The sequence below is a fragment of the Sander vitreus genome, chromosome 5 (assembly GCF_031162955.1).
Source record: "Sander vitreus isolate 19-12246 chromosome 5, sanVit1, whole genome shotgun sequence".
NCBI classification, from domain to species: Eukaryota; Metazoa; Chordata; class Actinopteri; order Perciformes; family Percidae; genus Sander; species Sander vitreus.
The window spans coordinates 20,777,478-20,889,894 of NC_135859.1; the positions used below are offsets into that span (position 1 = coordinate 20,777,478).

General features: G+C 43.0%; 5 protein-coding genes across 7 annotated transcripts; 2 read left to right on the plus strand and 3 right to left on the minus strand.

Annotated features, from left to right (window-relative positions):
- Positions 1-606: 606 nt before the first annotated feature.
- elovl7a (ELOVL fatty acid elongase 7a) lies at positions 607-5,879 on the minus strand. Its single transcript, XM_078250933.1, has 8 exons — positions 5,755-5,879; positions 3,818-3,907; positions 3,454-3,644; positions 2,833-2,913; positions 2,697-2,753; positions 2,469-2,574; positions 2,212-2,348; positions 607-2,114 (listed from the first exon to the last, which is right to left on the minus strand). The coding sequence occupies exons 2-8, from the start codon at positions 3,879-3,881 to the stop codon at positions 1,866-1,868; spliced, it is 885 nt and encodes a 294-aa protein (XP_078107059.1). The 5' UTR covers positions 3,882-3,907; positions 5,755-5,879; the 3' UTR covers positions 607-1,865.
- A 275-nt stretch (positions 5,880-6,154) lies between these two features.
- Positions 6,155-24,699, minus strand: ercc8 (excision repair cross-complementation group 8). 2 transcript variants are annotated; one of them, XM_078250931.1, is made up of 13 exons: positions 24,302-24,699; positions 22,038-22,133; positions 21,581-21,682; positions 20,957-21,080; positions 19,867-19,948; positions 18,098-18,166; positions 17,944-18,010; positions 17,352-17,431; positions 16,859-16,957; positions 15,966-16,090; positions 13,610-13,807; positions 11,764-11,859; positions 6,155-7,264 (listed from the first exon to the last, which is right to left on the minus strand). In XM_078250931.1, the coding sequence occupies exons 1-13, from the start codon at positions 24,376-24,378 to the stop codon at positions 7,190-7,192; spliced, it is 1,290 nt and encodes a 429-aa protein (XP_078107057.1). In that variant the 5' UTR covers positions 24,379-24,699; the 3' UTR covers positions 6,155-7,189. The 2 variants fall into 2 exon arrangements, with proteins under 2 accessions (XP_078107057.1, XP_078107058.1); XM_078250932.1 differs by lacking the exon at positions 17,352-17,431 and having other exon boundaries at positions 16,859-16,962.
- A 50-nt stretch (positions 24,700-24,749) lies between these two features.
- On the plus strand, positions 24,750-38,772 carry ndufaf2 (NADH:ubiquinone oxidoreductase complex assembly factor 2). Of its 2 annotated transcripts, XM_078250934.1 has the most exons (4): positions 24,750-24,973; positions 34,301-34,390; positions 35,372-35,412; positions 37,591-38,772. In XM_078250934.1, exons 1-4 carry the CDS (start codon positions 24,859-24,861, stop codon positions 37,831-37,833), a joined length of 489 nt encoding a protein of 162 aa, XP_078107060.1. In that variant the 5' UTR covers positions 24,750-24,858; the 3' UTR covers positions 37,834-38,772. The 2 variants fall into 2 exon arrangements, with proteins under 2 accessions (XP_078107060.1, XP_078107061.1); XM_078250935.1 differs by lacking the exon at positions 34,301-34,390.
- Positions 38,773-39,008: 236 nt separating this feature from the next.
- Positions 39,009-48,829, minus strand: smim15 (small integral membrane protein 15). Its single transcript, XM_078250936.1, has 2 exons — positions 48,721-48,829; positions 39,009-39,685 (listed from the first exon to the last, which is right to left on the minus strand). The coding sequence occupies exon 2, from the start codon at positions 39,652-39,654 to the stop codon at positions 39,430-39,432; it is 225 nt and encodes a 74-aa protein (XP_078107062.1). The 5' UTR covers positions 39,655-39,685; positions 48,721-48,829; the 3' UTR covers positions 39,009-39,429.
- Positions 48,830-50,940: 2,111 nt separating this feature from the next.
- Positions 50,941-99,532, plus strand: LOC144518331 (zinc finger SWIM domain-containing protein 6-like). The gene is made up of 14 exons (XM_078250930.1): positions 50,941-51,444; positions 77,768-78,124; positions 79,376-79,524; positions 81,612-81,762; positions 83,492-83,671; positions 84,230-84,400; positions 84,506-84,652; positions 85,164-85,310; positions 87,193-87,453; positions 88,404-88,539; positions 93,476-93,633; positions 93,819-93,982; positions 95,612-95,693; positions 95,806-99,532. The coding sequence occupies exons 1-14, from the start codon at positions 51,012-51,014 to the stop codon at positions 96,669-96,671; spliced, it is 3,402 nt and encodes a 1,133-aa protein (XP_078107056.1). The 5' UTR covers positions 50,941-51,011; the 3' UTR covers positions 96,672-99,532.
- The last annotated feature ends 12,885 nt before the right edge of the window (positions 99,533-112,417 follow it).

Sequence of the window (112,417 nt, forward strand, 5' to 3'; positions counted from 1 at the left end):
AAGCTTCGAGGCAAATAATTTTATTTTTTTTATTTTTTTATACATTATATATAGCTCTCTCGATGTAAAAGCTAGAAAAAGCTGTGTTACAAAACTGTACTTTGCTTTAGGCTACTATTGAAATATCGAATATATTTACTCCAATAATATCAAACGTACCTGAAGGTATGTCCTTTGGCTCAGACAGTGCAGTGCAGAAGTATGCACGTGACAGGCGAATGCACTGTGCATGCAGAGGGTTGTAATTTAAAGAGTTCCTGTTAAATGGGATGCTGGCACATTATCTGTACAGTGCCATGCTGAATGCAGTGCATAGTTACAAACTGTAGGTTACATTTCAATGAGCAGACTTAACTAACAATACTTGTATGTGCATGCATCCATCCCCTCTAAATAAGAACAATTTTCAGTTGAAATTGTGCAAAAATACCTGAGCTTAACTTTCTGTGGACATTTTCCAAATCTAGTAATTAGGTTGAATTGGGTTTAAATCTGGTTTCTTCAATATTCTGCCAGCTTTCTTGATTTTTGTCCACGTGAGGCGTTTTAACTTTCAAATTTTCATTATTGAAATTAACAGAAAAGCAAATAAGACAATTTATAAAGTACATTTGACCATTTATTGTCATATAAATACATATAAAATAGACATTTGATACAATTTCTTACAGTATTAACTATTGGTATAATAAGGGATCTCAAAAAAAAGTTCACCCCCATTTGTACATCTGTAAATCTTTAGTGTCAACATGGGCTTGCACCTGAATAAAAGGTGGAACCCTTTCCACATCGAGCTCAATCCTGTGTCCTCAGTCACCAAAGGAGCATAGTGTTACATTCACTTTTCTCACTTAAGATCATAATAAACTACTCCACAGACCTCAGTCTAAAGGCACAACCTGACTCCAGCTGCCTGAAGACCTCTTTAGCCACAGAACTTCAAAACACATGAAGCAAAAATACTTTAACGTTTTCCGACTGACTGGCTAAATAGGAAATCCGTGTAAATATGCATACTGCGGTTCTATAATACAGTGTAATTTTGCAATAAGGAAGTAGTAAAACTCCAGCTCTGGATCCTACAAGAACCACAGTGGCCCATCAGCCTTCCTCTCTCGCATCCGCCACTTCATCGCTTCATAGGAGAACTACTAAATCAGGAGAACAAGAGTATTCTACTGTATAAAGATAGCCCTTTTCACTGAATGTCCATACCATCAGCAACAGTTGTGACTAGAGAAGTGGGTGTGAATATGTGATCAAAAAAAAAAAGACACCCTGTTGTGCATGCATGCAACCATTTAACAGAGACACGTAGCCTGAACACCATTTTAAAAAGTATTGACTCGGAACGGTCAAAGTAATTTTTTTTGGCCAGGTGAACAACAACTTTTCAGTGCATAACTTTTAAAAAAAACTGAATTTCTTGAAAAGTCTTAAGTAAGATCAAGTCACAAAAGGTAAAACGATATCATTAGAAGCTTTTTGAGGAAGCCACGTTTGACTGTATAGCCGAGGGTCCCACAGCCTTACCATAGGTGAAGCCCTATAGTCGGTGTGAATAGTGGAGTCGATTTCCGACACTTGAAATTTTTTTTAAACCATACTGTAACAGAAAGGAGGGATATTTGGAAACTTCATAGCAGAACTTGGGCTTTACCTTCATTGTAAACAAACAAAATATATACAAGATAAAACCCTTCAGCTTGAGTCAATAAACCTCTTAAATAGAGCTTTGGTTATTAAAGATTGTCTTTGCAAGTAGAAAACAGAAAATACAGTCCAAACTAATGGGGTTGAGTCCCACTGCAGTAGTTTGCTTACATAAATTAGGTCAACCCCCCTCCCCACCCCCACAGCCTGCATCACTCATCTTTTTCATGACTGGCGTTTCCATTCATAACTCCATTGCTGTGGTGTGCCCATGTCTGATTCTGCAGTACTTTAGGCAGCCTCTTGCCTTTGGTGTAGGCGTGGTACCAGAAGTTGAGGAAGAGGAACAGGAAAATCAGGCCGTACGAGCCGATGATGTAGACAAAGATGGGGAACTGGTAGGCGCAGTGCTTTGTGAAGAAATACTGGGAGATGTGGCTTGTCACCATAACAAACTGGATCTGGGGAGCAACAAGAAAGAAACGTTGATTCTACTGTCAAGATTCCCCACAGGTCTTATTCAAAAGTACAAGATATATGTCTGACTGCCCAACATACCAGCTGAATGGTTGTCAGGTATTTTTTCCACCAAAGGTACTTCTGGTAGTTTGGGCCCAAAGCAGTCAGGCCGTAGTAAGAGTACATGATAACATGGACGATACAGTTAAGCAGGGCGTGAAATGTCCCCATCCCACCTGAAGAAAGAGGAAAAAAAAAAAGGTATGTATCAGGGATAATGCCACAAAACATTAAAATAAAGAAATGTTTAGTCATGAAAACTATAGCTTGTATATTAAGACTGGAGGAAATCCTACCTGCAGAAAACCGAACTCCAAACCACCAGGTGAAGGGCATGATTGAGTGATGAAAGAGATGAAGAAATGTCACCTGGCTATTCTTCTTTCTCAGCACAAAGAAGATCTGGAAATAAAGATTACTCAAATGATTGACAAATTACAGACTTACTGTGTGATGAACTATCAGAGTCTAGTGCAACACACTACATAAAGGAAATTATGTCTGACAGTGAACTTGCCACTTACCGTGTCCAACATCTCAATGAACTTTGAGAAGTAGTAAAGCCAGCATGTTGACGCCATCTAGAGGAGACCGTTAAAGTTTGTCATTTGTTCAATTAGATGCTGATATTACATCCCACGCTGTAAAGGAGTGGCTTACCCTCAAAGCCTGTGGCGAATCAGAGTAGTCGACCGGGTCACAGTGAAAAGAGTATCCGGTTCCCCATCCAGACATCACAAACTGAAGATAACAACCGTGCAAAGTGTGGTTAATCACAAGTAACTGGCTGTTAAAAAAGAAACTCAAATTCTTTAGTTATAATCTTGAATTGTTGCTGTTAGAGCTTAATGTTTGACTGCAATACACTAAATCTACAGTGTGTCAGGGTAGTATTTCACAATAAAATCCCTCTAAATCAATAAGTACGGTTGGGATACCGATTACATTGGAAATGCAGTACAACGAAAAAATTAAGTACGCCTTGACAAGAAAGATACAGGCAAAAGTTTGTCATGTTGAAGTCACGCAGCTCTTTGGCAACATTTGCAGAACACAGTGCTGGAAAGAAAACACCTGCAGATCTGGTTTAACCTCACATCAATAGTCAAGTTTAAAAAAAAATAAAAAAAATAACTTGAGTCAATCAACAAGAGTATTGCACAAGACTGCCGATAGCATGTGTCATGGCTCTGTTAACAATGGGCTCAGCAACGCATGTACCAACTCCACTAGGAGTACTCCACTACGTACAATCTTATATTGAAGCAAAACATGACTCACCTCATAGCACATGTAGAGCGAGAGAGCCACCACGCCGAAGTTGTAGACGATTAGAACTCCTTTGAGGTCGAAGGCTTTGCGGTTCTGCATCATCCGAGGCCCCAGCGATGTGACAAAGTAAATGTACGCTGCGATGACGATTGTTTGGGGGAGAGGAGAGGACATAAGGAACCAGGTGTCTGTCCGCCGGTCTGCAACCGAAGATTGGTGACAGGTTTGTGAGATCAACGAGGTTCAGATACAGAGAAAAGGGTGCAATGTCAAAGCGGATTCATTTACAGAAACAAATCCAAAAGTGATACTGGAGGATTTTAAAAATTACTAAAACATGCCACGAGGTCACCTGGAATGCTGAAAGACTCACCTGCATTTTGGATGAACTCATCGTACATGAGTGCGGCTGAGGACTTTATTTGATCAAATTCCATTTTCAGACAAGATTCTTGCAATTTACCTAGAAGAGCAAAGGTTAGGAAGTCAGTTTGAAGGTTCTCTGGCATTTTGAATAAGAAGCCCAGCACAGAATCAGTCAGTGTGTCCCAAGACAGCAAAAAATGTTGGGACATTTTCAAAAGCTGAGAAAACACTGCATTTAAGTAATTTTGATTAGAAGAACAAAGTAAGTTTCACATTGAGGAACTATCAAGGTAACTAATGGCTAATAGAAACTCCCAACAGGTAGTAAGCCTCTCAAGCAACTGCTGCAAAAGTTAAATGAAACAACCGTACCGCACCATTTAAATTGCTCCACATGTAACTAGTTTCATTTCAGTATGTCATTTTAACATCTGAGCTGGGCTTTAACTCAGATTGCCATTTGTACTTTTGCTTAAACAGCCATGGCTGAAACAGTGGACTGTATAGATTGAAGGAAAAAAGCCACTCAGCCATTCTGTGCTGCCCCTCCAAGCATCTGAGGCAGACAAAGCCAAGAGTGTACGGGAGTACAATGAGTAGCAGTCAGCATTGCTGTTTCCAGAGAAACAATGACTAGAAAAGTGTTGCCCAGTTACAAGATAGTTTTTTTAAAAAAGGACTCATGAAACCATGCTGCCTTGACCCATGCTGGGCATCTTATGATGATACAGTGAAAAACTCATTTCCCCAGTGATGCTGGCACCAGGACCAGCAGCCCTTAGTCATGACTCAATAGTAAATGTTAATAAAGTTAAATTCAAGAATGTGTCTATAACGCATCCCATAAGTTTCTGGCAATGGGGTGGTGTCTGGCAAAGTTACACTGAGATAAAAAGGTTCACAATGACTGGCTTGACTGGTTTAAGAAACGTGGGTAGTTGGGAAATAGGCCAAGGGCAAGTTCCCTTCTCAGGGAATTTACTTTGATAAACCAGAGCCAAACGAAATCTTATCAACTCCATATATTATATTACCATACCAGTAAGATTACTTGTTTCTGGAGAAGCAGTGTGCCATTGTTGAGGGAGTGTGAGTAAATGTAGGCTAACTGAAACAAACGCATCACCCCTAGTCTACCAAGTTCACACAGGACATAACCCTACATGACAGGTTTTTAAGGTGTGTTATACCTGAATGCAACGTGAACGAGAAGGCACGGGTAAGTCATTGTGTTAAGGTGAAGGGGGGGAAAAAGGGGATGGCTGTCTGGAGTTTCTACACTAAAGACATGGCAAGCATTGATACGCAAACATTACAGTCAGGGAGGCTGATGTAAAGGCTGCTATTCCTATGGCACACACTGGTTTAGTACCCTAAATGTCTGCATGTCAACTCACGTTTTACAAAAGATTAAATCCACGTTTGAGTAAAATATAGTCCTACAGCATCCCAATCCGGTCACACTCGGAGCCATTCAATAACTGAGGCAGACTTATTGATGCGATATAAACAGGTTAAAACACTGGAGACCAGCATTAACCAGCCATACCTCCTCACAAAATAAAACAAACATTCAATTATATTGTGTGTAGAAGCCAGTCATGTTTAGGGTCCTGTAAAGAGACTAATATTCAATTAGGTGCACCATTTAAATAGGTATCAAAATAAGGAATGCATAGGCTAGTTTTTTTTTTTATGTCACAGATCTCAACACAAACATCCCTGCAATCCTCAACAAGTGGTCTAGTTGAGGACCAGGTGAAAACAGATCCGACAGCTATCATCCAACTCACAAAGACAGGAAGTGTTTTAGTAACGTTTATCACGGGCACGCTTTCGCGTCGACGCACCGGTGTTAAGATTTTAATTGGAAAATCTTCAGTAGTCTTATGGGTTGTTTCATCACTTGACTCCGATTCAGTTAAGAAAAGTCAAAATACTCACGTTTCGCTACCGCTGCCACTCGCCAAAAATCCTTTTGGTCTGTCAAATTGCCAGTATCCAAACTCCCGGCTCACCTTCAGCTGCCCAACAGGTGTGCTTCGTTCTCTGTTCACGCGCCGATACAACGCGAGCTCCTCCCTTCTTATTGGAGCCCCCCGGAGGGCGTGGTCTGCTCTCAAGCCACGTTTCTTTGTTGCTGATTGGCCAACTCGTGGCCCAACAATTCCAGTTCATTCTTGAGCGATGCCTCATCGAAAGCTGTCAAGATTTAGTACAGGATATACTCCTACAACGTTATTAATCATTGGTTTCAGTACAAAGAAAAGGAGTAGCAGCTTTACAGTTAGTGCTGTACATACCCCCCAATCCACAGAAAGATTACAGAAGTACGTGAAAGAAATGAGGTAGCAATCATATTGCTTTTATTATAAGACATACAAGTTTAAAACTGTACAATTCAAGACACTTCAGGTAATTTTGGGGAACAATAGGCTGGAAAATTATATGATGATAGAGACAGAAACCGTATCCTGGATATAAATAGTAGGGGGGGGAGGGGGGGTTCCAGGTTTCCACATGGTAACCAAAACAATATGTAAAACTATGAGAGGGGTGGGACAGAGAGAATTGTTTCTCTATCACTCGTCGCTTCTAGTTTCAACAAGGGCAGACAGCAGACCTTACAAACAAATGCTAATTTTGCCAGGAAAGACAACGAGGGCTGTCACAATTGGTAATTTTGAATGCCTGGTTACTCCCATTGGTGGATTATGGGTAGTCTCTTCTTAACTCAGCTGCAGAAACTGAAAGACAGACAACACACCTGTTTAAAAAGCTTACAAATGTCTCTCTCTGCGCTCTATAATGTCCCTTTAACCAAAATTGTAATACATATACATACATATTACAAAATGTCTCATCCTAATATGGTATAAGTGTCATAACAGGTGTGCTGTGAAATCCCAGTAAAGATGGGTTCTGCTCATTTTAAAACCTCCAAATCTTTAAAACAAACATTATATAATTTGCAGAAACAATGGTAGATATCGCCCATGACTACAATGAATTATTGAAAACACAAAATTGGTTTGGAATAGGGTAAGAGGACTTCAGCAACATAAAGCTTGCTATGCATACCAAGGACTATGTTGGCTTTATTAAAAAAAGCAATGCTATATCAAATGTACAAAAACAAACAGTATTTATAACATTGTGCAAATTCACAAAGTTGTACAATTATTTACACATTTCATTTAAATTTTGAGGCCTTCATCTGTCTGCAATGATAAAAAGGGAGAAATTTCCCTAAACCTATAATCATCTTCCCAGGTGTCCCTGGACCTGTCATTTATTTGACAAGTTAATAACGGTTTGCTCATTTGTATGGTCAAACACTATGCATGTCCACTTTATCCACACATATAAAACACCAGCATTAATCTTCATCGCTGCTCCATGCATCCTGAAAGGCAGAGTTCACTGAAGACTGGTCAGCAGCAGCAGCAACAGCCTGTAAGGAATCAAGACATTCAGCTCAATATCATGTCCGAATTCAAATACTTGTCTTTAAATTAGGGCTGTCAAAATAACGCGTTAATTTCGATTAATTAATCTGAGAAAAAATAACTCGTTAAAAAAAATAATGTAGATTAATCTATTCCATATTAACGTTTGACCTGGAGCCGTTCTAGCACCATTGGACTGTAAAATGAAGGAGGGAGACAAGAATGTTCTGCCTGGATCATTGATTGGAACATTTACTTGTAAAAATGTTCTTCCTGCCAACCCTGGCTACCGAAATCTGGTGCCACTGATATGTCTGCACTTCTCTCTGATGCTCTGAAACACAAACACCGCTGCACATGACGCTAGTTAACACTATACTCGACAGCAGCTAACGTTAGCCTACCGCTAGCTAGTAGCTGGATTAAACACAGCTAACGTTAAACGGTGTAAAGTTTGACTGTGTTTTACTGTAGAGGATTCAACACCGGGATGTAACAATCTGGAGCTGCCGTCGGAGAAACAACACAGACGGTGCGTTCATTGAAACTGGTAAACTACAGCCTCGTGGTGCATTTAAAGTTATTGTAAATGTCCTTTACCATCTGGTGGTTGTTTTTGTCGTTCAACAGCAATTTACTAGTGAAATAAGTTATTGTTATACATTATTATTAAACATTTAATTTTGACCATATGGCCCGAGCAATAAACAAGCCGTTCTTTAATGTCACCAACTGTTGTTTAGTACCCTTTTTTTTTTCTTTTCTTTTTTTACTTTCTTAAAAAGTATCGGTTCAGGCACCGTTAATTATGTATGCGATTAATTTCGATTAATTAATCACAGAGTATGTAATTAATTAGATTACATTTTTTAATCGATTGACAGCCCTACTTTAAATAGATCCACTACAAAAACATAATACATACACACAAATCACAACGATATATAATGGGTATAGCTCTTCACTCTCGCAAGGATCCTGGAGGGAGCCTGGGAGTATGTCCATCCGGTCTACATGTGCTTTGTGGATCTGGAGAAGGTATATGACCGGGTCCCCCGGGAGATACTGTGGGAGGTGCTGCGGGAGTATGGGGTCCCTTCTCAGGGCCATCCAATCTCCATACGACCAAAGCAAGAGCTGTGTCCGGGCAGTAAGTCGGACTCGTTTCAGGTGAGGGTTGGCCTCCGCCAGGGCTGCGCTTTGTCACCAATCCTGTTTGTGATATTCATGGACAGGATATCGAGGCGTAGTCGGGGTGGGGAGGGGTTGCAGTTCGGTGGGCTGGGGATCTCATCGCTGCTTTTTGCAGATGATGTGGTCCTGATGGCATCATCGGCCTGTGACCTTCAGCACTCACTGGATCGATCGGTTCGCAGCCGAGTGTGAAGCGGCTGGGATGAGGATCAGCACCTCTAAATCGGAGGTCATGGTTCTCAGCAGGAAACCGACGGAGTGCCTTCTCCAGGTAGGGAATGAGTCCTTACCCCAAGTGAAGGAGTTCAAGTACCTTGGGGTCTTGTTCGCGAGTGAGGGGACAATGGAGCGGGAGATTGGTCGGAGAATCGGTGCAGCGCATCGCACCGTTGTGACGAAAAGAGAGCTGAGCCAGAAGGCAAAGCTCTCCATCTACCGGTCAATTTTCGTTCCTACCCTCACCTATGGTCATGAAGGCTGGGTCATGACTGAAAGAAGGAGATCCAGGGTACAAGCGTCCAAAATGGGTTTCCTCAGGAGGGTGGCTGGCGTCTCCCTTACTCCGGATTTCCACTGAATGCAGAACGTCTGCGGACCAGCTCGGCTGCGTGTCGGCTGCGTGCTCCGCCGTCAGTCAATACCCACCAGGTCCGGATTTGTTGCGGCACGGCTGTGGCCATGACTGACAGCTGTAGTCACGAGGACCACAAGATCTTGCGAATTCACGTAGAATATAACCACAAAACCAACAACAGTTTGTTTCCATCCAGAGGAGTAGAGGGGAAACAACTCTGTGCTGTGATTTCAAGGTGTAGTGCAGGGAAATATGATCCGCCGTGAGCACGGTGTATTTTACTTTGAAAATTAACCGGATGTTCGTTGTTGATGTTTTGTTTCTGTGCACGACTTCGTTGTTGATGTTTTGTTTCTGTGCTCGACTTCCTGTCCCGCACTATCTGCCGTGTGCTGAATTGCTGCGGAGCTCTCCGGCATCCGGCAAAAATAGAAGCTCTGCGTTATCTGCTCCGGAGGGCTGCGGATCGCCGGAGCTGGGACGGAGTCGGAACGCAGCCGTTCTGCAGTCAGTGGAAATACACACATTGACTTTAATGGAAACCTAATGACTCCGCCGACGTTCCGGAGCGGATACGCAGCCGTTACGCAGCTGGTGGAAATTGGGGGTTAGAGATAGCAGATGGCCGCGAGGAGCTCGGAGTAGAGCCGCTGTTCCTTTGCGTCAAAAGGAGCCAGTTGAGTTGGTTTGGGCATCTGGTAAGGATGCCCCCTGGGCGCCTCCCTAGAGAGGTGTTCCAGGCACGTCCAGCTTAGCACGACTAATGACAACTATTGTTTATCTGGTAAATGTAACAACTAGCTAAAAAGGAAAAAGACAGGTTTTAATTTGATAAGCACTACTAAAATGTAAAAAAATAGCATGACAGAGTAGTGGTGACTGTGTGTGTATCAGCACAGTCAGGTCCATAAATATTGGGACATCGACACAATTCTAATCTTTTTGGCTCTATACACCACCACAATGGAGTTGAAATGAAACAAACAAGATGTGCTTTAACTGCAGACTTTCAGCTTTAATTTGAGGGTATTTACATCCAAATCAGGTGAACGGTGTAGGAATTACAACAGTTTGTATATGTGCCTCCACTTTTTAAGGGACCAAAAGTAATGGGACAATTGGCTGCTCAGCTGTTCCATGGCCAGGTGTGTGTTATTCCCTCATTATCCCATTTACAAGGAGCAGATAAAAAGGTCCAGAGTTCATTTCAAGTGTGCTATTTGCATTTGGAATCTGTTGCTGTCAACTCTCAATATGAGATCCAAAGAGCTGTCACTATCAGTAAAGCAAGCCATCATTAGGCTGAAAAATCTAAACAAACCCATCAGAGAGATAGCAAAAACATTAGATGTGGCCAAATCAACTGTTTGGAACATTCTTAAAAAGAAAGAACGCACCGGTGAGCTCAGCAACACCAAAAGACCCTGGAAGACCACGGGGGAAACAACTGTGGTGGATGACCGAAGAATACTTTCCTGGTGAAGAAAAACACCCTTCACAACAGTTGGCCAGATCAAGAACACTTCCAGGAGGTAGGTGTATGTGTGTCAAAGTCAACAATCAAGAGAAGACTTCACCAGAGTGAATACAGAGGGTTCACTACAAGATGTAAACCATTGGTGAGCCTCAAAAACAGGAAGGCCGGATTAGAGTTTGCCAAACAACATCTAAAAAAAGCCTTCACATTTCTGGAACAACATCCTATGGACAGATGAGACAAAGATCAACTTGTACCAGAGTGATGGGAAGAGAAGAGTATGGAGAAGGAAAGGAACTGCTCATGATCCAAAGCATACCACCTCATCAGTGAAGTATGGTGGTGGTAGTGTCATGGCGTGGGCATGTATGGCTGCCAATGGAACTGGTTCTCTTGTATTTATTGATGATGTGACTGCTGACAAAAGCAGCAGGATGAATTCTGAAGTGTTTCGGGCAATATTATCTGCTCATATTCAGCCAAATGCTTCAGAACTCATTGGACGGCGCTTTCACAGTGCAGATGGACAATGACCCGAAGCATACTGCGAAAGCAACCAAAGAGTTTTTTAAGGGAAAGAAGTGGAATGTTATGCAATGGCCAAGTCAATCACCTGACCTGAATCTGATTGAGCATGCATTTCACTTGCTGAAGACAAAACTGAAGGGAAAATGCCCCCAAGAACAAGCAGGAACTGAAGACAGTTGCAGTAGAGGCCTGGCAGAGCATCACCAGGGATGAAACCCAGCGTCTGGTGATGTCTATGCCTTCCAGACTTCAGGCTGTAATTGAATGCAAAGGATTTGCAACCAAGTATTAAAAAAGTGAAAGTTTGATTTATGATTGTTAATCTGTCCCATTACTTTTGGTCCCTTAAAAAGTGGGAGGCACATATACAAACTGTTGTAATTCCTACACCGCTCACCTGATTTGGATGTAAATACCCTCAAATTAAAGCTGAAAGTCTGCAGTTAAAGCACATCTTGTTCGTTTCATTTCAACTCCATTGTGGTGGTGTATAGAGCCAAAAAGATTAGAATTGTGTCGATGTCCCAATATTTATGGACCTGACTGTATGTGCTGGGTAACATTTTAAAATAGCATTCTTACATTGAGATTGTCACTAACAACATAATGACATAAAACACTTGAAATAGAGTTCATTTTATATTACGTTACGTTTTAGAGTGTTAACTGATTCTACAATTTTTCCTAATAAGGCTTTTCCATATCTTGTTTCCTGTTATTGGGACTTGTACCTGATTTGCACTTTTTGTCTCTTCTTCCACATCTGAGGCACGAATGACAGGAACCCACGCCAAGATATTACAGTCTTTACCTCCACTATACAGCTCCTACACATAATGAAGAACAAAGACACCTCAGTTCTGACACATTGGTTCACACACCTACAGGAAGTAAAAGACGAGCTGCTGTTGCAGCACAATCTTTAAGTTAAAGCACTTCCAAACAATGACATCAGCAACAAGGGAACACCAGAATTTAACAAGCATGAGTAGATGAAGATAAATAATGAAAAAGCTCAAAGCTATCCACGCAACGCAAGTCAATACATGGGACACATTCTCTGTGACATGGGACAACATGTCACTACATCTGACGAGAGGCATCCAAAAGTAGTGAAACATTTTTTACTACTAGATGATTGATCCTCGTTCTGGAACTCTCCAGAGTGACAAGCTGCCAAACTGCATTCCTATTTTACACATACAAAACCAGTGAGGGACACCGGATGTTGACATTGGTTAATAAGGAGGGCGGTTGGATATCCCTCTACATTTGTGATGATTATGTAGAACTTAATGTACCTGTACCTAAAGATTACTACAGACACCTACGCAGAAATAGAAACATTAAGCAGTTATTAGGTTATTATTAAAGGACACTCAAACTGAACAAGCATATTGATAAACTTGTAAGAATCTTAACAGCTTTATGTTGTCAGTTTGGCATATACTGAAGAAGAATTATATGATAAAGATGCAGGCACAGATGATATACAGATGTATTTGGAGACTCCTCATTTCAGCCAACAGCTTGAATGAAAACAAATATTGGTTTTAGTCAGATATTACTGTTATGTCAATATGTGGTACATTGTGTAATTAGCATTTGTGTGTCCATTGTACAATCAGCAACAGAATAAAACTAATATCTTCTTCTTTTTTTTTCTTCTTTTTTTAAAAACGTCTTAAAACTTGTGTGGTGGCAGTTTAAAGATGAATTCACAAAGAACGAGCTTGTCCTTTTAGAGAAATAGAGTTTTCTTGCAAAATTCAGTCATGCATTTGCAAATGGACCTCCGAGCTGGTCAGCCAGGAGATAGAGAACAGACGTTCAGACACCAGTATTAATACAGGCAGGTGTACTTCACAAATGCACAACCTCGCAGTGCTGAACCTCTCGTTGCCTGTATCTGTTGCTGAACAAATATCGCTGTTTTGCAATAAAAAACATTGGAATATTTAAACAAAAACCCTTACTAATAGCCTCGATCAGGTAATCCTGATCAGGAAAACGCATTTACTTTATATTACATGCATTTATGAAATAGTTAACTTTTTGCAACTTCACAACCCTGTTCCACTGGCTCATCCTTAAACTCATCCTTCATTCCTGAAATGGCAACAAGCACAGGCAGAGTATTGTATGTTACTGATAATGTTGAAAGTAAAGTAACACCTGTATTGTTTAATGTGACTTCTGACAATAACACTGTTGACATTTAGGCTGAGGGTCACACAAATGAGATGCAAGTATTTGCATTTATACTAGCTCAGTATAGCTCACAATGTCGACTTAATGTTATCTATCCGAGGGAAGTGGCTTAGTTGATACTGCAATGGTGATTGCAAATTTATTATAGCTGTTACTGCAGTGACAACACTACACCAGTTGAAGCAATCAAATAAAAAGGGCGGAGAGAACTGAACTGAATGATCTAAGTGCACAAGACATCAGCTAGACCTGACTGGCGGAACAAACAGAAATAGACGAAAATACAAACAAAGGCAAAGGGACGGGTATATTGGCCGGGAATAGTCACAGGGAATAGTCACCACCTGGGGCTTTGGCGTGTCTCACCTGGTAGTCTGGGTGGAACTCACAGCAGTCGACGTTGTTGTAGTGACCCCTGAGCATAGTGACCAACTCTCCCGTGTGGAGGCCATACACAGCTACTGAGCTGCCGCATGGCACAAAAACAAACTCTGGGCTGCATCCACGTGACACTGTGAACTGTAGTCTTTTACGACTCTCGTTGCAGACCTTCCCGTAATTTACCTGAGGGCAAACAGTGAAGGCACACAAGGTTTAGATTGTGTGTATATGCCTAAATAATATAAACTACTTTTTATACTAAACAATGTGAGAAGGTTTTCTCAATGAATATGAAGCTTTTTCCTTTTTGAAACAGACAATATTTTTGTTACAACAATATGTTGAGCCACTTAGTGCACAACACCGAAATAACAACCGCTTATTGCCAAAGGTTTCACAAAAACCCAAGGTGCCAACAAATTTCCTCCAACTTTATTTATAACTTTTAAGACTTTTATAGACTTTTTATAACTGAAAATTAGTCCGATTTTAAATGTAGAAAAAAAAATCTGAATGAAAGCAACTGTAGAACCACAAGAATATTTTAATTAAGCTTTAAAAAAGGTGCCCTGTGAAGATCTCCTGTAAACAAACAAAAGTTATGTTGGCATTCAGTGTTACCCACCAAAAACACGTGTATCCTTGAGGTCTAACAAATGTGTTGAGTGCATTTCCTTCCTTAAAAAACATCACAAAGTCGATTCTTTTGTGTATTTTAAATCCGGTATTGTTTACATCCATGTTTCTAGCTTGCAGTCTTCTCCGCATTGCTGCATTTAATGCCATGTTACTGCCATCTGTAAATCAGTGGAACAGTGTGAAACCATTGGCAGGACATGCGTGCACAGATGCATGTGCGTCCTCTGGGCGCATTCATGAGATAAACAAAACAGGGACCCACTCATAGAAAAACAGCTTCACTAATAGAGGTCAAAAACTCCACAGGAAACCTTTAATTTCCACCAGACGAACAGCATAGCAAGAAACCATCATTTTAAGGCTTCTGAAACTGACACTTTTCAGGGTATTCAAAACCATTTAAGGCCTTTATTTTAGATCTTCGAAACTTGTCCAGGACTTGCAGACTCCCTAAAAAACAAAGACAAATAGAAACAAACTAAGCAAACTACTTCACCTTGCTGTTGTAGAATTACTAGGTTTCATTTATGCCTGTGAAACCAGTTTGAATTGTGTAATGCATTCCTTTTACACCCCTTAATGTGCGCCAGACATAACCTCTGCCTCATGTGTATCCAACTCTGATCTTTGCCCGGAAGAGAAAGTCATCTACCCTTTAAGTCACTCTTTGTCTTGTGAAACTTGCCTGAAAATGGAAAAATGTCCAGCATGGCAACTGCAGCGTTAAGCAACAGAGCAGAAAAACAGGAGAAAAGGAGTGTTTCTGTGTTGGGGGGCAAGATATACCAATTATCCATTATTTTATGAAGACCCAAGGCTATAAAGCAACGTTTCTTAATGACATCCTGTTGGCTCACTCTAAATAAAATACTGAATCGTGATGTAAACAAGGCTGTCCAATTTGGTTAACAGTGTTAGATTGTTAGTTAGCAGTTTGTGATTGTTAACCAAATGTTTCACTATACTAATACCACCAATATTAAATATCAAACCGTTTACAGAAATACTACCATTAATAATAATTCTCATGTGTCCTTGAAAATGTCAAAGAATTTAAGAAAGTGAACATGCTTCCTCTGAACTTCAATAATTGAAAAGTAACTCAATTTGAAGCTAGTTTTGAAAATGTTTAAGAGTGATGGATGACAAGAAACAGTATAAATCATGTCTAGCAGTCACTGGAGGGCTGTGTAACAGATGTATGGGTTATGGTAACAAGCTTCTGGGATTCAACTGTGATGTTTACACCTCATTTGTTTCTGGCTTTTTAGAGATAGTCACAACTGCCACTACAATAAATCATTCTTCCCTCTAATAAGGTTGTAAGAAATGTAAAGTTTCAACACATTAAACTAATATTTATCAATATTTTGGTATTAAAATGTAATAAAATGACACTAATGTGAAAGGGTTGCTCATAGTGCCAAAAGCACTGACAATCAACAACACCAAACTCTTCAGCTCTATGGAACTTTTTGCCTCATATTTTAAATTTTTAGGTCTGAGCTAAAACATTCATCTTTGTAAACTCACTATCTATCCATCAAATGTTGTAAGCCAGTGATATGGTGATAGCCATCTGCTCCCTAGAATTCATAAATCAAGTATAGCAGCTTTAAGTTAATAATCCGAGAAGATCCACGTCAGCACAAGAAACACAAATGTGGAGTTACATGTCCTCTGCATAAATATGGTAATTTACCAGTGTGTTTTCCCCAGTGGCACTATTCCATAGTCGCATACGGTCATCAGTTCCAGTGGTGAGGAGGTAGAGGCCGTCGCCAGTAAAGCACAGGCCATTCACTCTGCCATCATGAGCTGTGTTCACTGTTTCAACACCGGCGAGACAAAGAAACATGCATTTGTCATCTCTTTCCTCCTCCATCTTGATCAAGAACCAACAGTGCATATTTATTCCACATAATCACATAATCACTTTCAATCAATGGTATGCTTTTAGTGCAATTGTTGTTGAAAGAAAACCCTTGTCTCGTATCGTTACACAGAGTAGCTTAGATAAACTGATTTAATTGCAAACTGGTTTCCTCTTGACAGTGACCTCTATGACACGGACATGAAAATGGCCTCAGGCAGGAAAACCTGTCCTCCAGAGAGACATACGGGTTATTCGTGTTAACTGGAATGACCTGAAAGTTATCAGAAATCACAGTTAAGAGGAAACAGTTGCTGTAAAACTGACTCAATTTGCTACTACTACCAGCTTTTAAATGTATCATTAGAAGCATCAGATAGCAGGAAGGGTAATTCTGTGACATTAGATCAGTGTGTGCCCCCACCGTTCAGCTTGTACTTTTTCGGGGTTACATGCACTTTAGCTCCTATTGTGTCTATAGGTCTGTGTAGCACCACACAGATTAGACATTAATTGACAGATATGGTTGGGGGAGGGGGGGGATGTATGCATCAGCATATAACCAAAACCCAAAATGTTTACACTGAAAATTACACCCCAGGAGGCTGTCTGACAATATTCTTTGTCCTGATGCCCTTCAAAGACTGAAACATTTGCCAAGAGCCCTGCCTACTCCATGAATGAGGAAAAAGACTTTGGAAAAAAGGGAAAGGTAACAGTACCTGCCTCAGAGGAAGCTTTTGACTTGTCTCCATTGTGCTGATCCAGAGTAAAGAGACTACCAGAAGCCCGACGCACATCCCATACTTTCACTTTGCTGTCTGCACTGAAAAGAAATGAGGGAATTATTTTTGTTTTACACTTTCCTGGTTAAATTATTGAAACTATAGTTTCTGTCAGGAATTAACATGCTTCTCTGTAATAGAATATCATACACTTGTCTGTGTGCCAGTTGTTTTCAAAATAACTCATAGTCCACAGGGACAAGCGGCACACTAATCCCAATAGGTTAATTTGCAAGTCTTATGTAGCATTAAACAGGTGGGGACTGTATCTACCATATGCTATACTAACAGGGCTACTAGAGTTCCACAGTGCCTATCTGCTAGCGATGTGGTGGCATTATACTTGACTAAGGGTTGCAGTGGGCCAGATGGGCAGGAACTGAGATGAGAAGAACTGCTAGGACACAGCATGGTGGGGATTGTCCTGTACCTGATATTAGTCGTGGATGTTGCTCTAAAGCAGAGATCTTCAACAGGGGGCCCGGGACCCCTGGGGGGTCCTCAGAGTTACTGCATGGGGGGCCACCAAATTATTGTTAACTTTTTTCAAAAACTAATATGTCTTAACATGAATCCAACATATTATTAGCAAATTAAATCAGCCTATTTGTGGGGGGGAAAAACACATTAATGATAGGCTTAGTGGCCTATAGGCAAGGTAGTCACTAAGGCAGGGCATTTACATATACAGTTAATCCTAAGGATTCACTGTGCCACATGTATGTTTAACATTAAATTAAAGACTTATAAAATCATGCCAACAATTATTTTAACAGCTTAGTATTCCATGCACTAAAAATGTATGTATTTAGGCTTTAGGCCACACACGTTATTGTAGGTCCAGTTTAATATGCAACTTAATTTTATACCATATATGCAGTAGAGGGTCCCTGATCCGTCTCTCTCTCAGTTAATGGGTCCTTGGCTTAAAAAACGTTGAAGACCCGTGCTCTAAAGGCAAAGTAGTTGAAGGTTTCAGAGGCTAAATCTCTACAGAAAGACTGGCAGTTAACAGTGTCTACCTGGCAGTGGCTAAGATGTGCTCGTATCTGGGCGACCACCGCACAGACAGGACCTCTGCTCTGTGACCTGGAGGGGAAAAAAATGATTGATTCTGTGTGTGAGGAAAAACAGCAGGAAACATTAGTATGTGTATTTGTGGTGTAGCTCACTAACCCTGAAGAACATGAATCCGTGAACCAGACTTCAGGTCACACAGCTGGATTTTAGGTTCTTTGGTGCCAACTGAAAACGCAGAGACAAAAATCAATCAATCATCAAGAGTTGATGGAGGCGATAGTTTCAATATTACATTCCTACTTATCAATATTGTCAAGGTTTACAGATTGTGATAACTGTGTGAGTATAATCTAATATGTGTGTGTATAAGGAAGAGGTGCTTCAGAAGGCTAAAACTGGGAGTCCCATGTTCTCACAGTTAAGGTTAGATGTGAAAACTCACTGATACAAACTTCTGATAAACATGAGCTAACACACCCAACTACTGTATACGTGGGAGGAGGGCAAGGTAGTTGGTAACATTTAACAGAAGATGATTGGGATGTCATTAAAATCTAAATAGCCAAAAGTAGGCAGAATTAATGAAGTAGCTATTGGTGCTTTTAGTACCCGATTTCCTTTAAAATGTCTTCTTAGATGAAATAGAAGACTTTACAGATGTTTGCAACTTGTTTGACAAGCATCTGTCAACACCACTGAAAGGGAAGGACACATTCAGCAAAAAAAAAAAAAAGTCTGTTTAGAAAGAGGCGTGTCAAAGAAACTGCTTTATGTGCATCCACGTTTATGAGCACATCCTCAAAAGGCATGAGAAACCTGCTGGGCGACGTGGTGAGGTGGGACCTAAATTCTTATGATTTTTCTGTCCAGAAATCTGTCTCTGAACCTTAAGCCATCTGTCACCAACCAGCTTCTGATCCACTTCTGTCCCCTTCAGGTACATGTCGCTTTATAACCTGGTAAACAAGGTAGGGGCAGTGTGTCTGGTGTGCTGTACAGGGAAGCACATAGTCCACTGCTTGGAGAAACTGATGGCTAAAACTGATTTTGTTTTCTTTTTTATATCCAAATGAGCTTTATTCTATTGTAGTTTTTTTGGTTGTGAAACAGAAAATGTACCCATATACTTAGAACATGCCCCTGGGTGCTCACAGTCTCATCTACATTATAACATCTTCACCAATTCCTTGTCTATGGAGCAGTTTCAAATGTTATACTTGATGACATCACACATTTCAGTTTTTGCACTCTAGCTCCCAAGACGGCGGCCGCCTGTATACGAGAACGCGACTGCCTTTATAATCTATCTTTTTTAATAAACTGTCTGTACACTTACAAAGTTCTCAATGCTTCGGTTAACATTTAGGGACCCTCATTATGCTACCGTTGAAGTGTGGTAATATTTTGAGCCTTTCTAGTGGTATAATAAGGGATTTGTTTTTACTTTCCCTGTGCCCCGAATACTAGCGTTGTAAGCTAATCAGCGGTCCGCGCTAGCTTGTTTCAAGCTACAAACACATACGATTAGCATGGAATTAGTGGGTACACATCTGTTATTAACCCCTAGGTTCATTTTGTGCCGGAATTGTCCTTTAAGCGTGATTTTTGTTTCAGCGTTAAATCTACGTTGTGGCTACGTACGTAGGTACATGGAGACACGGACCCTACGCCGTAGCCTGACGTGCACCTCTTGAAAAATGTAACTACACGTCGCAGTTCGCACGTCGCTCGGCCACGGCTTGGTAGCGTTGCATTACCCCCTACTCATTTCCTGGTTCTCCTTCTCCATAAACAACATGGTGTAGTTACCCTTTAAGTTCAATGCTTTTTAACACGCAATGATAAGAATGCCAAAAAGGTTCTACAGCTGGTTTGTTCTTCGCCATTGAGAGTTGCAAAAATTGTGGCTGAACTGTCACACACACCTGCGATAAGACTGTGCTTCCTGGCGATGGGGGACAGGTGGTGGCTGTAGACATTGCCCTCAAACTGAAAGACTTCAGCAGGCTGAAGAATAACAAAGTCAGAGAAATAGAGGAAGATGGACAGACAGATAGGGTCAGTAAGCTGTTGTCAGCTCTCTGTGTGTTAAGTGCTATGTATACTTGTATATGTATGCTGAATGAAAATCTTCTACGATATCTATGATAAAAAATATACAGCCATGACCTTAAATAAAGCTTTGGCCTTAAAGTTTAACTGTAGCATAAATTCACCACAGTTCAGTTCAATTAGGTAAAAATAAAAGAGTACAGAAGGACAGCTCAGAAGGCAGCTCACCCGAGCAGCAGTGGCAGCTACAATGCAAATTCTTCAGCAAATATAAAAAGCCTCTCTGTGCCCTATCTGTCAGTGTGTGCCAGCACCGACCAATGGGCACACACACATACACAAACAGAGGAGGCTCTGTTTGCATAGAAATACCACACATACACATGGACTATGCACACACTAATCTGCAAATGCACAACCACAATACATCATTTAAAAAGGCATGTTAGTTTGTGTATGATACAGAGACAGAAACACACAGAGCAAAGCAAATGAAAGGTTGGTGGTTCTTTTCTGTCCTGTCCCTGACCTTTTGAGGTAACCGTGGTGCCAGTGTAACTCTAGCACAGCTCAAGGCCTGCCATATGGGACTATGTGGCATAGAAAGGTAGCAAGCATGAAGCAGAAAATAAGAAAAGAGAGGGGAAGAGATAGTGAAAAGAGCAAAAAGAGAGAAAGTGTGGTGGAGCTTTAACAAAACAAATGCCAGCTAGTTACTTAATAAACCAATCTCCAACATGCAGAGTTACCCGTTTGTTGAGGACATCCATATAAGTTTATATGGTGTTTCAGCTATTGTAACTACTTATATACAGCATATGTTGAAAGGTATTTCTAATTTTACCCATCCTAATTTACATACTGCACACGGGGTTCTACTTGTACAAGTGTATCTAATTAACTAGTAACTCAATGTATATCACATTTAACATGGAGTGACCTAGTCTGTGTGACATTCCTTACCTTCAGTGTCTCAGTGTCCCACACTTTCATGGTCTTGTCAAAGGAACTGGAGACAAACATGCCCGTGTCATAGGGATACCACTGGACTGTCTCTACGCTGAATTTGTGGACATACTTACTCGACCTAAATTAAAAAACAAAATAATAAAATGTGACCAGATCAATACAAAACTTAAAAATGAAAGAGTGTAGCAGCACATTAGATAGGGTTAATTAATCTCCCCTGTGCAGACAATAAAGCTATATTCACATTGCACATCCTAATGCTACATCCTCCTGTAGCCCTGTTCAGCCATGTAGGTGCATGCTTTCATGACAGATGTTTCATGGAGCAACAGTAAATAAATTCTGATATCGTTCAGACTGAGGTCACATTACCACAAAAGATATCTGAATAGGAATCAGAGCCATGTATTGAAGTGTACAAAATAAGATTTTGTAGGATTTTCTGTTCACATTATCATTAAAAACAGACATGATTAATAAATAAGGGAAGAAACATTCTGATTTAAGCCATTTCACTTCATGGTGTGTGGCCTAAAGGACATGGCTGAGAACAAGACATGGTACGGTGAAAAATGCACTGCTACCCTCTAGTGGCCGAGTGGATGGAGTAAGACTCACCTGCCTACTGTGCAAACTGCCTTGCAGGTGTACTGTAGTTTCCCACTGTAGTTCTCCAGGTCATAGACGACGATCACTCCATCTGCTCCGCCAGACAACATGCTAAACAACAGAGAGGGCTGACTTCAGAGATAACATTACTTCCTCCAACACAGCTTCCAAATGTATTTCTACCAAAGTATGACTGCCAGTAGTTCTCTATGAAAACACATCAGAAAGGTCTGTGGATTACCCTCTTGAGTTTTTCAAAAGCTATTTCCCCATGCTTTTTGTAGCCAAAAACTAAATGCCTTAGTGGAATGCCTACTGGGCTCTTATCACATTTTTTTTTGTCCAGGATAAACTTACAGCTGCTGTTTCACAAATGTTGCTGTTAAAAGTATTAAAGTTTCAGGGGAGGATTGTAATGTAATAAGTCATACATCAGTAATAATAAATTAGGATTAAGTGGACTTACTATCTGCCCTCTATTGCTTCAATGTCAATGGTGTTGATGCCATTTCCATGGATTCTATCCACGTCTCTGTCAGGATTTAACTTCAGACTCAGGACCCTTTGCAGATACAGAAAGGAGAAGAGTTAAGCATCACTGGACACTCCATTAGTTCATATCAGACTTCAAAAGCCCAAGTAGATTATCAAAATAAGATAATAGGAAATAGACAACAAACACAGACATTATGTTGCAAATGAGATAAAATAGAATAAATCCATTATTACACTAACTACTCAGCCAATCGATAGAATTAACTGTTGACACATATTGATATTTGGTTAATCACAAATGTAGTTATTGTACTTTGGACACATCCACAGTCAGCCCCCAGCCAGCTAGCAGCCAGCCACATTCCTTACAGCAATCCAACCCCAGGCAGCACTTACCTCCGGTGCTAAGAACGCTAACGGCAGTTGACTCAGTGTTTCCCACACAGACTATATTGTGGCGGTGTGCCTCACAATCAACACCTGCCGCCGCACATTGCGTTTTTTTTAACGCTATTTAAAACACGCAGCATTCGTTCAGCTGTATTTCCTTTCCGCAAGTTTGTGTTAAAACGCAGTTGCGTTGTCGAGGTCAAAACACTATATGTAGCAGCTGTGAATCAAATAAACTTATTATAAATAATGTTATGTCTTTTTTTTTTTTTTTTACTCTTACACTGAATGCTTGCTGCTTCAATCCAGATGAGAATTGAAAAGTATATTCCGCGACTGAAAAAGGCACGTGTTGATGATGAGGACCAGCCTGAACCGGAGTATCAGTCTGAAACAGAGCTGAACAGTCCGACCAGTGTAATTAGTTATGTTATTAATTTGTTACAATATTTTCAGGCTTCAACCAGTGAAAGACAGGGTCAGGGAGAGAGAGAGATAGATTTGTTAGGCATTGAAGTAGGAGAGGAGGAGAGCATCCAACAGCGTGTCCTCCTCAGTTTTTGATACTTGATTGTTACGAAAATAAGTAAGCCGTCTTTACAGTTCGCTAAACTTACCCGACAAAAGGGGGATAAGGCACCAAAACGACTAATAGTAAATTAAAGATGTGGTAGAATTGGATCTGGACCAGAAGGATAACTCTGGGAGTTGGAAGGGGTGTGTCGCGATTCTGCCTTTTCACTTCGCGACACAGGTTCGTGGATCTGAGTGTCGCGATTTCGGTTTCATATTGCATATCGTTACATCCTTACTGGATACGGTTACCGTTACCAGTGTTTTGGCCCGTACATGTATTTGCTAGTGTTTTAATAATCTCTTTATTGCTCAAAATTGCTGACACTAGATTTCTTGCTGATTCGCTCTTAGCGTCACACTTTGGTTAAGATTAATCACAACGAAAACACAAGATGGTGGCAGACAATGACGTCAGATTCAATTTCTTTCATTCAATATATTCAGACTTTAATTCAATATATTGATATATTGATTTTCAGATTACATTATGTGCTTACATAATTGCAAAAGGGGTTCTCGACTGTTGTAGAAAGAAGTGGCTGATCTTTAATGCAATATCTACATTGCCCATTATCAGCAATCATTCATCCAATGTTTCAAATGCAAATTGTGTTTACTAATCTGATATCATTTTAAAAGGCTAACTGAGAACCCTTTTGCAATTATGTAAGCACATAATGTAATCTGAAAACTGTTGCCCTGGTTAAAAAAAACAATGCAACTGATCTCAGCCTGTATTCTGTCTGGAATGGAAATTTCTAAGTGACCCCAAACGTTTGACCGGTTGTGTGTGTGTGTGTGTGTGTGTGTGTGTGTGTGTGTGTGTGCGCGCACGCGCACGCACACACACACACACACACACACACACACACACACACAGGATTGATTTGTTTTCCTGGCCGCTGTCGCACCAAATGCATGCTCTTGGGGGAATTGTTGGGTCTCTGTAAATTATAGTGTGGTAAAGTGTCCTGACATTAACTGTTATGAATTGACACTATAAATACAAATTGAATTGTGTGTTTACAAACATTAGCTAAAGCTTCTCAAATCTTAGCACATGCCAATTGTTCTATTTTTATTTTTTCACAAGACTTCAATGGAACAACTTTATATATTCTAAAATGAGACTCCGTATATTGACATTTTAGGTTACCGAGCTCTCTGAGTAGCTAGCTAGTTAATGAGTATGCATAGCCTAATGCTCCCTGGATTGCAGTATTTATTTTCCTTTCTGGTTGAGATAACGTTACTGGTATTCTCTCTCACCTTCTCGTTGACTCAGCACGTCTCAGTCGCAGAGGGTCATCCAGACCGGCCTGCCTTGCTGTCAGAAACCCCAACATTGCTTCAAGGATCTTAATTTGAGAGCTATTGTTCAATCTATACTACCGTTAGCTAACCTAGCTCAAAGGCTATCATGTTAACTAGCTAACGTTAACGTTACACTGAAGTACGTTTTCTTTTATCCAACCTGAAATGTCGCGCGTCCAACGAGGCATTTTATTGAACCCAAAGCTCCGGAATACTAAATACGATATCCAAATCTCATTAGCTGGCTTTGCTTTGACAATTGAACGTTTATTTTACATTAATTTCGACTAGCTTCGCAGTAGCTCAATACAATTGGCCGCCATGTTGGAACGTAATGTCTATTCTATGACAAATACGATGATTGGCTGGTCAAGTATAGCCGTCCAATCACTAAACAGTTTATTCATTCTTTTTCCAACCCATGAACTCTTGCATAAACAACAACCCAGTGAGAAGGCAGACAGCTAACTAGGGAAACGAAATACAGCCCAAATCCTGGTTGTCCTGTGAAGATGAGCAGAATTGCTGGAGTTCTACGGCGTACGTTTGGAATAGTACGCGACCACGTCGGGACAGATACTTTGGGGAATAAATATTACTTAATCCCAGAACAGAAGACATGGACAGGTAAATTAAGCCCTGTTGTGCTAACATTAGCCAGTCGTGAATTTATATACAACCTCGATCCCTGCAGACACACGAAGATAGCTTTATTAAATGCAGCGATTAAACTTAATTTTGCCTTTTTCTGTCCCTGACCCTGGTTGTTTTCCACTAAGATGTGTTGCTGTGGATATGACTTTACATTTACCCTTTTCACCTTTGTAGCATAAAAAGCTCGCCAGTAGATGGAGCAATCCACCCACTAAGAACGTTCGCTTTTCAGTGTTTTTAATAAGATTGTTTAGGATTGAATGCAGCTCAATGCAGGTATGATTTCACTCATTTTGGGGGGCAGAATTATGGCGGCTCCACTGTCACTGGACAGAGTCCTCTACTGTTACAGATGAAATGATTACTTGTATGTGATGAGGATTTAGAAGGAGGTCATATCCCTACAGAGACATGGTGGCTATAGTTTGTAATGCTCAAGCCAAGCAGTAGAACTGTGTCATCAGGCTAATCCATAGTGGGGTGCCAATGGTGTCCTTCAAACCGTCTCTGACTGTGAGAAGGCCAAGGACACGCTTGTTGGCCTAGCCGACTAAATGCCGGGCTTACTGTGAGTACTTCTTCAGTTGTCCTGTCTTTCTCACAGAGTGTCTTTTAAGACGTGTGTCTAGAATAGGATTAATGGAGAGTCGTAGGCCATTATAATGACTCGGCAAACGCAAAGGAGGTTTTGTGGCATCCTGGCACAATGGCCTTTTTTAATTTGAAAAACACAGCACACTTGTTTTTTGCAAGGTGTTTACAAGAAGGAGATACTGACGATTAACACACACATTTCCAGTGACTGCGTGTGTCATAGCCACTCCTGTACATGAACTTGTTTAGGGGGAAACATAGCGATGCACTAAATGTGCGTAAATTCTGTCTTTCGTAGTTTAACTCATAAGCAAAATCCAGGCTAATCTCACTTTCCCCTCTCTTTACCACCTTAAATTATTATTAGCAGGGGTCCTTCCCGGACTATTGACCACAGGTCAGGGGTCACAGGTCAAAGAGCACACCCTTTGCCTGCTCCAAACATGATACTGCTGGGGCAGGTTCCATCTCAAAACGGTGTGCACAGTGTTGCTACAGTTTCCGTGTTTTTTTCTGAACAGTGTGGAAGGGTGTGAAACGGTGTGCAACGCTTTGAGATATGTTTTCTCTCGTTTGGTGGGTGTTTCTCTCGTTTATTGGCTGTGTCCCAAGTGATACCCAATCAGCAGAGACTTGCATGTAAACTCGTGGTAATAAAAAGGCAGAGCGCTTGCACACACAAAAGGATGTTCAACGCACTCTCGTTTCAGTTTAAAAAAACGTGTTGCTACGTTTTGTTGGGGCTGAACATGGCCCTGGTTGACCAAGCATGGACCTTTTGGCATATTCATAACAAAGGATTATGCCTAATGATATTTGCCAAAATTTTTATGCCTGAGCAGAGTTCACTCCCATTCCAGACACTATATGACTTTGTGCTTCACCTTTTCTCAGCAGTTTGCGGGGGAAACTTGCACCCACCTCGTATTTATAATTCATTACAAGGCTGCTCCTCCACCCCTGGCTGTCAGACTATTCAAATGAGACATCACAGAAGCCCCTTTTCTAGCACGCTACAGGCTACTGTACTCACTGCCCAATCGTGCAAAAGTGACACTGTCGAGAGGCTTGTTGGCCTGTAGAAAAACTTGTTTAAGAACAAACACTCATAAACGCCAGACAGGCACATACACACTCTATATATGTTTATAATAAACAAATAGAAATATATGGCACACACATTTTCCTCTTTTTCTCTGCCACTCACCCCCGTCCAGCCTTGTGGAAATAAAGCAGATGCATTATTCAGTCCATATGTCTTGCTAAAGCGGGCTCTTTTTGATCTTAAACTGATAGGCCAAGCGTGGGCTCAGGGCCTTAAGGCATGGACCGCAGGGCTTTCCACTGCAGCACATGAGTAGTGGTTGAAGTAGGTGAGGAGTCTCTCTCTCTCTCTCTCTCTCTCTCTCTCTCTCTCTCTCTCTCTCAACTCTGCCTACTTAGCCTATTCATTTGTCCATCCCTAGTGTTCAGTTCCCTACCTTTATCCATGCTTTGCTACTCCATTTTCTACCTCTCTCAATCTGTTTACTTTAGACAACTGGGGCGTAAGCAATTCCGTGTGTGGTAGGCTATGTATGAGGACATTAATGGCTGCTAAGACAGAAAAATAAAAGGAAGCAACTGCTTGTTTTATGTGACTCTCACTCTGCCTTATCTGATCTCATCAACTGCCCAGATTTCTCCTTAGGTAGTTCGTCCTTCCTTCCCTTGCCCCTTCCCATTCATTGCTGCCTCTCAATTCTCCTTCTTTGAAGCTAGTCCAGTGAAGATTTCTATTCACAACATTAGAGTAGTTCAGCAGTGTGGAAGGCTAGACCCAGCAGAGAGCTTTCTATCCCCTCTCCTTAAACGCTGCTGCACATCAAAATGAAAAGGCCTGAGTCTGAAGTAGACGCCTAGAGAGGGAGAATGTCTGTCTCTGTCTTTAGAAAAGGTCCAGCTAAAGAGGCCTACTGTGTGCTGCTGCCCCATAGAGAAAACTATGCTATAGGCTGTGGAGCCCCAGTGATTGTTGTCTATGGCAGGGCTACAAGAGCAAGCCACTGGCAATCTGGCCACTGGTCTTTAGAAGGTCTTTGCCTTGGTGTTAGCTCCATAGAGCTGAATAGAGAATCTATATTCTTCTCTCTTTCTGTGTGCGTCTGTCCCCCAGGCCCAGCTCTGCCTTACACTGCATGGGGCGCCATGTCATGCTGCCCAGATGAAAGCAAAGCATTCTTTGGATGGGCTCATTCGTCTTCAGCAGTGGGCCTGCAGCTTTGACGCCTGCCTTCCCTCCCTTTATTTAGGAAGCGAGGCGCACTGACATTATCGGCCACTGCAGGCACATTTGAAAATAATTGCCTGTATGATTGCTATTTTTCTTACCTCTTTGAGGAGGTGTAGCCTTTGTCTTGGAATCAATGGCTGCTCAATACTGGACAGGGGAAAGGCAGTTTTCTTTCATGTCACTGTAAAAAGGATGTATTTTTAGCGCTATTCATTTTAGCAGTGTGTGCCATGCAGTTTTAATCTATTGGTCCTCGCCACTATGTGGAGAATGGAAGGGATTCAGAGGTGCGCCACGCTGTTGCAGAGAAAAGATGCATTGACTTGTCGTCCTATCACTATCCCTCTCTCTTTGTCTATTATTTATTTGATTCCCCAGCTCTGTTCTATGAAGTGAAAAACTGAAAAGGCCTCAGTTCTGCTATTTCAGGATGGGTGACTCTGGGGACTGAGGGAGGAGGTGCGTGTGTATGTGTGTTGTATTAGTGTGTGTGCATCTGTGATTGTGTACGTGTGTTTGTGTGGCATAACAACTACACACTGTGTGTGCATGCGCATTTGTATCTGCTTTTGTGTTTTTAAAAAAAGAAAAGAAATTCTGCGATAGTGTGTTTTCTCTCCACTTCATGCCCAAACACACTTAACACAACAACAGATGGCTTTGTGTCATCAGAGCGTTGATTCAAGCCGCATATTTCCATGGAAAGAGTCACAGTGGAGAGAGACGAGGGTCCAAATGGCTGTTTATTCTGCCACAAGTCATCCCCAGGGTGTGATGAAGGAAGGTCTATCCTACAGTAGGACACCAAGTCAGTGGAACGGCTATGTCCAGAGCCGCTACAGTAAATCATGGTAATTGATCAACAGCTTTGCAATGCATGGGGTTTAAATGAAGGTTGTTTAATCATTATAGGGAAACCAAGTGGGTTTAGCTCATCTTGCTTTATACTGTTTGCCAAGTGTGTATTTGTATGCGTTTGTGGTGGAACATCATTGAGTGGCTTAACTACTTCATTAAAAAGGCATTTGAAAAGATAGCTGCTGAAAATGAGAAACAGGCACATTTATTTCTCATGGTAGAGCATTACAAATGGGCCTAGCTCCAATATCAGTAGTTTTAGCATCTTGCAGGTCTATGAAACACTATGATCTGTATCCATTTTAGACTCCACCTGTCTCACAACCTACACATTTTATGTAAATGTGTTGTGGTGAGTGATCCTAGGCAGTTGATGATGCCAACAGAATGAGGACAACATATTAATCAGATTAATTTTTCCATTTGGCGTGGATGGGATTCGTTGTTCAGTGCATTCATGTCTCTCTCTGGTCAGATGGCCAGCGAGATGTTTTGACACCTCGGTGCTCCTCGTCTGTCAGAAACTCAGCCAGAAAGACAGACTGACTGACTGACTGACTGACTGACTGACAGACAGACCGACACAAAGCAGACATCTCCTGGAGCCTGCCGCTGCTTATTCAATTCAGAATATTTTAATAAAGCAGACAGGCAGAAAGAAATAAGGCTAGGAGTAAGGGAGGAAAGATAAGGCCGAGGGAGATTCACAGAGGGTGGAAAAGAAAGTGGGGTATCAAAAGTGAGTGACAAAGAACAAGGGGGATGCTGACATATGGGGTGAAATTATAGAGTGGGGGAAGAATGGAGAGAGTGAAAGTGCAAGGAGGGTTTCTTACAGAAAGACGGTGAAATGAGTGTGTGGAACAGGCAGACAGAGGGGGAGAGAGGGAAGGTGGAGGTAGGTTAATGGAGGAAGCGAGTGGACTAGGGGACTTAAGGTGCAATGGAAGGGAAAGGAAGGGGGTTGGATGAGAGTGATGGAGGTGAATAGAAAGGGGTGGACAGCTTGGTGTATGGGCCTCAGAGGAGCGGGGGAGGAAAGGGGGGGGTCCACACCGCTCCACAGCTTCACAAAGGACGCTGACTTCCTGGCTCGCCACTGTCCTTTTCTATAACCCATCGGGCAGGGAAGAGACTTCAAGAGGATGGGTGGTCTTAAGTGGAAGGGGGTAAAGTATCCCTTCCACCCTCAAGTACGCCTGCGTTTAGTTAAAAGTAACACACGGGGGAAATCAGAGTATTCTTTTCAGCATGTTATTACTTTTTATATGAATTATTCTCCTCTGTTCTGCCGTGAGTTGCTCAAACCTCAGCGGGATCGACAGCAACAGGGACAAACAGAATGAGGGCTGAATAAAAAATCGAAAACATCGGAAAACAGCAGCAGCAGCAGCAGGCCTACTTTACGCCTATAAGCTTCTCCTTTCACCAGAACTGATGCAAAACAACGGCTGGCCTTTTCCCTCTAAACCTCATCCCGCGTCACTAGGCTCAGGGCTAATGGGTAACCATGGTTACAGGCCTCACACATCCCCTCCATTTTTTTTTTCCAGGGAAAGAGATTGGAGGAAGAGAGAGAGCGAGACAGCAGAGGGTGTCGGTATTGGTACCTGGTTGCCCTTGTATCACTGATGCTTATCGGATCACTCCATCCTCATAAAGCTGTCCATTACCATGCAGGTATTGGTCCCCCATCACTCTCTCTGGCACACAGCTCAGCTGGAGAGGAATAAACTAGGCTCAAACCAGCCTCTTGGGCTCCCTGCTTCAAGACTGCTTTTTGTTCCACCACAGTATCAGGTCTGAAACTCACTGCTTTATCTCGCACAGTCATGAAGACTGAGAAAGCGGCTCTTTCTGCTGTTGCAAGTGGGAGCTTTTGTGTGCATAGACGTTGGTGTTGATGATGAGGAGCATGAGACGTAGGTCCATCAGTTGGAGCTCATTCTGTTTTGTTCTTATCTGAGATTTAGGGCTCTCCAATAGAAGTGTGTTCCCCTGACATCTGCTTCTGTAGTCAAAGACAGGAGTGCAGGAGAAAGGCACACAGCGAAAGAGACAGCTCAAGACGCCCCGGAATGACATTGTGGAGGTGAAAAACCTCTCAGGTCGCCCCCAGCAGCACTCACCTGGGAGCTGATGTGTGAAGTTGGTGTGTGTGTGTGTGTGTGTGTGTGTGTGTGTGTGTGTGTGTGTGTGTGTGTGTGTGTGTGTGTGTGTGTGTGTGTGTGTGTGTGTGTGTGTGTGTGTGTGTGTGTGTTGAAGCAGGGGATGGAGTTTAGCGGGATGTGTTCAGGGTTCAAAGAGCAACCCTCGGAGCGCATCACGTCTTATTCTAACGAATGGGAAGGATAGGCCTATCTGACGTTTGATTGGCTCCCGATCTGGCTGCCAAGGCAACCCCTCACCCATCCTGCCTCCCTGTCTCCTCCCTTCCTTCCTTTCCTCTCCCCTCCTCCCCCTGGTTCCACAGCTAGGCTCACAGATGAGTCGCGCTCAGACAGGTGAGATGGCTCATGAATATTTATGCTGTGGGATTTCATTCCTCCTGCCGCTGGCCCCTCCCCCTCTCCAACGCAGTGCTGCGTTTGTCCTTCACGGTAAGAGGCAGCGTCCTCGCTCCTGTCCCTCAGGTTAATCTGTGTGTGTGTGTGTGTGTGTGTGTGTGTGTGTGTGTGTGTGTGTGTGTGTGTGTGTGTGTGTGTGTGTGTGTGTGTGTGTGTGTGTGTGTGTGTGTGTGTGTGTGTGTGTGTGTGTGTGTGTGTGTGTGTGTGTGTGTGTGTGGTAAGTAGGTTTCCCCTAGAGAGTGATGAGAAAGCAGACCTGTCACAAGGGGGCCCGCTGAGATCGAGAGCTCCTAACACCTTTCATACCTCTCTCTCTCTGAGGTTGGAAACTGTGGAGCAGAAAGATAGCTTACTCCTAATTTGCTGACTGTCTGTGTCAGGGATCCTAAAGTACAGGCTATATGAAGCTAACATTAAGGACTACATCATTCAGTTAGTCGATCGTGAGAAAAATTACGTAGTGACTGATTGATAATCAACTGATCTTACTTGAATAAATCTTAATGGGGAGATTTATATTGCATTCCTCCATTCAAGCTGAATATTCATATTAATCATATTGAAGGCTTGTGGATCAAACTTTTAGACAGAATAAGAAGGCAACTTTGTTATTTCAAGCTTTATGAACATGACTTGAATTTTAAGACGACGCCTTGGACCCTGGCAGCTCGTGATGTGTGATGACGTGTGATTTGAACAGCTGTAACATTTACTAGAGCTACAGCTTTTAAATATGAATGGTTTATTTATGCTTTTCTTCAATTTGTCATTTTTAATACTGTTGGTCACTTACTTAAGACATCAGCCCAATTCCAAAATCTTTCACATTTGTTTTTACTAATTGTTGTCTCAGCTCCTGTGAGTTTATACGATTGGGAAGAAGTGGTGTATGTCTTTTGAACTTCGGTAGTACATTTGTAGAATAGTACAGTAAAGAGCCTTGGTCTGTGTGTTTTTCTGCAGTTGTCCCAGCTCAGAGATTACCAGAGAGAGCGAGATTCACCCCAATCAGACTGACAAGCCTCCTCCCAATGTGTATGTGGTGGGAGGATCAACCGTGTTTCATAAATATATGTACATACTGTATTTGTTATTCAAAGCCAATGATGAAAGCCGTGGTGGAAGGGGTTTAGTCATGCTGCAAAAGCAACATGACAAGAGTAGAGCCATGCTGGAGTGTGACAGAGAGGAGAGGGGGAGATGCAACCTAGCGGAGAGAGATAGAGACAGAGAAAAAGTGGGTGCCTCTCTTTATGCTTATTAGTTAGGCATTAGCTGTAGTTAAGCACATTGCTTATGGGGACTGTATCATAATTGTACCATTTCAGTCTGCTGCCACCCACACCAATGCAAATATGGATAGGATCTGTTTATAATTAGCATACCTGTTAAATGTATTTGTTAGTATTGCCTAGAGAACACAGCCTTTTGTTTGCTGGCAGTTGTTTTTGTTCTGCTATCACGGGGATTTTCTAGGAAACCGTTTCTCAGAAGACATTTTAAGGCATACATGTAAACAAATGTGAGGATCATAGGATGTGTTTTACACATTGCTGGGCCAGCTTTGCAGATATGGTGAGACTCTGAGAATGCAGTGTTTTTGTCAGAGCTGGATATCAGAAAACTAAAGCTGCAGAGCTGGAGCCTGTGAGGCCCTATAGTGACAATCTAGTGGGAACCAAAGCAATACTAGCCTAATTAGCTGACCTGATTACTATATAGGCTGGATAAAGTATGAAAAGGAATCATCCTCATAAGGCATAATTACAAAACAGCACATGCACGAAAAATGTTTTTGTCTTCGTTGGAAGAATACAGATAAACTTTCAATAAGAAGGCACAAGCAAACAGCCTCCCGTACACACACTTAGCCACTTTTGAATTCCATCATTCATCCATCCCTGTGCCGTAGCTATCTGTAATGGCTGAAGTAAACATTAAGGCCATCAGTCTGCGGTGTGCATGGAGGGTGTTGCCTCCATTTGTCCATGTCCAGTCAGCTGCGGAGAAACGGTGATGGAATCCTGACAGATTGTCTGTGTTTTGGAGCGTGTTGTTTTCCTTGCCCATCCATTTCTCTTCTCTTAGCCATGTTTGCCATGCATCATCATCATCATATCATCATATATCTCTCTCTCTCTCTCTCTCTCTCTCTCTCTCTCTCTCTCTCCCCCTCTCCCTCCTTTCCCTCCTTTTACCTCCTCCTTCCTTGCCTCATCATTTCTCAGAGGGATGGGGGCGATGGTTGGACATCCGGCTACCTGGGAAGAGAAACTATGGAAACACTTGTTATTAGTGAACACTGTCTAAAGCTCTGTAGAACCACACAAAGACACAACTAGCTCTTTTTTTTTAAATCTCTCCATCTCATCCTGTCTCTCTCTCTCCATTGCCCATAACCCCCCCATCTACCTCTGTCTCCATGTCATTGTGTGCCAGCCAAACTTGTCTAATCAGCAGATTCAACCAAAATAATTGGCGGTGGCCTTGCTGCTAGCGAGCGTCGTGCTGTATACAGATAGGGAAAGGAGCACTTAATATTCCGTGCAGCTCGTGCCTCTCCTGTTCTCTGTGATATCTGACCTCTTTTGTCTCCTGCTCGGCTTGATGTTGATTTTGGAGGGCATTGTTAGCCAGAGTGCTGTGATTGGAAGAGGTTGTGAGCAAGGGGGGCTGTGGTTGGTTGGGTTAAAGTGAGGCTGATTTGCATAAAGGCTTAGCCCAGATTTGGAGCCACTCAGCGAGATCTGAGGAGAAGGGCCCGAGGGCCACGAGGTAATCATCCATGGCCTGTCACAGTGCTGTCATCCCTCTGTGTATTTGTGTCTCTGTGCGTCTGTCCGTATCTGTGTGTCTGTGCGAGCAGGAGACTGAGAGCATTGTGTCTGCGTCCTCTTTGTGTTCGTATTCCTTTGCGTTTTGTATGCATCATTGTTGAGCATCTCTATCTCACTCTTGCTCCCTCTCGCTATCTTTTTCTCTACTCTTTTTTTCTTTGTGGTTTCCCAGGAAGGCTCGTCCGTGCCAAGCGGATGGTAGTGGCAGCCAATCCTAACGAATATGAATATATAGAAGGCAGCATACCGATAGAGTGGGACGGTAAGTCTGGACCACAGCATCACTGTTACATGCTTTAACTATCACTAACATGGATAAATGACGATGTTAACAAGAGAGCTACCTAGCAGAGTACACAAAGTGCTGCACAAATAAAATGGAATACCAAATTCATGGCTACATCTATTGGGGCCTAGGCTAATCCATTGATTTTCTTTTCTTTCTTTTTTTTTCAAACTGCGAGATGGGGGTTGGGAAAAGCGTATTCACGAGTTTATCAAAGACACCTTCTGCTGGTGTTATACAACTGTATCATAAAATAGTGTTTCAAATTTCTTACAACTGGATACAAACGGTTCCCTCTGTCTCAGGCTGGCTTTATCCACCTTAAACCCCTCATCCTGCTTCGCCCCATCCCTCATGCATTTTCATCAGGATGCAAATAAGAAAGGGATAAAAGAGGCCCAGAATCCCCGTGCTAGCTGGAGGAAGAGTTAGAAAATCTCTCTCTCTCTTTCTGGCTCCCTTTAACCTGCTCTTCTGTGCATCCTGCTCAGCCAAAATAGAGCTCCTTAAAAAGAAAAAGATGACAGACAGACACAGTTCTACTCAGGGGGAGAAAGAAGGACAGAGCTACTGATGGAGAATGACAGAGTGTATACTTTCAAATTCAAAGATCAGAGCAGATTCACACTGTCTCTTCTGAGACACAGCACTCAGTGGTCCTGCTCTGCCTAGACTAAAGCAGTATTAGTGTTTAGAGTTAACATGTGTATAACTACTACCATGCTGCATGTTTCCTTATAGTTCGCTGAGTTGAAATGAAACAAAACAAAGTGAAAACCCTGGATACATTTTCCCAACTAGCTTGGTTAGTTTTTGCACCAAGCTACTGTAGTGCCCTGAAACTTGGTGATGCTATAGCTGCAGCCTTTAAATATGACTGCAGGTTTTGTTTGTGCAGCGTATGTTTGTGTGGGTGTTCTCACTCTTCTTCTTTTTTCCTCCTCTCTCCTCCTCCAGCTTGGATTCGAGGCAGACGGAAGGAGCCCCCCTCCGTCAAGGTACGTCTACCCCCAGCCTCCCCGCTGTGCTGATGGTTGGACTCTAGGGGGCTGGTTACAAGGGAGGGAAAGAAGCAAAGATAGAGAGGAAAGGCTTTGATTTGTTTTATCTTACAGTTTCGAACTGAATCCAGGAACTTTGGGGGACAGGTGTTAAAATAAACAGCAGCTGAAGTGCATTGATGGCGAGGCGGAGAGCAAAGACAGCCTCTGAACAAGGGGGCTCACTGATACCATGTCCTAGTTTACTTTTCTTTTTTTTCCAGCAAAAGCCTGCATCTATGCTTTTTGTGTTTTTATTTCTGGCAATATCCAAGATGGGAATAGTGAAGTAGTGCAGTTTTTCCCCTCGTGTACCTCTCACTGGGTTTATTGCTCTTTAAATGTGAGAATGCTGGAAATTATTTGGCCGGAAAAATGTGTGTCTATAGGAAATCCCTTGGAAGGCCAATACCCAGGCACTCTTTCTATCTCTCAGTCCTCTCTCACCGGCCAGTGGCCAATGCCATCCCCTGCCTCTATTGCCAGAACATTCTCTTCCAATTTTCTGCCTTGCGTCTGCCCAATAGCTGCCATCGACAGCTGGACAGTGTTGATGTGGCCAAGGCTTCACTCCCAGCACATTACCCTACCCCTTGTCACGCTCCCTCTCTTCTCGGTCCAAGCCGACATAAATTGATTGGATAAATCCTGTCATTAACAGGCTGGAAAAGCAGCTCAGTATGTTTGTCTCCCTCCCCACGGCTCTCCCCTCTCTTTTCCAGTCCTTCAGTTCTGCCAACACACAACAGCATTATGCCCAGTCCTCCCTTCCTTTTTGGCTTCTCATGCTAGGGAGAGGCTAACATCACCGGACACTAGCTGTGGCTCAAGTGGGTAACTCTTCCACTGGTGGACTATGTTCAGATTATAATTGTTTCCATGAGCTGGAATGGTTGTTTATATTGTGAATGCCTCCTGTCATGTTGGTTTACCAAACCGTTCCAAGCACTACATTTTTAACCAGGGTTTATTGGCCCAATATAGGTTAACTGAACACGCTTGTTCTTTTTCTAGTAAATGCCCTACTTCATACTGAACAGACACACACATTTGTTCCTGGAAGCTGCCCAGTGCAACTTCATGTCTCTTCTACTTTTTAAATAGTGAGAAGTTCACTTGTTGTGCCTTTCTCTAAGACAAACAGAGGTCAGGACAGTTTGGAGGTTCCGTAAAGTAATCTTGTCGTCACACTCGATTGTCTCAAATCTTCAGGAAACTGCCACCTTAACATTTCCAACACCACAGACCTTGGTAGATCATGTCTGGTTGGGGTGGGCGATCTGGTGATACATTTGAGTGTGAACTGTCAAAGATTTTGCAATTCCATTTATACTATGGTATCTGTCCCTTTTTAATTGATCTTATTAGCCATAGTGGGCAATGTTGTAAAATAATTTGCATGTCCTCATTAGAGGATTTTCAGCATTTATATAAGGTGTCACAGACTACAACATTTAATATCAGGTTATCTGCGAGAATACAGATCTGTCAAAAGAAAGGGCCTAAAAATGTATTAAAAAGTCTAAAATTTGGTTTACAAGGGTCTTGAATATTATTTCTTTCCTGAAATAGACAGTAACATTATTTATAACTTTTTTTGCACGTGGTACCCATTTGGAGACTTTATAAATTACAAATGGGTTTGTTGTGACAGTGGATTGCATGCGTGCAGGAGGAGGAGTTTCAGTTAGGGCCATCAGACCTGCAGCAAACACTGCCAGCCACAGTAGGTAGGAAGCTCATTGATTCATCATGGGGAAGTGTTGATTTCAGCAAAAACTTAATTCATAAATGTTTCATCGATTAATCCATCCATCAATCTTCTGCCGCTTATCTGGATCCAGGTCGCGTTATTTGATTATGAGGAATTATTGTTATATATACAGTATATATAGCTGAAAAGTACTGACAAAATGTGCTATGTAAATTAATTAATATACTTAATAAATAATTCTAGGCCACATCATCCCTACTTAACATCATTCTTTGATGAGTGTGGTCATGAACAAATTATTAAATTGCATTATGTGATGTATTAAAAAAGGTCTTACATTTAATTTAGTGAACACTGCAGAAACCCTAAATATGTATGTATTGTATGTATGTATGTATGTATGTATGTATGTCCACTTGTAGGAGCTGCTGAAGAATGATTCTTACAGGGAGCACATTAAACTGAAGGCCAAGGAAGTGGAGGAGAAAGAACTGGCCCTACAGGCCAAGGAGTATGAGGAAGGTCTGGTGGCGACTCCTGCAAAGACTGTGGCCAAGGGCCATGCAGCCACGACCAGCTTCGGCAAGCAGGAGATCAGCGAAGACCCCACCAGCACTGCAAACACGTTCCAGCCTGGCTCCTGGATGCCCAATCCCAAGAAATAGACTCAGACATCCACATATACTGAGACCGCTGTACAAAGTAATACAATCCAATAGAAAAGCCCTGCAATGAATACTACCTTTGTGAAACTGATATTCACTTTACGTTGAGACTTCGAAATTTAATTTTAGAAGCATCTTTCAGTTATAATGCAATCCAAGTCAACACCACAAACTATGACTCCAGAAAATTACCTGTTTAATCAACTCCTCTCCATTTCACAGAGGAAGTATTTCTTTCAACGCTGTTTTATTGGACTATTACATTGTACGAGTTCCTATTTTTCTAGTCCCTTTGTGTAGTCGATATTGTATATAAACAAGACAATAAGCATCGATCATCTTGAAGCTGACTATAAGTGACCGCAATGATTTAATGTAGTTTAAAGGTCTGTGAATAAAGCAAAGCAAAAACTAAAATGGCTGTACTTCCAATAGTCCTTGAATTAACCAACAAATACACTGTATCACGTTTAAGAGATATTGTAAAAAAAAAAATCTAATACATTGTAATTTTAATTACACTGATATTGACTCCTTGCCAGTATGATGAAATCATAAATATTAAATGTATAAAATCCAAGCTGATCAGAAGAACAGATCAAGTATTGAGCTATGACCAAAAATATTGTGTAGTCATTATTTGTTGAGGAAGCACTTGGAAAAGCATGTTTAATCCTGTGGCAATATGTAGATAAGATCGATTATCTGCTGCTTGTAAACCCCAAGTCACAATCCTGGTTCAAAACAATCCTGGTTCACTCGGTTCTAAAAGGTACATTGGGCAGCCAGTCGGTCTTTTACAGCCGTTGCATATTTTTTCAGTTTGACCTTCCTGTGCTGCGAGGGATATTCAGTGCCTTGGAAATTCCTGACTTGTTTGGATGTTTCTTTGTCTTCATACTGTATTTTTCTTTAACTAAACAGGAGTGGGACCTTGCAGATGCAAGAGTATTTATTTGAAATTGACTTTTCACAGCTATGTTCATGCAACTTGTAAAGACAACTCGCTCCACATTTGTAGAGATTAGTCTTTTTTCTGTCAATCAGTACATGGAACTCTAATTATGCACCCTGGTTCAGTGTTCCGATACAGTAAAACATGAGGGGATGAATACTAAGCACATACTGTGATATTGTATGCAGTTCAATGTTAAATCCACAAAGAGGAAATAAGATTCTTATCAACCATGAAAACTTTATTGATTAGAAAGTAGTATTTGGGATATTTTGGAAAAAGTTCCAGTATGCTCATTACATCATCAATTAAGCAGAACATGGATGCTAACAATGGAATGCAAGGTGTTGCAACAGCTGCACAATATCAGCGGATTTCTGTATAAAAACATCATACAGATGACCACTGTGCTCTTGCTGACCAAAGTCCCACTGGGACGAGCCTCCTTCGGGCAGTACTGTCTGTCTCTGCACTGTTAGGCCTGTGGGGCCAGTCTCCTACCCCGGATATGAGGCGTAGTGGCCCTATGCTGACAGTAGGGCTGGAACAACGAAGGGCACTATGTCATTATTTGGAATAAGGAGGGTTGTGAGCGTGGTGGTTGCCCCTCCTTTTTTTATGCCCCCATTCTACCCACAGGCTCAGTCTTTCTTGGTCCTCTTGGCCTTGGCTATGTTTTCCTGACGTTTCTGCTTTTTCTTCTGTTCCCGGTCACGTGCCTCAATCATCTTGGCCAGTTTCCAGGACAGAAGTGCACTGGCAATGAAGAGAGGTGTGAGAGCCAGTATGACAGTGGTGAGGAAACCATAGGGGTCTTTGGCAGCCCACTCCACCACATACTCTGCCCATGCCCGAACGTCAATCATCCTGGTCAGCAACAATCAGGCTTAATGAAACCTGAGAAAGGGTACCAGGAGAGAAAGCAGTGAATAGTCAGGGCATATGTGATATGTAGAAACAATAACTATAACAATAACCAAAGGACCTTCAACCAATAATGACTGGTTGATATTAGGAGTGGGTGAGTTATGGATACAATCTATTTCACATACAGTGAGAAACTGTTTACAGAAAAAAAGAAAAAGATTTGTGATGAAACAGAACATTTATCGTGAACAATTTTGATAATCAACTCATTTATTGAGGGAATATACCAAATATTTGCTGGTTCAAGCTTCTCATGTAAGGCTTCCGGCTTCTTTTCTTTTGTATCATTGTACATTTATATAAGTAGGTTTTGGATAGCTGGTTTGAAAAAAAAAGTTGACAAAGTAACATTGGGTTCTCCAAAATTGTGCTCAGTCCACACGGCCTTTCTGGCTAATCAGCAAATTACATACTTGACGAGTTAAGGTACTTTCTAAAATTGCTATAAAAACTCCACTTGTAGGAGCTGCTGAAGAATGATTCTTACAGGGAGCACATTAAACTGAAGGCCAAGGAAGTGGAGGAGAAAGAACTGGCCCTACAGGCCAAGGAGTATGAGGAAGGTCTGGTGGCGACTCCTGCAAAGACTGTGGCCAAGGGCCATGCAGCCACGACCAGCTTCGGCAAGCAGGAGATCAGCGAAGACCCCACCAGCACTGCAAACACGTTCCAGCCTGGCTCCTGGATGCCCAATCCCAAGAAATAGACTCAGACATCCACATATACTGAGACCGCTGTACAAAGTAATACAATCCAATAGAAAAGCCCTGCAATGAATACTACCTTTGTGAAACTGATATTCACTTTACGTTGAGACTTCGAAATTTAATTTTAGAAGCATCTTTCAGTTATAATGCAATCAAAGTAAAAAAAAACTATAAAAATCCAATATTTTGGGGCTTCCTGGTGGCTTATGGTTAAGGCACACAGTGTTTCCCATAAATAGGGTCTACTTGGGCGCACCGCCCAGGTAGATTGAGACCCGCCCAGGTAGATAACATCTAAATTACATTTTTTCCCAATCAACCATGTATTTTTTTTACAGCGCACAAAGACCAGTAGCATCCAGCCCCTCCCCCTCGTGAAGTCGCGCTCCGCATGCATGACAGCGTCAAAGCTTCACTTTAGGCTCAAAGGCTATTGTTAGTAGTGACATGCTGCTGGTGGTCTTGTTGTGGGATTAACTGTATTAACAAACCGTTGAAATGCTGCGGCCACACCGCTGTGAAAGCTCTCTGAACGTCATTTATCAGAGTTCGGTTGTTACCCCTGTCCGCGGCAGTCTCCTCCACTCCATATCTTTAGAATGGAGCTAACCGCTAACGGAGCCTTCAGTTCTCGTTCTCCGCATAGGCGTCGATTTCGGTGGGGACGGTGGGTACGCGTACCTACCAGATTTCGGCATGAGTCATTTTGTACCCACCACTTTTTTTGAAAACTTCAAGCTCAATTTAGTTAACAAAAAAAGTCCATAAGACATAATTCTTGAGCAACAGATGCCAAAAAATCCACAACAATCTCTATCCCCACTGAGCAGACACAGCTGCTCTGCTGCTGCGCTGGCTGCACGCTTCTCTGTTCACAACACTGCCTGTCGGGACATTCTGCTTAACGTGAAAAAAAGCTTAACGTGGTTTAATGTACCTAAACAACGAGCAATCACCACCAAATTTCTCATGGCCATATCTTGTAATGAACACTTAAGCATGTCAAAAGAACTAACCCGAAATCCAACGATTATAGAAGTTATCTCACATTAGCGTTGTCTTCTTCATTGGTGCCTATGGCGAGGAAAAAGCTTGTACCTAAACAATGATCAATGATTACCAAATTTCCCTCTCATATTGCTCCTCATAACCACTGAAAACTGTCAAAAAAAAAATCAAACCAGAAATGTGGTGATGATTGGTCGTTGTTTAGGTACATTAAACCACGTTAAGCTTTTTCACGTTAGGACTTATAAACCCAATGAACCGTGGGGAGTCAACCCACAGCCGCTCCGCTGCCCTGCTGTAAATGTGAAGCAGAAACGCTTAATGTCAGATAACGTCCATACTAATAGGACTTTGGGTTTGATTTTTTGACAGTTTTCAGTGGTTATGAGGAGCAATATGAGAGAGAAATTTGGTGACGTCTGATCGTTGTTTAGATACCTTAAACCATGTTAAGCTTTTTCCCTTACGTAGGCTCTAATGAAGCAGAAACGCTTAATGTCAGATAACGTCCATAATAATTGGACTTTGGGTTCGATTTTTTTGTCAGTTTTCAGTGGTTATGAGGAGCAATATGAGAGAGAAATTTGGTAATCATTGATCATGGTTTACGTACATTAAACCACGTTTTTATTCATTAGTAAGCTACAGGACAGCGTCTTTCAAAACATGACCTGCGCAAAGAGAAAAAAAAAAATGAATGAATGCGTCATTGTACCCAGCACTTCTGGAAATGTACTTCCGAATGCGTCTCTGTCCCCAGCACATTTCAAACCAAACTGACACCCATGGTTCTCCGTGCCTGAATCCATTAACTGTATTTATGGACTTGAGCCCGAATAAAACTCGAGATTTTGTTGGCTGTAAAAGTTTTAAACTACAACCCAGAGTTGTTTAAATGACAGAAATCTTCAGATTAGATTTTAACGAATGCAACAAGGACATATAGTAGCCTACAAAACTTTAGGTTACTTAACGTAATCCCAGTTCTTTGATAACAGAGTGAGGTGTTTCACTATGGGAATCGCCTCGGCGTGACCAACCATGGAAGCTCCAATGACACCACGTCTGTCCGTGACAGACAGGTCAAACTCATATAATCACAGTCGGCCAGCTCCTTACAAATCATTCCAGATAAGTTTCTTTCCGGTGTTCCAGATAAGTTTCTTTCCGGTGTTCTTTTTCTAACTTTGTTCGGTGTTTCACTATGGGAGATATAGACCACTCCCGGATTGCATGAAGCCAAAATCACATTGAACCGAGAGTCACACTGACCCCGGCGCCGTAGCCTCCAGCACAGCCTGTGCCAAGGACGGCCCGGAAACATCCAGCCTGTAAAACCTCACAAAAGTGTGAGGCGTAGCCCAGCTTGCCGCTGCACAAATTTCCTTCACTGACACACCCCTGAAAAGGACCCATGAAGAGGCCATGACCCTTGTGGAATGAGCTCTCAGGCCCTGGGGGGCCTGCAAACCTTTGCACTCATAGGCCAATGATATGGCCTCCACAATACAGTGGGACATCCTCTGTTTTAAGGGAGACAAACTTCATCCCCACTGCCTCCACAGGCTTAAGCAGGTGATGAGAGAGGGCGTCCAACACAACCGACAAATCCCACAAAAGGAACCAGGGAAAGGCCTGGAAACTGGGAGCTTGCAGCGTGCCCCTTTCATAAAACGACAACTAAGGGATGTTGCCCCGCCGGCTTATCCCCGAAACCCCTGTGACAAGCTGAGACAGCTGCTAAGTACACCTTAATTGTCGAAAAAGCCTTAACTTTATTCATCAGGTACTGCAGGAAACGCAGCAGGTCCACCGCAGAACACTGAAATGGGATGGTATCCCTATGTTCGCACCACTCCTCAAAAACCCGCCACTTTCCACTGTAAAGAGAACGGGTGGATGCGGCCCTTGCACTCTGAATGGTGTCAATGACCTGCTCTGGGAGGCCTGATGCATTCAGGTTCCACCTCTCACGGGCCAAGCCCAGAGCGCTAGGCCCAGAGCTAAGTCTCTGAGCAGTGATTACCTTTCTAATGTCCGCTAGCATACGTACAGGCTAACTATAGCCAGTTAGCTTTGTGTGTAACGTAACAAAAACCCACCCATCTCGTAGGAGCGAAGCTTAATATTTCATTCAATAAAATGATGGTACAAAAGGTGCACTAACGCCACAGGTCTTATGTTGACAATGTGGACGCAGCTATAGGAAACTCCGAAGGCAGTCGTAATATTTACCTAGCAGGCTAGGCTAACGCTGTTGTTAGCAAACGTCAGCGTAGCGTTAGCTAGCTGTCTAAACTTCTGAAAAGCCGAACAACATCCCCGTCCAAGCTGCGTTTCACTTTCCCTCCAATATTATTATGAACATAATAAAGACACCTGGACTCGGTCAAGACCAAAAGCCATATGACTATGGCAAGATCACAAGCATTTAGGTACATGGAGTGCTAGCGAAAAAGCTAACGCTAGCATAAGGAATGGCTAACTTCAAACTTCATTCATTTCTAAAGCATTGTTAGAACTTTTTTGACACCATGGCACACATTAACGATGGTATTACTATATTTGTCCTATGTAATTTGTTATAAGTCAAAGAGAGAAATTGACATTTACCTCACACAATAATGAGTAGTCATTTGCCCTCCACTTTGCTCTTTTCACCTTCAGCTGCCATACTTTGCCTTTTTGGTTCACGGGGGGACTTGTAAAATCTTTTGCTGCTTCCCTGTCTTTCATTGCAGCCAAACGCAGTTTGCAAACAGTTGGGCATTTTTTCAGTGATTTATGTCATTTTTTTAATAATGTATTACATTTTTCCACTATTCCCTGCACTATGTCAATGGTAATCAGATGAATGTTGGTATCCAACATGGAGTCCACGAAACACGTGACCACCTCGGAACCAATCACATAACGCTCAGAACATTTGATTCCCTAGTTGGCCAAACTCTCTCTAATATACGGCTCTGGGTAGATCTCCCCGTCCGCTTGAGAGAGAAGGTCTCTGGTGAGAGGCCATGGCTCTCCTGCCAGGAGCTTTATTATCTCTGCTACCCAATGCTTGGATGACCACCGCGGCGCTATCAGGATTAGCGACAGGCCCTGTCCTCTCACACTCGCTAGGGTGGGGGAGATCAGACTGAGGGGGGGAAATGCATAGAGTAGCACGTTTGGCCATGGGTGGGCTAGAGCATCCACACCCAGCAGTGCATTTACGCCTGACAGAGAGAAGAACACTGGCCATGGCATGTTTTCCTGCGAGGCGAAGAGATCTACGGCTGCCTGACCGTATCTCTGTCAGATCTGTTCTACCACCTGTGGGTGGAGAGTCCACTCTCCGTATAGAGGATTCCCCCGTGACAGGAGATCTGCACCCCTGTTTAGAACACCTGGCACGTGTGTTGCTCAAAGAGACCGCAGTCTCCTGTTGCTCCACAAAATTACTGTGCATGTGAACTTCTGCAACTGCAGTGAGCAAGTGCCGCCCTGGCGGTTGATGTACGCAACCACAGTGGAATTGTCCGTTTTCACTAAAACATGACGACCTTGGAGAAAGTGCAGAAAATGTTTCAGAGCCAGAAACACCGCCATAAGCTCCACGACATTTATGAGCCCGGGCTAACCTCTGGTTCCATGTGCCAGTCACTGTTCACCCTAACAGCGTCGCTCTCCATCCTGACAGGGACGTGTCCATTGTCATGGTTACTCTGGATGACACCGCCCCTAGCGGGACGACCAATGCGTGAGCCGCCGTGTCTCTCCATGGGTGTAGGGCTGCTACGCACACCAGAGTTATTTTCACCCTTCGGTTGAGATGATGGCGTGGGCCCAGGCGTAATGCAGCCACCCAACGCTGAAAATCCCTCATTATTAAAAGCCCCAAATGTACCACGGACACTACTGACGCCATAAGGCCAAGCAGGCGCAGGCATAGTCTGAATGGCACAGCTTTGCTCAGCCGGAGAAGGGAGAGACATTGCACCAGGGATGCTAATCTCCCCTCCGATAGCGTGACGCGGTAGGAGATGAAGTTTATTTTGAGACCCAAATATTCCGTACATTGCGCGGGTTCTACTCTGCTCTTTGCCCAGTGTATGTTGAACCCCAAATCCCTGAGATGATTTATCACCGTAGTGGAATCTCTAACTGCCTGCTCCCATGAGTGGGAGCAGACCAGATAGTCGTCTATGTACGAAAATATTCTGATACTGCTGTTCCTTAACGGAGGCAGCGCTGCCTCCACACACTTGGTGAACACCCTCGGTGCTAACGACAGCCCGAATGGGATGGTTTGGTATTCGTAGCCTCTGCCCCGATACGCAAACCTGAGAAATCTTCTGTGTGCGGGATAAATGGCGATGTGGAAATATGCATCTGAAAGATCTATGGTCACAAAACAAGCCCCCGGGCGGATTGAACGACAGAGCACTTTGTTTAACATCCTGAACGTGTATTCGTAGGTGTCTGTTTAACACACAGAGATCTAAAATCAGGCGAAGTGACGAGCTCTCTTTCTTGGGAATGAGGAAATAGCGGGAGTAAAACCCTTGTGACAGAGCAGGAGAGTCAAGACGGCAGCAATTTTAGTGCCTAAACTAATGTTGACAGTGCTGACTACTTGTTAGCCACTTCTTTAAGTTAAGTTTAAAAGAGGCATACATTTTAAACATTTCTAATGTGACTTAGGATAGAGTTCCACCCACGAGTAGCCCTAACTGAAAAAGCATTTTGACTAAATGCACTTCTCCTTAACGGGACAATGCAGTCGCCTCTCGCTGCACTCCGTGTGGATCTGTAAGCAGTTGGTGCTGTGCTCACAAACTGGCTCAATCAAGGAGGAGCTAGACCATGTAAGATTGTATACATAAGACATAGATCTGTATGTAATCATGTTTTCCCAACTTAGTTTTTTTTTTTTAATAAAATTGACAACTGCGTCGGTCTTAAACTAGCAAAGACAGCCAGTCAGTCTTTTACAGCGGTTACTAGGGATGGGCATGATTAATCGACGATCGATAATTGATCATTAAGAATTTTGTCGATCACGTTAATTTGTTATCGATTAAACTAATGCTGGTTGCGTTGCGTAGTGCGAGTCTTGAAGCAATGAAATGAATTTCACTGTGTGGCAGCAATTAAACATTTTACCACCCGGGGGCGTCATAGGCTACTCAGTTAACTGCGAGTTTCCGTTTTGATTTCAAAAGTAATCATGAAGGGGCCACGGCGAAGTGTGGCGTGGGACCATTTTGATTTAAAAAATGACTTAGTTCACTGCAAACACTGCGACACCATGTATAAATATAACACGGCCATGACTCAAATGATGTACCACTTAAACAAAGTGCATCCGACCCTGGTTAATGTCGGTGGCGGTGCATCCTGCCCTTAGTCTCAACCTAGCATCATCTCGGCGTTAGCACGGAGGAGCTGCGATGCACAACGAGCAGAGAAAATTACCCAAGGGATCTGCAAATTCATTGAGATGGATATTGGAACCAGCATGTCACATTCTGTCACAACGTACCATCACCAGACTGGTAGAGACTCACTACGAAGAACGGAATAAGGTTCCCCGGCCCGGGCTGGCTAAGTTAGCGCGGAGGTACCTGTGCATCCCAGCGGGTGTTTTAGGTGGCTGGACTGACGATCACCAGGTAGCGGTCGCCTCTGACCCCAGATCATGTCAACATGCTCATTTTTCTCAACAAAAACCAGTAGACTGGTGCAGAAGTTGTATGCGAGTTATTACTGGTTATTTTTTTTATTAGGCTTTGTCCGTGCCTTGGATAGTCTTGAGTTACATTTTGACAAAACCTGTCAGATCTAAGTATTATGTTTTTGGTTAAGTTATTATTTAACATGATTCTTGTTATGTATTATTTTGGAACAAACGAGGGTCTCTGTTTAAGAACGTCGGCTCGTAGCAGCAGGTTCCACTGCTTCAGAGCATCGCAGCGCGCGCATATATATATATATATATATATATATCTTCAAGTTTAGCCTAACCTCCAGTTTAACTGCCATAACTGCCACAACTTGTTGTTCTTCTTGTAATTAAGATCTCATCGAGGAAAAACACGCTGTATTTTTGTATTTTCATTGAATTTTGAATTTATAAATCATTAATTTTAATATAAAAATATTAATGATTAATCGATAGTCAATCGTTAATTCTCCCGACGATCGACTAAGAAAATTTTATCGAATGGCCATCCCTAGCGGTTACATATTTTTTCTGTTTGACCTTCCTGTACTGCAGGGATATTCATTGCCTTTGAAATTATTCTGACTTGTTTGGATGTTCCTTTGTCTTCATACATACTGTATTTTTCTTTTTAACCGGCTAAACGGGAGGGGGACCTTGCAGATTCAGGAGTATTTATCCTAAATTAACTTCTCACCGGTATATTCATGCAATGTATGCAACTTCTAAAGACAACTGGCTGCTCCACATCTGTAGAGATGTTTTTCACTTTATGTCTTTTCTGTCGATCAGTACATGGGAGTATATTTATGCACTCTGGTTCAATGTTACAACACAATAAAACATCAGAGGATAAATACTTTTTTGTGTACTGAATTAAAAGCACTTGTGAATTTTTTTTTAAATTATTTTTTACATCAGAATCAGATCGAGATTTATTGCCAAAGTAAGTTTTCTCTTGCAGCGAATTTGCCTTGGTGTCTTTAGTGCATGCAATAAACATGACAATTGAATAAACAATAGAGCAAAGTACTGCAACAGTTAAGAACATAAATACAGAATAGAAATACAATAAAATACAAATATGTACAATATAACTATTTTTGCGCTGTAAGGTTATGTGCAGGGTGTGCAAAATATTAATCATTACAAGTCATCATTATGGATTAATTAAGCCCTTTAATGTAGGTTACTGCTACTTGTTGAGCGCTCCGACCAAAACAGTTCCTCATAAATCTGCTAATGACCACCGGTTGCTAACTAGCATCAACCAGAGAGACTGTTACAAACTATTTACTCTGGCTACAGTCTCATACAAACAGGCTAATGTGATAAATTAGCCTTGCCTGCCACTAGGATTAGCTAGATCTGAATATGTGGATGTGGACGAAACATTTACATTTCTACTAATCTTAGCAACGCTAGCTAACGACTAAGGGCCTAACGTTAGCTTTAAGGAGCAAGAGCACTGACTCTTGGCTAAACGGCGCAACAAAAATGCATGTGCACGCAAAAAAAACCGAATCTATATTTTCATATTGGTTAGTGGTGGTATAAACAAACTAAATACAAAATAAACTTACCAATGTGTAGAGATTGTATTTGTATCCACGATAATGAGTTCCAGTTCCTCCCTGTTCCGGGGTGCAAGTATTTTCTTCCAAGGATGGCGCAGGCATGTTCCGCCCTACTCTGCCTTACTCTGCCTCTGATTGGATTACCCTGACATTCTTACCCTAACCCTAACCAATCCCACTCCTCTTGTATATACCTAACCAACCAAACCAACGAAGACAATGACTACTAGCCAATCAGAGGAAGAGTAGGGCGGATCATGCCTGCCCATGCCTTCGCTATCCTAGGAAAACTTTTGGCCGGGGACGGGAAGTGTGGTCCCCTGCTTACTCGTGATTGGATATGACGCGTTCTTTAAAACATGGGAAATGTAGTCCTTTAGCCGTAGAAACTGAATTTATAAATTGTGAATATACAGGGCAAAAATTAAACCCGTAGTTAATGCAGACCTCTGGGTATAATATTGCCTAAATGGTGTAAGTTGTACAGTTGTAGGCTACAGAAGAGTAAAGGAACTTTGAAATGGTGAGCTTACGTTTTTTTAATTTTGGGTGCAGAATTTAAAATGTGATTGTCAGTGAAATTAAATCAAATGCGTCTTTGTAAGAGAATGAATATGTTTGATATATTATAGTTTTAATAATAATAGAGCAGACCTGTGATACTCTCTTGTCTGTCAGGGTTCCCTACAGAAAGAATGAATAGGCTGTGTGCCATGAGCTGTAAAACAATCCTCTGCTGGACAAATGATTACAATATTGCATATAGATTACAATACAAAACTCAATGTGGTCAACAAATTACTGGATTAAGATCCAGAAGACCTCTAGCTTTTGAAAATTCTGGTCATGTGGAACTGCTCTGTCTGAATAATAAAGCAAACAATAAGGCAATAGCTGCGTCAAAAAAAAGCTAAAAGCTCCACTGGCCCTCTGGGAAAGATGACTAACATAACAAAGATGGACCTGCTGGCTTTGTGAAGTTCCTGTGGGGAAGTATTGAAACCAAATCAGGTTAGGCCACATCTGCTACGTCCATACGGCATGGATCACTTTCAGAACAGTTCAAAGGCCAGCCTCTTAGACTATACTCACAGAGGAAGGAGAGGGGCAGCTGGGAACACATGCAGAGGACTAACACATTGCAAACACACTTTCTGGTTTGCCAGCATAGTTTTGGCCAAGTTTTAATTTAAAAACACATCCCCAATCTAGGTTGTGTTAGGCTTATAATGATTAGCTTCTGTTACATGTCTCATCAGGCAGGGAGAGCCCAGGGGGTGGGCAATGCAGCCGCACCCTAAACCCCTGATGACTATACTGCTACAGAAGTGGGCCCCCTTTTCATGACGTAGCTATGGAACTAGCATTATCAACAGACAGGAAGGAGGACCATATATGACTACACCACAATTTATAGTTAACCATCCCCACTAGTGGTGTGTGCCATAATGATTACGAGTAACCACTATCAAGCCACAACTTGAGGAATTTTAACATCCTATGATTTTAACTTTTTCTGCAAGTTAGATAGACCCAATACTGGAGTGAGTAGAGAGCATGACTTTTCTGTTTAAAAATGTAAATGTCCCTATCCAAGATCCTGATGACATCGCCAGGTTTATGTTCTATATTAATAGGCTACTGATCTTCAAGCATAGCTGCAGCACATTAAACCAATGTCAAACAGCTGACCAAAATGACTGATTAGTGGCTACAGAGTCGCCTACAAGCATGTGCGGCTCCATATCTTTATGTCCCTCCTCCCACGTCCTTACTGTCTCTGACAACTGAGAGTCCTTTGGACTTAAGCCTCGAAAACAACCATCACGTTGTTATTGAAGAAGCTAGTGCCTGGGGTGGTAGCACAGGCTCCAAAGGAAAAAAGTCAGTTTTCTTGCCCCCTTTTACCCCTGTGGGAAACTGCGAGACCGCCCCTGGATTAAGTCCCCGCCTTTAAACTCAAATAAGAAGGAAACTTCAAAGGCCGTCGGCCGCCGGGGCTCCGCCCTCGCGCTCCTGAACGGCTTCACAAAGGATTTGCCGACGTTCGGGAATTCCGCCTCCAGTTCCTTTTATAGCGCCACTCGTGCGCTGGCAGCGCTCCAGGATCCCGCCCATCCCGGTTACTTTGACAACACAAAGGACTTCACGGAACTCACAGGCGCCGCCTCCCTTTCCAAATAAGGGCAGTCTCTCCATGTACGGAAAACAATCGGTGCGAGATTGCCCTTTTCTCTTCCTTATCCCGTTTATATGATCGGAGAGGAACTGCGCTTCAGGTTGGAAGCGGTGCGATCATGGCCGAGCGAGTCCAGCAGCCCCCAGCCAAGCGGCTCTGCTGCAGGCCCGGCTACAACCCGGCATGCAGGCAGGGGCAGCGGGCTGGAGGAGTCCTGTGTGGCGGCGCAGGGTCCGCTCCGGGAGGGTCGGGGAATGGAAAAACGCACAACCCCGAGTCGTTGCTCGACATCGCGGCACGCAGAGTCGCGGAGAAGTGGCCGTTCCAGAGGGTGGAGGAGCGGTTCGAGAGGATCCCTGAACCCGTCCAGCGGAGGATCGTATACTGGTCATTCCCGAGAAGCGAGAAGGAGATCTGTATGTATTCCTCTTTCAACGCCGGAGGAGAGGAAAGTGGAACTAACGGGGACAATAATGACGAGACCCAGCTGCCTTTCCTACGGGGTGTCACTCTGCTAGAGGGTGGCTGGGTGGACAACGTATTGCAAGTCGGTGAGTGGACTATAGCCTAACGTTACAAAAATGCAGGAAAACAGCCTACAATAAACAAAACATCTAACTCGCACTGTTTGCCTTTTTCTATGGAACCATGCCAGACTTTTAAAGGGTTTGTGCCTTCCATAGCAATGTGTATTATAAACAATGTAGGGTATTTCCACACCAGTCTACCCTATAGCTGTGTGAGAATAGCCTATTTTCAGATAAGCCCGTAATAGCAGCCCACTTCTCCTTGTTTTTGCCCACTGAGCTGCGCGCATTGAATTGCCCAGAGCCATCCCAATTGGAAGCTTAGCACTTTGTTCCTATTTTTATGTCTTTCCAGCTCTCCGTGCCCCCACCAATGGGTACGCAGACAAAAGCCCCCTATATCTTTTCACCGCTGGCTAAATAGACGATATTTAGAAAGGGTGGGAGGGACGGTGATTTAAAGCCACAGTGCTTCTATTTTGTTTGCCAAACACCTTTTGTGAGACAGACTGAAGCTTTTCTGCTGTCTTTCCAGTATTCAGTTAAAGCCCAGGCTATATGCAGCTGGTAAAGGCAAAGATGCATTTTTTTGTCCGCTGTATTATTTAAAGCTCGGAGTAAACAGAGGTGCTATAGGCTCCCCCTGCCTGCCTGCTTTCCTGCCTGGCTGGCTGGCTGGCTGCCTTTGCCAAAGCCACAATATTTTACTGCAATCGTCAGTGCAATAGACTCAGCTGTCAATCCGACTCCCCACCCTTGGAAACGGTTCAGGATATTAATCCCATTACCCTCCCCAGTTCATCTGAATCTTAATACATTCAGCAAACAAGATTGTACGCATGATCTTCTTCCTCCTCCCTCCCTCCCTATCTCTCTCCCTTGCTCCCTCTCCCTTTCACTTCTTGGCTTACTATCCCTCCAAAGAATCTGTGTGGAGATGGCTTCAGCTCTTGTGGGCAGAGAATGTGCAGTGCACAATAGTAGCCATGGAGCAGGCAGACAGGCAGGCAGTTCTCCCTCCCTCTCTGGCCTGTTTACCAGATTCCCCAGCATTAGACTCATTTATGTGCTCACTCTTTTGGGGCTTTAGGAAGCTAAACACCCAGCACGGGGTAAAATAGTGGAAGGCGTCAGTGAGGAGATTTGTGTGTGTGTGTGTGTGTGTGTGTGTGTGTGTGTGTGTGTGTGTGTGTGCGTGCGCGCGTGTGTGTGTGTGCGCTTTGGAAAATAGTGACAAAGAGGGGAATGGGGTCATTTTCTTTGGCCATACATGTGTTTTTGTGTGTGTGTGAGAGAGAGAGAGAGAGAGAGGATTATGTGTGGGGGTTTGATAAACACAGAGGGGGATTGTGCATGTGTGTGTGTGTGTGTCTTCGTCTGCACGGGCTGTCAGTCTCATCCTGCATGCTCACAGAGAGTGGAGTATGACAGGCGAGTACACAGAAGGATGAGGGCATGTTATGCTGATTGCAATTTTCGCCCCAGAATTTTTTTTGGCTGGGGAAAATAAAGCCAAGGAAGAGAAAATGATAAATAAAAGATGCAATCTACTCCAGGGGACAGGCAGCCACTGGAGGATGAGGGCTTAAAAGCAGAGCAGCATGGGAGGGGGCTGTCAGCCACATCACACACCACATGTATTGGCCCATCAAACACAGTGGGCCTGGCCTGGAAAAAAATAGTTCAGGGTGGTTGTGAGGGTGCATGGCTTTGTGTGGCTTCTAGTGTGTGTGTGCTGTCAGTAGGATGGGATTCAGTGTTGATGATGAAAGACAGTAGAGCAATAGAATAGATGCGGAGGTTATTGTGTATGGGGGGGGGGAAAGCTAATATACTTGAATGGATCTGCTGTCGCTGTATTCCTTTCCTCCCCTTCTCATCTCCTCCACCTCCCTCTCTCCCAAGTGAGCAGCTATAAAACTCTCCATATTTACTCCCCTAAGGCCAACTACCAGCCCCCAGTCTCCTGTGATTATTTATCTTTTTCTCAAAGACATTAATCACACATTTTCCCTTTTTTCCTCCATCTCTTTCCATATACATATCAGTGCTGCAGAGGAAATGGTAGGGGGATGGCGTTTTCGGGGAAGCGCAATAGATCGGGTGATATCAAGAAAAAGAGGGGAAGCCTAGAGGGAAAAAGTGGGTGGAAAATGCAAAAGAGGAAAGAGGCATTGAAATGGTGATTGCAAAAGAAGGGGATGTCTGAAAGTAAAGAATGAAGCACAGAGAATGGGAGAGAGTGAGATGGATGGGTTGTTCTTTTTCCCATGCAAGCTCATCTGTTCCAATGCCAGCCTTCGGGATGAATATTCATATATGAATGCAAGTGTTATCTAGCAGTCCACTGCTTCTCCTGATATCGCAGTTTTATAACAATCCAGCATCCGCCCTATTGCACTTTTTGTGCAATGTTGAATCAGTGATGAATTTGTCAGCCGCTGAACAGGTAGTGGATCCCCTACCTAACCTCAACCTGTATGAAAAGGTTGTGCGTGTAATAATACTTTAAACACTGCAGATAAATATAATAAAATATGCATGTTTCTTCGGAGAACAGTACCATAACAACCGTTCTCTGTCATGAAAATTACATTGTCATGAGCTGATCACAGAAATATCAGTAAATCGTGTGCCAAGTTAACATTTTCCTTAGCATGTCAATCAGACCATGCTGTGCCTTAACTGAGCATCATTTACTGGTATAGAAAACCTCCAGAGCTGCCTGTTCTGATCACAGCATCTGTTCTCCGGCCCCCTTGTGTAATTTAGACTCAGCAGCTCATCATGCTGAAAGGAAGGCTAGTATTATGGTGCCCCGTCCTCTAATTATAGAATTCTAATCCTATGGCTCTAACATGGCATGACAAAGCATGTTTGCACTTCATTACCCTCCTTCCTGTTTTAGTCCTCCAGTCTGGGTCAAGTTCATCCTCTCGTCTCTCATTCATATATGACATGTCCTATCCTGCTCCTCCCCCCTTTGACCCCTCATCCCTGTATTTCTAACTCCCACCCCTTCTGTCTGCCATCAGGGCTTTGTACCAGGAGGTAAATAAACCATAACCCCCACCACACACACACACACACACACACACACACACACACACACACACACACACACACACACACACACACACACCACCACCTCACTCTTACTATCCTCTTACCATAAGCCTCATGTCCCTATGGAGTGACATTCTGATGCCTGGCATATGTCGCTCTCTGCAATGTCATTAGCATAGGCTACATGCTACAGCCTATTTACCCAGCTCTCCTTGTTAGGCTAATTTTTCACATGAAGCTACATGTCATTTTATCATGCTGCTGCCCCAAATCAGAGTGATGAGGTTTTTTTTAACTATATTAAAGCAGATATGCATATCCTGTAGCCTATTTTGGTGTATTTTGCATGGTTGTGTTGTTGGACTAGATAGCCCAAAATGATTTGCCTTTCCCCCGCTTAAAATATCAATGATTGGTCATGGCAGTCATGCCTGTTTGAGTGTGAATGTCATCCTCCTCTGCTCCACCTATTTCAGAGGTGTGTGTGTGTGTGTGTGTGTGTGTGTGTGTGTGTGTGTGTGTGTGTGTGTGTGTGTGTGTGTGTGTGTGTGTGTGTGTGTGTGTGTGTGTGTGTGTGTGTGTGTGTGTGTGTGTGTGGCTTCTGCATGCTCATAACTCAGGTTAATTTGTTCACGCTCTGGAGATTCTTAATTAGGTTTGTGCGTCACCTACTCTCTCTCTCTCACCCTCTTTTTATCATGATGTCAATGAAACGGTGAAATAACAACCAGGCTGGTGGTTCCCTGTTTTTAACCCTGTTCCTTTTTTTTGTAACACAGATGGTGAAAATCATAACACAGACTCTCCTTAACCTTATGTTTGACTCTTAAAACGCATGTTTTAAGTGTGTGAATAGAGGAGGCTTGTAGAGCCATGTGTCATTTCCTTTTGACTTTAAATCGCATGTGTGCTTAGCATTTTGGCAGAACCGTGGCAATATCAGACATCATTTACAACAATACAGCACATGGGCACAGACAACACCCACAAAACAAAGGGTCTGATAAAACAACAAAGAATATTTGCGCACACTAGTAGGTTATTGTTTGTGTGACAAAGTGGTAAGCCAAATGCCAAAGAGACATCTGTACCACTTACTAAGGTGGAGTAACACTGAGCATGTTTGTGCAAGAACACACTCTTGCGCACACACACACACACACACACACACACTCTCTACTCTGGACTTTTTGTTGAACTAAGAATTCACAAGGCTTTTCAAAGGGCTTCTTGAGGACCCACATCGACATTTGAAGCATTTTGTCCACGAAGGTGCAGAATTTAAGATGCCAAACGTAAATCTTGCATGAGCATGTTGACTGTGAGACGCTATCAGGCTGAGCTGGATTTTCGCTGGGTAAAGGCTTATTCTTTTTGTTTATGTGTGGGCTGTTTCTTTTCATGTGGGTGGATCTGGTTTTATTTTTCTGTTAGGTTAGAGAGTTCCTTTATCTTTTTACAATGCTGGTCGAGAATGAGCCCACATGCCTACCACCAGAGACAGCGAGAGACAGGACGCTTCCGAATATGTGTTTAACTGTGTAAAACCAATATGTTGTAAAGAGACTCAACTTGTGACTCAGGACTTAAAATAGACGCTGACACAATATGACTTAGGTCTTTTGAAAATCATCCCCTCCAAAAACATTTGAAGTTATTCTAAAATATAAACTAAGGATACATTTTTTTTAGAGAATTGTGTGTGAAAGTAAACCCTGAAGTTAGGCTACATCCACACATGTTTCGCATAACCTTTTCTACGTTTACGCCTGGTGTCCACACTACTCCGGCGTTTTAGAACCTGTAAAATAGAGACATTTGAAACTGCTGCTGACCCTGTTGTTAGGTTGTGTTGTGGTCTGGATGGGCAGAAACAGAGACTTTTTAAAAATGATAACCCACGCTCGCTACCTGATTGGGTCTTATCAGTCAGGACGCGTCCTTCCCTGATTCATCACGCCCCCATCACGTAACCCTTTTCCAGAAGAAAACAAACCACATCAGCCTTGACTACCAGTGGTTAATTCAACATGGATAATGAATTACAGTGATTTCTGACCATGTTGTCTATACTAGCAGGTGTTGTGCAGTTACATTTTGCACATTATAATGCTACTGCCACATGGCAGGAGGCAAACTATTATTTTGTTTTAAAATGAAACCGGTTTTAGTGTGGATGTAGTCTCAGTTAATCAGATCTCTTGTGTGGACCGAGCTCTAAGGTGAGAGTGTTGAAAGAGCAGTGACCCTGAATCCGGTGCCTCGGGTCTACCCCCAGCCATGTGACTATCCCTTGGCTTGTATCGTCATGGAAACATGGCTGAGCCTAGAGCTAGTGTAAACAAATGGCAGAGAGAGAGAGAGAGAGAGAGAGAGCAACTGCAGCCATGTGAAGAGGCATTGAGTCTTTAGGGAAAGTGCTCTTTCTGACTGTGTGTATCTGAGAGACTGAGGGTAGCAGATTCCAGACCTTTGTCCCATTATGTTGTCTGAATGGGAAAAAAGATAGGATACATTTCAGCTGTCGCTTATTGGAAACACTTGAGCTTTGTCTCTTACTCACTTAGTGTGCACATGTTTCTATAGACAAAATATTGGACATTATTTTTCAATGTTTTCAGTTTAATGACACTATCGTTTGCTATGTGACATTGCTTGGTGTTGGATAATAGTATCTCAATTTACAAATCCTCCAGATAATGTGTTTTTTGTTTACCTCTAGTTGCGTAGAATATCTTCCATGTAAACTGAAGCTGAAGTTAGAGTAAGCATTGCTATAAATCTGAAATGTGTGTATGTGATAATTACTTTTTATAATCATAATGAGTTTCAGCACAAGCTCAGTTTCCGCCTTCGAACTGTTACTTACAGACAGTCAGCCCTAGCGGGATTTCAGTCTGGGTGGCCCCCTCAAGGATTAAACCCATAAAGAAAACCCTAACATTTCCATGCTGTACCAATTGAGTGATAGATGACCACTGGTTCCTCTGCTTGCTCTGTCATGTTCCCAGCATGTCAGAAGTTTCCAGAAGGTCCCAATACCAGTCACAGCCCCATATCCAAACTCTAACCAACCACATTCCCAGACCCAGATGTGCCTCTAGATAGATTATTCCCACCACAGACCATAACTTCCTTGAGCCAGCCATGTTCCATCTTCTACACTCAGCCATAACAGTCTCCTGCTCTTCACGTTTTCTAATACTATATCCAAGATGTACCATTAGACAGTCCTTCTGACATCTCAAGTTAGCTCTGTCTGCCTTATTTCCAATCCTCCCACCTGCCTCCCTCCCAGTCCCATTCCTACTCCCAGACATAGCTGTTTCCTCCCCGCCCCTCTTAAATCACCATTCCCAGTTCCAGCTCTAGCCACCTTGTGTCTGCCACACTCCCAGGCCTATTACCAAGTTGCCCAAAGCCCACGCTTAAAAATTACCCTGTGCGCTGATACTGGCTCATTTTCAGAGACGCTCAATGTACAAGATCAGCGTGCATCGCCCCTGTAAAAATAAACCAGCTAAAGTAATAAAGTTCCAGTATGAGCTCTCTCACGTCTGCCCCAGTCCCCGTTCCAGCTTGACTTGTCTCCTGTCCCAGACTGTGGCTGCTGGGTGTGCGTCAGCACAGCTCCTCGGCTGGCTGACTCTGTCTAGGAATCCAGTGCTCCTTCCACAGAGCTCCTGCCCCTCTCTTCACTGTGAGCACAGGAAACCGAGCAGAGGGAACAGGCGATAGAAAGGCTACTAAATCCACAATGACAAGGCCCTATTAAAAGCTGTTTTTTCTATTTCATTTAATGACTTTTATTACCAGCCGCCCTTCTCTCTTCGATTTGGCAATAATAACAACAGGGGAATGCAGCACTCAGCGTTCTCCTATCTGATGCTCCCCTTTTTTTTCTTTTTAATGAATTCCTCTTTGCACCAATGGGCTGCTGAAATAAGCACAACGCAGGCCAAGACTCTGCTTACTGCAGTGGAAGTGTGTGTGTGTGTGTGTGTGTGTGTGTGTGTGTGTGTGTGTGTGTGTGTGTGTGTGTTTTATGTGTGTGAGAATACATGTTAAACACTACACACACTTTCACTGTTGACTCAGAACAGAGCCTCTCTGTCCAGTTTGGTCAACAGCTGTTTCTCCCTAGAAGCCAAACAGCATTAGTTCAGTCCAAAGGCTACAAATTATATATATATGTGTGTGTGTGTGCGTGTGTGCACATAATCACTGTATACTTTGCTGAATGGGTAGAAAGTTACCTGCTGTTGTCCCAGACTAAGGGCAATGTTTTTGATCTATCCCAGACAAACATGAAGGGTATAGCATAGAATATCCTGACATTGTTGTGCTTGGTCTACGCTAGTAAACTAACTTTTTCTGTAGACACTGCTTGCCGAAAAGAGGCCACCAAGGCCACAACAAGCATGTTTTTATTGCTGTGACAAACTAACTTTGACTCTTGCTGTTATTGTAAATGATTGTTGGATTGAGAATGAGCTGCTTCCTGGACAAAACTATTCTCCACCAGATACGTACACAGGACTTTAAGTAAAGCTAGATTTTGCCAGCCCGTTTTTAATCTGTGTGTGAATACAACCATGTGTGTACATGACTTTGTGTGTTAATGGCTCAGTGAGCGTGTTTATGGCTGTGTGTGTCAGGCTGAATAAAGGTGAGGCATGTTAATGATAAGAGGGTGGATGACATTCCCGTCTGTCATCATTCCCCCACTATCCTATTTCCACTCTTGCGCGCGCGCGCGCGCACACACACACACACACACACACACACACACGCTTGCACACATGCTTTAAGATACACACTTGCCTCATGGTGCCGTGGTGTCGGTGACTAGGCGCCTTAGAGTAAGCAACAGCAGAGGATGAGGGTTTACCTGCCACTGACCCCTATCGCACACACACACACACACACACCGACTGGTCCTTCCCCCAGCATCGAGCTGGCCCAATGTTGACCTCTTTATTTGACCCCCAGGGATTTACTAAAGACAAAGGTCAATCTGGTCGGACTATCCCGCCAGTGGCTGATTGCGCTGCTTGAAAGACGGGCCCATGCTCACATTATTGTTTTCCAATAAACATCACCTGACCAAAGGAAAATATTGCTTGCTTGATTGAATGTGTGGATGTGTACATGTTCCAATAAGCAATTCCTCACCTGAGAGATCAGTCAGAGAGGGGACAAAGTACATGCCCAGCATTGTTTTTGTCCTTTTGTGGAACAATCGGGAATTTGAGCCAGATTGAGAGGGGGAGTTTACCCTCTTCTCTCTTCTTGCCCGGCAGGCTCAAGTGCCGTGCGAGCTATGCAGAGGAGGAGGTCCTGTGAGTGTAAGGTGCCTCTGGCTGTGCCTGGTCCAACGATGTCGTGGCTGTGTGGCATGTGAGACATGCATTTACTGCTCTGGGGCAGAGTGGGGCTGAGTAGACCTAGGAAGGCTCTCCAGTCCAGGCATGAGAGACAGACAAATAAAGAGAGATTCAAAGGCAAGGAGAAGATGGCTTTCAACAGACTATGCAATCTAGTTTGCCCTCCTAAAGAGTTTTATCTTGAAGGAGTTCATTCTTTTTTTTTCTTGCTCATTTCCTTGCTTGCTTTTTTTTCTTACCTCATTCCTGCCCATCATCTTCCTGTCTTCTTATTCTTATGCTCTTCTACTCCTAACCACTCTATACCTGTCTTCCTTCTCTTTCAAGCATTCCTTCCTTGTGTTTATAAGCTCTCGTGATCTCTTTCTCTTTCTCCCCTTCTCAATTTTCCAGTTTCATTTCCCAAGCCAGGCAATAGAAACTCATATCTTATTTACACTGCCCCTATCTAGATACAGCATGTTTCCATAGTGTTTCCTGTGTCTAAAGTCCCAAAGGAAAGGCTAGCCGGCTAGCTAGCTCCTGCTTTCTGTGCTGTGCTAAGTGCTAGCAGTCTGCATCCAGACCTCATGGACTTGTTTCTACATTTAGAAGCTCTCTGTTTACCACTGTCTTGAAATAGCAGAGGAACAGGACTTGGCCTATTTTCTGTGGTGTCTTTCTCTGACGTTTTTAAATGATCCTCACCCTGATGTTTCCCAGGTATATAGGATCATGGAACCTTCCCAGGGTTTGGCATGTTCTGCCCTTTTGAAATGAGTCTGTTATCATTACTTTTTGCACAGGTCAAGTCACAGAATCAAAATTCTTACTCAGGTGGGCTATTGAACCTCAATACTTTTTGTTGTTGTTGGGGGCCGAAATGTGTTTGTAGCACACAGCATTGAAAATTGTCAATCACGGAAAGCTAGCGTTGAATGTCTAGTCCAATTCTAATCTTATTTACTTAAGTTACAAAGTCCTTGTATGGCTGCTTGTTTCCTACAATATTTAATAACATCCTCTATTTTACTTATTTTGTTAAAAAAAGGGGGTATCAAAAAAAGAATTACTTTCATATCTAAACTAAAACTGGGTCATCAGCATTAGTAACCATACCCAGCCCTATGTTTTTACATTGCTGTAGTTGCTGCTTTGGAATTGGAGTATTTTGGGGTACATCCCTTGCCGTAAGCCTTTGCTGGAAAAAAAAGCTGCGACTCCTTTCTATCATTAGCGGCTAGTGGAATTAGCACCATAAATCAGATTGTGTCTGCGCCAGAGTGTAGGTGAAGTAGGCCTACAGATCTACCATTGTTGTTACTTGCCATTGTTGAGGATGTCTGCCACTGTGTGTTAATGCCCTGTCTGTCTACATTCTTGCCCAAAACCTGTCTGTCTGGCTGTCTAGCTAGCTTTTAGCCGGCTAGCTGTCCCTCCTGGGTGGCTACATCACCTCACCTCCTACCCCCCTCACAGCCAGTGACAGCCCAGCCCAGCCCAGGGAGACATGGGTAATGGTCCTCTCTGATGTACAGCCCGACTCAATTGGACTGGATGGCAGACACACGCCTAAAATAACAAAAGGAGGGGAGAGAAAGAGAGGAGGTGGGGAGGGAAGGAGCGAAGCGATCGATAAAGCAGGGACACATCACCTAATAAAGATTTATTCCTTTTTTTCCCTCACCATCCGCCTTGGCAGGGAGAGGGGGAGGAGAGAATGTGATTAGTGGACTTCTTCTCCCAGGGTGCCTCTGATAGCATGTGCTTACGCCTGCCCAGCAGTACCCCAATGCGTTGTGTGTATTTTTGCATCTTTTGTGTGTTTATTGCATGTGTCTGTCCCTCTCCCGAGAGCAAATGGGGGTTAAAAACAGTCTTTGTTGTTTGTTCTGCCGGCAGTGGCACTAGCAGCTGCAGCTGTGTCCCTGCCTCTCTCTCTTCCTGTCAGCTAATATTTAGTTAATCTTTGGTCTGGGACCTACGGGACTGGCCGGAGCTCATGGTGCCCCATCCATCTCGCACTGATCTATATTCCACGCTGGATCCCTGTGCCATTAACCACCACCAAGGGGAGGAGAGAAGGGGATAGAGAGGCGCAGAGGTAGAACGAAGACGAAAGGGCAGATGGGTGGAGGGAGAGCTGTAGAGAGACAAGAGAGTGATGGAGAGGAAGCAATAGAGAGAGGGGGGGCTATCTACCGTCTACCGAGGTGGGAGGGGAGGAGAAGAGGTGGGCCGGCTAGTCTAGCCATGCACAGAAATGTCTCCCCCTAATTTTGAGGAAAAGTCCAAATAAAAAAGAAGTGTCCGAAGGGATGCATTTGTCAGGCTTTTTGTTTTTGTTTTTGGAGCACACCGCTCCCATTCATTCTCTTCCACCTCCTCTTATTTTCTGCCTTATTGGATACTGCCCTGTCTATCTTATATATTTATATATATATATATATATATAGATAGATAGATAGATAGATAGATAGATAGATTTTTATTGATCCCAAAAAAATGGGAAATTCCAGTGTTGCAGCAGCAAAATATCAGGCACACACCACACATACAGAATATACATGAAATAATAGGATACAATATATATGAAATAATAAAAGGATAGAATATGAGAACAAATAATTTAAAATATATACAAGTTGGGAATAAAAATGTACAACTGTTTAACTAGTATTGATTAGTCTTTTAGAAGAGCTGGGATAGGTAGGTTGTCCACAAGGAGGTGTGAGAGGTTGAGGAGGAAAAAGGTGGCATAGGAGGAGGAGAAATGAAGAGGCAGAGGTGTGGGAGTGAGTGATCCAAATGCATAGAGGAGGCCACTTCATTGATATGCATTGTGTAGTTATGAAGGGGTCCACCTGTGAAGGCTCCAAGTGCTGAGTCACTCACTTACGCACAGACTAAATGCTTTTATCCCAGACGCCTGGTCCATCTGAATGGAATATAATAGGCCATAAAGTGCTTTGCTAGCAGCGGCTGCTTACCCCATGGCAAACCCTCGCCCCTTGCTCTCCTACTCCAAATCTTATTTCACCACTTTTATGGAAACAAAGCATGTATGTGCTCTGTTTTAATTACATTGTTTTTTCCTCATTTTTTCAGTGTTTTCTCTTCTTTCCATCCCTCTTTCCTTATTGTTCCTCCCGCAGTGCTTCTCAGGCAGCCACGGAGAACTCCCTCTTCTCACTTCAGCCCTTATGTCTACACTCCCTGCGAACCTCCCCCCTTTTCAGTGTGTGTGTGTGTGTGTGTGTGTGTGTGTGTGTGTGTGTGTGTGTGTGTGTGTGTGTGTGTGGGGCACCTGTTTGGGATCTTGGTGTGTGTCTAGGGTCATGCCTGCAGGTTGTGCGTAATGAATAGCAGGGTTGTGGCTGAAGCACAACTGGTTGAGAAGGAGGTAGCCAGAGAATAGCGCACCAGTGACGGAAGGAGAGGAGGAGGATGGAGGGATGGAGGGAAGAGAGGAATGAGGGACCAGGAGGACCAGTGAGGGAGGAAGGGAAGAGTGGTTGCGAAGCCAGTGAGCCTTAACCACCTTCTGTCAGTCTGTCTGCTCTCAGTGCTGTTTTCTCTCTCATAGGAATCTAATGGCTTTTCCACTGTCCTCTTTCCAAACCTCCACCACCACCACTGTCTCCCCCTTCTTCTTCTTCTCTCTCTCTCTCTCTCGCTCTCTCTCTCTCTCTCTCTCTCTCTCTCTCTCTCTCTCTCTCTCTCTCTCTCTCACTTTCCGTTTCTCTGTTAAAATTCCCTCCCGAAGTCTCTGCACTATCCTCCCCTGCTACCTCCCCTCCCTCTCTCTCCCTACGTCCTTCCAGCTGCCTGCCAGGGGAACAGCTGACTAAATCTAAAGCTGGGGCCCCTGGCTCTGGCCTCGGCTCGGCTCAGCTCTGCCACAGCCTCCTCCTATTCTCACCTCCCCTCCCTCCTCTGGCCTCTAGCCCTGGCTCCTCTCTCAGCAGCCCCAGCTCAGGCCTGGCCCTGCCTCTAAGCCTAGGCTCCAGCTCTGCCTGACTCTCAGCAGTTCCCTGCAACCATCCCCCTCCATCCCACTCTGGAGCTGAAACGCCTCAACCCCTCTCTTTCTCTCCCTGTTTTGCCTATAAGGCTGCCCTCTCTTTCTCTGTTTTTTTTTCACTCTGTATTTTCTTGCTAATTCACTTGATCCCCTCCTCCCTCCTCCCTTCTCTGACGGGCTGTAGCTGGGCCCCTGGTACTGTCCCAACGTATCTGGACTGAGGCCTCATCCAGGTTGGCTGCAGTTCAGTTCTCTGGCTCCTATACCCAGTCTCTCTAGCCAGGCATCTTTCTCTCTCTGGCTAGTAACGTTAGTCACTGTAACTCATTGTGGCTCGCTTTACTCCAAGCCACGTTCAGCTTGTACATTTGGTCGTTTCTGGCTCAACACTTCCTGCAAATCTGTTTATGTCCTTGTGTGTCTCTTTGTCTCCTCGACTCTTGCTTCTGTACGTCTCTTTAACTTGTGTGGACAGGCTCAGCCCCAGCACACAAAAGTGTGCGTCGTGCGAGAGTGTGAAGCATATGACACATGATTGGCAGCAGGGGGAGGATGGGGAAAAGCAGCGGAAGGAGGAAGTGGGCCTTGTCACATCTCTAGGCAAGCCGGGGGCTCGAGTTTGATCGCTGCCCAGGGAAGGGGGCCTTTGTCCCCCCCCCCAACCTCTGTGGCTGTCAGAGCAAGGCTGCAGGCTTGTGTGATTAGGTGCAGGCCCAGGTTTCGCCATCACTCTTCTGAACAGATGTTGCCCACAGAAGACACCTGTCAGTGCTCTTCCTCCTCTCTGACACCCAACTGCTCCGAGATGAGCGACACAGGGCTGACAGAATAAAGTTCAGAGAGCACCCCACAGCTAAAGTGGGATGCGCGCACACACACACACACACACACACACACACACACAAACATTCCCTTTGTGTGGAAGTGGGCCAAGGAAGCCCAGGCAGGAAGAAGCAGAGTCGGTCTGCGCCAGTTGAAGCAACATCATGGCACACCTCGCAACTCCTCACAGATTATTATTATTCAGCCCACTCCCCGTCTGTCTAATGCCCATTACAGCCTTTGTCATTCTTGATGTCTTTGTTGTCATTTTTTGTTGTTTTGTTTTTGTGTGTATGTGTGAAGAGGAAATTGGGGGGAGAAAAGCAGCAAAAGTTTCCTTTGGAGTCACGTTTTCTCTTGTTGACTGACAGATACGGGACGATGAAAGCAAATCACAACGTGCCACAGACTTCAAAGGTTCCTGTGTTCCTCCGTTTATTGGCAACAACGCACAACAACCTCTCTCCCAATGTGGATTCTTCAAAATAGGGAGGGAAAAGGCTAGACGAAACCGAGGCAGATGACAAAGAAGCTACCATCCAAACAGCCAGAGGGGGAAGAGGGAGGAGGAGGGGTGCTAAATAATCAGACCTAAGCAATGTAACCAAATCAGACTGCTTTTCAAAAGCATTTTCAATCAAAACGGGCTTTTGATGCGCATTCGATTCTGATACCAGGGATGTTTGAGTATAGAAAAAGTGACGGCATGAAGTTGTAAAGAACTCTCTCTGCTTTGGGGGGAGCTTTGGTACCTTTTTTTTGGTGTGTGTGTGTGTGTTTTGTACGGACCAGCGTAACAGTAATTAACTAAGTGTAAAAGCTAAGATGAAGTAAGCCGCTTGGTTCTGCTCCCCTAACCTTATAGTCTCTCTCTCTCTCTCTCTCTCTCTCTCTCTCTCTCTCTCTCTCTCTCTCTCCATTTTATTCTTTCTCTTGTCCAGGATGGCACCCATTGACTGCCACTGACCTAATTTGGGCAAATTTCACTGACCTACTTCATGCGTGAATGCTGACTTGCCCACGGGAGGGGATTCTCTCACACACACATACACACCACATGCACACATACTTTTTTTTATATCCTTATGATTAATATGCAGACCCTCAACCTCCTTTATAGTTCCTATGGTGCTGGGCATGTACCCCCCTCAGTTGTGCCCTACACCCTCCTCAATCCCCCCATTAAACCCCCTGCCATAGCCTCCTTCGGCATTCAAATGAAAGTAATGAGGATCTCAAAGTACAGACACGTGGTGAAATATAAACAAAGCTGTTGGCCTTTGTTTCATGTGGTCTCAGCAGTGACATAGTCCTTCACTTCACAAGTCTCTGAAGAGACATAATCAGCGTAATTGCATACATATATGATTACTCTTCTGTCATCTATGAAAATGGCAACTTGAGCAAATTTGATTAAACAATGTGGAGACGTTTTGAGTGTACAGGCAATCACAGTAATTCCTTTACAAAGTTAGATGGATAGCGACTACTGTTAATGGAGCAATGGTGATCCCTTGGTGGTTGGCATCTTTAACCTACTTGTATTAAACCGCATTCATGCATCATTGTGTTCCTCTAGCAGATTAATTCCCGGTTGACTGGACACCTAAGGTCCTTTCGAGGGTTATGAAAAGGCTTTGTCGTAGTTGGATTAGTTTTGCACTTTTTAACGTGAAGATGATTAGTAATAAACTTCTCTGCCTGCAGCCTCCCGCGAGGACATGGTAGTTGGAAGCAAATCCAACCTGATTCAGTGTTTTGGTCACACTCGTGTTATTCTTTGCAAGCTTTTGTGCAGTTGTGCTTTTGTGTGTTTGAAGAAAGAATGAGAGGTATTTGTATTTTTGTTTCTATGTGTGTGGACCTGCCCGCTTTCCTGTGTGCTTGTCTGTTTGCCCACATGTATGCACAGTGTGTGCCCCCACAAATGAATGCAAACACGCATGTACATACACGCATGCATCAAGACGTGTTGTCATGGCAACACATACATATGTCAACAAAAGAGGCTCCAGGGTGAACATTGTCTCCCTCTTGTCCAGCAGGGGTGCATTTTATCTCAATGTAGCCATGAAAGGCAGCTATTTACATGAAACGAGAGCTGTTTCTGGGAAATAGGGGTCTCTCTGAAGGTTTTGATGTCAGCTGCCTGCTTTTAGCTTGAGAGTGGAAACCTAAACCATCTAGAGAGGGAGAGCAAGGGAGAGGAGTGAGTTTTAACCCTACTGAGAGAGCTCAGTTCCCGTATGTGGTTGCAGCTCTTCACCCTGAAAGTATCTCACCGTTTCCTCTCAACACGCTTGGAGAAGGCCAAGCGTAGCGTGTGATTTCAGATGCTTACAGTTTGCACAGAGTAAATCTAACCCCCTTGCTTTATAGTTTATCCTTAAGAGAGTGGTCCTAACATCAACGTCAATATTTACAGGAGTAGCCCGCAGGCAAGAGAATCGACCACCACGATTCAGCAGAGACGTATTCAACCTTTTCTCTTGCTCCCCCTCCCCTCTCCTCTTTGCCTCAGTTGTCTTCATCCCGGTAATTCCCATTCTCTGCAGCAGCCCGTCGATCATGGTGCCAGGTGGCTGAGATATTTGTCTTTGGGTCTTTGTTTTGTATTTGTGTATGTGCATGCAAGGTGCGCCCTGTAATATGCATGCGCAGTATCTTCGACAGCACCATGGCTTTGACACAGGCTCAGCGGCTGTTTGAAAGATGCTGGATGACGCGTGTCAAGTGATATTAAATCCTCCCTCCTCCCTCATTCGCTCCCCTCTCTGCTCTGCCCATCCCTCCATCGTGGACTGTGTCTGCTGTGGTTAGTGTGTGAGCTATGACACTTTTCAGTGGGGTTTTTAGGGGGGATGGCGCCCTGTAGGAGCCTCACATCTCTGTGGGTAGAATGTACACTTTGGCCTACATAAGCTCTTGGAAGGTCAATGGATATACAGCTGAATAGATATAGTTGTGCACATACTATTCCCATGCAAAATTACACGTGCTTTGCTCTTTGTAATTTCATAATCTGTTATAAACCAGTTTATTTATAAAAAATAAACTGGTTAGTGTGTGAGCTACATATTTGTCCATGGTAATTATAATTGCTTGGTAATTGCTCATGAATGGGTGTATTTTAGTAGTTGCAGTGCTTTGTGTTGTCTTTGTCTATAAAAGAGACATGCTACTGTAAATCCAGGTCACTCTCAGCAAGGCTACCTACATATTTAGATAATCACACAAGCTTATTTTGTATTTTAGAACAAAGACAAAGACAGATAAATTTGCTCAGCCACTACAATGAAAAAGTGGCATGTAAAAGGTTAACCTATTTCCTGGTGGATGGATCATTTCTCTGTGGTGTTTGCACACGTGTGTGTATCTGCTTCCATCTGTGTCAGGTAATAACGTGGAAGTATGATTAGTGGGCCAGTGTGCTCAGTGCTATAATGGGACAGCCTGAGCTGGGGGATGTTGGGCAGGGGCAGGTTTACGCCAGGATGTGGAATGCGCCGCCGAACATAGAACATCGTGTGTGACCTCAGTGACTCCAGGAAGGAAGGGGTTAAGCACGAGCCGGCAGGGCTGCATGGGCTGCGTTACGCAAACTGGCGGCTGGCTGGAGCTGAAAGGGGAAGTGCTGAGCTCAGAGGAACACTGGCTCAGAGCCATCGCTCCCTCCTCCCTCTTCTAAAACTCCCCCCTTCGCCTCCCCTGGCCCTCTTCCCCACCTCCCCGCTACAGCTGAGCGCTCCCCATGCTTCCCACCGCCAGGCGTGGTGATGTGTGCCTGTGGGCCTGTGCTGGAATGCAGCTTCCCCCTCGGCTGGGGCCTGTGTGTGTGTGTGTGTGTGTGTGTGTGTGTGTGTGTGTGTGTGTGTGTGTGTGTGTGTGTGTGTGTGTGTGTCTGTCTGGAATGATGCCTCCCCTTGTCTAGTGTGTGACGTCAGTACACACAACGGGTCAGCTTAGGGCTAGGCAACGTTCCGTGTGTGTGTGTGTGTGTGTGTGTGTGTGTGTGTGTCATGGGAGGGGGAACAGGGGAGGAGTCAGTTATTGGAGAGAGAAAAAGGAAAGAGGAGGGGCTGTTTGTGAGCAGAAGGAGGTTGACTGCAGGGAGTCACTCAAGCCAGTATGCGTGCATGCATGAAGGCATCATGAGTGTGTGTCAAAGGGTGGGGGTTGTGTGTGTGTGTGCGTGTACGCGTGCATGCATCTGCATACGTTGGGGTGTGTGTGTGTGTGTGTGTGTGTGTGTGTGTGTGTGTGTGTGTGTGTGGTGAAGTGTGTTGAGTGACTTTCCAAACGAAATGGGAAGGGTAAAGAGTGTAAGGTTATTTCCTGGCGTGGACAAGTGAACCTAAAAACACACATACTCGCACATGTGCACACACAGTCATGCGGTAGTTTTCAGTCCAGTGCTGTTAGTGTCCATCTATTTTCATATGCAAATGAATTCAGTTCACTTTCAGCCATGTTAGCTTTCACAGTAGTGTATTTTTGTCAGTGTGCTGTACTAGCTTTACACAACCTTTTTACTACAGTTTGTTCTGCCTTTTCTTAACCCTTTTGTGTTTGAGCTTTGATGTCAAGACTAATTTTTGTTTTTGTTTTCTCAAAAAGAATCATCTCAAAAGGATTTATAGGGCAAAGTTCAAATTAAGCAAGAGGAACACATCTGTAATCAATTCTGACAGGCACAGCAAATGTCATTACTGCGTGCAAATTATGCACACGATCTAACAAACAAAGCTTCCGCCTCACAAACACACGTTCCAAAACCAATGAAGATCATCTATTGCCATATTCTTGGCGACTTTTTTCTTTGTGCATTCTTCTCGACCGACACAGACTGGCTCATCTCAACCCAGACTCCCCTCCTTCATAAAGGACGCTAGTGCTATAATGTCTCGACTGCATAGGTTTGTCGTTAGAAAGATACTGAAGCCCTGAAGTGGCAGACAATGGCTTTCCAATGGATCCCATTACCTCCATCTATAGCTTGTGTGGCTCTACTGGGACAGACCTCTGCTAATTACACACATTCATTTCCAGCCAGGTGTAATTTCATTCACACTAATGAACCTTGCACATAGATTGGGATAATGTATAGTTAATGTACAGCCAGGAGACGGAATTACAGGTTGCTGGCTTCTCCAGTGACAGAGATTTGTTGGATAGTGGCTAAAGAGCAGTTCACCCAATACCACACTTCCACAATACATTCTGAAATGACACTTAATAATAATTGAAGTGTACTAAAGACTAAAGTGTTAAATAGTAGCCTGCGTTGTTAGAAATGTAATTTGATACAACCAAAAACAAAACAAATCCTTGTTTGCTTTTCTTTTTTTTAGCATGCAGTAGATATATTGGACAAAACTGTTATTGTTTTAATGTTATTAATAGCTTTGATTGACATAATGGTGTATAGATGTTAAAAAATGTTATCTGCATTTAAAAGAATAGTTGACATTTTAGAAAATATGCTTTATTTGCTTTCTTGCAGATAGTTAGATAAGAAGATTGACACCAGTTGTACAGTAAATATTAAGCTACGGCCAGTTAGCTTAGCTTAGCATTAATACTGTATTCAGGGGGAAACAGCTAGCCTGGCTTCGTTCAAAGGAAAGAAAACCGACATACTAGCAGGGAGACCAGCGTGTTGCTGCTCCTGGACAAGAAATAGTCTGGCATATATTCTCCTGTAAAACCAAATCAACCCATTTCTGCACTTTGGTTTGTGAGCGCTTTACACAAAAGAGACAGATTGTATTAGAGGTGATGGTAGGAGGATTTTGTTAACTTTGGATGGAGTCAGGCTAACTATAGTATTGCTTTGCCGGACTGTTACGGCCACAGCAAACAAACACAACTTAGGCTAAATGTGACCGTCAACATATTGAATAACACCAAACCAGAGGAATAATTAAAGTAAATCAAAGTTTATTTACAACTTAACTATGGTTAATTAAACCAAAACTGGGAATCTGGAGGTCTGGCTAAAAAGAACAAAAGAAGGGAAGAAGCCTGAGCCAACCCATCAAGGGCCGTCTGACCCTAAATTAAAAAGTAGTAACTAACTAACCGAAACAAAGCCACGAAAACTAGACTACCAGACCTCCATCCTCAAAGCAATGAAACAATGAAAGACAAAAGTAGGTAACAAAAGGAACAACGGCAATCTGAGCTGCTTCAGTCACTGACTGGGCATTCCTGTCTCCCAGCCTCTTATATCCAGGGGCAGGGCCACCCCCAATCAGAGATCAGGAACACCTGAGATGAAGAGAGAGGAAAATAGAGCAGGGCGAGGAGCACATAACACCCCCACCCTAAATTAGTGACTAATATTAATTTTTTTTATTAAGAACAAATATATATATATCACCAACAATACAACATAATTACAGAGTGCGTCAGCCACAACATTATCCCTGCCACGGATATGCTTAACATCTACATTGAAGGCTTGCATAAAAATACTCCAGCGCATCAGCCTTTGATTTGTGTTACGCATTGTCTGCAAAAACACGAGAGGATTATGATCAGTAAAAACAGTGACGGGAACATTAGATAACCCAACATACACCTCAAAATGGTTTAAAGCCAGAACCATCGCAAGGGCCTCTTTCTCGATCGTAGAGTACACGCACTGATGACGATTGAACCTTTTGGAGAAGTAGGACACTGGATGTTCCACTCCATCAGCACTATCTTGGAGCAGAACAGCTCTCCGCCCCCCATTCGCTCGCATCAATTGCCAGTTTAAATGGCTGATCAAAATTAGGCGCCACAAGCACAGGAACATCAGTCATCAGAGCTTTAATCTGTTGAAAAGCATAGTTACATCTGTCAGACCACACAAATCGAACTTTTGGGCTAAGCAGGGCAGTTAATGGTGCAGCTACAGCCGAAACGTTTTTACACCTGAGATGAAGAGAGGAAAATAGAGCAGGGTGGGGAGCACATAACACAGACCCTCCTCCAAAGCGCGCAAAAGGAGGGTCTGGCTATACCACATAGCATTCTGGGATGGGAGGAAAACATGCCCTGGTTTAATGGCATTTCTTTAAACCAATCAGAATCGTCATGGGTGGCGCTTAGCTCCGTACAGAGCCGCTGCAAAATAGTCGTGTGAGAGAAAACTCAGATTGGACAGATAGTCTAGCTAGCTGTCTCAATTTACCATGCAGAGATCTGAGGAGCAGTCAACCATAGTCCTCATTAATCCACCAAATTTAAAATTCCAACACAAAGAAAGCGGAAGGAAACGGACAATACATGCATCCGGCGGAATTTCCTGCGGCACCGGAGCAATCCCAGAAGTGGAACGTCAAGGATATAGACTAGGCTAACTGTTTCCCCTTGTTCCCGGTCTTTGTGTTAGCTAAGCTAACCAGTTGCTGGCTCTAGCTTTACTGTAAAGACATGATAGTGCTATACATTTTCTCATCTAACTCTCAACAAGAAAGTGTATTTCCCATGTCAAATTATTCCTTTACACAGAATCTTGCCCCAGCTAATTTTCTAAGACGCGGTCTTTCATCTGTTACTAACAGAACTCATTTGCTCATCACTTTATTCTTTTGTCTTGTGTCTATCACATCCCTGAACTGAGGCGTCACTGTCTTTCTGTGCTGGTCAGCCTTCTGAACGCCAACCTTTGGGATCAGTCAGCAGAGCAGTAGCACCAGCTCTGCCTGACAGGCCCAATCCAGCAAAATTAGAATCCATTTTGAAAGTGATGGTTAGAAAATTGCAAGTCATTCCTGATGTACCGCGTGGCAACTAAGTGGCAGCAGCCCAGTAGTCGACTGTCATTTCAACCGCCAGCTGATGACAACTCCAATCACCCACACAGCCGTCAATGCACACACACACACACACACACACACACACACACACACACACACACACACACACACATATATTCTTTCCCTCCCATCTCTATGATTAGCGTGCATTCTCAAGTGGAAGTAAAAGCATTAAAATTCATAGAATATCTCAAAACATTAATTCATGCTCGTTTGTGTCTGTCGGGATAAGCATTCAGACTGCGAGGTAGTACGTGTTTTAGTTGGTGCCTGGTGTAGATGTGCGGGTGATGAAAACGCACCCGGGGAGAAAAAGGCTTTTTGGTCTTCCAGAGGGTTTAAGGCATAAATATGGCCGCCCCTGGAGCTCAGCTGTGTTATTTCAGCCCGTCCCACACCTAGGGCACACACACATGCACACACACGCCTGGAGCAAGGTCTCCTGCAGGATAGCATTGATCTCTGTTTATAGTCTCTGTATGGGTGCTTCCTTTTATAGGACCACACATGCATGTACTCCTTGTTACTCATACAGAACTACCCTGTAAGATGCTGAAAGGCCTTGTTTTTGTCTTTATAGGCATATTAATTGGGCCAGTTCAAGGAGCCACAATGAAGGAAATCGTCCTTTAGCTGTGGGTGGGAAAGGGGTGGTGTAACAGGTGGGGGTTGCCCAACAATTCTTGACCCTACCTCGACCTGCTGTGGAGCTTTGCTTGTCTTCAGTTGTGGTTCAGATCTCCTTTCAGTAGGGCCCCTAGTTGAGTCCAACCAAACGGATTGGATTCCAGTGGCTTACTTTCTCAGTGAGGTTTTAGCTATCTTTGGTCAACACAGAGTAGGATCCCACGTTAAAGCTCCAGCTACTGCAGGTGGCCCCCTGTGGATCAGAGAAGCTCTAGCAGGACAGAGTTGGATTTAGGTGTTGCTCTCCGTTTGTCTGCAGCTCATGAGGTAATTTGATTAATGTGCAAGGCCAAAGTGAATGGGCGCAGGCGAATGGGCCTTAAATATCTATTTGCTTTTTCTGTTTCTTCCTCTTTACTTTTGTTGACTCGCTTTCACACCAGCACATTGGTTTCATTTGTCATGTATTCAGAATCTCTCTCTCTCTCACCTTCTCACACACACACACACACACACACACACACACACACACACACACACACACACACACACACACACACACACACACACACAAATGCAACGGATGACTGCTGTCTGAACTGCATGGTGCCATATTAGATTTAGGTGTCACTCATGGACCAATTCAGCCAATAAACTTAATGACCTCCCCACTGCTGGGCCTGAATTTTCTCCATTGACTTGGAATCTTAATTTGATTGTGGAAATATATGTATGTTACTCAATCTAATTTACTCCAGTGATTTTGGAACACTGAGCACTTTTGTGCTTAGGCAAGCAAACCTTTCAGGTCTGGCCTGATACCCACCGCCTGCCTACATGTGGGAAGCTAAATCCTGTTTTATAGGGAGCAAATAAAGGTGGCATTCTTCCATCACTGGAAATGTATGTAGAAGGAGTTGCAGGTGTTAGTCTAGGCCTTTCCTTTCTAAAATAAGAGCAGGAGTCCGGTAATTCTGGGGCCCCTTGTTGTTGAATAGACACAAGTGGTCCTAGCTGGTCAAGAGAGCGCACGCTGGCTTATCTGCACTTATGCAAGTTCAAAACCATAGAGAAAGATAGAACAAAGTGCTATTTGGGGGAATGCTTTGATGTGGGTCCCCCCAAAAATGTGGGTGGTCTGCAGGCTTTTGAACATATGTATACATTCGTTAATTCTCGCTCACTCTTTCACACACTGTTCTTGCTGCCTTACACAGCTCCTCGGGCCAAGTGTGATTTCACCAGGGCGGTCACAAGGGGTTTCTAGGGCAACCTCACAGAGGCCTTGTTCTAAAAATGGCCGCCATGGTTACTTTGAAAGCCAACCCTGGCCTCTTGAACATGCACAGAAAAGAGCCCTGAGCACCACTCAGGGAGGGGAGTTGGGTGGACTGGGTGAGGGGGAAACCAGGCTCTTTAATAACTAGCACATGAGACATTGAAGGTTTCATACCCACCCAACCAGGAGTCATGGGAGGTGTGTGTGTGTGTACGTGCATGTGTGTGTACCTAAACAGTAATAGCCTTGTACTCTGTGCTTGGCTAAATTAAAAGGGCATTTTTGGCGTGGGGGGCAGTTTTTTGGTGCCCAGACGATTGGACGGGGAAAGGCGAAACTCATTACTTACCCATCTGTCAGAGAGTGAGAGAGAAAGCGCTGTGGGAATGTGGATGGAGGGAGGGAGGGACGCATGAAAGGGGCTTGGAAGGGGAGAGAGTGAGAGTGTCCATTAAAGCAGAGGGAAAGCACAGCACTACTGACTTTTCCAACAGGGATAAGTCTTTTATCACCATGTAGTTTTTCATACTCGTACGCATTTTGAATTTAAAGAAAGTATCCGTGTTAATTTTCCCTATGGGGGAAAAAAGACATTTGCAAAATAAACTGCAGCTGCTATTACGACTGTGTGTGTGTGTGTGTGTGTGTGTGTGTGTGTGTGTGTACGTTTGATTCAGAGGTTGATTTTTCTTTGAGCTCTCTCAGCCTCACATGTTTTTGATGTTCTCTTCTCTCTCCCCTCTCTGGACCAGGGGCCACTCTTGAAACACAAGCTTTTGACACACACACACACACACACACACACACACACACACACACACACACACACGTATACACACTAAATGTATCGGCAAGTATTAAAAGCCATTGCTCATTTGTATGTTGCTAAATAAGTTAGCTCTCCATTCTACAACCAGCTGCACCATGTAAACCTTTTTGTCTCATTTAAGAGTGACTCCGTCTCTCTCTCTCTCTCTCTCTCTCTCACAGCTGTAGACGTATAGGCTTTGAATACTGCAGATGCAAGTGGCTGCCATATTCGATCCACACCCCTTTTCTGTGGATATTGTTAACGAAACATGTGCTTCCTCTGCCAGCTGGCTTTCCGAAATGGAAAAGCATATCTCCATGGCAATGTTCTGCAGTTCTGCACTGTTGGATATTTGCAGCCAACACTTCTTAGTTCTACAAAGTGATACAGTAACATTGCTATTTCAGTTTAGATGCTCTTTCAAATGTTGCAGTATTGCAACATCGGTGCTAATGGAGATTTTTTAATTTTGGATTGATAAAATTGTACTAGGCCTCAGTCAACTCATATAAAGGCTGTTTAAATGGGTTTCCTGACTGTGTTCCTGACTTTCTTTCTTGTGTCTCTCAGCAAAGTTTCATGTTGTGTTGAGCCTTCTTAGTGTTTTAAAAATAGCTATTTTGAGGCTAGCATAAAAGTGCCCCTAGCACTCCCATTCAAAAGGCCATTTGACCGAAAAACGAAAATACGGTAAATCTTAAAAGTGGCGATTCCGTCCTAAATATGCTTTTAAACTGACTTTGACTCGGGTACATTCACAAAAAGACCCTAGGTTGCATTTTGGCGAGAGTTACGCTTTAACTGATTTTGGGAGACTGCAGAGACCAGCTTGTTTGTTTGCTTATTTTTCTATCCATCCCGAGGGCATCATCAACACTATAGCCAAGGGTTGTGACCCCGTTTCACCTGCATTCATAGTGCACTCCTGAACCATCAAAGTTGAAGTGGAGCTACTTTGACCTGACCGTTCATCTTGCTTGTGTACCCCTCACCCCATTTCCATCTATATCCCATGAAATATTCCACCCGTCCCTTCGTTCTTACCTGATGTAGAGGCCCAGAAAATGCTTTGATATCTGCATTAATGCATGCTTGATATCACAGCGACGCGTGTGCTCAGCCCTTTGATAAACGTATTTAAGAGATGTATGTCTTTGCCTGGTCCACATGCATTTCAGAGATCTCTCCTGTGCACATAAATGCATTCATAAGCTACTCTTCGTCTCTCCTAACCACTCCCATTATTAATAAATGCATGATCTCACGCGGCGGCTCAGTGTGTGCGTACATGTGTCTCTTTCATATGCTCATCAGTGTGTGTTTTAGGCCACTGCCGGGGACCCAGCCCTGCTCATTCATATTCATCCTCGCATAATAACTAGCCGCGCCTCCGGAAAGCTCAGTCAGGATAAGATCAAACGTTATATTCAAACAAGAGGCTGTATAATTCATACTGTAACAGCCGTGCTCACTGCTCACTTCCTCGTCTCTTTCTCAGTTCCTCTTGCAGTGGATCCCCGCTCTGGGTTCCTGCATCTAGATATCTGTCTAGGCTCATTGACTCTCTCTCAGAGTGGTAACAGTGGTCTATAGCTGGTCCTGATCATGCTCTCACGATAAGAGAACATGGGGCCTCCGCCAGGTGACTGTGTCTTACTGAGTGTGTTTCAGACTGAGTGTGTTCTTTCCTAAAGAGATTTATTCACTAATGTAATTTACTAAAGGGCACATTCAATGAGTTGATCAAGTCATCCAATTCTCATTTAACAGATGTTTAGGCCAAACCTCCAGTTGTTGGCTCTGTATGGGAACGATAGATGCCTGATATCTCTGTCGTATTTAATGACCATTGGTTTAACCTCTGAATAAAGTCGCTTGGCTTGAAAGTTAATGACTAAAAATGGCTGTATTAGTTTATTACTAAATGAGTAGTCTGGTTCATTGCTGGGATAAAGCCTGACATCCGGTCTCTCATGCGCTGGGTGTCCCTCTCTTCTATCTATTTTGCAAGGGCACCCTTGCTGTATCCGGGTAGTGGATGGTTATTTGTTGAAAGAAATGCAGAGCTTTTTTCCTCTATCCCAGAATAGATAAGTGGTGTAGCCATACCCTACTCCAGCACTGACACTGCGCTGTAGAGATAGGTCTGGCAATGCAAGACTACTAATTAAGTTCAACAGAGGAATTAAGTAGTATAGGGCTTCAACCAACAATTCTTTTCACTATTTATTAGTCTGAGGATTATTTTCTCGATAAATCAATTAATCCTTTGTTATATAAAATGTCCCGTGAGCCCATTATAAGTCCACAGAGCCCAGAAATATTTGAGAAGCTGAAAGTAAATTGTTGAAATTTTTGCTTGAGAAAATATTTCAATGATTAACCGAACATTTCATTAATATTTATGTATTAGTTAATCGACTATTAGTGTCAGCTCTGAAGGAAAGGCCGAGGAGACGATGGAGACAAGGATACCTCTACATACATTTTAAATCTATTTAAAGAGCTCTTTCTTGAAAAAAAAAAATTCTTTCTCTTTTTCAGGTTTCCATCTCAGCGGCACAGTGACGGACCCGGCCACACCCTCGACCCCAGAGCTCGTTTGCAGCGTCAGCGTCAGCTTCGACCGCTGCAAGATCACGGCGGTAACATGCACCTGCGGCAACAAAGACATCTTCTACTGCGCCCATGTAGTGGCACTGTCACTTTACAGAGTACGGAAGCCCGAGCAGGTCAAACTGCACCTGCCCATCTCAGAAACTCTGTTCCAGATGAGCAGAGACCAGCTGCAGAAGTTCGTTCAGTATCTGATTTCAGTCCACCACACCGAAGTGTTGCCTACCGCACAGAAACTGGCTGATGAGATTCTGTCGCAGAACTCGGAGATCAACCAGGTCCATGGTGAGGGAAAGTGTGTATGTCAATGAGTGTGGAAGGTGTGTGTGTGCGTGTGCGTGTGTGTGTGTGTGTGCGCCTCTACATGTATGCATGCATGTATTGACTGTGCAATGAAGGTAAAGTGTGGCAGGATCAATGTTACTCATTAGTGAGATCCAGACAGTAGAGGAGAGGCTGTGTGCTTCTAATCAACACTATAGACCAGTTACTTACCTCTGAGAGCGAGAGAACGATACAGAGACGAAGAGGTTAGCAGTGAGATAAAGAAAGGTGCATATCTCTTGTTATAGATACTGGTCTTGTTCCTTTAATAAAAGAGGGAGAAACTGAATGTCAAACGACACAAAGACAAAGAAACCAGTGAAAACAGGCAACTGATGAAGACATGAAAAAGCACACATTTATCGTCAAACTGGTTTGTAACTCAGAAGTAGTGATAGAAGAAGAAGAAGAAGGCTAAAACAGGAAAAGAAGTCCAAAATTGAGGCATACAGGAAAATAAATTAGATTAAGGAATTTAAAGAGAGTTGGACGTAAAGGAGAGAGATGGGAAGAGGAAAGAAGAATAGAGATAGAAACTTCTGGGAATGGGCGTCCGAAACAAAGAAGCAGCTCGGAACGAGAGAGATGCCGTGAAGTGTTTTTTATTTATTTAACAGACTATTGATTTGTTGCCCTTCCATCAATAATCCTGTAAAACTAAAACATGTCATTTGGATTAAAGCATCTGACTGAATTACTCCTATCAAATTAACCTATTTGAGCATCTTTAGGGGCTTGCGCTGATTTATTTACATTTATGCTTTTTAGAATTGCAGTCCTTATTTAATTTCTTCACTTTTTTTGCTAATTAATTATATATATATATTATAATTATTACTAAATAATTAATTTGGGATTACAAAATCAATGTGTGTGTGGGATGGACAATATGACTTTCTATGACATTAGTTTTACTTTGGGCTTTGCTTTCACAAAATATGCTTGAAAGCAGTGAAAAAAAACTGTTAAGGTTAGAATGAGGTAAAATTAGACCGATAAAGATAAGGTTAACGGTATGTGCATCTGCATACATACAAAGAAGAAATGAAGCTGGACTTAATAATACTCTACCATTTAAGTGTAGTGAATTTGAACATTATTTATGCATCTGTATAATATACTGCATATGAGCATATACTGTTGATAAATCATTCTATACCAGGAACACAGTGGCCTGTCGCACATATAACATATTTGTCTGTGTGTGTGTAGGGGCCCCGGACCCCACAGCAGGAGCCAGTGTAGACGATGAGAACTGCTGGCATCTGGATGAGGAGCAGGTTCAGGAGCAAGTCAAGCTCTTCCTGTCGCAGGGAGGATACCACGGCTCGGGCAAGCAACTCAACCTGCTCTTTAGCAAGGTCAGGAGCCAGCAACATTCATTCATCCACATACAGAACATAACAACACACATACCAACCCTGACCGCCACAGGCACAGGCACAGGCACGCAGTTCATCCTGCCTGTGTGCCTCCCTGCCTTTAGGTGTTCTCGTCTCTATACAAGAACACAAAAATGCAGTCTCACCCTAATCCTCCCCTCTGCATCCTGTTTATAAATATTTTCTCTTTAGTGCACTTCTCTTCTATTCCCTTATGAAAAGAGGCCTTCTCTGTTCAAAGTAATCCCAGACAAAACAACTTACATATATTGGCACATACATTAAAAGGCAGACTGCCTCTTAGCTAGAGCTAGTTGCAGAAAGGAAGTGCAACATGAAGAGAGAGAACGAGGTATAGAAAGAAAAAAAGCTCGCTCCATGTACTACTCTGTAGCCACGATTACATGATTACATGAGAGATGTGTGGTTCTCTCTGTTGCCTGGCAGAGCTAGGCCAACATTAATGTTGCGCGCTATGTAAAGACTGCAAGCTAAGAACTTTATCATCCACCCTGCCCGGCTTTTAGAATGTCTCTCAGCTTCATGCTTTTTGATGCCCGTTATATCCTTGTCAGCACACACACCCACTGACAGCCATATATACATCTTGTCCACTCACACGCCCACGTTGAGAGTCACGTACACATTCATGTGTACACCGAGCTGCCCTCAAATGATAAACCCACAACATATGTGCATTTGTGTATGTATGCAATCCTGTGTCTTTGGCTTTTTCTTGGTGTGTGTTTGTGAATACATCAGAATCAGAATACTTTATTGATCCCCTCAGCGAAATTATTTAGTTGCAGTTGCTCACAGTCACATTCAAGGTAAAATAAGAGTAAGAAAAGAGCAAGTCAAAAAGTGTATAGAAAATATCTGTAAGTAACATATCTAAGACATACATAAATAAATAAACATGTTGTCACTCACTCCTCTTACCATAGAGACAGAAAAGCTTTTTTTGTGCACACATCAAATGAAGTACAGTTAAGAATCACTGTTTTCAATTTTTACTACTTTTCACCAAAAAAAAATCACCAAATCAAGATCACTTTAAAACAATGTTTTCCTATATTTTATATCCCCATGCACCAGAGACTGGTTGTTTTTTCTTCTGCTAAAAGATGCTGACCACCGTAGTTTACAATAAATGAGTCCCTGTTGCGATTAGAACAGCTCAGAAAATCTTTTAGTAAGAGAAAGTGAAGAGAAAATGAGAAAATTCAAATGCTGGTTATTCACCAGAAAGGAAGAAAAGAAATGGTTAAACTACTGAGCGGTTACATTGCAAACGTTTCACACAGATTTTTTTATTCTTTTTTTTCTGGATTTGCGCTTCAAAAAGAATAAAGTACAAAGTAACAACAGACCACTACTGACACTGTGATTTGTCTACATACTTAATAAGTAATTGCTAAATAGATATAACCCAAGCAAGTGGAAATGAGTCCTTTTTTAAAGCATGTTAGTAAAAAATTGTTAGAAAGTGCCATCTGATGTGTGTGTATGGAACTGTGTATGCACATGAGCAGGTTTTTTCTGAAGACTTTTTTTCAATTCAGTTCAATTCAATACAACTTTATTGATTCCTGAAAGAACAATTGTATTCAGCAGCTCGCCACACAAGTCACACTTAAAAGATAGGAAAAGATAAGTATTAAGTAATCTAAAAAAATGTAATAATGTGGAATTGGTAATAAATACATTAATAAATAACTTTACATATCTAAAAACAATCTAAAATGATATAAAAGGTAATGAGGCCATACAAAAGCATAAAAGCACTTGATGCTTGATTTGATTGCAGCTCACTGGATTTTGGTCATTGATAAACTTATGTGTATTTTTGAATGTGCGCATGCTTCTGTCATTTATTTATTTAGTTGTTGTAGTGCAATATAGTTCTGTATGTCTTGTCCCTGAGTTATGAGAGCTGTTTGGTGTCTAGATTACTGTGTGTTTATAGCTCTCTGTTCTGTGCATCTGTTTGTGTAAATGATGTGTGTGTGTGTGCGGGTGTGTATGTAACCATCCTCCCTGTCTCCCCATCTCTCCTCCTGCAGGTGAGGGAGATGCTGAAGATGCGTGACTCCAATGGAGCGAGGATGTTAACACTGATCACAGAACAGTTCATGGCCGACCCTCGGCTTGCGCTGTGGAGACAGCAGGGCACCACCATGACTGACAAGTACAGACAGCTGTGGGACGAGCTAGGTGAGGGGAAAAAACACAACACACACACACACACACACACACACACACAGAATCAAAATGACTGTCTTACAAATGTGCACAAAGACACACAAACACACCTCTTTCCCAGTATGCACAGGCACGGACAGATTTAGCAAGGTGGCGATCGAACCCAGACATTGAGACAAAGGCACACACACACACACACACACACACACACACACACACACACACACACACACACACACACACACACACACACACACACACACACACACACACACACACACACATACATACATACATACATACATACACACATACACACACATTTCTTCCTCCTGTTTGTTTATTTGTCCTTTGTGTCCAAGACAGCCCACACACACACACACACACACACACACACACACATCACTGACAGCCCAGTCCCTACCTTTCACTATGAATGCAGGTTTGGCAGCTCAGCAAGAGTGTCTTTGCAAATTACAATCCGTTTAATGCAGCACACCGCGCCTCATCAAAACCCCAAATATTATGACCTCTGTAATGTTTTGAAACACTTCACATTATATATTTAGTTGATGTGACAGAGTGCCGCATGCCATGCTGTCATTTGGTTTGATATAGTGTGCAGTTGTTTTGACAGATGTACTGTACCTACAGCAAAACACTTCACCACAAACTACAAAACCAACAAGCCCATCACCAGGACAGCAGTCGTGTTGTCTCCTGTCTTTGTTGTTTTCCGCGAATGTCTTGGTCGATGTTGCTGCTTCTGCTGCTGCTGTAGTTGATGATGATGTTCGTTTTCTCCCTTTGGTCTTGTTCTGCACTTTGTGAGGACAGCTCAGTGATCTCATCTGTTTCAATCCCACATATTTTTGGAAGTGTGTGTACGGTCTCTTTGAAGTCCACACTTCAAACCCTTCTTCCCAAGTCCTTATCACTCCCCCTGATGTGTGGTGAATGCTGCCTCTCGGCGTCGCTCTCTCTCTCTCTCTCTCTCTCTCTCTCTCTCTCTCTCTCTCTCTCTCTCTCTCTCTCTCCCCCCCCCTTTGTCTTTCTCCCCTTTGAGCCGCAGCTACTGCTCTCCTCCAGACACAAAGCCAAGCCTCATTCATTTGTCCTCTCCCATGTCTCCTCGTCCAAATCAACCCCGCTCCCATTTCATTTTATATTTCCCTTTTTTCTGCTCTCCCTCTGTTCTGCACCTTTCGTATTCTTTTTCTTTCTTCATGGTCTGTCTCTGTCCTTGTCTACATCCTTCCTCCCAAACTCTCTGTGCCTTTACACACATGCATACGTACAGCACAATCACGCACACTGTAGAGTGTACATACTGTATCTCCAGCAGTCTTGAGAGTAAAATCCCTGAATGTGCTTGCATCCCCAGAGACATAGCCACTTTTCATATTCTGTTTGTTCCAATTTACTCCAAAATGATGTGTGTGCAGTCAGCGTTGCCTCGGGACTAGTTAAGTTCTCTGTTTTCACAGACTTTTGTATTCCAGTGCAAGATGGCGGCAGCATACAAAATGTGCACTAATAGAAAGAGAAACACTTTGAAAACTGCCTCCAGCTTTCAGTCTTCCATGATAACTGTATTTAGGATTTTTTAAACCTCAAAATACACACCTACCTGCATGGTATGACTCGTTGCAGACATCATTATCAAACGCTGGGAAGTAGGGCAGCTGAATGAAGTGTTGTGTGTGTGTGTGTGTGTTTTTCCGTTTGTGTTGGTGTCCAGGTGCCCTGTGGATGTGCATCGTACTGAACCCCCACTGCAAAGCAGAGCAGAAGTCTTCATGGCTGCGCCAGCTGCGCAGATGGAACAGCGTGGACGTCTGTCCCTGGGAGGACGGTAACCACGGCAATGAGCTACCCAACCTCACCCACTCACTGCCTCAGGGTGCCCATGGCAACCAAGGTCAGAGATTGACAAGTTGTATATGTCTGTCAATGACATATTTAATTTGTAGTAACGTATCTCAAGGTGAGAGGCGCTAGAGTGCATGGAGCATTTGTAGACATCAGGAGTGAAGCCTCTATCTCACTGTTCATCCCAAGCATCATTCTGCATGTTTTACTTTTTCTTTTGCTTCACTAAGCCTGATCAAAAAACAACCAACCTGTTGGAAGTTATTTTTCCATGTAGCCCGCTCACTTTCAAAGCTTTCATGCAGTTTAGCTGAAAAAAACCCCAGACTTTCTGTCTTTAAAATACAGCAGCAGGTTAACTGCCGCGTAGAAGCCAGTACAGGCGGGTAATCTTATTGGTGATAGTTATGTTTGTTTATAGTAATTATGCTAATGTACCAAAAAAAATACATATTATTAATAGATGTTAAAATGCTCATGCATTTAAGACAAAAAAGCGACCAAATGACCATGCATGTGGTCCTTGCCTGCCTTTTTCTCACCACGTGAAGCTGATCAAGCATTAAATCCTCTCACATCTCCTTCAACTCTTCTTCTTCGCCTGCAGAGATGCGTCCCCATAGGACTGTGTTCACACGGGCCATTGAGGCCTGTGACCTGCACTGGCAGGACCGACACCTCCAGCACATTATCGCCAGTGACCTCTATGCCAACTACTGTTACCATGACAACCAGGAGGGCTCCCTCTTTGACACACGCGGCTGGCCCTTGTGGCATGGTGAGTCCATGTGTATGATGAGTTATTTATACACGATCAGTTGGACTGAGAATGAACAGTAGCCAGCAGAAGAATATTGGAGTTAAAACTTTGTCTTTTCCTCAGAACATGTCCCAACAGCCTGTGCCAGGGTGGATGCCTTGCGTTCGCACGGTTACCCAAGAGAAGCCCTGCGACTGGCCATCGCCGTGGTAAACACATTACGACGGCAGCAGCAGAGGCAACTAGAGCACTTCCGCCGACACAAGAAAGGTGAAGCTAGGTTTTTTTTAGTTTTTTTTTTACAAGCTCTATATTGTCAGAATATAAATTATCAAGCAAACCATATACTTATTATTCATACAAACAGCACAATCCTCCATCCATCCCAAACATACAGTAAATACGCCATAATATCAAGGGAAAATAAAAGTGTGCACAGAAGAGAAGCGAGAAGGAGAAATGTCCTCCAGCCATGAAGCTTGTTTTTAAGTCATCAATTTTTGGAAGCTGGAGTTATTATATTGCCAATAGCAAAGAGAAAATAAATGTTGTGTGGTTGTTGAAATAACCGCTTTCTTTCAAAAGTCAATTCTGTATTAAATGTTTTATTCATTGTCCTAATCATTTCATATGTACTATACTTAACTGTTCATTTTCCTAGTGCAGGTTATTTAATAGTGTATATGTGTTTAAGTACATGGTTTGGACATTGGTTTTTGACAGCATCCCTATGTCAGAACTCTTTGCTAACTGTCTCTTTATCTGCTCTGTCTTGTCTCAGAGTTGCTCCATAAAGGCCATACCTCCATAACCAACATGGAGGGCTGGGTGGGACACCCCCTGGATCCCATCGGTACCCTGTTCAGCACCCTGACAGAGTCGGGACGAGGAGGAGAGGAGGGCTCCAACACCTGCTTAGACCTCTCAGGTATTCCTGACTTAAGGCTCTGACACACCAACCCGACGACCGACCGTCGGCAGAAAAGGCAGTCGGACTGATCAGTCTCCCCGAGTTAGTCAAAACAAGTGCCTCGGAACACACCAAAGCGACGCCGACTTGAGCGTACGTTCTGCGCGTGCGCGAGATGTAATACGTCTCCATAATAGCAGGCGGCACTAATCTGTAGTGTCGCCCCAAAAAATGAAAACCAGCAGCTGATTGGACGAACACGTCACGTGGGTCTGGCTTCTCCCGAATTTCAAAACCGACCAAAATGGCGGCTCGTTCGGAATACGATCTGGTATTTTACGAAAATAGTTCACCGAAACGTGTTTCTGAAAACATCTTAAGCGAGAAATAGACCATGCAGTTGCTGAATCTGTCTTCATTTCAGATCGACAGGTCAGCTTAAAAGATTTTTGTCAGATTTTGAGAGGCGTTAGTCAGGCTCATCCCGCTTGTTTTTTCCGGTAATTGGTCATTGAGTCCGACTGCCCACTGGCCAATTCAACATGTCAAATTGGCCCAAATGAAGACCGACGGCTCCTCCGACTGACGACGGCACGGAACACACCAAACAGACTCAGGTCACTGACCTCGCCAGACTGTCTGACGGCCGATAATCGGGTTGGTGTGTCAGCGCCTTTACAGTAACTGGCAGCCTGAATAAAACACATTTAAACATATACTTAAATATAGCCCTGGTTTATGGCAGCATATGAAACAATACATTCTGAGCCAACACAGATTATTCTGTATGTTTTTTTTCTATGCTTTCTTGAACCACATACTTGTACTATATGATTTGATTTATATGACGTATGCTGTATAATAACATACTGTATACACGGGTAACGTAACTGCTTGCTGTGCAATTAGTCAAATTTTGATCGTGATTTCGATTTTGGCTCTTAACGATCACAGATACAATGTAATCGAGAAAAACGATTATTTTGCACATTCCATTTTGCAAGTAAACTCTTATTTTGTCTTGTGTTCTGAAGGGGAATTCAAAAAGTTCAACGGGAAAGGTATTAAGGGAAATTTCACAAGTCAAGGTATTTTCACTGTTGATTTGTTTTTTAAGTTCAATAAATGCAAATCCAAAAGTCAATCAGTAATTGTGTTAAATAATAATGATTTCAATATTAACCAAAATAATTGTCATTGTGATTTTTTTCATAATCGAGCAACCCTAACGTAACTACCACATACAAAACAATACTATAGGTATAGCATTATACAAAATGAACAGGACTATAATCATAACAATCAACAAAAATGTAATTTTTCCAACATGTTGTATATAATTCACAGGAATTGATTTTTATTATGGGATGACAAAATACATTATTTATACTGACATCCCTGTCTTGTTGACTACAGTTAAGTCATTTTTACTCTATGTAGCTGCATAATAAGACGTATTTTTCAGGTCTTTCATATTTCTTGACTAACATTAGCACGCAGGTGTTAGAAAGCATATTTTAAGTGCAGATTCACCTTCAGTTGCTTGTCTTACTGTATCTTATCGTGCCCTCCTCGTGTTTTCAATTATTCTCTCCTACGCTCCGCGATCCCTCTGTCCCTCATTGCCTCCTCTGCTCACAGAAATAGCCCTTTCCTCTGAGGTAGAGAAGTGAACAGGGGAATGCTCCTGAGGCGTTGATCTTCATTTTGGATGGTTGTTGGGTTCAGACCTCTACTGTGTGACTGACACAGTGGTTTTCCATAGGAGACAGGCTCATTTAGGGTCCGAAACCTCAGAGAGTAACACAGACATTGACTACCACTTCATGCCAACTCAGTTCCTTTGTATCAGCTCCCTTTCTCCTCATCTAACTTTTAGTTTTCTCTCTCTTCTTCACAGACTGCTCCAGTGTTGTAAGCCGAGCAGAGCTCCAGCGAATGCCCGTGCAGCGATTACTAGGAGACGGTGAATCGTATGTGGCGCTGGCAGTGGAGACAGCTCTGATTGGCTTAGGCCAGCAGCGGGTGATGCCGGACGGGCTGTACGCTCAAGAGAAGGTGTGTCGCAACGAAGAGCAGCTATTGGCCAAGCTGCAGGAAGTGGAACTGGACGACTCCCTGGTCAAAATCTTCCGTAAACAGGCCGTCTTTCTGCTAGAGGGTGAGGGACATAACGGATATTATTCCACCCTTATGGTCCCTTTATTTCACATACCATCTTTCTTTTCTCTCGCCCTACACATACTTGTTAAAACAGATTGCACTCTCTCACAATTTATTATGCTTTCATTTTGTGGTGCAAATAGAGGCTGAGCTGCCCTGGGCCAGACCAAAATGAGCTCTTTACAAAGTAACACCAGGGGTATTGTGTCAGCACACACATGCGTACACACAAAGCAGTGTGTACATTTACAGGACTGGGGCTGGAGCAGAATGAGGTTTGGTTATGGGGAAAGGGAGGAGGAGGAGGAGGAGTAAGAGGAGGGTGAGGGGGAGGGGGGAGATGGCACATTCTGAAGGGGCCAGCCCAGTCAGTCCCCACCCAAACCCCAGCCCTGCCTCAGCCCCGGCGCGACCACCCACCTCTGGCTCCGTTACTAATAGAGCACCATGCTCTGAGGCCTCTGTGGGCCCCCGGAGGCTGCAGTCGCGCCACTGTGTGATGTGGTCTGTGGCTTAGGAGCCTGTTGGGGTTTAAAATAACCCACCAGAGACGAGGGGAAGTGCAGGAAGAGAGGGGGGAGGGAAGGGAGAGAGTGCGAGGCAAAGTCTGCACACACACATACACACACACACACACACACACACACACACACACACACACACACACACACACACGACCATATGTTTTAATGCCGCGTGGCTTTGCCGCTTCCTGGAGGGGGATAAGTCACTCCTCAGTGTGCAATACAAAAAGCACAACTCAATATACAACAATATGTTGTCTGTTTATACTGTATATATCATAAACTTCAATACCATACTATAACATTTATTGACCTGATGAGACAGATAATTGTTTTATTGGTGAATTTCTTCCACCTCTTTGTTCTGTCATTAAAAACAGCTCCCCTTTTTTTAGTGTGTGTGTTTTCTTTCTTTTTCGAGCAGCTGGTCCGTACTCTGGTCTTGGAGAGATCGTCCACAGAGAGAGTGTTCCCATGCACACCTTTGCCCGCTATCTCTTTACCTCTCTCCTACCTCACGACGCTGAACTGGCGTACAAAATTGCACTGAGAGCGATGCGGTAGGTCTTGTGTGTGTGTGTGTGTGTGTGTGTGTGTCCCGGTGTCTTCACTTGTGTGTGTTGCTGTAATCATGTCAAATCCTTGTAAATCACATTTTATTGTTTAATTTGATTAAGAAAATCTTCCCAAGTTTGGTCTAATGGAGCTTTTAAAAAAAATGGAAAACTCTTTAACATAGGCTGGTTACTCACACAATCAAAAAAAAAGGGTAATCATCTGACTGTAAATAGACTCTGCATCACCTGTTTAGTAACTTTTGCAGATTGCACTCAGATTTCAGTTTTTAACCACCTAACACTGGAGGATCACATTCAGATTTGTCCAGATTTTGGAACTTGTAAAATGTCTGATATTGTGACGCCACCAACTTAAGTAACTAACTTCAACATTACAAGATATGTGTATCTATGTAGTGATCTCTCCTTATTTGTGCAGATTAGTGCATGCTCTCCTCAAACTTTAAGTCAGTCATCATGGCTGAATTATGGTTATTATCAGAGGATTTAAGGGATGCAATGATGGTAAAAATATAGAGCATTTTGTCCATGTTTTTATGTATGCATGTGTGTCTGTGTTTAGTTTGGGGGTCTTGTCTTGTCCGTAGGTCTGACTGCGTGTTTGTCCATGTGATCTCTCTATATTAAGCTCCTGTGTGTATTCATCTGTGGACAATGTGTACATGTGTATGTGTGTTAATCAGTCTGCACTGCTGTGTTTTGATGTTGTGACTAGTGGGAGCTGGATCAGTGAATATTAATTACATTAATGAGAGTGTAATTAGTGTGGCTGTAATGAGGAGGAAGCACACACACATGCAGGGCCAACAGGGAGAGGGCAGTGTGGGAAAGATGTTTGTTGTGTTTCTACAAAGCTTCTCAGAGTCAATCACTGAGAAACTGGCAAATGATTAGAGAATGAATGAGAAGTGCATTTTTTTCTTTTCTGGCTTGTACCATCGTGTGTCACAGTCGGACAAACTGAGAACAAAAGGACAACAAACATTTCATTCACACTTTCCTCCAGTTAACCAGTTAGGAGGCGTCAGGAATTGAAATAACATGCTTTCAACACCAAAACAACATGGTTGGTTTTCTCATTGAGGGGCTGTGGTTTCAAGGTTGCACATCCAACCGCTGAGTGTCCCCTCCTTGCCTAAAAACCAAAGTCCCAAACCTGTTTTCCCTGAGCCACTCCCCTCGCTACTTCCCTTCACCTTCCCCATTTCCTTCCCTCACATCTTCCATCCTTACTCCTGTGGTGTGAAACCAGCGATTTAGAATAATATGGCCACTTATGGGTGCTCCTGGGAGCCAGGTGTGTCTACTCGGCACATAATGAATGTGTGTAATGTAGCGTAGTGTAATATGATAGCATATACCTCCCCGCTCCCATGGGACGGCGGACAGTTAAATATAGAGGAGGAGGTAAAGGAACCAGGGCTATTTTAATGGACCCATTATAACCCTATCATTGATACAAGGAGAGAGAGAGAGTCTAGCTTTCTTGCTCATTCCCACACACCCCCTTCTTCACTTTCCACTTGCTTTCTCTATTTGTCTTCTCCCGCACAGTTGCTCTCTCAACCAACTTTTCTTTTTTTTTTATGCGAGGAAGTCTGCCTCCATACACAAGTGCATGTCCAGTATTTTAAAGTGTGTGTATGTGTGTGTTTATCTGCTGCATATTTAATTAATTAAAGTGTGTGAGAGCAGCATATGCTGTGAAATGGCTTGGTGTGAGCGGCCAACACAAAAACAGATGAGCTGCCTACTGGTTCATGGGCTGCCCAGAATTTGACTGCAGCCACAGAAGAAGAAGCCCGCTGCCTTTCCAGAGACTGTACTTATCGCAACTCTTTGGAAGCCTAAGGGACAAATCCCTGCCGTCTGTTATCACATGAGATTTCTCTATGAGATACGAGTCTTCCAATGTCGAGTCAAAATTTTAAGTAAAAGCACAACAAAAATGCACTGTAAAAAGTAAAAGCGCGCATAATAGCCACCGTGAGTGATATCTAATAATTATATTATTGGATCATTATAACTGACGCACAACATCGTTAGCAGCGTTGTAGTGTTGTACTGGTCAAGGTAAAGCTGATGGCACCACATAATCTTGGGTAGTGCCATCTGTAACAGCACATCGTATTTTATAAACTGATCATATGCTTTGTATATAGAACCCTAATCTGGATTGTTTCTAGTAACTATCCAATAAATATAGCGGGTTAAAAACCACAATATCTTCCTCTGAAATGTAGTGGAGTTTTATGGAGTTATAGCAAAAAAGTAGCATGAAGTGGAAATACTAAAGTAAAATCCTACAACCCTCTGTGCTCATAGAACTTGTTCGACACTTCTTGGAAAACAAAAGAAATGGTCCAAGCTAAAAAAATAAGGCGATTTTGCTAGATTACTGAGAAATTGTTATTTTTGAGATTTCACCTGACAGTGAGGACTTTCTGATGAGGTACTTACTGTGTAGAAGACAATGCTTCATCCAAAGCCGATGTCATTTGAAGCATCCGAGGCACTTAGAGAGGAGTGGACTAAAATTAGGGGTTACATTCCGGGTCTTGTATGACTTGATCGCTCCTGTCAGGCATTATTTGGGTTTCGAACTTTGAGTTTGTGTATAGAGTGAAGGTCTTGCAGCGGATGTGACACTTAGCTGATAGATGTGTGCTTGATAGATTATGAAAGTAAAGGGTGTTTACAGTCAGAGGGGGAAAGGAGCATGAGGTAGAGAGGTCAGTTGTCATGGTGATGCTGACCAGAAGTCCCACAGGGCCTCAGGATTTAGGTAAAACCTGGCTAGACTGCTTTTTATCAACGTCTCATTCTTTATTCTTTGCTTTCACTTGATTTGCATCTTCGTATATGTGGATTTGAATTTAAGTTAAGTTTGAGGTCAAGTAATCTGTTAATATGCAATTCAGTGTGTATGTGCTACTTGCTATTCCATATACAATCCTCCAAATATACTTAAACTACAAGCATGAGTTGTTCCTAAACATCTTATTACCCAACTGGGTCCACTGATTATATGGTGTCTGTCTTCCATGGTCCCTTGCAGACTCCCTCCACATTGTCACCCTTGAATATTTCTGGTATTAAGTATTGCTGTGTCACTTTCCGATGTGACAGGGTGCTACAGTGCCACAGGACCCGTTTGACACTGGAGCCCAGACACAGAGGGATTAATTGCCTCTTCCAGCTCACTGTTAGTGTTTTATACAGTATATCATTTATAGTACACATTTATACCCAGCCATGGCAGTGCTGTAAAGAAATAGGAGTTTAATTTGATGTTTTAAGCACACTTGACATTGAGTTGAGAGTTTGTATAGTGTTATTGCACAGGGAAGATTATCATTTTGATAACCAGTGTGCACTACAAGGCGCTTGACTGGGAATGCATATACCGTACTTGTGCTGAGATTGAATGTTTCAGAGCAGTCCATTAGGATTTTTACATCATTTTTGCTTGTTCCTTATTGAACAATAGCCCCGTATGGGTTTCCTCCCAACATTTTAAGGTTATTAAAATATAGGAGGTTATTTTTCAGCAACCCAGGCCTCTCAAGCTCCTATCCAATGGAGGCCTCTGGCTCTCTGGTGAAAACCAAACAAAGACAGGAATGTTGATGAGGCCTCCATCTTTACCCAGGGAACTCTTTTTTTTTTTTTTTTTTTGCTTTGCTACACCCCAGGAATCTTCCATAAGGCCCCAATGTGGTGGAAGCTTTTAGCAGCTCTTTAGATGTGTGTGGAATGAACCCGGCTGTTGCTAAGGCTTCCAACATCTCCATTTTACACCAAGTGTCAGCGTTCACACTCGCACGCATCTCGACTGGGTTTTTGTCGCCTTTTCTTTCTCTCTTCCAGAGACGAGCCATGCTTGTGCCCTCTTGGGCAAAACTGAGTGAAGAGGAAGAGTTTGTTTTTGTACATACCTTCACTCAGGTGGCAACAGTATCACATGCACTTTGCTCTGAAATTGAAACTGGCATTTAGCATCACATTGCTTTTACTGGACTGCTTTGATGTGTTTTCAAAAGGGCAGGTGTATGTGTGTGAGCGTGTGTGTGTGTGTGTGTGTGTGTGTGTGTGCGCATCCATGCGCGTGTGTGCAGGCTCTTTTCATTCATGTGTGTCGGGATTTGTTTGATGTGTGTCCAGCCTTACGGGGCTGAAAGGTGAATTCCTTAATTTCCCCATGGACTCAATTAGCTTTGTGATTGGCTGAGAGAAGGCCAGGTTGTGCTGTCTTCTGAAGGAAAGAAGACCTTTGAAACTGAGGTGGGAGCGGAGGGACGAGAAGTGAAGCAGAATAGGAGATGAGCCGGCCACAGTGGTAATGGTGGTGGTGCTCATGGTTCTGGTGAAGTCTTGGTCCTGTCAGTGTTATTCTAATGAGAGAGAGAAACTAGTGAAGCCCCTTCATCCACTAGCAGGTGTTGCACTGCTCTGACTTCATTATGACCAATTAGAGTGAAGAAAATACTAATTATACCTTGGTTTCTAGGTGATTAAATACTAGGTTGGAAGTAAATTGCAGGGATAGGCTAACTGTAATCCCACTGTGATCACTAAAAACATTTTCATTTTGAAGTCACTGTCAGAACATCATAATGAAGACTTTTTCTGTCTGTACAGTATTTCTGTCCGTCTGATTTCACTGTGACTTTGATGATTCGTGGACATTTTATGTCTCTCAGCCTCTGATTTTCATTCACTCCATTTCTCCGCCACTTTGTCTTTTTTATCCCAACATTATTCTTTTTCATTCTCGGGTCAATGCTCATTTAAGATAATTATTTGAAGTATTATAAAACATTATCAAGTTTTTATATCATGTATTAAATTAAAGTAAATTGTTTTCTACAGAATAACATTACACGGATCTCATTTTCTGTGTCTTTTTGTCCGTCAGGTTGCCGGTGTTGGAGTCGACAGCCTCGTCCGGTGACCTGTCTCGACCCCACCACATCGTGTCGGTGGTGCCCAACCGCTACCCGCGCTGGTTCACCCTGAGCCACATAGAGTCTCAGCAGTGTGAGCTGGCTTCCACCATGCTTACTGCTGCCAAAGGTGCATAGATATATTTGCAAACACACACGGGAACAGACACAAACACATATTTTACACAGAAAAAGGTCTATGCTGCTAACTTACTCAGTGTGAGTGAGTACTCTCAGATAGTATTAGCAACACACACACACCCTACATCCACATACTCCTAGTCTAAAGCATTCCTGTGTTCAAATCCTCTCTAGGTGACAGTCGCAGGCTGGAGACAGTCCTGGAATCCATCCAGAAAAACATTCACTCTTCGTCTCACATCTTCAAACTGGCTCAAGATGCGTTCAAGATCGCCACTCTAATGGACAGCCTGCCTGACATCACACTTCTCAAAGTCTCTCTTGAGCTGGGACTGCAGGTACGAAAAAATGGGTACCGCTGTATATTTATTGGTACTTTTTTTTAAGGAGGTTGTCAGGTTGTAAAGGTTTATGCGGGTGTACATCAGGCTTGGTCAATTTTAAGGTTGAGCAGAATAACCATTCCAATCTAGAGACGAATGATAACCGAAACAAGACAAACAACATAACATAACATCCCTTTTGTTATGTATATGTGATAGTGATATTTTAACCATATCAAGTCTCTATAAGGTCACTTTTTCTCTTGAAACAGCTGTAAAACTGAAATCTTGTATTATAGCTATTTGATCATTTTTGTACAGTAAAATCTTACAGATGTTGAGGATGAACTCTACTGTTCATGCAACAACCGTTCACTTATATTGAGATCTGTTGGGTCCATGGAAGGACTTTATTTTTGTGTTCATGAAACTTATAAAAAGTTGTCTTGGAATATGGGAACATCGTGAGGGAACAGTATTTGCACTACACACTCATTCCTGGTAATAGCTCTATATTCCATGGCCATTATACGACCATGCAGCGTGATCACAAGGCCTCATGACTCCCATGAGATGACTACCATACCATTACAGCTCCAACTGTGTATCCTTTAGCTTTCTGAAAACATGTCTGGATGTGGGGATAAGGGTTAAAGATGACTACATTAGTATTTCCTGGCTTCTACTTTTGTGCACTTCAGGCACACTTGGAGAGTTGATGTTGGATATGAATGACTATCAGACTTGTTTAAAGCTGGAACTTTTTTCCCTGTCACTGGCAAAATATTTTTACGTAAATTTCTCCTTGCAGTCATTCTTTTTTTTGATTGTGCACTAGGTTGATTGTGTAATTAGATTTTACACAGAAATTGTAAAAAAGAAAAAAGGGGTAGAAGGCATTGTTAAATAGTTATTTGACAATTGTCAGGCAGGTCTGTACCACTGTAGTAAACCAAGCTGATCTTAGAAAAACTACATTCCTTGTAATGTAGGTTGAAGGTTACAAAATACAAATGTGAAGTGAAACAGAAATGTTTAAATATCTTTGACATAAAACATTTGATTCGCGGGTTCGCTGGTTCACGGGTGCAGTAAACATTTCCATTGTAACAGCGAGCTCCAGCAATCGGAGACGTTGCTGTTACGCTTACTGTCTCCATGACATCACAAATAAAACATATATATATATATATATATACACACACACACACACACACACACACACACACACACACACACACACACACACACACACACATACCTGGGATATATATATATATATATACACACACATACATTTATATATATATATATATATATATATATATATATATATATATATATATGATTTCATACAGACTTGATTTCATACAGACTTGTGACTTCTTCAGGAGCATTAACCATTGTTTCACAATCTTGTAGCTCATTGTAATTCAACCTGGGATGGTTAAGACATTATGGCTAATAATCAAAATCCTGAATGGGATTTTTTACTTCAGAAACACACTGTTGAGCTTTATTGGAATGGTAGAGATATTTTAGTTTTCTTGTGCAGCTTGTTTCAAGTTAGGAAGTTTATTGTTGTTTAAAGTATTTTCTCTACAACTCACCTGTCATTCCCCCTTTCTTTTCCATCTTCCTCAGGTGATGAGAATAACTCTGTCCACATTAAACTGGAGGAGGAGAGAGATGGTGCGCTGGTTAGTCACGTGTGCCACTGAAGTGGGTAAGTGTGCTTTGCCACTTAAATGTTTCTGTTTGATTGTTTCAAGATGTACTTGATCTAATTACTTAATCTTCCAACTTTCCCTTCATTCTGTCCCATATGTGTCTGCCAGGTGTGTACGCACTGGACAGCATCATGCAGAGCTGGTTCACCCTCTTCACCCCCACAGAAGCCACCAGTATCGTGGCCACCACTGTCATGTCCAACAGCACCATTGTCCGCCTCCACCTGGACTGCCACCAGCAGGAGAACCTGGCTTCATCCGCCCGCACCCTCGCCCTGCAGTGTGCCATGAAGGACCCCCAGAACTGCGCCCTCTCTGCTCTTACACTCTGTGAAAAGGACCACATTGCCTTCGAGACAGCCTACCAGATTGTACTGGACGCGGCGGCGACAGGGATGAGCTACACACAGCTGTTCACTATAGCACGCTACATGGAACACCGTGGTTACCCGATGAGGGCGTATAAGCTGGCGACGTTAGCCATGGCTCATCTGAACCTCAGTTACAACCAGGACACACACCCAGCCATCAACGATGTGCTCTGGGCCTGCGCACTCAGCCACTCGCTGGGGAAGAACGAGCTAGCCGCCGTTATCCCCCTGGTGGTCAAGAGTGTGAAGTGCGCCACCGTGCTCTCGGACATTTTGCGGAGGTGCACGCTGACCACGCCGGGCATGGTGTCGGCGCTGCACAGCCGCAGGAACTCTGGGAAGCTGATGTCCCTGGACAAGGCGCCGCTAAGGCAGCTGCTGGACGCAACCATTGGGGCCTACATCAACACCACACACTCGCGGCTCACACACATCAGCCCGCGCCACTACAGCGAGTTCATCGAGTTCCTGGGCAAGGCCCGGGAGACTTTCATGATGGCTCACGACGGACACATTCAGTTCACCCAGTTCATAGACAACCTGAAACAGATCTACAAGGGCAAAAAGAAACTAATGATGCTGGTGAGGGAGAGGTTTGGCTGAGGGTGAGGCTGGGGGTCGCCAAATACTCCCCTCCCACTCTAGTACTTTTCTATTAACTTGAGTCTGCCTTTTGAACTTCTTTTGGACTTAATAAAATGGAGAAGTAAAAAGAGGGATGTGACTTGTAGAATGAAGCAAAAAGAGAAAGGAAAAGATGACAAAAAAATCAACAGAGCCACACGCGGTATTATTGTTCTTGCTGTTGTTATTGTTATAAACATTATTACTATTATTATTATTATTAATAATATTATTACTACTATGTGTACAGAAGTGTTTTTATTTTTCAGAAGAGAGGAAATTTGTCACGTTGTGAATGTTGTGTGTATTTCTCTACGTGTGTGCGAGAGGAAAATGAAAGTGAAATGGCTTTTTTTATTTTTGTTCTTTTTATTTTTATGATTTAAAGCATCTTTCTTTCCCCCTTTTTCAGTGTACATTGAGTTATATGTTGTCAAGTGGCTGAAGCCCTTCTTCAATAGCGCTCATGTAAAAACATAAAAAAAAAGAAGAAGAAGAAAAACTACGTCTCGGCATCCTCAAAGAGAAACTAAGGCTTTAAATCACACAGAGCACCTCCCTCTGTCCAGGCCCTAACCGGTGGGTGCTGGGCAGCACTGCACACCTTAGCTTGGCTCGGCTCGGCACAGCTTGGGTTAGCACTGACAGAAAGCCGCCATCAGCATTTCTTTAGACAGCAGTAGCAGCAGCAGCAGCACTTGAGCAGCCATTAGTTTTCTCTGGGTCCCAGGCATTAGCTTCATTACACACAACAATGCTCTTAGCTAACTTGTGTTGTTGTTATTGTTGTAATCCTCCCCGCCTCGTAATGAGTACCTGTTTTAGACAGAGGACAGTATGCAGGTGCTACAGTAATGGCACATTACATACAGATAATGAGTATTATTGTTACATTAATGTAATGTAGTACAGGTGTGATTTTTTTAACCGCCCAAGTTTGACTAAATAACCGTTTTAGTTGAGTTTGTTTTGGTCGAAGTAGATACCCAGAGGCAGACGACTACCTCATGATACGGTATTAAACCTGCTCCCATTTATTTTAGTTTTGTTGCTATCATGATATGTATCATCTATGATAGCTGACAGTTTTAATTAAACAGGACAGTCCTTGGTGAGACCAAGGTTGTGAGGAGATGTGGAGTCAGATTACTGCTGAGTGTTTCTGCGCCCGGCTCTGCTGTACGTCACTGCCCCGACATCGGTACTTACACCCCGAAAATTGGCTCGAACGCGCCTCTTAGAAGTGTCAGTATGTCAGTCCCCTCTCATCTCCAAAAGCCACCATTGTACGGTATGTTCAGACTAGGCCAGTGTCATTTCCCTCTGTGCATGTGAATCATAGAAATTAGACTTTCTACTGTTAAAGTTCATTGTGTGGAACCTTCAGTAATTGTCAACCAGAACGTTCTCAGGGATTTCTCTACACAGGAAAAAGGCGGAACAAATGAACGACTGACTACAGGAAAAAGACAAAAACATGACATGACAACATGAGCGAGCATTTATTGTACTCTGTATATATGCCATAGTATATGTCTGAATATGGAGGATCTGAAAGTATATGTTAACTAATTTATACAGAGTATTCTATGTAATGTGAAATACTTGAAGCCGCTGTAGTTTGCGCTCTTTCTCTTGCTCTCCTTCTCTCTTTTGTCTTCTCTTTTTTCTCTTTTGTTGAAAACAGAACATATCAGAAGGACTAGACTGACCTTGTCGATGGCTTTTTGGACTCTTAATGCCTCATGTGTTCATACTTGAGACGCTGGATCCTGTCAGAAATGCAGGTTGAGTCAAATTGGTGATGGCGGAGAAAAACATTGTTGTTCATTCCTACTGACTAACGCATAGAAAAGGGGGTGGAGGTAGACTACTTCAGGCCATTGGTCGATAAATGTTTGATAACCCAATACAGGACTTAATTATGCATGCAAACTGTTGCACTAGCCTAGTTTTCCATAGGATCCTATGGGGAAAAAACTTTAATGTGCTTTATACAGGAGCTAATTGGAGATGAATCTGGTTAAAATCTTGTATTATGTGTCCAGCCTTACATGCATTTAGGGCATCTCTTGGCTGAAGTCAGCCTCATGTTGCATTACTATAACCCTTGCCAGAGTAACTTAAGAGTTGTGCAACTCAACAAGACTCACATTGATAATTATGCACAGGTTCAATCTAGCTAAGATAAAAAAAACAAAAACAAGTCTCCTCAGTTCTCCCTTTTCATTCACCGCAGAATTTCCAGTGTCTCCTCTGCAATGTTCAGCTGTCCTATCATTACTTGCCTTTTTACCTTCTTTATATGTCTGATTTTTCTTTTTCTGTGCATCTTTTTATATCTTGTGTTGATTAAAGATAAAAGCAGCCTTTTCTCTTGCCTTGTCTTAACGCTTTAAAGTAACCAAACAGGAGATCTATCTAACAACCAAACGCGTTCTAAGAGGTGAGAGACAACCCACCTTGGTCCCAGCTTTAGTGTCCTTAATTAGTAAGTGAATGGCTGTGTAACTCATGCTTTAACAAAGCAATTCCTCACGTGTGTTTGGTGAAAAAATACGTTGTCCAGTGTCTCTTGTCCTCTTCAGAAACAATTTCCTCTGAGTCTTTCTAGCTTTTTTTTTTTTTCTTTCTTTTTTTTTGTGTAGGAATCTTCTGCTCTCCCATTTTATTTATTACAATGACCCATGTATACATGCTTATGAAATTAAGATTTGATACACCAATATCAATTTATTTATGTAACTAAATCACTGTTTTATAATCTTAATGAGTCAATAATTGATTTTTTTTTTTTTTTGCTTTTTTGTTTTAATAAAAGTTAGTTTTTCTGAAATGTATATTCCCGTCACCTCTGCTTTTTGTTTTGCACCCTGAGATGGGTAATATTTTTTGTTCAGCTGCACTTTGGTCTTTAGAAAGTGTATCATGGATTGTCACAGACCGCGGCCTGTGAGCTTGAAGGCATGAGTTGGTTGGCGAATCAGTGAGCGTCAATCAGTCAGGACTGTTCAGATCTCCATAAAACAGCGGTGTCAGAAAAAGCCACAGCGGGATCACTCTCACTGGCAGCAGCTTTCACGCTGTCATCTCAGGCGAGCTGACGAGGAATATGAAATGTATCAATTGATATTCCCATGGTCTTTGTAGCTTCTGTCAAGCAGCCAGGCTCAACCAACTACAATAACCTGTTTACATGCATCTAACACTGACAGTGGTGTCACAGGATGACTAAATCAGTGTATGTGTGTAATGGACTTTGTCAGGTGTGTGTGTTTGTATAGACATGTTTTTGTGCGTGCTCCTTCTTGTTTGCACGTCTGTGTGTGTCTGTCTTCTTGTGAGTGTGTGTGTGTGCGTGTGTTAAGGCCTTTAGGGAGTGAATGGGAACAGGTGGTAACTCCAGACTTCAGGAGCTCCTGACAGCAGTAAGGTCCCCAGACTCCCAGCCCCTCATTAAACATTGACACAAAAACACTGCAACTGTCTGTGTGTGAACAGTAATGAAGCGCAGACGGCTACACCGGTATACACACTGCAACTTAGCACAGCACGAGCTCTCAGTCCGTGGCTATGTGTGTGTGTGTGTCTTGTCCATCTGTGTGCGCTCATTAATGAGGCACATTTGTCCATAGAGGTGTCAGCTTAGATATTGAGGAATTCGTCAGGTTTAGCAACAAAAGCACCCGTCTGCTGTCAGAGGCCAGACAGAAATGTCCATTTGTCATGTGATGGATGCCTGGCTGTGAGAAATAGTGCGTGTGTCGAGGCATTAAAGCACACATTTATGTGTGTATCCATGCAAGAAAGTGTGTGTGTGTGTGTGTGTGTGTGTGTGTGCGCGCACGCACGCACACACACACACCACTTCCTCTGTGTCTGACCTGTGCTCAGGTCCCTGCTCAGTTCCAGTTGGTAATGACGTCCCTTGGGTGTAGCGCAGTACTGCAGCCTCCTCTGGTCTGTCTCACTGTATACTCCTAATCACATCATGATCACACACTAGCCCCTTTCATGCCAAAAGCCCTCTTCCTCACCATAACTATCAAAACTCCTATCTAGAGCATTCAATCCCTCTCTTTTACGCACATTCACACTGCCATGGCTTCACAACACATCAGCCTTGACATTTTCCTGTAGAACTGTAGATCTATTATTATTTATAGTTTCACCAAGAGAAAGCTTCAAGTCAAACCAAAACCAAAAGCTAAATGTTTGGTCTAAATTTTAAGTTTGCTGCATAATACATAGATTATAGTGGCAGGCAAATGCTGCAAAAATGTAATGTACAGTATTTTACATTTAAGTTCTCTGCTAGACCCCCCTGAGAACATCTTTGGGTCAATTACACCTTTGTTTCTGAGAAATCAGAAATACTCCATGATTTGTTCACAGAGTACTCCCCATGCAAATTGTTGAAAATAATTTTTCTTTTACCTGTTATCCAGCAGCAGGTTGCATCTTCAAAGGCAGTTTCGTAATCTCACAAATGTCTACTTTTATTTAGAAATTTCCACAGAATGGGTTGCTTTGTTTTCCTTTTCTTCTTTGCTGAAATATGTTAAGTCTATTGCTCAGGCAGCAACTGTGTTTGTGATAATATTGGATTTACCACTAACATTTTACTTTCCGGGCATATGGTAGACATCTGTGGGTCACGAGAACCCTGTTGGTATTGTGGATTGCTCTAAATACTGCAATACCCATAAGCCCGAGCTGGCATTGCTATTAAAAAGAAACCAGTCAGAGTTGTGAATCACAGCTGTGGTAACTTTAAAACACTTAATTGCTGCATAACACTGCTTTGTAGTTGCAAAATTCATCCAAAAGGCACCCACAATCTGAAAGTGACACCATTTAAATGGCTCAATGTTTTCTTTGGTTACTGTAAAGCACACGTTTTAGCTTCCACTCTACAGTAAGGCTCGGACATACTTTTCGTGTTCCGCATCCACAGACAACTGCGGACTTGTACCAGTCTCATGCATGCGTTTCTATTCATACTACAATTGAGGGTCTGCATCGGTCTGGCGTTCTACGCACATGTGTACAGGAACATATTTTTGCTGAGGGATGCTGCACTATACGTGCATGACTGTATGTGCCCATGCTTAAACTCTTTCCTCCCGCAACCACCGCAAGTGCCTTTCCTCCTTTCCTTTGCAATAACACACATTACAAGTACTTTTTACATCCTGTTGACAACCTGTGACCGTCATAATGGAATGAAATATCTTTAATATTAAGCAAACTTGCATTAGCGAAAGCCGGTGCTCCTCTGGCTCTTGAACTGTTTCAGCAGGTGTCACAGATACACTCGAACTGTGTGTGCATGTGCGAATGACAACATTCACGTCACGCAGCCCGTCGTGGAAAGTATGAAGTGATTCGATGTTTTTTACAGAAATGCTCTTTGAGAGCTAGTTGACTTTTCCTAAATGTTTATGGGTTTGTCCCTTTTAATTTTTTTGGATATTTCCATCATGATTTAACTGGGAGAGTCCAATCCAACCCCTGGAAGTCCACCTGCTGTAAGTTCCCTAACAATGTCTATGCAGAAATTGACCAAAACTTCCAGGACCTTGGATCCTAAAAACAACTCCTCCCACATCACAACTCTATAGAGCTCAACAGTCCTGCCCCTCCTCCGAGAGACCTTGGGTTCCGGAAGTAAATTTCCCATTCATTTCTCCCATTGACGTCTGGAAAAATCCGTATATAAAGAGTTTTAGAACATGCCTTAGGCTAACCAGCTACGACGTGAGTCATAAGCATACAACATATCATTTCGAGTGAAAAAACAAACAGAAAATCCAAAAAAAGTCAAAGGTACAAGACTGTGTACATATTTTCATTATCGAGCGAGGGAACTACTCATCCCATAAACCACCGCGCACCACTGAATAAAGGAAGCTACGTTAGTTTAGCTAACAGCTAATTCGGCTAACCGCTAGCTGAGACAGCATGTAATAACTTTAAAAGACCCTCAAAATAAAACCTGAAAATAACCGTTAAAATACATAACAGCTGTTACGTCAGCTGTAGCCTGCGTTACCTAGTGTTTAGTTTGAGTTAACGTTATTTTAGACTGAATCAAGCTGTCACCTAGCGGTTAGCCGAATTAGCTGTTAGCTAAACTAACATTAGCTTCCCGGTGGAGGCTAACAGCAGAAGCGTGGAACAGATCGTGATTTGTGCAGTGTCGTAAATCCTCGTAAAACAGGATTTTCATCTTGGGCATGCACATGACGGATCGTGCAGGCAGCTCCCGGCAGCTCCCCTTCCTCACCAGCATGAGTTCCACCAATCAGAGGCATCACTGTGGGATTGTTCAGGATTGTGGGTAATGGAGTACTTATCCAAGACATTGCGAATAAAAGACATTTATCTTAAAACAAGGTTGGTGCCCCATGAACTTTTGGCATCTATATGAGCATATACAATCGCTTAGTCATGTCGTAGCTGGTTTTAAGTCTACCATCGACGGTTACGATTTTATGGCTTATACTCCAATTGTCAATGGAGAAATTGCATTGTATTTTTACTTCCGGAACCCGCTGTGGGACTGCTCTATAGACCCTTTGCACGTGACGTCACGCTCTACTTACGCGAATTATGAACGCCATGATGGACGGCGGAAGATATGCTGTAGACGGACAGCAAGCCAAACGAGTACGTGTTCGTTCGTGTTCGTGTTCTCACGTACACAATCTGCAGAGTAATCCTCACCAACACAAGCATGTGTATGTATTGCCTTTCTGTTTTAAATGACAAACAGAAAAATAAATAATAATAAAAGTATTATAGTATACTCAACCAGCTAGCTGCCGTGCTAACCAGCTATTCCTGCTAACAGGTCAACCCAATGATGACCCACATAACTATCATCAGTTAATCACTGACCTTATCCCAAAAAAAAAGCCATTCCCTTGATCATTTAACTTAACACACTGTTATATAACTCTTTACTTAAGTAAAGAATATATGTTAATACAAAATAAACCCTAGATGTCTTTGCCATTATGAGGTACCTACCCCCGCCGTTAGCGTAGCATCGCGTACCTGTAACCCATCCAGCTACAAAGAACTGGTAAGCATCCAGACTTTTAAAAGCTTTGAGATCAGCACAAGTATATAGAGGGTTATCACCGACGTCACGTTCTGGGTGGTAACCTAGATGTACGGCCATATTGGAGGCACTCGGTGTAAACAACTAAATGGAGTAATGGAGTATTGTGCACTTTGGATACTTTAATACTTTATGTCTAAACAACAGAAAAGCTCATCAAAACGTGTCCAAGATGCAAAGGCATGGAAGGACTTGGACCACAAAAAAAGGCACGATATTTTGAGAAATTACAGTTTATTGGCGGTGCAGATCCCTACAAGTTGGCTCCCTCTTCTTGGATCCATGGCGACCCGGTGATTCTTCCTTCAGTTGCATATCCCGATATAATCAACTACATGGTTTTCTCGCCGAGCCCATACACAGCGGAAGACCTTAAATCCTACAAAAGTTTGGAGGCTTATAACCAGATGGTGTGTGGATGGGTGAGGGAGACGCAGTACCAAGTCATTAACGACCGTTGTGTTGTTAAGGCCAAAGTAAGTAATGCAATAACCTTGCAATAGTCGTTAATCAACCTAACCTTAACTGTATGATATCATTGTGATACTCAAGGTGTAGCCAAGTGACTCTCAATAGTTTTTTTTTTCAATTCAAAGACCGAACAAGACAGAGTTTTCCCTTGTAGATCCTGGTTGAGCTTTGCCAACCACAAGCACCTCCTTTCCTCTGATAACTTATGACATTCCTCTCCCTGGTTTTCAATAACTTTTGGAAGTCGATAATATTCCAAATGTTTTTCTCGGTCTGACCTATTGGTACAACATAAAACACGGCAATAATTAACCATTTTCCTTAACGCCGTTCGGGATCTACTTCAGTGCCTGTGCTTTGTTGTGATGCGGCGTACCTCCAACATGGCGACTTCAGGTCTGATGACGCGTCTGATGACGCGCCGTGAAAACCCTCTATAGGGATACCCTGTTTACCACATAGTGGTACAGATCGTGTGGACTGAAGTCGAGCAGACTCTGTGATTTAATGAGGTCTGTGAAAATAGAGGGAGGAAGAAGGTAAGGGTCGGTAGCCAAACCTGCTATCTCCAACTTCTCCAAATACCGATCTTTGTAAGCACCTATAAATACCCTACCTCGACCGATAACGGCACGACAACTTGTTGTTCAAAAGAAGAAGCCATAAAGAAGAAGATAGTATTGTTATTACAGTTTATTTATGTTATGTATGTTATGTTATGTATTTTAAACTGATTGAAACTAATGAAACTTTCTGCTCGTCTACTACACTGTTTAGCTTGTGCTTCCGGTGATTCTGCCGTCCGTCATCGCGTCGTCACGTGGTCGTGGTCACGTGTTTGCAAAGGGTCTATAATCAGTGGTATATCTGGGGACTATGAATATGCTTTGGACCCCATAATTGTTCCCTATATTCCCTAATTGCCCCTCTCTGAAAATGATAAGCCTCGCAATGATCTTTTCAGTAGCCTACTTGTGTGAGAGTGCAGTCTATATGTTCTTTAAACACTACCTCTTTCTGCAAAAGGTCCAGGGCCTTTGTGGTGCATTGTGCTTGCTATCATTACAGGAGCCCAAAAAATGATCATAGGCATTTGTTCTTCAACACAGCCTGCAGCATCAGCCTAGCTACCATGGGGACTGTCTTCCTTTCCTCATCTTCTTACAGAAGGCCGCTGGAGTTTGATCTCCTTTCTCCCCCTCCATCGGCCCCGAGGCGTCTGATTAAATGCTAATTAAAGCCGTTAGCGCTGCTATCACCGCTGGTAACTCCTCTCTATCTGTCACAGAGATTAATGCCCCTCGTTCATCATCCCACCTCGCCCAGCCTGAGTACCTGCCCAGCTCGCAAAACCTGATCAAGTCATCAGCCCCAAAACCTATCCTCCGCTCCCTCCCAACGCATGAAGATGGACGAGGGGTTTAAATTTTAATTTGAAAATTGCCCTCAATTACTTCTGCGGCGACCACTTGCCGGAGCTTCTCATGTGGTTGAGTGGAAAGGGGTTACAGCAGCGGGTCAGTGGCCGTGATGAGCGATAAGGGGACATTAATAAGAAAGGCAGAAGTTCATTTAAAAGCAGAAAGGACAGTGGGAGCAGCTTTCTCATTATTTAACTCCCCCAGCTTTATTTAAAGGACTTTATTTAAGGATACCAAGTTAATGTGTCCTCCAGGACAGACGGTTAAAGCGCCTGACAGAGTGAGAAAGTTACAGCCATAACTTACACCCTGAGCACACACCGTGGTGCCATCTTTTTTACCTCTTTTGACATTCTCACCATTTTCAGGCAGAGCCTTGGAGGGACATAAAATGTTAGAACAAAGTTACACACATCATTTAATTTTATTCTTTCACAATTTCTGGCCCACAAATGTTTTATTGGTTCCAATAACGGTAATCATTATAAGCTATTGGAAGATATTGAGCTATGTATAACAAGTCAGCCAAATGTCATCTGAACTACCACCGGATCAAGGGAGCTGTGCCCTGAAATATGCAGCTACTCTGCAGAGCCTCATCTGGTGTTTGGTTTATGCATATGATTTTTACTAAATTGCACTCATGACTCTTGCAAAATAAGGTTTTCCCTCTTTTTTAAATGCACCTTACCTTATGGCAAACAAGTTGTTGTCAGTGCAGAAGCTCAGTATTAGTATCAGCTTTTTTTTAAGGTCCTCTGGTGTGAATGTCAGCATCTTGATAGGTAAGTTAGGTTTATCTTCACAGTTTTCTTACAAATGCTGAGAAAAATTGACTTTATCTGCATTTATACACACACTGTGCCTACTTCCCTCTCTGAGCAACAAACCTGAGCCAACAGTGCTGTCATCCAATAATTTCCAAGGACAATTAACAAATATACAGTGAGATTTATGTACCTACGACACTAGTGCTCCCACCCAAAATTACTTTCACTTCATCTCTCATTGTTATTGCCAACACTCTGCCGGATGCCTGTCCAAAGGCTCTAAATCTGTCTGCCAGTGTTTAAAATGTTACAATGAATGCTGAGAAATGGAGGAAAACCCCACTTGACTCCTCCTTTCCTTTCCTTTCCTAATATGTTTCATAGACCAAAAAAACACATGTAACATGACACCATGCCTACATTGCATTTGGATTTTCCATAGTATGGCAATGGCAAAAAGGTTACAGACTTTGATAAGGACACCATAGAGATGGAATTTATAGCTTGCAAAATATCCCTCAGAGCCAAAACAGAGCTTTGGATTCCAGGTAGGACATTCAATAGTGAGTGCAGCATGAACTGAGGTTCTTGGGCTGCACTACAGGAATAAACAACACCATAGTCAAGGTTAGCAGGCTTCACAGGTAGAGACAGCTTTAACATTCCATCGCTGGATGATTAAAAGCCTGAATGAGTAACAGCGTGATGTTCCCTACTCACTCCATCATCCAGTCTGCTTTTTTTCTTTTCTTTCCGGCAGCAGCAGGCAACGAGCGTCCGGCGTACAGGGGAACAAAGAAGGGGGAAGAGAGACAGAGAGAAAGAGGGATGGAGCAACAGGAAGAGGAGAGAATGAGAGCATATATCAAGGCCATTTTCAGTGACATTTGTGCTCTCGGTGTGGAGAGACACTATGAATATCAATATGAACCCATGGAAACATAGTCTTTTTTTCATCTCACTAGGCTATTCATGCACACAAGAAATCTATTCAAGTCAATGTAATGGCCAATCTCTGAGCCTGTGCATGGTTGTGTGAACAGTGCAGCCTCGGCTCTACATCTTCTCTCTCCCTCTCATGAGTGTGGCTGGGCTTGTATTAGTGAAAAACACTTTATGTCAAGTGCAACTGTGGCGAACACTACAATATGTAAATCAGATTGAATTAAACGCTTGCATGAGTAGAGCTCGACGGCACCAATCAGCAACAGCTACCAACCAACAAATTTTCAGTATAAATTTTGGTGTTTTCACACATCCTCTCCTCTCCTCTCCTCTCCTCTCCACTTCCTCTGGTGCTTAGAGATATAGAGTCAAAGGGATGCAAATCTACCCACTTCCTTCTTCCCTTCCCCCATCTGCAAACACAGATAGCCCCAGGCCAGTCCCAGGCTTTTCTATATGCAGAACCAGTGACAGGAGTTACGCACCATTTTCCCCCTGTAACAAACTGTTCCCTCCCTAGCAAGCTGCGAGCCTCGCTCTCACTGGGCTGCATGTATAAAGCTGTGTGATTGGTTTGGTACGGTATAAACAATATGGGAATGGTGTGCCGGCTGCCTCCTCCCTTTTGCATGTGGATCTTTACCGCCTCCTCTCTCCTTCTCTTCCCCGCTCACCTTTTGTGGGTGTATCAGTGTGTGTCTACGCTGTATCTGTGTATGTGTGATTGTGGCCTGTTGGCTGCAGGCTTATTACTTTAAGTTGTCTCCAGCCCCAACGCTAATCCCTGTCTTCTTCAGGGAGGGATAACAATAATACAACAAGATCCAGAGGTCCTAATGAAATCCTATCAGGTTTCTGAGTCTGAATGTCAGAGAGAAAGGTAGAGAGAGGAGACTGAGAGTGTATGAGGTATTGATTGAATAGAGACCAAAGCGTACAAGAGAGATATAGGGGGGAGTGAGGAGGAAGAAAGAAAGGGCAAAGAAGTATAGTCATGAAGAGAGAAAATAGCTACTGAAAAGCGAGTGAATAAAGAGTTAGAGCTAGGTTTGAGAAAGAACATAATGTAAAAAAAATCTGAGAAAGAGAGTGAATGGAAGAAGAGAGCACTTATGCCAAAGAAAGAGATTAAGAGTGAAATACTAAAGTTGGGTATGAGTGGAGACAGAATGTTTTCTCTTCGGTGACTGAGCATGCAGCAGCTAAAACACATCAGCTCTGACTTGAATAGGTTTCAGACCCAGACCAATTCTCCCTCTGCGTCTTCGCCAGACCCACTATTCGCCTCTGGGATTGAATTAGGCCTGCCCCATTATACAGTTGCCATGGGGACCCTGACACCTCCACTGACGAAGTGAGAGCCACGCAAGGCTGAGTTGCTGATCAGAATGTGTGTGTGTGTGTGTGTGTGTGTGTGTGTGTGTGTGTGTGTGTGTGTGTGTTGTGTGAGTTACACATGTGTTTGAGTCTGTTACTGATCTGTGTGTGTGTGTGTGTGTGTGTGTGTGTGTGTGTGTGTGTGTGTGTGTGTGTGTGTGTGTGTGGGTGGGTGTATGTGTGTAGGTATCACTCACAATGTATGAGCAGGTTGAAATAATTGGTGCCTTTTACTAATCTTCGGCCAACACAAGCACTTGATTTTTATTTATCAACCCTTTCCTTTTTTGATATTGTTTTTATTTGCAATTTTTTTCTAGTGTATGGTAAGATCAACAAACAAAAAACATTTTCAGCTTTGTGACGAAGCATTTTATAAATTCAAATCAAATGTGTTTTCGAATGGCTTATTTAGCTTAAAAAGTAGGAAGATTTCCTCAACCGATAAAGGAACACTTAGTCATTTGGTTTATCTAAAAAAATACCAAATTTGGAGATACATGGTTTTCAGTGGAAAGTGGAAAAACAATCCTCAATACCAGAGCAAAATCTACGAACAAATACCTAAACAATCACAAAAACAAACCAAAAAAATAAAGCTGGATGGACACTACCTGGGTTTATAATGATAAAGAAACCCAAGTCATCTTTATGACACTATTGTGGTTTATTTAACAACAAGTACCATGTAGACATAAGTGAAACCACACAGTCACCTTATCCCAACATATATAAGACTTTCACTTGGGGACTTTTTCAAGTGTATAACAGAAATAAATTTTCATTTTTTGGGAACAAGATGGACTTGTTGCTTTTCAGTCTCTTGCCTTCTCCAGCTGGAAACATAGTCATTAAAGCCCATGTCGGAAACCATAACAATATGCTGAAAGATGCTAAAAACATTTCATATAGAGCTGAGGGGAACTGCAGAGTTGGATAATAATTAATCTGTGGGTTCATTACTACGAGCAACCCTTTCACGTTACAGGTACTCATTTGTCCTATTGTTCATGTGAAAATGTAGCCTAGATATCTAGATGCACCCTAGCGGCAGCAAATGTAATTTGCAAACAGGGTCAGTGTAGCAACTCTCCGTTGGCTTGCGAGCTGGAAAAACCAAACTCTAGTCAGGTCAATCACATCGTGTATAGAGTCGGTGGGTGGGTTTATCATAATGACGGCAGAGTTGCGACCGTTCCGTGTGAATTCCCTGCTACTTGAAAACAAAGAAGATGGCTGCTGCTGCTGGCGAACAGCGGTCTTTCGATTCGGCTTTGGCCGCGACTCTGGAGACTTGGAGTTAAGCTTTTCTTGGAGAAAAGAACAAAGAACGGCACTGAAGTCATTCTTAAAAAAAGGAAGATGTGTTCGGAGTTTTGCCGACCGGATACGCCAAAAGTTTAATCTATCAACTAGTGTTGCTCGGCTTGGTTGTAGCACTATCCTATTGCGTGCAGAGGGAATTTGAAAGAGAACCGTTTATCCCGCCCCTCGGATTGAGCCCTGCCAATGGTGTGTTCCCAGACCCAACATCTTGATGTGGGTCTGGTTTATCAGGCTAGTGAAAATGTTGATTTATGTAACTTTAAGAATCAGATTTCTGGTTATTACCATACAGTACACATCGTTAATATTGTGTGTAATGAAGGTTAAAGTGTCAAACAACCAAAAATAACCAAGCTTCTGTGAGCATGTACAGGTCCTCTGCAAAATGAATGAAGTTTAAACAATCCGAAAATAAGCACAATTTATTTTATTTAGTTGTTTTAGGAGTTCACATCCAAAAGGTGGAACACAAGAAGAGTAATTTCAGTCCCAAATTAATGTGGTATGACTTAGTATTTCCAACCCTTTCCAAGTCCCTGTGGAATGCAGACACATTTTTCAATTTAACTTTTCATTTCTGTAGATTAGCTAGGACACTGCACATATATTTGTAAACATTTTCATTATATCTTAATTTATTCATGTATTTATTTATTTCTTAATTTTTACTCGTGTCCCCTGAGACAACCAGCGCTACAAAGATCCCAGTTACCCACTTATTCCATCCTCACTGCTCACACACACACACACACACACACACACACACACACACACACACACACACACACACACACACACACACACACACACACACACAGGCACACATTAACAATTGGATGGATACTGAAACCGGATACCTTGTCCGTCTCCTCACATTGGAATTTTGTCACCAACACAGTTCTAATGGATGGCCAGAGAAATGATGCCACCCACAGCACCATCTGGCTAATGCCCCGTCCCCTGCTTATGAATTACGCTAAATTGTGCCCAAGAGAGAGTAGCCACATGTTCATTATGAAAGCTGCAGGGGTATTAGAGATCCCCTGAGTCGCACCAAACGAGCTACATGTCACAGGATGGCGTGACACACAACACGATGCCATGAAGAAAAGAAAAAAAGATTCAACCTTCTCCAGATTTGACGTATTCATCAGGCAACCTTGACTGAGTTCCGACAGGGTTGGTTTTCTATTGTTTCAACTAGGATCAACTGTTCTGTCAGAGCTGAACATGTTTGGTAAGTCGTGCAGTTTCGCAATCCTTATCTAGAAGCTTTTGCAGGTTGGGTGAAATCAAGAGGAACTGCACTGATGGATGTCACCCCCAACACAAAGTGACACCTGGACCTGAATTAAAACACGGTAGCCATTTTGTGGCAAAATGCTTACAACCGCAGCCAGTGTACGTGAACCACCATTAGGTATCTTTATCTGTGTCGAGACTATCATGAGACGAGGCTAACAGCGTCTGTCAGTCCCTGCAAAACCCCCTCTGGTACCATAAAAGAGCGGGCCCCTCAGTAAAATAACCGAGGCTGGAGAACCCAGTAGGGACCCATAGAAAGGTATGAAGAGAAATAAAATGTTTTTTTGTTTCTTTTTTCATTCCACCATGATGTGTGCCATCATGCATCGCCATGCAGGCAGATGGGGGAGGTGGAGGTGGAAATAAAACATGCATGAGTCGCCTGCAGCCCAGGAAAATAATTACTGTCATTTAGCAGACATGTAGAGGAGAGCAGCGCAGCCCAGTCTGCCCACTGTATAGCGCCACACCGCCTGCATACCGATGAACTGGAGGGAAAACAGAGAGGGAGGGACGCACTGAGTGGGAAAGAGTTGTGTTTGAGATGGTTCAATGTTTCCTTTTTTGATGGTAAGAGATGCTGTAGTTTGTTTTTGGGATGTTTTCATCAGTCACCCACAGCTGACAGAATCCTTGCAATCACAAGAAATTAAACAGAGAGGCTCTTCCTTTTATCTGTCTCTCCTCTCATAGGAGTTCCAACAGCGCTTCTCTGAGACCAGTAGTCTCAGAGGACACAGGAAGTACAGTACATTTCTCCAAAGATCAGAGAACAATATTTGACCTTTGTCTTGACTGAGCCTAAATCATCTGCACCTTTTCTTCTTTTACTGTTACTCATCTCTTTTCTCCCTCCTCCTCTGTTTCCCCTACATCTGTACATCTCCTTCCTTTTATCTCCCTCCTTCCCTTCTCTTTGCCCGGATTCAGACCACAGCACAAATTTATAGAAGGTGGAGGGATGCCGGTGGAGGTCAAATG

Excerpts from the sequence above, each read along its gene's own strand:
- elovl7a (XM_078250933.1), bottom strand. The coding sequence starts at position 3,881 with ATGGAATTTGATCAAATAAAGTCCTCAGCCGCACTCATGTACGATGAG. Across the intron at positions 2,754-2,832 it reads ATTCGCCACAGGCTTTGAGG|ATGGCGTCAACATGCTGGCT; the intron begins GTAAGCCACTCC and ends GGTCTCCTCTAG. Across the intron at positions 2,575-2,696 it reads TCATTGAGATGTTGGACACG|ATCTTCTTTGTGCTGAGAAA; the intron begins GTAAGTGGCAAG and ends CTTTATTTCCAG.
- ercc8 (XM_078250931.1), bottom strand. The coding sequence starts at position 24,378 with ATGTTGGGGTTTCTGACAGCAAGGCAGGCCGGTCTGGATGACCCTCTG. Across the intron at positions 16,091-16,858 it reads AAAAGCTTCCTCTGAGGCAG|TGAACACAGCTCATGATGGC; the intron begins GTACTGTTACCT and ends GTGTTGAAACAG. Across the intron at positions 11,860-13,609 it reads AGTTCCACCCAGACTACCAG|GAGCTGTATAGTGGAGGTAA; the intron begins GTGAGACACGCC and ends CATTATGTGTAG.
- ndufaf2 (XM_078250934.1), top strand. The coding sequence starts at position 24,859 with ATGAGCAGAATTGCTGGAGTTCTACGGCGTACGTTTGGAATAGTACGC. Across the intron at positions 24,974-34,300 it reads AGAACAGAAGACATGGACAG|GAAGGCTCGTCCGTGCCAAG; the intron begins GTAAATTAAGCC and ends GTGGTTTCCCAG. Across the intron at positions 34,391-35,371 it reads CATACCGATAGAGTGGGACG|CTTGGATTCGAGGCAGACGG; the intron begins GTAAGTCTGGAC and ends CTCCTCCTCCAG.
- smim15 (XM_078250936.1), bottom strand. The coding sequence starts at position 39,654 with ATGATTGACGTTCGGGCATGGGCAGAGTATGTGGTGGAGTGGGCTGCC.
- LOC144518331 (XM_078250930.1), top strand. The coding sequence starts at position 51,012 with ATGGCCGAGCGAGTCCAGCAGCCCCCAGCCAAGCGGCTCTGCTGCAGG. Across the intron at positions 85,311-87,192 it reads CACCTGCTTAGACCTCTCAG|ACTGCTCCAGTGTTGTAAGC; the intron begins GTATTCCTGACT and ends TCTTCTTCACAG. Across the intron at positions 95,694-95,805 it reads CACGTGTGCCACTGAAGTGG|GTGTGTACGCACTGGACAGC; the intron begins GTAAGTGTGCTT and ends TGTGTCTGCCAG.